The sequence below is a fragment of the Embiotoca jacksoni genome, unplaced genomic scaffold, assembly GCF_022577435.1.
Source record: "Embiotoca jacksoni isolate LCO1_2020_lvr unplaced genomic scaffold, fEmbJac1.0.p SCAF_22, whole genome shotgun sequence".
Classification (NCBI taxonomy): Eukaryota; Metazoa; Chordata; class Actinopteri; family Embiotocidae; genus Embiotoca; species Embiotoca jacksoni.
In genome coordinates, this window is record NW_027185363.1 from 8,858,655 (window position 1) to 8,978,366 (window position 119,712).

General features: G+C 42.8%; 9 protein-coding genes across 12 annotated transcripts; 4 read left to right on the top strand and 5 right to left on the bottom strand.

Annotated features, from left to right (window-relative positions):
- Positions 1-2,145: 2,145 nt before the first annotated feature.
- and2 (actinodin2) lies at positions 2,146-22,597 on the bottom strand. 2 transcript variants are annotated; one of them, XM_069158050.1, is made up of 9 exons: positions 22,520-22,597; positions 20,242-20,377; positions 15,417-15,476; positions 8,457-8,585; positions 7,833-7,924; positions 5,831-5,875; positions 4,659-4,822; positions 3,224-4,108; positions 2,146-2,996 (listed from the first exon to the last, which is right to left on the bottom strand). In XM_069158050.1, exons 5-9 carry the CDS (start codon positions 7,903-7,905, stop codon positions 2,610-2,612), a joined length of 1,554 nt encoding a protein of 517 aa, XP_069014151.1. In that variant the 5' UTR covers positions 7,906-7,924; positions 8,457-8,585; positions 15,417-15,476; positions 20,242-20,377; positions 22,520-22,597; the 3' UTR covers positions 2,146-2,609. The 2 variants fall into 2 exon arrangements, with proteins under 2 accessions (XP_069014151.1, XP_069014152.1); XM_069158051.1 differs by lacking the exon at positions 22,520-22,597 and adding an exon at positions 21,997-22,186.
- Positions 22,598-26,746: 4,149 nt separating this feature from the next.
- On the bottom strand, positions 26,747-28,509 carry apoda.1 (apolipoprotein Da, duplicate 1). The gene is made up of 4 exons (XM_069158052.1): positions 28,393-28,509; positions 27,682-27,803; positions 27,485-27,570; positions 26,747-27,295 (listed from the first exon to the last, which is right to left on the bottom strand). Exons 1-4 carry the CDS (start codon positions 28,507-28,509, stop codon positions 27,060-27,062), a joined length of 561 nt encoding a protein of 186 aa, XP_069014153.1. The 3' UTR covers positions 26,747-27,059.
- A 5,235-nt stretch (positions 28,510-33,744) lies between these two features.
- apoda.2 (apolipoprotein Da, duplicate 2) lies at positions 33,745-35,047 on the top strand. Its single transcript, XM_069158053.1, is given in 5 exon segments — positions 33,745-33,773; positions 33,775-33,862; positions 33,976-34,097; positions 34,601-34,686; positions 34,806-35,047. Coding segments are annotated over 5 exon segments (567 nt in total).
- A 1,658-nt stretch (positions 35,048-36,705) lies between these two features.
- LOC138203249 (apolipoprotein D-like) lies at positions 36,706-39,505 on the bottom strand. Its single transcript, XM_069158001.1, has 5 exons — positions 39,457-39,505; positions 37,532-37,680; positions 37,324-37,445; positions 37,077-37,165; positions 36,706-36,947 (listed from the first exon to the last, which is right to left on the bottom strand). The coding sequence occupies exons 1-5, from the start codon at positions 39,503-39,505 to the stop codon at positions 36,706-36,708; spliced, it is 651 nt and encodes a 216-aa protein (XP_069014102.1).
- A 7,064-nt stretch (positions 39,506-46,569) lies between these two features.
- samd7 (sterile alpha motif domain containing 7) lies at positions 46,570-49,875 on the top strand. The gene is made up of 8 exons (XM_069158054.1): positions 46,570-46,672; positions 46,958-47,081; positions 47,263-47,387; positions 47,489-47,570; positions 47,749-48,425; positions 48,515-48,630; positions 48,718-48,828; positions 49,160-49,875. Exons 1-8 carry the CDS (start codon positions 46,570-46,572, stop codon positions 49,394-49,396), a joined length of 1,575 nt encoding a protein of 524 aa, XP_069014155.1. The 3' UTR covers positions 49,397-49,875.
- Positions 49,876-51,361: 1,486 nt separating this feature from the next.
- Positions 51,362-61,631, top strand: sec62 (SEC62 homolog, preprotein translocation factor). Its single transcript, XM_069157775.1, is given in 9 exon segments — positions 51,362-51,429; positions 55,253-55,361; positions 55,961-56,066; positions 56,791-56,992; positions 57,462-57,557; positions 57,660-57,720; positions 57,828-57,947; positions 58,423-58,724; positions 58,726-61,631. Coding segments are annotated over 9 exon segments (1,263 nt in total). The 5' UTR covers positions 51,362-51,393; the 3' UTR covers positions 58,957-61,631.
- Positions 61,632-61,876: 245 nt separating this feature from the next.
- nadkb (NAD kinase b) lies at positions 61,877-73,676 on the bottom strand. 2 transcript variants are annotated; one of them, XM_069157774.1, is made up of 12 exons: positions 73,546-73,676; positions 71,866-72,159; positions 71,674-71,757; positions 70,865-70,994; positions 68,667-68,775; positions 66,676-66,761; positions 66,146-66,248; positions 65,848-66,047; positions 63,550-63,649; positions 63,264-63,421; positions 62,879-62,961; positions 61,877-62,782 (listed from the first exon to the last, which is right to left on the bottom strand). In XM_069157774.1, the coding sequence occupies exons 2-12, from the start codon at positions 72,156-72,158 to the stop codon at positions 62,623-62,625; spliced, it is 1,506 nt and encodes a 501-aa protein (XP_069013875.1). In that variant the 5' UTR covers position 72,159; positions 73,546-73,676; the 3' UTR covers positions 61,877-62,622. The 2 variants fall into 2 exon arrangements, with proteins under 2 accessions (XP_069013875.1, XP_069013874.1); XM_069157773.1 differs by having other exon boundaries at positions 71,866-72,162.
- A 1,401-nt stretch (positions 73,677-75,077) lies between these two features.
- On the top strand, positions 75,078-78,688 carry gpr160 (G protein-coupled receptor 160). The gene is made up of 2 exons (XM_069158055.1): positions 75,078-75,123; positions 77,291-78,688. Exon 2 carries the CDS (start codon positions 77,365-77,367, stop codon positions 78,256-78,258), a length of 894 nt encoding a protein of 297 aa, XP_069014156.1. The 5' UTR covers positions 75,078-75,123; positions 77,291-77,364; the 3' UTR covers positions 78,259-78,688.
- A 5,027-nt stretch (positions 78,689-83,715) lies between these two features.
- On the bottom strand, positions 83,716-118,481 carry skila (SKI-like proto-oncogene a). 2 transcript variants are annotated; one of them, XM_069157777.1, is made up of 8 exons: positions 118,185-118,481; positions 114,411-115,705; positions 95,910-96,002; positions 95,028-95,116; positions 92,666-92,808; positions 88,258-88,634; positions 87,268-87,498; positions 83,716-85,687 (listed from the first exon to the last, which is right to left on the bottom strand). In XM_069157777.1, exons 2-8 carry the CDS (start codon positions 115,530-115,532, stop codon positions 85,433-85,435), a joined length of 2,310 nt encoding a protein of 769 aa, XP_069013878.1. In that variant the 5' UTR covers positions 115,533-115,705; positions 118,185-118,481; the 3' UTR covers positions 83,716-85,432. The 2 variants fall into 2 exon arrangements, with proteins under 2 accessions (XP_069013878.1, XP_069013877.1); XM_069157776.1 differs by having other exon boundaries at positions 95,910-96,005.
- Between the last annotated feature and the right edge of the window lie 1,231 nt (positions 118,482-119,712).

Consider the following 119,712-nt stretch of genomic DNA (forward strand, 5'->3'; position numbering starts at 1 on the left):
AAACAAGTTTACACTCTTCCTCTCTAATTTTTCCTTGATGTTAATCATTTATTATGGTGTTTTTCCTTGACCGCAAAGTGTTTTGGGACCATGGACTAAAAATGAAATAAATTTAATTGAAATTCACCATATGATTTTATCCTGTGCTGTGCAGCAATTTATGAGACAAAAAGAAAACAGAGGACCCCTAAATTTGCATTTCTTAGTGCAATTTCTTACCTGAAAAAAATACAAATATTCATTGTTGAAATATCAGTTTAACCAAACCAATGAAATCGGGGACATGAAAAACGAAATATGCCGTATTGGAATATGTGAGTGGCACAATAAAATCTATTTACTGTAACAACATGTGATAAACTGCACTTCAATTTGAAGATGAACATGTTACCATGGCAACTGAATCTTAACAAAGTTGAGCATATTTGCACTTACATATTAAAATGTGTATGATGTTGTGAGCAAATGAGCATGTATGGCAGTGTGATTTTTGTACCAAAGCAAAGTGGAAAAATAAAAGGACTCACACTACACAGTGACATAATGTAACCTCCTGAGCTTCCCTGCATTTCAGAAAGTGAGAAACTATGAGCATATCAGATCCCGCTGTGTAAAATGTAATAAAACGCTGTTGACATTTCTGACTCCAGCCTGCTTCAGACAGTTTTAATTCCAGTACAGCAGGAGAGATCAACACAAGTCCAAACTTTACCGTACAACGGCTACAATTAGGAACATATGGGGCTTTCTTGACTGCATGTTGTTTTCAGGTAGTCATTACTGGGTCCGGTCGTTTGTGTACCTGCCTTTAAAACTGTCAGTAGCTACGGTGTTTGTCTGCTCAAGAGTGACTGCTGCGTGCTGGAAATGTTGGTTATTGAAAAGCAGACCTGCAGGCGTTGCAGCCCACAGCGGCAACTCATTTCTAAAATATAATATTTCAGCTTTGAAGGAGAAAATAGAAGTTTGTCATTCAGTGTTTCTTAAGTAAAGATTGGAAAAAATGCCCTTATTCATCGGTTCCGTTTTTGTAGCAATCAACAGGTAGTTTTTCTGAATCAGTTACAACGGAGACATGAACTGCTCACGAGGTACTCTATCTGCAATAGTAAACTGTGATTTAAATATTCATCTGTTTGCTCGTACATCTGCCTCAGAGACCATCATTTTGTTTGGTTTTGTGTACGTGTTGTGGAAACACATACTTGTTCAGACAGTCATCATGGAAATTCACTTTGCATTTGGGGCCAAAAATCAGCTTTACAATCCTGAGCTTGTTACATTACAATTGATAAATTAGACTGTCTCAAATTGTATGTATTACTGACAGCTTTCTGCTTCCATTTTGCTAGAGCCAGAATATGCTGTGGCCACGAAACTGGTGAGAAACATGAAAGTCCGTCTCTGGAGCCAGTGTTTGGTTTGTCCCTTCTGGGCTACTGTAAAGACATGGCGCCGCAACATTGCGCCCTCCTTGGAGGAGGACCTGCCCACTATGTAGATATCAAGGGCTTGTTCTAAGGAAACAAAAAAAAAACAGCAATTCTTAGTTTAAGGTGACTATGAAAACATAATTATTTGCCAATAGATTTCACTGAGGCAACAGGTGATTAAGAGACATATTTATCAGCTCCACCCGGTCTCCCTGTTACGTGACATCCTCCTGTGTTTTCCTGCGACTCCTATCTGGATTCCTGCTTTTCTATCTAATACAGGCAAAAGAGAAACAAACACAAACCGAAAAACTGTGCCAACTGTATCTCTAATCCATCGGGGGTCTTGAATTGGGTATCCTATCATGCAAAACATATATTTATGGTGATTATGTGTGAAAATAAACTGTGCAGATGTAGCAACAATAACTGTTTTGATAATGGGAGAACATAAACTGGTAAAAGCTCTACACGGCAGGCCAGCTGGCACGACGACGTGCTGCATATTGGATGCAACAGCTGGGGACTGATGCACTGAATTTATGTTTTCTTTCTCCGGCGGGGTTTAAAACATTCAAAACATTTTCTATACTGTAAGATTCTGTCTTTGCTGCAGATGTATCTGTACCTTGAGGTAAGGATGGCAGAAAACTTCAAAAGATCTTTTTTTTATTTTATTTAGAACTTTATAAAACCTAACAGAAGAAGCATTGTGAGGTTTAAGAGTGACAGAAAACTGTGGTAAACAACATTAAATACACTCGGGACAAAAAGAATGTACAACAGAGAGAAAATCTTGCCCACTAGCGCAAATTCAAACTAACCCTACTCTATCACACATCTATACATACGACTCTTTTCTACAAACATACAGACATGAAGTATTTATCCTACACGTTTCACAAGATATATAATATGCTGACTGCTGCTTTATAAAAACAGACCAAAAACTTGGGAGCCTTCAGATTGTCTGGGAAAATCAGGTTTTGCTGTTTAAAAAGATGTATCATTTCACGATTGATTTGATAGCTTTGGAAGACCTTGATGAAACTGTGGAAGGTTGTGGTCCATAAAGTCCATAAAGTTTAGAGACTGTAGCGTGAGCTCCATCTCCGGCAGTTAGATTATGTGGTCGGTGTTGATTCTGCTATAAAAAAAAAAAAAAAATTCTGAGATCTATTTGGACTGGCTCATGAAGCCCCGGAGAAAATCTTCAAAGCGCGACGCAGCAGCCTCCTTAGCCGGTTCGTCTGCAGCAGCAGGGTCATCGGCGGCGGCGGCGGGCTCAGCGCGACGCAGGCGGCAGTTGTAGTCGAACTCGGGGTCGCAGTCAGGATTAGGCAGGATTATGCCGTCCGTGCCGGGCTTTGGGGCCTCAATGCCGGCGGGTGAAGCAAACTTGTAACAGTTGGGGTCAAACGGATGGCAGAAGGGCTTCGCTGGAGCCTTGATGTCGGCCCTGGCCTCGGGGCCAGACCTGACCGGGGTGCAATCTTTGTCATAGTGCACATTGCAGTCGTAGCCCTCCTCGGTCTTGCCTCGGTCACCGAGTTTGAAGCGGACCTGGTTGATTCGATGGAATTGTGTTTTTGGGTTCAAAAAAGATGCAAAGCAGATCGAAGACAGCAAGTAAAAGCATTATTCAACACTCATTTCGTTTTACGACATCATTTAATACACCAAATGTTAAGGAATAGACAATTAGTAGAACCATTCAATGAGCAAGATTACACTAGATTAGTCAAAACACTGAACTATTCAAACGAACGAACGGGACTTCAGATTCAGACCTGGTGCTCAGGGATCTGCGGAGGGCGCAGGGCAGCGGCGGCTGCCAGTGTGCAGTATGGGTCGTAGCGAGGGTCGCAGGACAGAGAGGCAGCAGGATGTGCGGGCGCATGTTTGGGGGCATACTCCAGGACGGGCTTGGTGAGGCCGGACAGCTTGGTGGCGGTCAGCGGGTTGCAGCCGGCTTCAAAGAGGGGGTTGCAGCTCTGCTCTTTAGGGACCTCTCCAGCCGCCAGGGGAGCGGGAGCAACCGCGTTGGTCACACACAGAGGATCCACCTCTGGGTCACAGCTGGGTTGGACCATGTGGTAGAAGCCAGTAGGGGCCTTGTGGACCAGGAGAGGCCTGCAGTAGGGGTCCTTGGGGTCACAATTGAGGGCGGCATAGGACGGAGCGGGACCGGGGTCCGGGTGGTAGCCGAACGCCGCTCTAAGGTGGTACTGCAGGCACTCCACATCGTCACGGTTGCAGATTCTCAGCAGCTCGGCCGTCTGCTCGGCGCTCAGGAAGGGCTCCAGGACGGGAGCGTAGTGGTAGAAACCAGTGGGGCCCTTCTGGGGCCTGGGCAACATGGGGGTGAGGATAGGAGCTGGCACCCTGGCCGGAGCCGGCTCCGGGACGGCAGCCTTGGGGACGAGGTGGATAAGGCAGCTGGGGTCGAGATAGGGGTTGCACAGCCTGACAGCAGCAGACTTGATAGGGGCAGGCATCACCATGGCGGCCTTTGGCTTGCTAGTGGATTCGGCGATGCACTCCGGATCGTCAGAATCGGCACAGGACTTGTAGATTTCACTGAGGTGCTTGAGGTAGTGGTTGAAGGTGGGTCCCTCCTCTGACCTGTGCTTGTTCTGTAGGTAGGCCATGTACAGACGATCCAGGTCCTCAACCTGAAGAAGAACAGGGAGAAAAGAGGACAAAATGAACACATCTGTTCTGATCTAATATTATGTACATGCCATAAAGAGTAAAACGAAAAATAAAAGAATGAACATGAAGCTCTTGATGGAGGAACATAAATCCTCTGTGAAGGAATGCATGTAGTTTTACAGCTTTTTCTGTTTCTCGGTCTGTATAGCCTGACTCTTAAACCACAGAGCTCTCACGGGCACTAAGCTCTAAAAAGTATCTTCCCATATTAATAGGGTAATGGCATATTCATACTTTTATATAAGCATGATCTAAGTAATAAATCATTTATTGTAGTCCTCTAAGTGGCTGAAATAAGGAACCTGTCAAAACTAAATTAACAACCTGTAACAGTCTGTCTTTTTCCTGCAGAAAATGTTCCATATTTGATACAAAATGAGGAAAAACTCTCCTTAAAATTCAAATCAGTGACGCAAATTGTTGCCTCAGTTTTGAAAATAAAAACAAGCACTGTTTCATTATGATGTCTGGGAGAAACTGAATAATTCATGTAAAACAAACTCCACTCACACCCTCCTGGTTGTGGCTGTCCATGAAGTATTTGTACCATCCCCAGAAGTCAGGCAGGCGCTGGAACTGAGGCACAGTCCACACGGGGACGTTCCTTCTGCTACGAACCAGCTGTTTCAGGTTGGGCATGGCCTCCGCTTTCACATCATCAGACACTGCCGCCACTGACGGGGGAGGAGAGGGAGAGACAGTGAACTAAAGTGAGGGCTGGTGCCAGAAATCACATTCAATGAAGTAAAACTGAAAAGATCGTTTTCTTTGTCGAAAAAACATCTAGAATAATAAAACGCCAGATAATCCGAGTTCACTCTTTTTTTTAGAGTTTAACTTTCTTTTTCAGCGTGAGAACATTAATAGCGCACTCATGTCTATGCATTAACTATCAAACTACAGCTCGCTGCTGGTTAGCTTAGTTTAGCTCAAAAACTGGAAATGGTTTAACAGCTAGTGTTAATCTGTCCAATCTGTCTATCTTTATATAGATGGACGGACGGACGGACGGACGGACGGACGGACAGACAGACAGACAGACAGATAGATAGATATACTTTATTGATCCCTCAATGGGACATTTTTATTTAATTCTATATACTATCTATAGAAAGAAATACAAAAATATAGACATAAGGTGCAGTTGGAGTGTAACCATCAATGTAGACATTACTGTAACCTGTGAGAACAGTATTGGAGCTGAGGTGCTGCACATTTGGTGATATTTTATAGGTCTACAATCTATCCTTATACAAGTAATGCAGAATGAATAGAGGAATATATTCATTAGCATATATTCATTATATTCATTATATACATTAGCATCATAAAGTAAGGTGCTGTCTATTATAAGATAAACTAAGGTACATATCAGTGTTTAAGGATTGACTGCAACTAATGATTATTTTTCAGTTAATCTGTTGAATCTTTTCTATTCATTTATCATCAAAATACACTTTCTGTATACTAGTTCTTTCAGCTGTAGATTGGACTTTACCAGACTGTAAGGGTGATTTTATTCCGAGCCATCATTAAATTTAAGTGGCGCTAACTGCCTGAACTGAAGGAAGGAAGATCAGATGGAGGAATCATTTATTTCTTTATAAATATCAGTGATTGATGTTTTTGAAGTCTTTTTTTGAGTTGTTACAGCCATCGTGTCCCGCATGCCACATCCTCACCGTCCTCCTGCTTGTGCTGCTCCACTGGAACGGCCCCCAGAAACTCTGTAAAACACAAGCAAGCAGCCACATTAGCAGCAGCGGGGACATTCTCTGAGTACGACCAGATGTTGAGCTTTCCTTCAACATCAGGGAAAACGCTGAGCCACTAATAGGCCCCCGGGTGAAACACGGCAGGTACTGGGGCTCTGGCGCCCTGACACCGGCAGTGTCCCGCAGATTAAAACACCCCCTACCCGTCCTCCACCTCCAGATCCCCACCCAGCTCCATGCCTGCATCGTTTGAACCAGACCGGTGGAGTCTGAGCAACTACTGGGGGCCTCCTTAAAGTTAACCTATAAAACTACAAAGAGCGGGCCCTCACACAACCCAATTACCAATACACTGTAAAAGTGGCTGGTAGGAGGGAGAGGACGTGTCTGAGTGTCTTCTGCTCCACTGGGGGTTCCCTGCAGAGGTTTATGACTACGAGAAAACGGCCAAGTCAGCTGATTATCGCAGAAGCTTACAGTCCTTCTCATTTATTAATGTGGAAAATCTCCCAGAGGAGCAGGGAAAGATGTGTTTTTATGACTTCAGAAAGGTTTCACAGTACTACAGGGCATCACCAGGATGGGCTGCTTTACTGCTAAGGAGACAAGAGCAATATGGTGTTGTTAAATGAGGCACAGACTAACGTGGCAGTGTCCACCACTGCTTCTACAAGGACTAATTTGTAGTAAAGTACCCTCACAATAAATTGAAAACCAGAAGCCTGGAGAGACAGCAGAACTACGATCTTTTACTTAAGTAGCAACACTGCAAAAACAAGGAACTACAAGTTCTGGAAGCATTACCAGCCACATTTGCTTAAAATATCAAAAGTAAAAGCAGTGGTGAAGGAAGTATTTATGGCCTTTGCTTAAAGTAAAAATACTCTGTGACAAGTAAAGGTTCTGCATTCAAAATCCTACTTAAGTATCAGTACAGAAGAATCAGCATCAAAATTGTACTTGAAGTAGCTAAAGTAAAAGTACTCATTATGCAGAAGGGCCCATTTCAGCTTCACATATTTTACATAAATGAATTAATAATAATTAATAAATAAATAATTATTGATTCATTAATGAGTGCATCACTTTACGTTTTCGTTTGTTGTAACTCTATACTGCTTTGGAATACAGCGTAATTCATTAGTTGATTTGCATTTCATATCATTAATCTGAATTTGCAAAACAACTCGTAACTAAAGCTTTAGGATAAATGTTGTACAAATGTACAAAGTATAATATTTTTCTCCAAAGTGTGGTGAAGTGGAAGCAGAAAGGAGCATCACAATGAAATACTTAAAGTAAAAGTACAAGTACATCATAACTGTGCTTAAGTACAGCACTGGTTTAAATGCACTCCACCTCTGAGTATTTGTTATGTATAACAGATAAATAGCAGATGTGACTATTATATTATAAAATATTGTTATTGATGCATTAATATGGGAAAAAAACTTTTTACTGCTGAACATATTGTAACTACATGAAACTGAGTAATTAATCATGGTTTTTTTTCCCAAAAATCTCAGAGAATCATCAGTGTAACAGTAAATCCTTTAAATGAAAGAAATGAGGAGGTAAAATGTACAACTTGTGACCGAGGGTTGACAGTATGTACTGATTTGTTTTGAAGGGTCATGAACAACAGACCACTATGTTTAGAAGTCATCGCTGCATCACCAGAAATTTTATTATTTTGACACCAAAAGCAAAAAATTTCAGTGTTATTCTCTTTCATTTTTTAAAAAATTTAATTAAAAAATACTTGTTTGTAAAATCACAAAATTAAAAAGAGAAAATCTCCAAATGTAATTAATGTTTAGTCGTGTAACTCTTCCTCAGCTCAGCAAATTCCCAAAAGGCTGCCACTGAAATATCTTCAATGATAACAAGAAATAACTAATATCACATGAGAGAAGATTACCACAGGTTGTGTCTAAAGTCACAGATTAATTTGTTATTGACGTCTCACCTGGTAATAAAACAATCGCTAACAGGAGTCCTGTGTGGATCAGCGAGAGCGATGGTCGTCTAACACAGGCCATTTTCTGTTTGATGTGCGTCCTGAGGGAACAGACAGTAAACAATATTCAGTGTATTTGCAGGATGAATGTCTGGCTGTGAACAGTAACACTACAATGCAACTAAACTTTGATTGATCCCTGCGTCTTATTGGCTTTTGTGGGGAATTTTTCAGCTGACTGTTAGATATGGAAATCCTTGAGAAGACAATGCACTTGGAACAAAGAGAGAGCTTTTATTTAAATGGCTGATGCCAAGACAATAGAGAGGATTGAGGACATGCTGTAATGGAGCTTTTCAGGGATTACTGAGAGAAATAAGGCTTCGGTTCTGAATATCAGAACATCAAATAGAGCGACTGAACTCGGCAATCAAAGAGCCAAAAGCTGGAGATGTTCTTCTCCATTGCTGTATGGTTTGCTGTTGAATTACAGCTGCTGTGCTCACGACAGATTATCTCCTGCAGTGTGACTTTGGCTCCTAAATCTGAGGAATTTCTCAGGTTTCAAACAAAGCAGTGGAAGTTGAAGGCAGCCACTCTGATAAAAACCTAAGCACTATCGTCAATCCTTACCTGCAAAGGTGCTGAAGTTGTGGCCTCCTGTGATCACCTCTGGACCCAGCGGCTCTCTTGAGGGGGGGAGAGGGGGCTTGCTGCTCCGTGGTTGCCTGAGCTGTCTGGACCCTCTACCTCTCTGCTCCCCTGTATGGGACGGACACGCAGGGAAACATTTTTAAGGAGCCCCATTGATCATTAAAAACAAAAAAGGCATGTCGTACAGCTCTGGCGTGCTGTTAGGCGCTCCGGGATTGGCTCCTGTGCTGCCATCCATCCAACCAATAGGGGGTCCTGTAATTAGGAAAGGTGAGCGGCACCGCTGCTCTCTGTGGAGAAACATTAACAAGGTGCCATTTAGCGCCGCGTTTCTTTCCTCACAGCTTTGGAATTTGGGGTCATCATATGAGGTGAGATTGTATTTCAGCCAATAGTTGATTTTGACATTTGAAATGAACATAAACAACCTGGAAACCTTTTATAGACTATTTGAATGATGCTGCAATCCAACCAGCGGACTAACAGTTTTTTCTCCTCAAAATATTTGTAAAATCAATAAAAAGATTTGAGAAAGAAAGAAATTAACATAAACAGCTGAGTGGGTGTGAGTGTAAAAACTAAACAGTTTTAAATCCACACAGCTTGAGCGCCTGGGGCAACCGCTGATAAAACTTCAGAGTCAGTAGAGCAAGAAGTAGTCCTGGTATCCGATGCACTCTCCGAAAGATACACAAATAGCAGTCATAACAATCACTTCCTTTACAACTGTAAACAAACTAAAGGAATCCGTCTTTTATGTCTCACCCTACTGTTTCATCTCTGTCTCTCTGCAGCCACTGACTGCAAAGCCTAAGAAACTATTTCTGAAATAACTAATATGTTGCATCACTATATTGACAAATGTGAGAGCAATATTGTCCAGAATGACAGGAACATGACTCATTTCACGTCAGTGATGCAACGCCACATCCAAGCAGCAGTTGCACCAGCTCGTTTGATAATGAAACTTGGTGTCAGCCTGTAAATGTCTGAAGTCTGCCGTCAGTCGCTGTCTTACTCAGCTATTTTATGCTGCAGCTCAAAGCGGCTGCGGGAGAAAAAAAAATCTGAGTCAAAGTGTTTTGGCCAACGTAGAATAAAAAAAAAAAAGGTAAATCTCAGACCACTAAACCTTCACGATTTCACACTTTAAAAATCTTTTACCCGCCGGTAACGAGGTTTACTTTCTTGGTGCATGCTTTTTATTAAACAACATAGAGGAAGCTCCATTAGGAGCAGCAGGTCTCATACAGAGAGCCTCTAATGAAACAAACTGCTGCTGCTGCTGCTGTGGAAGGCAGACCCATTAGGACGCGCTTGCCAACAGCACTGTTTGTGCGGTACACCGTCCTGAAGCTTGGAGTTTGCCACGTAGTCTACACAGCCTGCGGTCTGTGTCAGTGGAATATAATGTATGTGGGAGCAATGGGAACTACAAAACAGGAACTCAGACAACACAGGCAGCCTTTGTAGGTAAAACTGCCCTCAAAAAACAGACCAGCACAAACATGTAGATACAATATACATACAGCATCTCTGCAGGGTGCGTCCCAAAATGTTTTCTCCAAATTTTTCTCTATCACAACCTTTTATTACCAACTTTCAGCTCGTTTCAACCATTTATCTGAGTTTTAACTAACCATTTAAAACCTTGTCCACGTGTCCAAGTGGTGTTTTTTGTATGTTGGAAGACATATCATGAGTGAAAGAAGCAGTCATGGCTGAGCACTTATGAACTAATCTTATATTCCTATCTTGAGGCAGAGAAAAGCAATTGCCTTTTGGCAATTTTACAGTATTTTTGTGTTATTCTAAGGGTGCCTACATAGGTGAGTGCACAATGCGCAGACCCTCTCCGAGTACACAAACAAGGACATGCAGCACAGCAACATGCAAAAGACCAAAAATGAATCAATTCTAATGGGAAAAATTATTATTACATCAATCTGTGCACGAGCAGTTCTTTGAGGGAATGAGAAATGACAATCCGTTGGTTGAGTTAGAATAATTTGGGTACTACGTACCGGCCCTATGAACCATGCACCTTAGTTTGCACTCACATTATCCATTGCTAAACTAGCAAAAGTGGATATGGACAAGCCCTTAATGCACTTGCACCATGCGCTACAGTCCATGTTAAATTGTTAAAATAAGGCTCAATAACAATTTCACAAAACACAGATTTTTATGTCACATACTTAAATAACCAAAAAGAATCAAAAAACAATCCCATCAAATGTCAGGATGGGGATTTGCAAGCTCGAGCTGCAGACAAATGACGGAGGTGTCGGTGGAAATAAAGGCGGAGCTTAGTTGCAGAGTCATTGCTCGGCATGTACTGAGTAAAAGCAAAGATGTAGAGTTACATCTAAAACACTAAGGCATTAGAGGATTTTATTTCTTGACTTTTAGCTAAAAATTCAGGACTTTTGGCAGAACATGCAATTGTTCACACATTGCATATTATGACATCTCACTGGCTAAATAGTTCACACACCATTACAATCTGTGGTGTTCAGGTGCTAGAGTTAACTTAAAAAGTGACTTTTTTGTTCTTTATATTTTTTATCAAATTAGCTTCACACGCTCTCCACAAACCCTCATATATAAATATATTTATATGTATTTATAAATTTATATATTTATATATATAAATTCAATAATTCACATGGTCTTTATGAAATTAAAACCCAAATTAAATCTAGTTACTGCCGGAAGCATCATCTGACACTCCGTTCCTAAATGACACTTTTCCACTGCCATACAGTTTGTCCCTGAGGACATGGGTCCCTCTTGCATGACGGATGATGACTCAGCCTTGGCTATGATCGCTGCAATTTATACATTTTTGATTTATTAGGGCTGTCACAGAAGGAGACAAATTCCTGTGTTCTTCATCTTAAAACAGAGCTGCCATCAGGAGATGTCGGTCTCCTTGTGTGCGTGGAAAATTCAGAGCGCCTTAACAGTAATTTGGGCTAAGAAAAGCCCATAAAGTGTCTCATGCTACTTGTGAAAGAAAAGCTCATTAAAAACACAGACCCTTGTTAAATGACGATGCCTGTCACACACTTTAATATAAGCACTTTAGCTGTGGTTCGAGTGGCTCATCACACTCAAAGATCAACAGCAAATCACTCTGCGATTATTAACAACAACTTTTAAACCTGATGTTAGTCCTCTCAGTGCAGAAAAGAAAGTCACAATAATGGATGCGGTGAGGACAGCAGTCTCAAGTGTTTCCAAGTTCTGTCTGAGAGCTTTCACTGCAAACATTAAACCAAACCTGAGAAGCTGAGAAATCTTAAACATTTCAGATTCACCATTCACTGTCAGCTGGAGACGTTGAGCAGATCTGAGCTTTGTAGTTTTTAGTCAAATGAAAAGTTAACAACTATTGATTGAACTGTCAGAATAACACCTAATGTTTCCTTATTGGGGCATTTTGTAGGTCGTGATGTCAGTCGACTGGTCAATCAGTTCGGTCCAGACAGAAATATCTCAACAAGTATTGACTGAACTGTCAGGAAACTTTGTACAAGCATTCATGTTAACCAGACAATAAAGCCAAAAGACTTTGATTAAGCTCCTCTTTTTTCTTTTAATGGCATCATCTGGTCACCTGGCGCATTCATGAGCAACTAGAAAGTGGGAAATTTCCATCCTCAAAAATACCAGCCTGGTGGTACCGGACCCAAATTCACTTTATGAATATAAAGGTCTGGCGACGCTCCATCAAGAATCATTTGCAGTCGTTGCATCCTACTGGGCGTAGACGGGCTTCATTGTGAAACAACTGGAGCAGCTTTAACCAATTGTTAAGACCACTGCTGAAACTACATTTAAAAAAAACACTTGACTTCAACGTATCGTACGAAACCACCGACACTGGTCGCTGATTGGTCCGCCCTTCAGAGTGGCTCAGCAAACGTCGACGCGAGCCGCATTTCCAGACTAAAATAACAGTGAAGAAAAGTGAAACTCTGAGCAACAGTAGGACAGAGGAGGAAAACACACCTAACAAACTGGAACCATCCATGAAGGTGGGAGGTTTTTGAAATCTCTGAGAATTCGATTTCTGTGTCACCTGACACGGCAGCATTTGTTGCAAAGGTAAAGGTATCCAATCTTGGTTAGCCCAGGCTGCCTTGTTTACCAGCTGTGTTGAATGTTAAAAACACTCAGTTCATCGAAACGTGTTGTGTACAAATAATATTGAGCTCCATTTCGTCTCTGCATTGATTTATATGAATGATGATGAGGTTGTTTGTCACTTTTCTGTGTTCTGAAATTAGAAATATTGAACATTTTCTGCTTTTGTGTTGCCTGTTTGTGAACGCTCTCAACTCAGAAGTGGGATGTTCTCAAATAGGAAATATCCCAATTCCCTGCTGCAAATTTCTTTTCCAATATTTATGTTTATGGCCCATCAGCTGCAAAACGAAGGATGCTCAAATCGGCTGATTTGGTTTTGAGCTGATTAACAAATTTTAGCATGCTACTCAGTAAACTAAGACATTACATATATTTAGCATCTTAATTTATCGAGTATGTAAGCATGTTAGCATGCAATGTTAGCCTTTAGCTTAAAGCACTGCTGTGCCAAAGTGCAGTCTCAGAGAAGCGCCTGCATGCCTGTAGACTTTTCTTTCTGTAATCTATTACAGTAGAGATACGTTAATTTGTGCCATGTCTGCGAAGGATATATTTACACCTTTCTAAAACCTTTTAATAAGGTTGATTATTTATTCTTCCTTCGCTTATGTATCATTTTAGAAATCCCAGTGAGATTTGGTGTGTAGCTAGTGCTGGGTAATGCACATTAAAGAGTATTAGGCTGTAATTAATACTATTGTCTTGAATAGAACTGTTAGACATTTGTGTGCTGACAGCACAGTTCTGTTTTGCTGAATCTGTACAGCGCGCTTTTAAAAACCTGCAGTCTGCATTTTGTGTTCTTCAGACGCTTATCTGTCTCCACTTGTGCTGAATAGTAATAAAACCCCATCATGCCGTTGCCCACAACTGAAAGTATAACTGACCTTCAGATCAGCATTATCATTGCTGCTGATATTGAGGAGTCTCTCTTTAGGCAGTCAATTTTAGAAATGATAGAATCCACACGACACCTTCACAAACAGTCCCAGCAGAGTATAAAAAAAAATAGGTTTCTGAATCTGTTCTGGTGTCTCACATGTTCTGTGGACAACACATTGGAGGAGTGTTTCTTTACTGTGGTGATGTAATCCACAGACACACATCAGTCTGTGTGCTGGTCACCTCGAGAGGCCCACAGCGCTCACAATGATATGTCGCATAAACTGTCCTCACTCTCTCATATGCGACGTAAGTATTGATTTCCTTCTTTAAAGCTCCTCTCCAGAAGTTATCATATTTCCTGGTGTTTATTGGCTGCAGCATTGGGGTTTATCACACTCGCTCTCAGTTCTGCCTGAAGCTCCGGTCCCCTCATATTACTCTTCAGATTCTGCACCTCATATACTCTGAAAAAAACACTGCATCCAGTAGGTTTCAGATTTAGCTGATAATGGGGGAAAAAAAACCAAGAATCTCATTGTTAACGTTATCAATTAGCATCTCGGTAATAGATTGAAATAATGACCAAAATGGGAACATTTAACTCGTATATGTGGTAAAATCACATTTAAGGTTTTACATTGAATTTACAGTTCAGAAAACAAGGCAATTTTCCTTGAACTTCAATTATGGCTGCAACTAAAGATTCATTCTATTCACCAATCTACTGATTATTAATTTTTTATTATTGAGTTAATCGTTTGGTCTTTGAAATGTCAAGAAGTTAAGGAAGTTGAATATGTTACGTAAGTAACTAACATTACTTAAAAGAAATCTAGATGGACTTTTGCTTTCTCACGGACTCGACCACGGGTTTAACATGTGTTCGTTCCATCCAAACACCCCAACCTCCCCCCAAAGAGGACTTGGGTCACTTTTTCTACTTGGCCACATAACCTCCTTCTTTGATCCAGATCATACGTGCGTGTACTTTTCACACCAAAGCGCTGACTCGGTATTCTGTGGTGAACTGACGGGTGTATTTCATGCTTTGGAGTGATACCGGGCTACCAGAACAGCTACTACTGTAAATGTAGTAATATTGTCAACATGATCAAAGTGGTGTTCAAAAAAACTGTGATACATTACATCGACTTTTTGATGCATCTTGTGACTTTCTAATTAGAATAAGTTTAGAATTCACAGACAATATTCTGAACTCTTACGCGCTGCCTTAACTTAATTTGCTTTCAAAGCATTAAACATAACAAACTTATCTTCATTTTCTTTAAGTTTCAATCTATGAATAAAATTTACCACGAGTAATAAAAAGTTAATAAATTGGTTTGTATACACAAAATCTACACATGTATTCATTCTTGACCAGTGTCACATAAACACAGGTGTGGTTGTGTACCCACTGCACACATATGTACAAATTCATGACGCAACAGGACACGCTGCAGAAATAAAATGGAACACACAGAATATATGTGAATATCACACACGGTCATACAAATAATTTAAGCCCCTTTACTAGACCATCACTTATCACATGCCATCTGCAGCGTGTTTAAGGGCGACAGCATACGGAGCCTCTGCTCTGCTGTATAATTACACTCCCAACAGGTGTTCTCCAGTATACTGAAACCTGCAATCCAGTTCAGAAGCAGTCAAAGACATGCGCGCGATACAAGCTCATAATTTCAACATACCATATCCTTCGGATCTCAAGAATTTCACAACATCTGGAGGGGATGACAACTATTTAAGGATGTTTTAAAAACCTGAACACGGGACGACTATGAAAGGAAATTATATGTCATTAGACAGTAAATGGTTGGTTAGCTTTCCACAAAGAAAATGCAGAGAAAAAAAAGGTGCAGATATCATCCATCATACCTCTGCAGACGTGTTAGTCTCTGTCACTGGAGGCTGTCGTCATGAAAAGAGCCTCAAAATCTGTAGAGAACACAACAGCACAATCATTAAGCGCTAAAAGTTGCATAACAGAACAAAAACGACGGCTAGATCTCCAATTGTTTCTGCAAGCCAGGAATTTTCCCATAAATTGCCCTTACGGGTCGGTGGGTCGAAGGGGCTCAGGTTGATAAAAGTAAAAGGATCTGGGGATGCACTTGCTGAAGAGTCTGCAGGGTGGTTTTCCTGTGGGTCTGAAAGTTTGTGAGGTCAGAGGTCGGCAGGAGAACTGTATAAACACACACGGGAATATGTGCCACATCCTCTTGTTCTGCAGTTAGTCTACATTCAACACTCACTAAAATCCAGTTTCAAGGAAAATAAGCCGGCATTTTTTTGTGAATGTCATTCCATTCAGTGAGTATTGTAAATTAATTCGCTGACATTTACCAGAAGTTTTTTAGACAAAATAATAAATCAGTTACTTAAGAAAATACCTGGCAGAAAACACTCACCGAGCATTTTATTAGAAGCACACAGCTCGACAATAAACCCTTCTAATTCTACTTTATGTTTATTATTAGTGGTGATCAAAGGTGTTCCTATTATTTTGTCCAGCCCATAAACATAAAGTAAAGTTATCACTCCCCAGACAACGACAACAAAAACTGAAAATCTGTAAGCTTTGTAAAAGTATGGAAATGATCAATAAAAACTGTCATCATTATCAATTAAGGTAGCACTTATTTTCTCAATTAGTTATGTGTTGGATTTTATTTTTTTTTTATTCAAAACATTCTGAAAAATACTCCTAAAGCTTCTTAAATACTTTCTAAAGCTTAAGATGAAATCTTCAGATATTTGGTTTTGTCTAATGAGGTGTACAAAAGTATTCATTTCTTTTCACAGAAAACAGCAAATATGTCAAAGTAAACATGCTCAACGTGCTCAATTGTGCTGTATAAATAGGATTTGCTTACTGGTGTTTGCACAGTCTGTGTTTAGTCTTCGTACATTACGTGCAGCCTTCGACTATTTGTCTTATCTGTGCACAAAATGCTGTTTTTCCAAAGGTGTCATCAAACGTGCAAAACAATATTTTGAGCCAGATTAAAGCCTTCCGAAGCGAGACAAAACACATCTTCAATAAAAGACGCTTGACTGAATTCCAACATACATGTATATGATGGTGCAATACTCTGGCCTGACTGTTTCTGGATTTATGAGGCCGATACAAATATCAATGTCTATAATACTTTTAACATTAAGTTGGAAACACTCTACCGTGTAAAATATCTTTGCAAACGACAGCATAACATGGTGATAAGATTTCCGCTTCAATGGAACTGAGGGGAACAGCTTAAACCATGTGTACACAATACACTGTAAATGTGAATAAACTAGACTGTTCTCGTTCCCAGGGCATCAAATATCTGCCGTTTTATCACAGCTGTTGGCGTCAGAGAGATACACACAAGGTATCTTATGTCTTATTCCCTGTGACGAGGCGGGTCGAGAAGGGTCATGTGGTGTTTGGATGGAACAAACCCAGGACTTTCACCTGCGAGATCTGTGTTTGAGTCAATGATAAAGCAAAAGTCAACGTGGATTTCTTTTAAGTAACCCAAACCATGATATTTTCCCTTAATCCCAACCACGTAGTTTTTGGTGCGTACACATAAGGCACACGGCACCTTATGCGTCCACATGATACGTGAATGGCTTTGATAAAACACCAGTAATTGGACGCTTTGGGAAGGAGAACGCGCTGCAATAAACTCTACAATTTTCAGTGGTCTAGTTATGATAAACATGAGCACACTGTAAAAAAACGATTTGTTGACTCATTCAAGTCATCTTGTTGTTTTGACTGTCAATGTATAATTTCAAGTTTATTACACTGAAATAAATTAGTTGATACAACATCCAGTTTGTTGACTCAACTTCTTGTGTCAATAAATTCAATTCATTTGGACCAAAAAAAGATGCTCGTTGAGTTTATTTTATCAAGTTCTACAAATGTGAATTGAGTCGTCTCAACTTGGACATACTTCATTTTGTAACTTATATTACCACGTTAATTAAGTTTACAGAAGATTACAGAGATTTTCAACACTAACTGGTGCAGCCGAACCAATACAGACAAAGCTAAAAATCTACGAGAACTTGCCGACCCGAAATAAACACTGCTGCCGCAAAGACATAAAAATATTCTCATGTCCAATTTGATTTGAACTTTATCTGCATAAATGAATCATGCTGAAAAAAACAACAGGTTAAAGATGCTGTGTTCAAACAGGATATAATTTGACATATATAAGGCTGAAGCATTTCCAAAGGAATAGTTTTAAAATCTCACTGATACTGCTGTTTTAAATTATCCTAAAACTTTAACTAATTCAAAACTTTCGAGCCAGACTCATACAATCCCAACACAAAAAGAAAAATGTTCACAGAACTGCTGCAACCTGGATTTTTCTCTGCGGTGAGGAATAACACAAATTAGCACAAACTGTCAGAGCTGTTTTACTTCTGCCAGTGTGAAAGAACTGAGCCGGGATGACGCTGATTGTTTAAATTAATGAACATTTAAAATCCCTTTATAAATGTGGGCCAGCGGATTGGGAGCTGCTTCAATGGGTCTGGAGACAGCTGTATGGTACACATCTCTATCAGAGGGGGATAAAACCTGCCACCCTAAATGAGCCTCATACAAAGCACATCCACAGAGCTCCCTGCTGGGAAGCCTGCGTGGAATCTGTGTCGCATATGGCGTGAAGTCGTGGCTGTTTGATGTAGCAGCGCCTCGGGACAGAGATCACACTACATTATAAAACACAGTTTGTAAAAGGGAGGGCGGGGTAAAAGGGATGTTTTGAGGCCAGTAAAGAGATTTCCTGCTGTGGAACCAGCAGCACTGCGATGCCCAGGGGTGAAAAAAACATCACGCGCTAATAGATCCAATCTGCCCTGACTGACAACTTCTCATCTGAAGATGACAGACTCCTCCTCAGCTCACTTAAAATTACCTGACTGCTAGAGGTAACTTATATTTGCTAAATCCTTTAAGGGGATCATTAGAGCTGAAAATGCTGTAAGGTTCTGTCTCGGCGTATAAAGATTAATCAACACTTTTCAGAAAATCAATACTGAAGTCAGAGATACAGCTGCTGTGTGTTGAACCGACGTCCGATCAAAGTCTGGGCAAATTTTAAGTAACTAACCGTGCTCTTGTGATATGTGGGGGGGTTGTGGATTTGTTTGTGGCCCTCCCTCTCTGCTGCTAAGTCTGTCCAATCGAAAACCTTATCAAAAACACTTCCTGAAATAAAAAAAATAACCCCCCCCCCCCCTCCAAACAACAAAACCAGACTTCACTGTGTACAATCTGCCATTAGCAACTAATGGCGCTCACCTTTCCCAGATGACAGCAGTAACTGGAGTAATAAGCTTTTTCATCTGCATGTTAAAACACTGGATACAGTGCAAACGCTGTCCTGCATGTCATTATACCTACAACTACTGCTGTGGTTTATTTTGAGCATTTGGTGCACGATACTTCAAAAGACTTTGCTTGAGGAAATATAAGCTTTAGTGACCCTCATCGAATCACCGTAAAACTAGATCTAACCGAAAAGGAATTGTAACTTAATCTTGCCTGAATCAGCTCAGGACTGTTATTAGTTTACTTCTATGTATTTAAATCAAACTGTGGATACATGTACATGATGATTTAGTTTCTATACATCTACATTTCAAGATTTATTGCAAACTTGATGTTGAAAGCAGATTAGTTTACTGCTGTCTGGCTGATACAGAAAAAACTTGAAGTGTTGTTTTTGTTTTCTATTGTCCTTTTTGTGTTGCTCTGGTAACTGCATAGTGCTGTGTTTGGAAGGATGAAAACAGATATTGATTTTGTAAATATGGATGATGCACAAGGACAGAGTTGCCTGTTGACATATGAAACATTTACTGTATATAACCAAGTTAGTTGGAAGAAGCCTGAAAATACAAATGTATCTGGATAAACTGAAGGCCAGTAGAAGATCAATTGCCATTTTTGCACAAAAACATGTTATTTGAAAGACTATAAGTGCTATAAGTATTTTGTTATTTTTGTGTAGACACTACTGAAAGATGCAAGTTTTGTAAAACAGCCATATTTTGTAATCACATGCGGGACAGGCCATGTTGCATGGCTCAGAAATAAAGAAATAAATCATCTCAAACTATAAACAGCTCCAAATCTGTCGGTTATATTTTTAAACAGACTGAAGTAGAATAATACATGCAACGTTTGTGATCTGAATGCATATGAAGAAATCTTTACTTTCAGCTGCCTTCTTATTGGCAGAATGCAGGTTCATCAGCAATCCTGTACTTCCCCCAGCCTGCAAGATGGCAAACATGCAGCTCAGAGACTCATAATTAACCCAAGAGAAACAACGAGCAGCTTTACATGCTGGGGATAGACACAAAAACTCTGTTGAGATAGTTGTGATTTTATAATTCCAATGTGGTTCAAGCAAACTTCATTTATAGAGCACCTTTCAAACAAATCAAATGTAATTCAGAGTGTTGACAAAAATGTATGACGTTGAAAACGGAGCAGAGACCAGGAAGAGAGTTACCTGTTATTGTGCTTTAATGCTGACGGAAGAATTTTCATGAACGAGCTCAAACAAGGGGTGCATGTAGTTTTTGCATGAAAACGCTTTTTAAAAATGTAACCAGCTTCACGTAGACATTCATCTGAGAACCTCTTGGATCACAGAGTCACTCGCACTGAATGCACTTTAGTTACCTTTCCGACAACGATCTTGATGTCGTTGAACTAACACATAGGAAGTGTTTTCCCAGGCTAACAGCTTGTTCTCTTCCAGGATCATCCTCAGCGCTTCACCTGCGCACCTTCCCCTCCACACACTGTCCTTTAAAACCTGAAGCAGAGGAGATCAATTATTTAGATACGAGGGACTGATTCATCAGTTGTACATCACTAACGAGCGGGAAAGATGCTGAGTTTTGCAGCTTTTTCAAATGAATCACCGACTCCCTTTGTCAAAGCTATGGCACATACACAGACCCACAAACGATGAATACAACAAAAAGGCCTCAGCTTCTGCTCGTCACTTTGAGCTCTGCAGGGCGTCGTGTTTTCGCTCGTCTTGTGCCAAAACTCTTCTTTTCTTGTTCACGTGATTCTCAGACTGCAGTGAAGGAGGTAAGAATGAAAAGTAGCATATTGATTTCACAATGGTTTTCACTCACACACCGGATTGCTTTGATTTTGAAAAATATTTGGAGCAACCGAGTGAACAAAATAACAACAGAAGAATAACTAGAATTGGAGATGTCATATGTTAGACATCACCTACTGCCATCTTTCTCTTTTTCTCATTGCCCTGTCGTTTTTTTTTTTCGTGGTGGCACTCAAAGAATGAAAATAAACGGCCCCCTCGTGAAAAAGACAGATGAGCACTTTCCATCATTCTTCTTTTCAAAGAGACCCTGTTGTTACCAGACGGCTGACACTCTCTGTTGGAAATAGAAAATGATACGAGGACGATCGATGATTATACGCTGTCAGTTACTCAAGACAAGTATAAAAATCCATCTTTTACCACAAGGAGAGGTGATACGCCCGACCCTTTCCTTTCAATGGGTCACCACCATAGACAGAGAATGTACAAGAGTTATAACCACGGCAGAGTTACGTAATCGCCTGATTATCTGAGCTGACCACAGTCATTTAAATCATTTTCATTAATCTGTATAAAAACATTGGGATGAAACTAACAGGAATGTCATTTTCATCACTATTTACACATTGTTTGATTTAGCGCTCTCTTAATGACGTCATCTTGTTGCGCCTCCTTCTTCGGCTGTGGTTAATGGCACATAAGTGAAGTATTATCACCACCACACTACATTGTTGTTTTTTATTATTGGTACCTGTTTTACTCAGTGATTCTCGGGGATTTCTCTGTACATTTCAGTAAAAGGTGTTGTGTATTTAGGTTGTTGTTTATGTTCTACCTGCCCCGTGTAAGTTTTGTTTACAAAGCCAAATGCAAACAGAAATGTTTTTTGTTTTTTTTATTGTATGTGCCGATGTTCAGTGGTAATATATGACTTCTTCAATAGAAGTACTATTAATCTGTAATTATAGTAATATTTTGATATGATAATATTTATTAAAATGTAGTGTATTTTTTTTTCCACTGATTATGTTGAGATTTATAGTGTGACTCTTGGAAGTCCGTGACCCCCAGGATAGGAAGTAATTAAAAAGTAAAACTTACCCAGCTCAACCTCAAGCTGCTGAACAGTAACATGCTCAATACATGGTGTCATAATAAAATATCAGAGGGAGCTGTACTTTTACTTAACTTAGGTAACTTGTGCTGATGTAGGCTACTTTTACTTGCTGGTGGGATTTTAATTTTAAAACTGTGTTATTGGTACTTTTACTTGAGTAGAGGAACAACGTGCAATTATACATCAACTTCAACTGGTCAGTGAACGCATCACCGTCCAAAGCGACTTCAAAACCTACCACGGTTGTGAACGCATCACCACTCAGTTCGTTTGCTCAATTGCTGGCATGGTTGCTTGTCCAAGCTACTTAGTTCGTGTCAGTACAAAACAAGTCTTTACGAGCACTTCACTTAAAGTTGGGTTTAACTCATCCTTTAGTGTTCACAAAGCAACAAAAACCACGGTCGTTTCTTCATATTTTCATTCAGTTCTTACCTAATGAAACGACAATATGAGCAGCACGGCTAATGTAGCGTGGTGTCGAGTAAAAATAAAGCCGATGTGAAAGGTGAGTCAGGTAACAAAGGTTCCGTCTCAGTTTTGAGATAAGCTCTCTTCCGTAAAATGTTTGTCAAAATTCAAATATAACACAAATACGCTCATATTTACTTTGACTAGATGTAACTGTCACCGAGGCAACAGGTTTATTTAAGTGTTTGATTTATTTTTTTTTCGCTGGAAAATACTGCTTTGTTTGTGAAATGTATTATTTATATATATATTTAGCACTACAATTAGGTTTGTTTTTTCTTGCATCCTACCACGGGTGGTTTCTCCCAGCACGAACGGCAATAGTCAGATGAATTCTTGTCTCCAAGGTGTTTATTTCCACCACAACCGTACACTACTTACACACCAGTGATGTTACGAGATGTGCCGACGCTTCGAAGCGTGTGTCGAGTAACGGAGGGGGCGTGTCCTCGAAGCGCGTGTCGAGGCTTGCTTTCATTTAGGGGAGGAGCCAAAAATGATGACGTCCGAAGCCTCGCTGCCCGGCTGTACCACGTGACTGCTTCGAGAAGTGGTTCAGATTTTGCCGGGAGGTTTGACAAGCAATATAAACCCCTCAGGCTCCGTTCAAAATGTGGGTTGTTGGTGGAGAGTTGAGGTCAGTTGAGAGTTTGGATAGTTTGGAGAGTTTAGAGAGAGAGAGAGATAGTTTGGAGATTTAGGAGAGTGAGGAGAGAAGGATAGGTGATAAGATGGAGCCAGCTGGGAAGAGGAGGATTTTCCCCTGTGTGGGAACACTTTGATTTGATAACTCCTAATAAGGTAAGCTAAATCTAACTCTATTTCAGACACATTAGGTTTGCTTATCAAGAACTGTATTTTTCACAGTTTCTTATTTTATTCAAAGGTGAGGTGTTTATTGTGCTCCAAGGAGTTGGGGTACAATAACAACACCTCATCCATGCTGAGGCATTACCGTGCCTTGCATGAGAATAAGGAGGAAACAGGAGCTTCACCCAGCCAAGGTAAGTCATTACAATATTACAAATGCACCATCACAATTTTTCCCTGTTCACTTTTGTTTATTGTGCAAATAAAGACAGGTAACAGACACTGTATTTATTCTCTTTTAACCAGCCACCAGAAAACAAGAGCTGGATGAAGCCCTCGTCTCCACGATAGTGAAGGACACACAGCCCTTCAGTATTGTGGATGATGTTGGATTCAGGGCATTTGTGTCCAAACTGGATCCTAATTATGTTCTCTCTACAAGGCAGGTATGTATGGGTGCATGCATGAAACAAATGAGTACTTTATTGTGTCTCACAGTTCAGCACTATATATTTTTTCCTTTAGGCTCTGGATGCCATGGTGGAGGCCAAGTATGAGTCAGCTAAGGAGAAGGCTAAGGCTAAAGTGGAAAAGGTGGCTGCTGTTAGCCTTACTTCTGACATGTGGACATCCACAAAACCAAAAACTGTTGAGAAACTGTTATTTCTGAATAAAAATGAATAAAATGTCCCCTGTCCTGTACATCATTGTCCAAGTTACACAAGCATATTCAGTCCCCTCTTCCTAGTTCCACAAGCACTTTCACTGTCCTCTGCCTGCTTAAGCCCATGCCATTTTCCTAAAGTGACAGAAAAACATTATTACACAACCTGCCATATCACATGATACTACCATTTTGGGAAAATTTACACACAGAATACATTCAAAAAATATTTTATTATGCACATATGTGATAATTTATGTACAGAAATGATTTGGTCATACATTTTTGTAATTCATAGTCATTCCCAACAGCCATAACAGACACAAAAATTCAATGCATCACATGTGGTTCAGATACAGCTGCCTGTGATTATACACTTGGCCAGTAGGTGGTTTCGTGTGCACATGAAGCTTCGAGAAATGAACCCTTTCTCGAACCAATTGGCTGAAGTGGTTCGATGCCTCATGAGGCTTCATCTCACCATCACTAATACATACACACTTTCTGTGTACTGATCTGTCTCACAGCCACCCTGCTACTCCGTGTCCTCTCTCGTGTCTGGTGTCCTGCTACTACCTTTTATCAAACCAGAGAAGGACAATCAGGGATCAGTTTCAGCTGAGGCCAATTAGGCCTCTCCCAGGCACCTGTCCCTGAGCCCCAATCAGTCCCTCCTGCAGCTGAGCCAAACCACGCCCCGCCACCACATACCCCCACCGCCCGACTTAGGCCTGGGAGCCATCCGGCCTAACCTACTCCCTGCCTCACCTCTTTTTTAGTCTTGTCCACTTGAGGGCGCACCTGCCCAAGTGGTAGCCCAGATACTGTACTTCCCTCCGTCCAACTGCACACTTCCCTGGGTTGGCGGTGAGCCCAGCCTACCTCAGGGACTCCAGCACCGCGCCCACCCGCTGCACATGCGCCGCCCAGGTGGTGCTGTGGATGATAACGTCATCCAGGTAGGCGGCAGCATATGCAGCATGCGGACGCAGCACCCGGTCCATGAGGCGTTGGAAAGTGGCTGGGGCACCGAACAACCCAAAAGGAAGTGTGGTAAATTGGTACAATCCAAACCTTTTTTTTTTTATCACTTTTTGGAGTATGACCTTTTTCTGAACTGACTTGCATGCCTCAAGTTACTTCTCACTGTAAAGCAACTCTAACCAGTGCACAATGAAGAAAAAAAAAAAAAAAAGTCATTCTCTATTAGTATGACTGCACATACAATACTGAACCATGTGGCTTACCCTTAGAGAGACTTGCCTTGGGAGGTCTCGCCCTCTGTGAACCACATGGCTTACCCTTACAGTGATTCTCTCTCCGTGAACCATGTGGCTTATTGAGGGGACTCGCCCTCCGTAAACCATGTACCGTGTGATACCTGAGTGGGGCTGGAACCCGTGTCTTCATGAGGTCGTTTCCAGCCCGGTGTCGGCGTCCTAGACCGCTGGACTATCTTTGGCGCCAGAGTATGAGTCACGGCATGAGAAAGTGTTCACGGTGTTGGAGGCTGTGACTCAGACGGTAGAGTGGGTTGTACACTAATCAGAAGGTTGGTGGTTCCATCCCCAGCTCCTCCTGTCCACATGCCTAAGTGCCCTTGAGCAAGACATTGAACTCTAAGTTGCTCCCGATGGTGTACCATCGGTGTGTGAATATGCTCCTGATGGCAGCACTTTGCATGGTGATCTGTCTCATTAGTGTGTGAATGGGTGAATGGGAAAACCATGTTAAAGCCCTTTGAGACCGAAAGGTGATAAAGCACTATACAAGTACAGACCATTTACCATTTACTCAGAGCGTCCAGTGACTCAGCAAGTAAAAAAATTCTACTTCACCAAAGTTGCTATTAATGGTTCAGATTCCACCTTGGCCTGTTGATGGTGATTCAACTTTTAGTGAAGTTGAAACGTTTGGAGAAATTGAAAAAGTTTTGCATACACTACACATTACAGGAAGATATTTAATATCACTGCAGACCCCCTTGAAAATATATTCATCTACTATCCAAAGAATGTCTGTGGTAATTTTGGTCGCATTTGAATGAATATTTATGTACGGTGCAGTTATAGGTTGCAGTGAGCCAAAGATTTGTCACAATGTTGTCTTACTCCTGGGAAGATTGGTGGCGCAGTTTGCCGCATCGCCACGGCGACGCCCTTTCACAAAGTCAAACGTAATTCTCAGTATATCATCAACCACATGTTTAGGCTATTCTGACCCGACTTTAGGTTCATGTGATCAACCACATCGACGTAGCATGTGAAATTATGAAAAGTGTAATTTCCAGTTGCCACCAGGGGGCGCTATGAGTGAATATTACCATATAGGTGTCTTCAGGGCTGGACTGTTATCATACCTGTAACGTTTGGAGAAGGTCGGTCCATGTACATAAGATTTAGAGCAACTTGTAGTTTCATGGCGAGATGCTCAAAATGGCCGCCACGCCACGGGCACACCCATCAATGAAAACTAATTATTTTAACAACTTTTAATCCCAAACATGTTAAGAGTGCACAGAAAAAAATTCAAGTCGGTCCGACAAAATCCCTAGGAGGAGTTCGTTAAAGTACAACATGTGCGAATCACCAAAAATGGCGACTAAATTCAAAATGACGGACTTCCTGTTGAGTTGACATAATGGTGCAATGTAACTTTTTTGTACGTCTAGGTGTGATACACATGTCCACCGATTTTCGTGCATGCACGTAAATGTAGCCGTCTGTATAGGGGGCACTAGCGATCCATCTGGCCACACCCACTCACGACTTCACTAAAATACGAAATTTTTCACCATGAGTTTTTGAATATTATAGAGCCTCCAAAAATGCATTCAAACTTTCAGGATAAAAAGAATAATATTTTTACAAATAACAATAGGGCTTTCGCACTTTCGGTGCTCAGACCCTAAAAATGCTTCAGAACAAACAAAGATCACATGAAGTTTCACTGACTTTTATTAACACTAATTGGATCCTTTATGTTTCCAGTTTGTATAAATATTCAGGTTGCTCAGTATCACTTGATTCCAATATAATTCTACTACTGTATACCACCAATTAAACATTTTTTATTTCAACCAAACTGGCAGTTTAAAGTGAACCTCCCAGCTATTACTTGTACTTCAAACACCATCACATCAAACTACTTACTATATTGTATAGGCAGTTAAATAGTGCTGTAAACATTAATGTAAAATAGAAAACTGTGTTTCACACACAAACCAACATAGTTTACCCTCCTAATCACAATTACTGTAAAATATTAGTCAAAGATTTTTCTGGAACAAATACTGGAATCATTTCTCCCCCTTCTGTCAACAACAGCACCATCTTGTGTTGCACTGCAGTCATCGCTCAGAGAGTTTTCTCACATCCCTGCTGCTTGCTGGCAATCATCCTGGTCACGTCAATGTTGTTGTTGGCGAAGATCTCCTTTGCTTTCTCAACAGTGGCGTCCGGCAGTGTCCTTGTTCGGCTCATGATCCAGGCAAAGTCGACGTGGAAGAGCCTGAGGATGTCCGTGCAGGAGTACACCAGGGCCGAGTTCACGTAGTCAGTGGAGAGGATCCAGTACGGGGAATAGGGAAGGACTGGGGTGAACACACAGGAACACATAGGAAGTCAACAAGGAGCCCAGAAGAAGACCACAAGCAGATCTCGGGGAGAGAGATTAATCTGTCCAGTATGAGGCTGATAAACACACAACATTACCAGCTAGTTAAACAACATCCAACGGTAGCAGTTATACTCAAAAGTGTACTGAATGTTGTCTCTCTCACCGTAAGAATAACTTATTCCCATCTTGGCTGGATTCTTCAGATCTTCTATGATACCAGTCCCCTTGATTTTCCTCAGCTCTCCTTTTCTGTTTTATTCCAGACAGACAGATTTCATGTTGAATAAAAAAGAACACACACCATGCAGTCATTATCTCCTGATTCCACATTTGCACAAATAAATTGCTCATAGGACTCACAGTATTTCAGAGCTGACCACTCGAATGGAGTTGTCTATCTTCAAAGTGAAATTGGTTTCAATGCATCGGCCCTTCTCAAACTGGGCTGGCAGTTTGGCAATTTCAAACCATCTCCCCATGAACTGTGAGGCCAAAAACAAACGCGAGTTCAAAAACAATCTGGAGAAATGTTAGCTGAGACTATGAATAAATCTACATACTTTAATAGATTCTGTAAAAATATATGGCAGGTGTCCCATTAAACCTATTCTGTACCAGCAGTGGAAAGTAATTAAGTAAATTGTATACAGTGTCACACTATGGCCAAGTTTAGGTTCCCCTTTTGGACTATAAAGTATATTTTAACTTATTTACTGAAGTAATACTTAAGGTTTTGACCCAATTGAACTTTACTCATGTATTTCTTTGCTAAATACGAATTAAATACAACAAAATGTTCAGTACATTTTTAATGCAGGAACATTTCTGATTAAATAGAAGCCAAACTTGTGAGCTGACTGACAATCAGACCATCAGACACTAAATGTGCTGCAAAACAGTCTGGGATCTATTTTTATATATATATATATATATATATATATATATATATATATATATATATATATATATATATATATATATATATATATATATATATATTAAACGACAAGATAGAAGTACCTTATATCATCCACAGGCAATTTATTGAACATATTCTGCACAAACTCATACCTGTTTAAGGTTAAAGGCAGATTGAACCGCTGGTTCTGGACACGGGCCCCAGTGGGGGATCTGAGCCCTGATGGCGGGGAGAACGAGGGCAAAAAGTAGAACGAAAGGTAACTTCATGGTAGAGATGGGCCTTTGTTACCTGCAGATAGTGTCAAAAATGGATCACAAATAAAGTGAAGACAAGGCAATAAAGTAACAGAAATCTGGCACAACTGAAACGCAAAAGTAAAGATGACTGTTGAAGAGCCAGACAAAGATTTTGCCCCATTAAATAAGTGTTAAATACCTTTTAAAAACAAACAACAATATCAATTTAAGTAAATAAACATTTGTATACACAGAAATGCGCTAGTGGTGATCCATGGTCCATATATATACACATCAACAAGCAGGGTTTTCTCTTACCTCTGTGTGCTGCTGGTTCAGATATGTGTTCTCTCTCTACAGATTCTGGTATTCGAGTTAGCTCTCCGCGAGGTTTTGCACTTCTGCGTCTCCGTGTCATCAACAGGCGTCTTTGTTTAAAGGCAGCTTTATTTCAGACATGAAGTAAGCTATTAGTAAATTGGAGTCATGGGGGACATACCAGAAGAAATGAAATAAAACAATCTGGATGTTCTCCTTTTTTAGACAGCCAACAACATTATGTTGTTTTGTTGTTTTTTATTGGTGATTTTTATATTTATTTTTACATATATATATATATATATATATATATATATATTTAACTGGCTTACAAGTTGCAGAGCTGCATGATGTCTTTACTGACACAAGCAGCAGATGTATTATTTAAAGACATTTTAAAGTTGATCCACAAACCTAAGAGATTGAATGTCAAACCTAGTCCTCATTATATAAAGGATTTTATAGGGGAGGGGAGTAATTACAGTGATTCAACAGTTCTGTAACTAATTGGTGGAAAAGTGGGCTGGTTCTCCTGGTGGTATGGCAGATCCGTGGTCCTAGAACCAGAACTTTCCTGTAAAAGTGATGCAAGCTCATGATCAGAAGGCCACCGGTTCAATCCTCTTATTCAGGGTGAGAAATCAGTAATTTGACTTTTGCATTTAACCCACGCATGACCATGGATCACATATGATACAGGGCTGCCCACTGGGAACTTATCAGTCGCACACACAGGTTCTCAACTTCCAAAACTCATCTGACATCTGCATGATCTGCCTTCAAAGTGCCTGCAGGGATTTTAAGCCTGGACCCTCAGATTACAAGTCTGATGCTCTGCTGTCTGAACTCCAGAGGCCCGGAAGCATTCTTCAAACTGAATTTTAAAAATGATTTATAAATGCCAACAAAATCCTCCAGATTATGACGCGAACTAATAAAACATGTTTGTGGTCCAAATTCACAAATATATACACAAAATTAAATTTCCAAACAGTCAATTCACAGAATAATTTGCCCATAAAAAAAAGTACGATTTTAATAGTGTTTATCCTTTAGAGCAGCTATCCTGACATTTAAATATCTGAAACATGTCACTGCTGTTTAACACTCAAAATAGTTTAAAGTAAAAACTGTCAGTTACATGCAAAGACGATGTAATGCTGTGTGCTTCCAGACAAAGCCCCCTGGTTACAAACAAGGTTCAATTAAAGAAGAAAAAGATCAAAAAGCTCAATTTCCAGCTAATACACTTCAGAGGGGAACAACTTGTTAGCTGCAGCCAGACACATCAAAGCCGGGTTGCAGCTGAGGCGCTGGGTGCTGGTCAGATGATCAAGGAAAGAACCAACCACACTGGCAGACTTGTTCCAAAGGAGAGAAATTATTTTTTAAAAAAGGGAACCTTAAAGATGCAGAAAAATACAGACTGTAAAGGTACATTTCAGATGAAAATCTGCATCATACTTGCTTTGAACACATGGGAGTCATTAATAATGTTTTGTTTTGGAAATCAAATTTCTCTTTTGTCTTCACTTGTGGTGCTTTCAGAGTTTAGTAAACAGTGTTCAGTGCTGTGATGCGAGAGTCTGAGTTACAGTCGATGGCGCTCTTTTAAGCTCTGACTTCATGCTAACTTCCCATTCAAACACTTCAACCAGCAAATCATAGTGTACATTTTACTCTCTGCAGACACACCGAGCCAAATCTGAGGGAACGCTGCACCTCCACATTTCCATTGTGCACAGACCCTCACCTGATTATTTTATTTTTTTTAAACCTCCATCAGGGATTAAGTTGTTGCTAACGTTGATAAATTTGAAATTAAAAAAAAATTAAAAAGTAGTTGCCAGGTATCAAATCTAAACTGCTATTCATTTTAGGCAGAGTTTTAGCATAGTGTGTGGCCACCCTGAAGCCCACTATTCTCCCACAATGTAAAGCGAAAAAGGAAATGTTGTTGCAGTTGAAACAGTTCAAAATCCTGGAATACAAATAAAAAGTATCTCATTTTGTTGTCTCTCTGTGAGGATTTAATTGACTTTCCAAAGTTGCCAAACGATTCACAGCGGCTTCAGATGTACTGCATGAGATCCCGTCGATATTTTTTGTACACTAACTTCCAAAACAGTGTGCTTGATAATTGGCGTGTGCAGTTCACACTGTAGAGAATTAGGCATTAAGTGATTTTTTTTTTTTTTTTTTTTTTTATCTCTTGGGGGCAGCTGTGAACACTAACTGCAGAGTTGGATGGTCATTTGTACCACTGGTCTTATGAAATATAGATTAGTGCAGCCTTGGATCTAGCGGAAGACACCAGAAGGCTTTGATATGTTTTTCACTTCAAATCAGCCATATTGTTTCAGACTCAACGATGCTTTTAATGTTAGTAGCTGATATGATAGTTGTGTCTCTTATTCTGAAGAACCATCCAGTTTATCTGACAATGACCTCGGACACAAAAGGAATTTCTGTTTGGATAATCAATGAAACTAACTAACCTGACTGGTGTTATGATGTTAAGCTCTCTTTGACACCTCTGTAATGTTATCAGTAACATCTGTGCTTTTATTCTTTTTGTCAAAGAGTCTGCAGAGAGAGGAGTCTTTTGGAAGCAAGAATCAAACAATACGTACACATTAACTTCTAAACTGTTCATGGGTGCATATTTTCACCCCAAAAAATGAAAAATAATGAATCTATAAATCTGTCAATCAACCAACATTTCTTGTGCTTATGCTCAAAAAAGTAGTGCAGACTTTTTCACTGCATGGTTGTTTGCAAAATAAATGAGCAGGATCTAAGAAGAAAGTTGTCTTTGAACAGTTGCTATATTAGAATTTTTTTCTTTGGAGCCACCAAAAAGTTCAAAATTGTATTTTGAGTAAAAATTTAACAATCATAAAATTACATTTAGTCCTTCTCAGGAATAACTGTCATAACTTTGCTGATCCCTTATGTGCCATCATTGGCACAAAAGAGGTGTTTTTAATCTTTAATGAACAAGTATGTCCTAAACTGATGCCACTGCCATCAAGCTATAAGCTATGCTTCGTGTTTAGGAATCACTATACTGTAAATTGTTACCTTACATGCAGGCCAATTCAAACGTCGTTTAAATGTCTGGCTCTGAATCGAAGGAAATCCACTGAACAGCATCTGTTGTTGTTTATTACAAGACTCTGTTGTTTTCAATCATTCTTCTGCTGCGTTTAAATTACATTTACACCTCCAGTGCATTTATTGAGCAGTTTAAGTCCTGCAGCTCTCAGTCAGAGTCTGTTTTCTACATCCTTTTTGTTGATGAACCAGCAAACACTACTTCATCTTCAACCCTCTTCCAGTGCAAGTGGTTTCCGAGGCCCTCAAAGCTTTGAGTAAAAGCAGGGCACGGATTAAAGTGAGTCCAGAGGCAGGGAGAGCTGATGTGGGATCTGAGTGCCCTGTTATATCTCTCTGCACACCTGTGTGTCCTTTAGTGAGAGGAGAACTTGAGGTCTATAAAAGCAGGAAGATGCAGTAAATGTTGGCTTGGACTTCGGTCTGAATATAGAAAGCCTGATGCTGGTAACGGGGCTGCAAAATCAGTTGTTGTTGTTTTTTTGTCGATGTTAAGTGGTGAATGTGAAGGCAAAGACTCACACACATTAGCTGAAGTATATCTTTTCAACATAACCACAGTGTCTTAAAAAAATTCTAAAATAAATATGCTTATTGGCAAGACTTACTTGAGAAGATCAAAGAACCTAATGTTTGTATAGTAAATAGGGAGCTAACTGAACCACTAGCTGCTGGTTAGATTATCACAGCTCAAAGACACATAAACGTCTGCGGTTTTCTGGTTATGGTTGTGTAAGGGCTGCTTTTTAGCACGTTCTTAGACAGGTTCGGTGTTTTAGTGAGCTTCAGAGTTACTGCTAGTCAGATTTACTCTCATTTCAACAGAGCCAGGCCATTTGTTTTTTTTCCTGTTTTCAGTCTTTTTGCTAAGCTAAACAGTTGCTGGCTTTTTTTTTTTTTTTTTTATCAACACTTTTTAGATTCTGCATTTGGTTAAATGAGCTAAATTTTTCTCAAATGACTTTAGGGTCTGTGGTCAGATTTTGCATTGGCGAGCTGTCCTCCCTCTTTTGCCTATTTTTCTAAAGATAACAGCTGATAGCAATCTGACTCTAACTCTGTTCTGAAATAATAAAGCTTATAAAAGACTGTGCCTGTGCAATAATTTCCTCTTTCTCAAAATAAATATGTAAAAGACATCATTTCTATGACCACAGTTCAAGAGATGAAAAAAACAACTCATTTTCAAAACAACAAAAAAAAACAGCCTCAGGGCAAATGTGGCCTCTTAAGCCCACAAAATTAAAAAAATATATTTCACAGAATATGAGCTTGCTTGCATGCTCGTGTCTGCTGGCGCACCAACGCAAATCTATATTTTTATTTCACTTTAGCTCTTGCTTTTGTAAAATTGGTCCTGCTGTTTTTTGGCCTAGTTCCCTTTTTTAGAAAAAAAAATATGACTGCCTTTGAGATAAATAGACTGAGGTAAATGAATGAGATCCCTGCAGTACACACCACTACAAAGACATGATCACACCACTCACCTGAAATTGGTGAGAGGCCTATTTGAACAGTGTATCCATCTGAACAGGTGGCAACTCTCACACTCACTCCCACCTCATCACAGAGGAGGGATTTAGGAAAGTGATCAATAATGAAGCAACAGGTGTCCGGGTCCTTAAAAGACCCTCGGAAACTGGATGTTGTGCACAAAGGTAGTACAGCTGGTCACATACTGTCGAGCATGCCATGACTCTTTCTTTAAATTTCTGCTCATGTCTCCTGCTCTTTTCTTCTCTCGATGATTCTCAAACGTTTGTTTTGTGTTCTGAACTCCAGAGTAAACTGCTGTTGTCTTATTCATTCTCTACAGGTTGAGTTAAGAAGATGAAGGCCATGCAGGTGATTTATCTGACTTCTGTTTGCTCTTGCAGCCAGCGCTCAGGTCTTGAAGTTTGGCAAATATCCCAAGGCTGCAGTTCAGGCCAACTTTGATCCAACCAAGGTGAATACGAAACATCTTATCATTACTCTGCTACTGTTGATTTTAAGCAGCATGTAAAATCACAGGTGATTAAATGTTTAGTTCCTGCTGTGATTCTTGTCCTTCCTCTGCAGTACATTGGGAAGTGGTATGAGATCAAAAAGCTGCCAACTAGCTTCCAGAAAGGTGAGTGCGTCACTGCCACCTACAGCCTGAAGAGTCCTGGAGTCATCGGAGTCCTTAACAGTGAGCTGCTGTGAGTGAACACTGCTTAAAATGTTAACATTTTAGACTTAAGTAAATATGCTTTCACTCTTAAGAAAGGTGCTGTTTAAACTCTATTTTTTTTTTTTTAACTGCAATTCCTCCTCACGGACCGTCCTTGTCACAGATGTTGAAATAATAATTTTCAAGGAAATTAAGTCTTTTTATTCTGTAAACTAGATTGTAATTCCACAAAAACAGCATTGTTATAGATTCCTGATCATTTCCACAAAGGTGTCTACTGCTCTTGGTTTTTCAATCCACGTTGTACAATTTACTTCTTTTTTTTTTTTTACATTTATGCTTTAGAAGTATTGAATGTCCTTGAGTAAAAGTCTGAGAATCACTAACTGATCAATTTTATACTGTTTCAAAATTCTGAAAGCAATGCAGTTTGTAAAAATAAGAGCATATTTCATCTGCAGGCTTTTCAAAAGTTAGACTGAGTGAATGCATAACTAAATTACTTTTTCCTGTTTAATTTGTACTTTTCAGCGATGATGGAACCATTAATTCCATCGTCGGTTCTGCCAAGGTCAAGAACCGCGCTGAGCCTGCCAAGCTTGAGGTCTCCTTTGACAGTAAAGGAGTTTAACTCGTTACAAAAATACTCTAACATTCAAGTTCAGTCATTTATAGATACTAATACACACACACGGTCCTCCACCAGCTTTGACTCTTCAATTCGTTTCTTCCACAGACTCTCCCCCTGGTCCCTACTGGGTCCTGTCCACCGACTATGAGGGGCACTCTCTGGTCTACGGCTGCACTGACTTTGGCCTGTTCCGCATAGAGCTGTCCTGGATCCTAAGCAGGGAGCCCACCCTGCCTGAGGAGACCATCATAGAGCTGCAAACCATCCTGTCCTCCATTGAAGTCAACGTGAACAAGATGGTCCCCACCAACCAGGACGAGACTTACTGCAGTGCCATGAACCAGTAAAAAGACTTCGGCCTACTGTGAGTGTGAGGCGGAGCACGGCTTAGAATAAAGACATGACCCACTGCTGTATGCAGTGAGTTGGTGCTCTTGGTCTTGTTGTTTATACAGTGTGCAAAGTCAATGCAATAAACCTATTTTAAAAAACAAAAACAACAACAACAACAACAACAACTGCATGTTTTGGTGTATTTTGCCAGTTCATTCTGCTCTGCAAAGACAAACTGTCCTGTTTAAACTGCACAGTAGGCTTCAGATTTGAACAATTTCAGTTAAGTTTTCTGTTTTACTACCAACCAAACTTTTCTTTTTAAAATAGTGACTGATTGCAATCTTTGTAGAGCAATACTCTTTTTAAAAACATGCTTTACTCTTCTTTTCACAGTAATTTGGATGTTAAGCGTCTTCATTACGTAGCACATTTCAAAACAAAGTACTTTACATGGGAGAACAATTAAATAGAAACTTTCAAATTTCAAGAAAGTGAGGGTTAAAAATGCCCTGGAGCAAACTACATAAATTATACAGCTAAAAACATATCAAAAGCACAAACATTAAACATTGAAGTGAAGCGAGGAAACAAAAAACAGAAGAAAACAAAATCTCAAAGATGCATTTTGAGCGGTGATTTAAGACGATCTGACTCTTAGAGCTCAGGGAGTGAGAGCCAAAGCAAAAAAAAAATCTGGCCTCCTTTGGTCTTAAACAGGGTCTTGGACATCCAGAGAAGGCCTGCCTGAGGATCTGCTAACAGCACTTCAGCATTATAAGCAGGAACCAAGCCATGAAGGGCTTTAAAAGTTCAAATTAACTGGGAACTGGTACACACAACGACACCAGCATCTGATGAATCTGAATGCAGGAATCGTGATTAAACCATTTTAAAAGCTATATTATACATATAATTAAAAGAAAAAGAAAAAAAAAAAAAGTCCCTACTATGAAACAAAAACTTTTCCAATAAAAATGTCCACTTTAAATATCCAAAAAGAAAATTCACGTGGTTGGTGTGCAAACATCAAAGAGACCAGATAACCAGATAACACAATTAACAAAATCATTATAAACAGTATAAAGTCATATATCATCTCAGGGTGGTGTGATTTATGCCCCCCCCCTCCCACACACACACACACACACACACACCTCTACTGTCTGTACACACACAAACATAAGCCAGTTTTTCCACAGCTGTACTAACGAGCAGTGTGAAAAAAATATTTCTATATAAATATCTTTATAGATCAAAGGAGGCGAGTACAAAGAGGGCTGATCATGAGCGTGATTATTATGTAAAGAATGCATATCATGTAAATTTGTTTAGTTTATTAGGTTGCAGCTAAATACAACAGCCATTAGAGAGGTGTTGATCCGATAGCGTGGTGCTTTTGGAGGCTGCAGTTTGCCAGAGAGGTGTTTCTGTTCTTTAGCCTATACTTTTAATGATAAAAATGTGATGGAAAAAAACGATGTGCAGTTTACTTACAGAAAGGATTCAGTTACCACAGTTAGCAGTCTCCACTTTTGTTGGTAATGTAGCGTAAAAAATACTGTCAGTGTGCCGCCACAGAGACCCACAGAGAGACCAAAACCTGCACGTTTATTTTAAGCACTTAAGTTTATTGCTTTGACGTTGCATGGGGATGTTCGGTGAGACATGTTTACTGGTGCATGGCGCTGCAGTAGGACGCGTCCCGGTTGGTGTTGAGCAGCTTGTCCACTCTGACGCTGATGGAGGACAGGGTGCTGTGCAGGTCCTCGAGAGTCTCCTCAGGCAGGGCGGGCTGCCTGCTCAGCATCCAGGCGAACTCCATGTGAAGCACACCGAGGTCAGTGCAGCTGTAGACCAGGACGTAGTTATCATAGTCGGTGGACAGGACCCAGTAAGGAGCAGCGGGAGAGTCTGAAGGTGTGAAGGCACAGGACGGTCAGGAGGGAATGATTTCTACATGTACAGTATGTTTAAGACACAACTCAACTTTAACAGGTTGGAAGAGTAATCTGTGTAAAGAAATTAATGAGGGTTTAATACTCTCGAAGAAGGAGACCAGCAGCTTGGCAGGGTCAGAGGGGCTCTGAGCCTCAGCAGAGCCACTGATGGTGTTAATGGTCCCGTCGGCACTACAAGACAGCAAAGATGTTAAATATTCTTGAGTCAATGTATCAAAAATGTACTTTTACTAATAGAATTAGACACCTTAACATATCTAATTCTTACAGGCTGCACAATTTGTTTTTCGGTATTCAAATTTAAATGGAGATGAAGCTGTAGTACTTACAGCAGCTCCCTGTTGAGGACACCAACGACTCCGGGGCTCTTCAGGCTGTAGGTGGCAGTGCTGCACTGGCCCCTCTGGAAAGTGTGTGGCAGCTTCTGGACTTCATACCAAGTACCAAGATACTGCAGACGCAGAACATTAAATTTGATGTTGATCACACAATCTTGTTTAGTGGGACGAACGGTCACCGCGGAAGTTTTGTCGTCGCCCGTGCAGCGTCAAAGTTCTCCCGAACAGCAGGCTTGGGGCGTCTTCCTGGCATGATGACCTGAGCGCTGGCTGCCACAGCGTACAGCAGAGTGAGGGAAACCACCTGGACGGCAGAGGGTGAAACATGGTTGTTGCTTACCTGTTTAACTGGGTACAGAACAGTTCAGAGCGTTGACGGCATATTTATCGGCCTGTCAGCGATGACAGCCCCTCCAACATATTTGCATTTGAGGTTATGTTCAGAAAGCAGTGTGAGATATTTAGCACCTGTTCAAATTCATATGTATTGTACAGTATAAGCAAGCCTGTGACAGAAAAAGCTATAGTACAGATGAGTGTGAAGGTTTCCCTGTAGTGCACAGACCTTGGCTGTGAAGCAAATATTTAGAGTTTTGATCATGTATATTATTGTATTTTCTTAGGTATGTTACAAGGATTTAGGATGAAGCGTATGACATGACTTGGCTCTATGGATGTCAGTGTTATACAGATGCTTTTTCATGGTGTTTTCTCGATGTGTGCCTCTTGTTGTGGTTTAATTACCGTGGTAAAATATACAAAAAATGATGACATTTAATCAACCAAAAGATTTGAAAACCTTGTTAAACTAATGATATTGACGGTAGCCTTAGCTGCACTCTGCGTTCAATGCTAATTTCCAAATGTGAGCACGCCAACGTGCTAGAAAAATGTTTTTGCTCTAAAAACGTTTTGAAAATATTCTGCGATGTTTAACGCTGTTTTTTCGTAGTTGTTTTTTCGAGAATGTTTTTCTCAGAGGTCGGATCAAATTTGCTCAAAACGTGCTGACATACTTTGTTCTTAAAAAAGCTTTCTCTGACATTGACAGAACATCATGCCCTAATTCTCAAAATGTTTTTTGTTTTTTTTATGTTCCCAGGATATTAGTACGTCGGAGTAGGATAACGTGCTTTAAAAACATAATAGTTCCACTATTTTTTAAAAAGAACACTCCGGGAACGTTTAAAAAAAAAAAAATTCCCTAAAACGGAATCATTACAAGCTGGGAATGCGATTACATGCACGGTAGCAGCGAGAAGTCAGCATTTGGCTCAGTGTTTCAGTGTCTAGAAAGGATCTAGTACAACAGCTATCACTTTATAGAAAATTGCAAAACATGCCGCTGCAGAGATTCTCTCTGACTCCGATCAGAAGTTGAGAAAGTCGCAGGGCAAAGTATTTGTCTTTTGCTGATGCAGCCATGAGAGAGCTACTTCCACAGATTAGAAACAAGATAAGCCGCCCAGAAACACCTTAAGAAGGCTTTCTCACTAAAATAAAATGGGCTTTCTTCCCCTAAGAAAATGATTTTAACCATGAATTGTTGTGATCCCCGTCTTCAATCAAAGGCACATTGTTTGTGTTGCGTTCGGTGTTTGTGCTGACGTGTACAAAAGCGGCACATTTTCAGTGTTTCTTGAAAAACAAGCAAAACGTTATTTCAGGGATTCTTGATCCTGAAGAATCCGACTATCCGGGATCTCGCTGTAATCAAGACCTAAACGAGATTTCCACTGAGCGCAAAAGACGTAATGCTTCCAACTTAGAAGGATTAGAGCTTCAGCGCAGTTGTCTTTAGATGGGGAGGAATACAAGGAAATGCAGGTGATCCGGACACCAGATTGTTGCTGTAATTAGAAGATGGATGGCGTGCTCTGACCCAGTGAATTTATAGCCGGACCCATTTCTCGAGGTTAAACTTAATCTGATCTCTTCGCCTCACTTTGACGCCACAATGCTGAGTGCAAACAACACGGACAGAAATCCCTTATAAAAAGCTTACACCTTGGAGATTCTTAAATTAGCGGTTTAGATGCCCTAATGCTCTGTTCTCTTAATTCCTGTAAGTACTTCATAAGTGGTTTCTTTGGATTTTTTATTTTTTTTTACTGTAAAACCTACTTGTTCCTTGAATGACCACCTGATCAAAAGGGTGAAACATGTTGACCATGTTGTCAATACGTGTCATAAAACTGATGAATACCAATATAATTCTATAATATTACTTTACTAATATACCTGCCAATATTACAGATGCTTCTGTTTGTCCTACTGTAGCGGCTCCTATCAATAATAATGCTACAGTTATCACCAATATAAGCATTGCTGCTGCTTCTCCCAATAAGCTGATATATCAGCGGATAAATTGGCTGAAAAGTATCAGGAAATAGTTTTAGGAATGCAAAAGACAGATGTTCTCTCACAGCAAAACTTTATCCTTATCAAAAATGTTTGTTTATAGTGTGGGTTTATGTAAACAAAACAAATGCTGGCATTATCTCATTAAACAAACTCAAAAGAAATGATTTTCCTTCATGAATTTCCGTGTCTCCTTTCTAAACAAGTAAACTTATTTTCTAAACGGATACCCATGACAGGCATTATAATGAATTTTGTCACTACAATGAATTAAATTAATAAAATAAATAATGTGGAAGAAAAACACATTATGAAAGGAGGGTGCGACTGAATCGTTTTACTAACTCTCAATGGTAAAGTAAATATTCAGATCATAAAGTAAAAGGACTCAAACCAGGAAGTAAAAATAGTCCATTACAAGTAAATTTGAAGATGTTGCTTCAGCAAAAGTATGATTGTATAATCAAGTAAATATGTGTTCAATTCAAAGACTTGCCACTGTGACTGTTCTCCACCAAGGCCACAGCTGTCAACTAGTTGTAATGAGGTTAAAAACTATAATATTAAGTACAGTACTTGATAATCCTAAAAAATAATTAATAAATTATGATTCATCTGATTAGCCTTTGTTCATGAAAGGTCATATATGAGATGTTTGGGAAATGAATATTAGTTGGCAGCTTGGTTAAGTAGGATTTAATCGAGGAATTAATGAAAAGATAGAAGTAGATCACTAGTTATGAGGTAGCTGTAAATTATTATTATGCCTCGTGTCAACAAAGATATATTATTAAAACTCAACAGCTGCAAAACCCCAAGAGTCAGTTTATTCGTAATCGTGTGTAAAAATGTGAAGGAAATGTTGTCTCAACAGATCCGTGAAATAAACAGAAAGACAAATAGTTTATAAGGTTCAGTGTCTGTTCGGATTAATACTAGAACGGATGAGACGTGTGGTCTTAGTAGGGAACGAGGGGTTTTCTAAGGTTGTTGAACCAGGCAGGTCGAAAACACCTTCAGCAGCAGGCGTGAGGTAACAAACAGTTGTGTCAGTGGGAGGTCAAAGGAGAACGCGCCAGCTCATTAAAGCTAACGGTCAGCGGCAAGGAAGTAAACAAAACAACAGCTCTGTGCAACCCCGGTGCGTGTCATGGCATCTCACCGCACGTTCAACTCCCGACGCCGACTGTGGCTGCTGTGGAAGGTCTGACGAATACAACTGGATGAGTGACGGGTGGAGGAACGCAACGACACGCTGAGGGTAGAGTCTAAAAGTCCAGGGCACAGACCAGGGTGATGTGAGATGTAATCTGACGTATTGGCGCGACACACACGGGGCCCATTACCACCAAATAAAGATTATTCGAATGTCAAGAGCGCACCTGAGCATTGTCGCTGACCGCCTCTCTTCATGTCGGAAGCGCAGAAGGTACAATTTCCACTTTCACTTCGAAGTAACCCTCCTTATAAACAGAATAACTAAGTCGAATTTCCACCTGATTTCATAACGTGACGACAGGCGCTCACAGAGTCAGTGACGAGACTACTTTAAGATAAATCCTAAAATCAGCATAACTTGCCCACAATTACGAAGATACTGTGCAGATTACTTAGTGGGCAGGTTCTTTTTAGAGCACCTTTCATGCACGAAATGCAAAGGGATTTACAAAAATACATTTCTACCTGCGTTCATTTTGATAATAATAATAATAATAATAATAATAATCTCAGTTTATCATGTGAGCATGCTAATATTCACTAAGAAATGGGGCCGACAGGACGGTCCGTAATTTGGTAAAAAAAAAAACAGCATCCTGGACCAATTAAAACTTTGCTATGGTGGCACCAGAGAAAGGGATCGACGGAATTACAATTCATCCCGACAGGAACATGTCTGGACTAATTTGCGTGGCACTGAATAGCTGTCAACTTGTCGAGATATGAGTCCTGAACCGACAGTTTGACTTTTGCATCCATTGAGTCACTGCAAAAGCTAAAAATCTATATTATATATATATATATATATATATATATATATATATATTATTAATTATAATACCCGGAACCAACTAAACAACTTTGCAAAATATTAATTGATTAAGGAAAAGGAAAAATACCAGTAAAAAAAAGGCAGATCATGTAACCTACTGAATTAGCCTACATATGCGTTATTTTACCAACATTAAATTGGTTTAATTCAGGTTGAAAAGAAATCTTAAAATCAGTTTATAATAAGGTTTTATTGTGCAGTGACTTCACCCTTGATGATTCCATAACCGACACTGCTGAGGTCGTGCCTTCTGTGTTTTTGATAAACAACACAATCTCAGCTCTCCGGGGGCTCTTTGCTTCCCTGAGGACTGCAGAGGGATCCAGCATCACACTGTCCCCCTCCTCATTATGTCTGCCATTTAGCAAAATGCCATGCCTGCCCTCCCACTGTGCACACCTAGCCGCCCACCAGGCATTAAAGAAAACATAATTCAAAGAAGTGGAGGCCCATGCTGTAAGCGGTTGGTGAGCACAAACTGTCAGATTAAGAGGTCTGAGAGGACGATCAAGCCAACATTTAGCCGGATTTCTGGCAAATTACCACCAAGCATGTTTGGGTCAACCTTTTGGCACCCTGGGGAGCGCAATACTTCTGACACCCAAACTAGACGTGGAAAAAAAAAAAAAAAAAAAAAAACAAGACTTATCAGTGGGAAGTCCACAACCAGCAGCATGCAGTTTCTCTGCATGTGCCCACCCCCCCCCCACCCCCCTCTCCCCCCGAGCAGTTAAGGAGGGGTTGGCCATTTTGCCACTGGAAAAGGAAGCTAAGCATTTAGGTGTCTTAACCATGGCCTAAAGTGCTAACAAGGGATTAGTGAGGTAAACGTTGGAAGAGGTTTAGCACTCCATGCTTAGGACCAGTGCTGCTTCAGTAATTACACTTCAGTTGCAAGGTGCGGAAAGCAGTTGGATGGGAGATCATAGTGATGTCAGGGCAGGGAGGGCTTACCGCAGGAGATAAGGCCAGCTAATGGAGATGAAATGAATCGGTATTTAAAAGGTCTTTTTTAGTTAAGGCAGTTAGCTGGCAGCAGGCTGCACTCAAACGGACCGGCTGGTTTAGTAAGGCCGTTTATTTGGAAGTGAAAGAGGGGCAGTAAGGAAGACAGGTTCTCTGAGCTCTCCAAAGGCTTTTTGGTCAAATTTTTCACTTGTTTTTTGTTTTTGTTTTGTTTTTATACCTGAATTGGAACAAATTAAACTGCGAGCCTCCCGAGTGTGAATTTGAAGGTAAGTCAATGAAAACGTCTATTTATCAGTATTTCACATTCTTTTCTTACATTTTCTGTACGCTTCTCTTTGTGATTGATTTGTTTGGTTTGTATCTTAGCCGTTTTAAAGTAACCTAATCAACACTGTATAATTTTCAACAAACATAAGTGCCTATTAATGGTCCAGAGTGTGATCAAAAATGACAATGCAGCAACCTTAAAATCTATGTAAACCATTTAAAAAAAAAAATCTTATCATGCATAATGTGAGCCATTAAATTTGTAAAAGGCGAATGAAGCCTCAGTAGGTGATTAATCTAAAAGCCAATGCGATTACAGGACAACCTTGAAATCCATATAATTAACCTATTCATTAGCCCAGATTCTGCAAATAGCAATTATTGAAATTGAATTATGCTAAAATACATGCATACTGTATGGCTTCTTGTTTTCATCAGCTGAGAAGATTTATGTCTGTATTTAAAATGTCTACATATGAATCGATATTTATCATTTCAATGCACAGTTTTTCATGTTTATGAAATCAATACGACCTGCAGCTCGCCACTTATTGCACAAGTCCCATGAAATATAATCTGCCTCATGCAACTGACAGAATATGCATGGCTTTAGCTGGTGTGTGTTGTGTGAAGGGATTAGGAAGGGCTAGACAATACTTCTGTCTTGTCTGATATGACCTCCTCAGGGTCTATCTAAGTTGTCAGCAATTTTTCCCTTTAATTCATTCCTGTAATGAGATTAACCAGGCAACAGCAAATCCAAGGAGTCCAATCCCCAGATTTAGCAGCTGCGGTGTGGCCTCTGCTTGTTGAGGAAATATGGCAGGAATCTTTGTAGCTCACCTTTGACAACAGTTTCACTCACAAAGTGTTAAAGCCGCCTGAAATTTACATTTGAGATTCTCCAACTCCAAAAGAAGGTGGAGCGAGGTGAGGTTTGAACATGTGTTACAGCAGAGTACTGCAGTTTCAGGTTACATCTTCACTTAAGAGACTTAACCCTAATCAAAGTGTTAGCTGTGTAGAACAGGCCTTATACAGGATCCCTTCAAGTGGCTCAAGTCCACAGAAGCTTCAGTGTTGCATTACAGTTACATTCAAGTCACAGAGATAAGCATCTATTCTCTGAATAAATAAATGTTGGAAAAATTGAGGGGGCTGTTAAACAACATTTTCATCTTTTCTGATTGTATTTCCAGTACAATAACACACCCTTTTAGCCATTAGGTAAAAACAATATTGTGTCTGCTGGACAATAAAACTGATTTGTTACATTATTTTCAAGACTGCGACTTCATAATAACAAGAAATTATGAATTGTCTTCGCACAAATTGCAATTAAATCTTATACACAAGATACAGTATATTGATTTATCTTCTGCATTCATTATACTTTATGTTAATTGTGTAGTATTGAATTGAAGGAGAGAAGGTGTTGTTTGTGACTCGTGATATTGGGATGAATAAACAGAACTGACTGACTTGAATGGTGCTACCAAACCAAGTTCTTGGAACAGTAATAAAGTTAACTCAGTTCATTCATATAGACTTGTATTTCTTCTGTCTTTTACAAAAAAAGAACAGGTCATTTTGAACAGTTTAAAAATAGTTTTTACAGTCATGCGGATGTTAGAAGAGTCACTGAGGATTCTTGAAATAGCTGTCGATGGTTTTAAACAACTTTCTGTGTTATTCAAAGATCACTAGTTGTTTATTTTTGGGGAAATTAGATGCTGTGATTTGAATGAGATGGTTCTTGACAGGGCGAACACAGGCCGCTGTTTTCAGGGCACTTCTTTGTCTGAAAGCAACCTGAACACCGGTGTATTGATAACCAGTTGCTTTTGAGATTTATAGGGATCACACTTATATGACTTGGTTGACTGATTTACTTCGCTAAGATTTAATTATTAACTGTGAGCTCATACATTTCTGCCGAAAAACAACCTAATCGTATTTAGGCGTGTTTTGTTGTTTACTGTATCACATACGAAAGTGTCCATCAGTAATTCCCAGTAAGAGTGTGTAAAGGCGAGAATATATTACACAAGGCCCGAGGCTTTGAGCTTAGTGCCCACTTGGGAATTACAGAGACATTAAAATACATTTCTTCCCATTTGCTGATGTGAGCTGTTGTGACATTGGCAGTGAAGGAGGTGGAGGGTGCGTGTGTTCGCGCCACATAGCTCTACATAAACCGATTGCATTCCCAGATTTATCCCCAAGGTGTTTTTAGGACATCCTGGGAGCTAATGGAGGCTAATAGGCTTAGCACTTAGGGTGTATTGTCCAGGATGCTTACAGGCAAGGTTTGCTGAGGGTAAAACTCTAAACGTGCGGATTACCTCCAACACATCCCTTTAAAGTGCTGTATAGCCAGGACTTAGCTAATAGGATCCTGGGGGTAGCAGGGGCCTGGGAAGGTGGGGATGGGGGTTGGACGGACGGGCCAGCGGGGCGGACTGCAGGCAGGTCAGCAGATGTAGGTAGCAGACTGTCGCAGAGCTAACAGGGGGATTACAGCCCTCAGATTAGATGGGCTTCACAGGGAACTTGAGGGACTGTGGATAATGCACAAGGCCTCAGGGCAAATCTTATGACAGCATTTGTCTGGGGGAGGGGGACAGCAGAAATAATGTGGCCTTGAACATGGCTCACACACCGACAGACATATCAATCAAATGCCGTTTTAATCAGCATGAGCTGATATCATACGAGGAGGTGGTTGGTGAAGCTGTGTGTGGTGAGCATTTGTATTCACGGATCCAGACGCACATTGCTCACTCGCCTCGGATTAGCAGAACTGGATTATTGCGCTGTCGTTTACAGTATCATATTTTGTAATGGGATTTCAGCTGTGTAAAAGGCTAATTAGAGGTGCCTAAATCCATTGTGCTTGTGTACACAAGCTGCTGGCTCAGCCAAGAACAATGTGGGCATTTGGGGCGAGTGTGCATGTGTGTATTTCCCTTTTTCACAATACTTAAGAGGACCACCAGGAAAGAAAGATGAGAAACATGTGCAGTGAGGGACTATTTTTGCCCGTCTTCACCTGGTGTCAGGATTTAGATTGACAGGTCTGGGATTGGTTTGCATTACGGTAAAGGGTTAGAGCTGAGGTTGGTTCAAGATTAGCCTCTTGAAGAGGGCATTTCCTCCTTTAGAAACTCAACCGATATATTCACTAATACGACACATTTTCTGCAACAACAGAATACACCATGTTTTTGCTCATGTATGTGATGATAGAGTCCAGGAAGAATTTTTTTTCTGTTTGTGGGGTATTTTAGAGAGATTACTTATTCCTCTCATGTCCAGCTTTCTTCAGTTAAACCCATCAGGTGTGTTACGTGAGATAGATGAGTGCTGCACTCTAGTGGTAGTGTGGGGAAATTACAAAAACATACAACATCTTGATCTAAGAACTCAAATTTATAAGGTACAAAATCTGTCAATTTAAAACTGTCAATTTTAGACACCTTTCATTTCCTTTCAGTGGTCACATTTTTCCATTTTACAGGAATAAAACTCTTAATGTGACTCTCTTTACTGACAGCGGTTACCTGGAGGTCGAAGGTCGTGTGCGTATCATGACCCCGAGAGAGCAGCTGAGGAAGATGACGGCGCTGGGAGAGCAGGGGACTTTGGATGAGAAGCACTGGTATCGACTGGTCAACGGCATGTCGGCTGGAGGTGAGAGCAGAAAACGCATCGACGTAAACTGTGACAGGAATCACACACACACACACACACACACACACACACAAAATCTTTTTATAGTTACAGATTTTTGAAATTTGGATGTCTGGATTTGATCTAAATCTGCAGCAACTTTGTGACCTTGCAGCATACATTGTTTTTGGTACATTGCTCAGAAGGAGCAGCAAGCTCCAGGGCTTTCACAGTCAGTGCACGTTCTTGGTGTTGTGGCTGAAATTGGCCTCTCAGTGACCTGCGGTGCTGTTTCTCCTCTTGCAGAGCTGAGGCAGAGACAGGAGATGATAATGAGGAACCAGATGGCTATGGCTCCGCAGATCCTCGCTCAGGGCCAGCAGAGGTTACAGGGGGTCCCCACACAGTTTGAACCTCGCTTCATGGAGAGGTATGTACCTCAATTCCCTCTTCAACCTAAAACAAAAAGCTATCTGTGGAAAATCTCATGCATTTTTCTGTCCTTTTTGTGCAACTAAAATGTTTTAAGGTGATAACATATCTTAGCAAATCAGCACCACATCAAATCTGTCTGTAAACTTAAATGTCTTATATTGCTTTTCTCTCATCAGGGAGTTGGTTCCCTCCAACGAGATGGTCACTTCTGAGGCCCGACAGATGCACCTGGGGCCTCACCTCGGTCCACCTATGCCACCTCATGCCAATGTCATGCCCGGAAGAGCTTTCCCTGGACCAGGTGAGCACAAGCCTCAGGCCCAACACAATTCTCTGACAGCCTGTGTTGCTTTAAGGTTTGAGGGTTAGCACTAACAGCATGTCTCCCTTTCTGTTTCTCAGGTGGCTACGGCTTCCTGCCCTCAGAGCCCATGGAAACAGTTGCCCGGCGACAGGAGCTCATTCACAAGCAAAATATAGCCAGGTAGTGCGTGCAGAATATCATCAGCACTTCACAAAAATGTTCCACCCACACCGAGGTTTGCGCATCCTATCTTGCTGAATAAAACAGACTTTATTCAGTCCCCTCTGCTGCAACGAAGTCTCATACTGTGGCTTCATCATCACTATAAAATGTGTAAAATATTTGTGCTTCTTTTCAGAATGGAGATGAATGCCATCCTGCATCAGAAGGAGCTGGAGAACGCTCACCAGAAAGGACTGATGGGAATGGAGAATCCCATGTCGTACCCTTCCAACCCCATGGTGTTCAGAGGTCGTCAGCGCATGCCCGACGGCCACGACGTCTTCGTCCACCGTCCCACCCTGGACGAACTGCACTCCAACAGCATACTCATGTCAGCCAGCCCGTACCCACCAATCAGCACGCTGCATAGAGAGCGGGGACGCAGGGCCGGACGGAGGCCAACGGTTCACAAGAGCACAGAGAGCCATGTGTCCAACATGAAGGGCCAAACTGAGGATAAGAGTGTGGAGCAGAGTCCAGGGGCCACATCGGGGGAGGAGAAAGAGATGGAACCGAAGGGGGACATGGGAGAGGAGTGTGCCGCCAGTAAGACGCATCACCAGGCCAAAGTAAACTCTGAACTCGCCGCGGGAAGCAGGAAGAACTACAAGGACGGGGAGCCGGGCCTGCGTAAAGCCTGCGGGAACGGTCAGGATGGGTGTTCAGATGTGGCCAACAGCGGTACGAATGATAAAGACATATCCAGTCAGTGTTCAGCCTTCCAGGAGAAGTTCATGTATCCATCCAGTGGTGGAGCTCTCACAGGGATGCCTTACATGTTCCCAGTCCCTGGAAATGGTTTCCTTCCGCCTGGTGAGTTCATGGGAATAAATATGAAGGTTAAAATTGCAAAATAATTCTATTGGCAATGATTGAATTTAAACACATTCTTTGTCTTACAGGTCCACCAAATCTCTTTCTTAACGGTGACGAGGTGCCCGAAGACATAAGGAAGTGGACAGTGACTGATGTTTACAACTTTATCAACAGTATACCCACATGTTCAGAATATGCTCAGGTTGGTTACCAGAATGTTCTGTACCCGTCTCCTGTATAATCTTTCTGTTGTGTCATAAATATTCTAATGCGAGTTGATTTTCACCAGACTTTCAAGGACCACATGATTGACGGCGAGACGCTGCCTCTGCTCTCAGAGGAACATTTACTGGACACACTGGGGTTGAAGCTGGGGCCGGCTCTTAAGATCCGCTCACAGGTACAGAAACATAGACGAAAAATTCGATTCATTTATTTGACTTCTCGGTTGTAACTCGTGTTATGATAAAATACAGCACAATAGGCCTTTCTCACAGAATCCATTTTGACTAATGTCTCTAATAACAGCTCTGTTGGATAAACGTTCCATCAATCATTTTTTTGGTTTGCTCCCGTTTCTTCCTTAAAAAAAAAAAAAAGGCCTGCGAGGAACATTATAGTGATTAAACTCCCTTATAGCAGTTCCTTCAGAGTCTGACACACAAGCAGCCAAATCAGTAAAATAAACACTGTGGATCTAATATCTGTTTTCTCTCCTCACTCCTCCACAGGTGTCCAGACGCCTGGGCAGCATGTTGTACGTGATGAACCTGCCGCTCTCCACCTCCACCCTGCAGGCCACGCCCGAGAAGCCCGGGGACCGCTCCCCGGAGATCGGCTCCCCCGTTAACTGCAACAGCGAGGAGATGATTGCGAGTCCGAGAGACCCTGAAATCCTCAAATCCTCCGAGCACCTTCACGAGGCGGAAAACAATTCGCCTCCATCCGCCAGCAGTGAGACAGCCTGATAGCTAGTGGACAACTGCAAACCAGACCAGGCCCGTGTCTGCACCTTCAGAACGGCACTACCTGATGAACCGCTGCTGCCACAGTGCTGGATTTGTTTACATAATGATTTACTGGATTGAAAATGCTTTTTTTTTTTACGACTACACAGGTCCACAATATGCCGAAGAGTTGCTCAATATTTTTACACAAGCTGTATATGTCCATATTTTTTAACAGTGGAGCGGATTTTGAGTTTGACTAAGAAGGTCCTACATCTTTTTTCTTTTCTTCCTTTTCATTACACACCTTTAGTCTCTGTCTAAATGTAGCTTTCGGAATTATTCTTTTAAGCTGCTATGTGTCATTTCTTCATTAGGTTGACAGAAGGACCATAGAAATCATATTGAAAATATTTTGTAATCATGTAGCTAAATATTTAAATATTCTGGGCTTGGATGTTTAATACTTTTTTGCATTTGTCAGATTGTAAATAAAGTGTTTTTCTACACAAAAACCTGCTTAACTATCTTCTTGGTATGGTAATAGATATGTAGATCAGAATAAATAATGACATATTGAAGGAAACATCCAGACAAAGTCCCAAAATTCACACAAAATCTTTTCTCTTTCTAAAAGAGCTCAAAAACAATCATTAACATCTATGTTTCCAGAGATAACTGCAGAAAAAAAAAATCAACAATGTTATGGTCACAGCATCAGAGAACTATCACACAATTATATTATTTCAAAAAATGTTGCATGGTGAATACAAAAATATGCTGCAGTATTCAGGATTGGGGTGTGTGATGATGAAAGTTTGAAAATGAATTGAGAGCTTCGATAACCAATTAACTGAGTCCGTTTTTAGCACAAAATTCTAAACATTTTTCTTAAATGTCTGTATTTAATGTGTGTATTTCTTGCTTTTCTTGTTTTTTGTCATTGGAAACGGCAACTCTTTGGATTTTGAAGTGGCCGGACAAAGCATGAGTGTTTAATGTTGAGCTCCGAGATACTACTTCCCTCAATTTTCTATCAGTCATTTACTCGTGAAAATATTGGCAGATTAATCAATGTTAAAAGTACTCATTAGTTGTAGCTCCAACTGCCGGTGGAGGCTTTTGTCATGGAGATCATTGTGTTGTTCCTGTAAAAAACAGCATGTGGCCATTGAAGAAAACTGACTTAAGGAGTCGAGGGGCCCTCGGTCCAGAGCTTCGTTTGAAGTGACTTAACAGTTCTTGTTAGTCAATAGAACAAAAGGCACAAAACAAGAACAACAGGATGCAAAATGATTCAAAACAACTGCAAAGACTGAATGGTTTAGAACAACTAGAGATGCAACATTCCTCAAATCAACCAGAGAGACTGAAAATGACCGCAGACAATTACAGAGACTCAAAGTTACTAAAATTTACCCCAAAGGGACTGAAAAAACTAAAAAAAAAACTACAGAAAGACTCTAAACGACTGTAGAGACTCAAAATAACTACAAACAACTCAGAAGATATTTAATTTGACACAAGAAACCAAAAACAACTACAAAGAAATTAAATGCAACGTTAAAAACAGACAGAAAGAGAGTAAAATTACCCCAGAGACACAAAACAACCACAAAGACACTCAAAACTTCGTCTTGCTTATTTGAAGGAAGCTGCAGGGAACTTTTATCGGTTGACAATAGGTCGGCTGAATGCTAATTTTGCACAGCTGGAGCTCTGAATGTATTAAGATTACAAAGTGTAAAATTGTATCTCAACGATATCATTAAATTGTTTTATGGTCTAAATTCCGAATGAAAAAAAAAATAATTGAAGTGTCTCACGCTGCAGTTAAAACCAAACCTACAATTTCGACGTTTTTGTCCGGTTTTTTTGTGTGAGTGCGCTTGTTCTTTTTTTGTTTGTTTGTTTGTTTGTTTTTGTTTTTTTCTGCCTCTAATCTGCAACTCTCGCGATACTAGATACTTTATGCGCGTGCGCAGCCCCACGCACGGGACGAGCTGAGTTGGAGGATCATGGCGGAGCGCAGGAGGCACAAGAAACGGATCCAGGTAACAACACTTAATTCGTGAGAAAATACGACCTCCGCGAGTGTGAAGGGCAACAAATAATAATAATAAAAAAAAAAAAACCCGGCCCTGGTTTACGACCCGCTGCCGGATCTTTGTCAACGGCGGCGTCCGCGCGGGGAAGACGTTAAACAGGCAGCAGGATGAAGCCAGATGACGGCTAACGGTAGCTAGCATTAGCTGGTCAGCGAAAACAAACGTTAGTGTTTTGTGTTTGTGACGCGACGTGTCCGAGTTGATCGCTTTCCGCTTCGTCAGCAGCTTTCACGCTGTGGCCCAGACGGTGTAAAATGCGCCGTAAGACTTTTCTTTTCTTTTCTCTTTTTTTTTTTTTTTTCCTGAGGTGTGTCTGCAGTCGATTTTTTTTTTTTTTTTTTTTTTCTCTTAATTTTCATTGTGATTGAAGTGGCTGTAAAAACGTTTTCTGGCTAAGCTGCGTCAGCTTTAACGAGGCGTGTTTACATAACAGGAGGCGATCTGTGGGAATTAAATGAATGAGTCAACGTAAGTGCATCTCGATTCAAACTCCGGTCAGAGGCGAAGGAAAAGGGGGGTGTGGGGGTGGTGGGGTCCCCCCCCCCCCAGAGAAAGAGAAAGAGCTCCTGTTTCAGTCTCGTAGAAACACAAGTTAAAATTCAGTCATCCCAGTTTGATCTTTGGATCACAAGTCTTTCACAAAACAACAGTTGTTGTTTTTTTCTGACCACCATCATATTCAGACACTGATGGTCAAAACTCAAAAGTACTCGTAAGACGCTTGGTTCAAAATCAAACATATCGGGACATTTATCCTTGCAAGAAGGAGCAAATACATGCCACCCTCAAACAATTGACAATCACCCCCCTTTCCCTTTGTATCTGCTTTCTTATGGTAATATTGAGTAGATTTGCAGGTCACAAGATAAGGACACCTGGGGGGGACTCGTCAATTAGATGCAGAATGTTAAATAAAAGGAGTCACTTGCAAAATAAGAGAGAAACAAAAGAAACTTTCCGGAGCCGCTTGCAAACAAGAAGAGACAATCTTTTTCTTTCCATCGCTCCTCAATAAGCTTCCTCAAAAAAGAGCTGAAGAAAAACGCATCATCAGGGCTCGTATCTAAGCAGAATATAGTTGAGATCCGCATTTAAGTATGATTGTCTGCTCTTAGTTATTATTCAGACAGTAGCTAAACCCAATTTCACGCTACAAAGACATTCAGATGAGGTTTTGAGTTCGTTGTGTGATCGGATTGGAAAGGAGACGATAAAAAGTAATCAAAATGTCTTAATTCAAACAATTTGAGTGTGAATTTTGATGTCCCATCTATAACAGTTTGACAGTAGCCTTTTAGAGCTGCAGTGTGATTGGCATCCTGTGGTGCAAAATGTGGTTGTGTAATTTCCTGTCTGGGTAAAGAAGCATTTTTGCACCTGCGGTATAAAGACATGGAAGTTGGACACCAGAAAACGTGTCCTACAAAGCATTGCGGTAAGATAAGCTGAACCGTTGTCACTCCACGTGTTGTAATATTAGATGGATGAAAGATAATACTTCTGGAGGATACGATAACAGAAGTTCAGCTTGTCAGTCTCTGAAAGTAATCAGACCTCCATTGTGATTGCACGTTTTGAGGTGCGGATTCAGGTTTGATAGTTATTCTACGGGCTGTGTGATGCTGTCGAACTGTACCGCATCGTACCGAGAGGTGTTCATCATATTTTGAGACTTTATTTAGATCGGTGACAGCAGCTCGTACAGTGTCGTACGGAGCGATGAGTAAAAAAAACCATCCTCTCTGCGTCTTTCAGCAGATTGATGAAAATGTGGTATTTGCATATTGTAGGGTGTCAGGCCGGCATGATCGCGCTTGTAGAAGTTCAGCTCTATTACAACACGTGTTATTCTCATTTATGGATGTACCACAACCAAATGCGGTTTCTCCATTACCAACGTAACTCTACATTACACAGCAGCGACCTCCTGTTTTGACCCAGGTCCTCTGTCAGTGCTGTAGATTGTTCTTTACTTTACTGCATTCAAGAACTGAAGCCAAGACTGTAACGTCGATGCACACGTACAGTTACACTGCAGACTTCAAAAAGGCCTGCCGTGAATCGCATCTTGAATAACTTGGGGTTGAATAAATATTAGAAACCAGGGTTCAACGTAACACATTGCCAGCAGGTCAGATCAGAGTTATACGGGCCTCCTGTATAATTTCACTGCCCCCCCCCCCCCTCCCGAGCAAAGAATAATACGAGAACAAAATGTATGATAACAAAATTTCGGTGAGTATAGATGACTTGAATAATAACCTCTTGTGTCAGGTTGAGAATGTAGGTGTGGTGGCGGCTGGCGCGGCGCGTGATCAATGTTCATGCAGAAACTCCTGCACTTTAGAGGGGGAGAGCGTATCTCGGGCCATTTTTCTGTTTCATGGCACCGAAGTCCATTTTTGTAGGGAGTCGACATCAAAACTGTTACAAAGCATATCACAGTTGCTGTTGTCCGTCCAGGAGCGTTGCTGCTTTCAGGAAAGTTGAAAGCTCCTCTTTCTTTCTGCGACTTCGTCCGTTTCTTTCGTGGATTGAATAAACCTGTACGATATCTGATATCTGTCTGATAGCTGTGCTAAAGCTGACGTCACTGAAGAAGGGGCTATTTCATGGCAAGAGTGCCCACAGAAACAAGAAACAAGGTGGCCATCCTGCAGTTCAGCAGCAGACAGTCGCCTCCAGATTTCAGCTGGCCAAGCTGTCCTGCAGAAGCACAAAGAAAGGTGCAACGTGGAAGACCGGAAACATCGTTGTCAGCCGAGGAAACTCATAAAAGACAGAAGACCTCCCTTAAAATCAGAAGATGTTCAGCAGCGCCATCATTTCAGAAACCGGTGGGACTCCGGTACACCGAGGAAAGTCTGGTCGGAACGAAGCGGCTGTTGTGGAAGACTCGCAGCCAAACGGCCGTTCCTCTGATGTGGGAACGAAGCCAAGTGTTTCACCTGTGCGCTAAAACGGCAGCAAGAACCGGGACGTAGAAAATGGCAGCAAGGTGCTCCGAACTCGAGGCTCTTAACGGGAAGCAGCTTGCTTGTCTTCTTTCCAGCGTTCTGCTCAGTGCTGTAGATTGAAAGGACGTGTGACGCACCAGCAGTCAGTTATCAAATACTGTGACCAAGACCTGAGCGCTGTGTGGCAGACGGTCAGTAGGGAGCCGCTAATCCTCCTGCGATCGAGGCAGGTAGATCATATAGACGGGGGGTTGGGGGGGCTCCATGCGGCGCTCTCGTGTAACCGAGCTGTGAGACTGATGCCTGCTTCTCCAAACAAAGGTTTGTTTGATGGCTTTGTTTTCCTCATGTTGCCGGCCGGAGCCAGCTGGACTGGATGAAGCAGCGCTGAATCTCACTGTGCTGATGCTGATGCGCCCTCCTCCTCCCTCCCCCACTCCTCCTCCCTCCCCATCCCCCCACCGTTGACAGTTTACGAAACCGGTTTTGCAAAGTAGTCCGGACGACGAGCTGCCCGCGGAGGTGGAGAAATGGTCAGCACCTCGGACACTAACACTTGGAACAATTTTTGTGCAAAGCAGTTTAAGTAAAACAGAGAATACCGTGTCGATTGTAAGACGCCAGTGCTCCTGCACACAGTTCGAGGTCTGCAACGGGGTAAATTGCATCAGTGATCTGGCTTTAAATGTAGTTTGGAAGAGCGACATTACGTTGTCTGTCGGCGGTCTGGTGTCGGGATATATTAAAGCATAATTTTACGGGACGGGAGGGTCGCACGTGACGGATCAGTGTTTGTTGGTTTGGTCCTGCAGGAGGTGAGCGAGCCCACCAAGGAGGAGAAGGCGGTGGCCAAGTACCTTCGATTTAACTGCCCCACCAAGTCCACCAACATGATGGGCCACCGAGTCGACTACTTCATCGGTGAGTACCGGCTGAACACTTTGGCAGCGGGCGAAGTCGGGCCGCGACCGTCGACACCTCTCCGGTCGCATTTGATGATGTTGCGGTTGATGAAACCAGCGCCGTGCTGCCGGTTTCATCACTATTTTCTGTGCGCCACGTTGCTTAAAGAGAAGTCAGGTTCTTACACAAATGTCTCATTTGCAGACCTGATCCTTCCACACACTGTTTATATTTGTCTTGTGGCACAGTGGGGCCCATTTAGGAAATCCTCTTTTACTCAGTAGTGGTGGGTGTCTGATGTCAGCTATTCCTCTCATCACATCACATGAACTCTGGTTGCCTTCACTATGGGCCACAGTATTTACAGACTGCAGCCATTCATCTACTTTCACGTTAAATAAACGCAGCAGATATTATCAAAGCAGCTACAATCAATACCGTCACACCAACAATGTGTCTATATTAGTTATGAACATTTTACTTTCATTGCCACCCGCTCTGTCTCACATTCTGACGTATGGACATTAACTGACAGGCTGTAAAGTACGAAGCTCTAATCATCACTGCACGACATTTTGATGCGAGGCCAGTGTGTCTTTGTGTGTCCCTGCATTCAGCCTCCAAGGCGGTGGACTGTCTGCTGGACTCCAAGTGGGCCAAAGCGAAGAAGGGCGAGGAGGCGCTCTTCACCACCAGGGAGTCGGTGGTGGATTACTGCAACAGGTCGGCTGTCAAACACTCTGCTGCGCTTCTAATGTTTCTCTTAAGGGTTTACTACAAAACAATCTTATCTTGCCCTTAACAAGTTGCTAATGTGGTTGCCGGCGTGTGGGGCTGCAACCATTCATTGTTTGCATTAATGATTCATTTAAGTAGCATCAATTTTTCTCTACAACACTGCGAGAAACTGGACTTAATCTTTGCCAGGCACTCGATACATTACTCTTTATCGCACTCTTTAATAAGACTGTACATTTTGTGCATTTCATTACCGAGTCAAACAAGGTACTTCTCAGAGTCGATCGTATTTGTGACATTATAAAAAAAATAAAAAAACATAAGCGTATACACCTCGCATGTAGAAAAAAAAAAAGAAGAAGGAAAAAAAAAAAAAAAGCCTTTTCTCAGAAAATATTGAAAACTGTGCATCAAAATGACCCAAAACCCAATAAAACATCTTTAGATGGCTGAAAATGTCTCGAATGATCGATTGATTATAAAAAAAAAAAAAATTCGGACTTATTGATTGACTCATGACGGCTCTACTAATATGAAACCTCATTTGTCTACTCTTGCAAAACTTGCAAATTCAAGGCAGAAATATTTGCATTTGGCGATGACATTTTTCAAATGGCATCTTAGTCTGTGCACATTTCGAGAAGTAATGATCCGATCCAAATCTTTTACAGTGCTTTATAATCCGATGTTCTCTTTCCTACCTGTGCAGACTGCTGAAGAAGCAGTTTTTCCATCGAGCTCTCAAGGTGATGAAGAAAAAACCTGAGAAAGAAACCAAGAAAGAGAAAGAGAAGGAGAAGGAGAAAGTGAAGGGCGACAGCAGCAAAGAGGAGGAGAAAAAAGGGAAGAAGGAGAAAGAGAAAGAGAAGAAGAAGGAGTCTGAGGCTGCTGAGACCAAGAAAGAAAAAAGTGTACGTGACCCTGAGTACAAAACCTTTCAGATTGTATAAGGAATTATGGCACATTAAGAAATGTTGATGACACATACAGTACATCAGCTGCTTCAAATTTCGACTGCTTTGACTCAGTGGGCAGCTTTGTGTGTTTGCTTTGACTTACCTTGACCCGGCTGATGTGATCGGCCTGCTAACCCGACAGTAAATTGGTTATTGACTCTGATGTACGAGTTTAAAGTGCATACACGGACAGATCTTTACAAATCCTGGAAAGGGTACAAAGTCATGTGTACAGAGTGTCTGAGTCAGAGAAGAGAGAAAGCATGATGATTTTTCAGTGTCAATTATCAATAAAATGCTGCAAAGTAAATTAGCAGGAACCCTGATGACGTAAAACTCCTCACAACAAGTGCAAGTTGGTAAAAGTCCACGATTACACCAGAAAATGTGATTTTTAACCTGCAGATTTTATTTGATGTGACAGGATGACAGTCCTGGAACCCCCAAGAAGAAGAAAGAGGTGAAGAAGAAGTTCAAACTGGAGCCTCACGAGGATCAGCTGTTCCTGGATGGAAATGAGGTGCGTATAATAAAAACCAATATGAAACGCACAAGACGTGTTTGTTATCATCAAACGCATGGAGAAAAAAAAATCCAACCAACACCTGACTCTGTCCTGCAGGTGTTCGTGTGGATCTACGATCCCGTCCATTTCAAGACGTTCGCTATGGGTCTGATCCTCGGTGAGTCGGCGGGTGGAAAATCCTCAGCCGAGTTCTGCTGAGCAAAATGGAAAGTTTTCTGATTGTGGTTTTGCTTTTTTTTTTTTTTTTTTTTTTTTATGTCTCAGTTATCGCGGTGATCGCTGCCACGCTGTTCCCGCTGTGGCCAGCAGAGATGCGTGTTGGTGTTTACTATCTAAGCGTTGCAGCCGGCTGCTTCGTGGCCAGTATCCTGCTTCTAGCTGTCGGTGAGTACAAGTACTGAAGGTTGAATGGGAAGTGATGAACGGACTGTACTTGCACAGATCCACTTTCCCTCGGCAGTTTACGAAGAGCTTCTCATTCGCACACCGATACAAGAGGAGTTGCCATGCAACGTGTTTACTCGCATGCTATCAGGAGCAACTTGAGGTTCGGTGACTTGCCCAAGGGCACTTTTACACGTGGCCAAAGCAGCCGTTGCCCCTTTTAAAATGTTTAAAAGTTCCCGAATAACAGTTAAGCTGTTGAATTGGAGCTCTTAAATTTGACAGGTGTTCCTAATAAAGTGGCCAATAGACCAGAAATACAGTTCTGGTCTTTCATTTTATTTCCGCATCAAACGCGGTTACGGTGCACCGATAAGTCGTTTCCTCTAATTCAATCGGGAAATGACGGTTTAAATGCCCTGAAAGTTAAAGAGTGAAGAGATCGATCTCACCAGTTGTTTCCTTCCCTCCTCAGCCCGCTGCATCCTCTTCCTCATCATCTGGGTGGTGACCGGTGGACGCCATCACTTCTGGTTCCTCCCCAACCTGACGGCAGACGTTGGTTTCATCGACTCGTTCAGGCCGCTCTACACTCACGAGTACAAAGGGCCGCGAACCAGCGACAAGAAGGGCTCGGACAAGACGGACGAGAAGGACAGCGGCGCCTCCACCAAGGCGCAGAAGTCGGACAGCGACGAGAAGTCGGACAGCGAGAAAAAGGACGGCGACGACGAGGAGGAGGAGGAAGAGGAGGAGAGCAAAGAGGCGGGGACGGACGGCGGGGGGGGAGGGCGGGGGGGAGGGGACGGAGGACCACCAGTCAGACACGGACAGCGACCGCCGGGAGGACGAAGGCTCGCAGCACAGCAACGGAAACGACTTTGAGATGATCACCAGGGAGGAGCTGGAGCAGCACACGGAGGAGGAGGAGGAGGAGGAAGATGACGTGACGCAAGAGAGGAAAGATGAGGTTGGGAGTGAGACTAAACCCCAGACTGCTGAAACATAAACTTCTTCCAATCCCATCACTCTCTCTCCTTCTCTCTGTCCTTCCTTCCCTCCCTCCCTGCGGTGATCCCAGGACCTGCCAGTCCTCTCCGAGGCCGCCGAGAGGCTCCATCTCCTGTTGTTGAGATCTTCCACTACACAGCACCGGGATAGACACAACACTGAAATGTTAACAGCTACGACAATGGGGGGAAGAAAAAAAAAATGTTTGGAAAGAAGAAAGAAGAAGAAGCCTTACGGTGGATCTGATTCCTCCCACCCAAATGTTATTTATATTAGAATGAAACTGCCGCCGGACACGTTTTGCCTGAGGAACCCATCAGACCGACAGCAGCGCTGATGGAAGGGTTTTTGTTTTATTTTCGTTGTAGTTCATCCTGTCACGAAGTTACTTTTTGTTTTATTTGTGTCCCCCGTCACTGCTTTCATTTGGATGTTTTGGTCAAATCCAGATCTTGGATCCAGATGACGTAGAAGAGCCCCGTGCTGGTTTATCCGCTATATTTTGGTGTCGCCGTGATCCTCTGAGCTCCATGTTGTTGTTCTAATCACAATAGTTCTGGAGAAAGAAAAAAAAAAAAAAAAACAAGCCAGAAAGCCCCCGTTCGTTCACTTTCTGCGTTATTGTGACGAGCCAGCTTTGCCAGGATCACGCTTCACACCCGTGTTGAACGCCAGCGAGTCCGATCGCTTTCTCAGGCAGCGCACAAAAGCAACATTACCTGCGCGTCAAGAGCTCAGCCGGATGGACCAAAACCCGTCGTTTACTCGAAGGAGACTAAAAAGAAATCGACCGTACTGTGGCTGGAGCGAGTGTTCTGGCAGCAGAGTAGTACGGCTCTGAGGTACTTGCCATTTTCATGTTGTTGTTTTGTTTTTTTAGGGCTTACATTGATAGTGCAATCCTCTCCACACAGTGTGAAGTTCTTCTAGTTCATGTTAATGTGGGACTCATTTTTGAGAGTAAATGTGAGCAACCGGGACACAGCTGGCGTACTTTCTTTTTTTTTTTTTTTCCCCTTTTTCTTTTTTTTGGAAAGAAAAGATTGCAGCATTTATTCGCTGCACTGCAAAAGCCGGAAGACATAAAAGTGACTGGACCAGACATAAAGTAAAGCAAACTCTAGTGCCAAACACAGCGAATAACGACGCATGCTTTAAAATGTGGGAGAGCGAGGGGTACGTTTTTGTTGTTGTTGTTGTTGTTGTTATTAATTGGTTCATTTTGTTAGTTCAGTGTCAAAACTCCTCGAACCTTTCGCTAAACGAACAGAAACAGCACGGCGCACGTGGTCGTTATTGTGCAGTTTAAATCAAAGATTATTTGGTCTCAATGAAACCGTTTAAAAAAAGAAAATGTGTTCGCACTAGACTCGCACCCAAACCAGTCCCGTCGAGTCTCGCACGGGCCGTCGTATGTGAAAATAGTGGGCGTACTTTTTTTTTTTTTGGAGGGGGGGGGGGTGAAATCCAGCTCCAATGACCGGCCGAAGCTGGCGGCCGCGGTCCAGTAATCGAGGTCCAAGCTGTTCCTTCACATTATCTTCTGGCTAGAAATCTCTTAGATGCTCTCTCTTCTTTTTTTTTTTTTTTTAGTCATAGCGAAGATTATATTTAAGTATAAAAATAGAAATGTATCATTTATATATGGATTCTATCGATATATCAGATATATACAAGCAGTACTCGCAGTCTAAGAAACTATGAAACAAGCTTTTGTCCCCTTTTTTCTGAATTAGGAGTCTATTGTTGTTTTTCTAAATGATCATCAGGTGTACTCATTATTTAAAGGGGTTAGAAAACAGTGGGAATCCGTTGGATATCAGCATTTTCTTTTATCTACATTTGCCACTTCTAACGTAAAAAATGGTGTGATCTCGTTGGGTTTGTTGTGCGCGCTGTCACATCTGTATTTGTCACTGTAATAATGGTCAGTCATTAACCGGAAGTAACAAAAGCAGTGACGGCGACCTGCCGGTCCCCCCCCCCCCCCACCCCCACACACACACACACAACTGATGAGCTACCGTTTTTAAAATATATTCCACTCGGTTTTCTCTACGGTGGTTTGGTTTCGTCCTAAAACAAACTCCTCAGGCAGTATTTAGTCGTTAGTTTCTCTGTTCTAATCCCACTTGAGGTTTGTGTCTCTCTGACTTTCTAACTCCACCATGTTATTGTCCTGTTTGGTTTTTTTTGTGTTTCCCCCCCCACCCCCAATATCTTTGTTGTTTTTTTCTTTTCCTTCCCCCCTACCGGGCAAAGTGCATCTCTGTTTCCTGAGTTGCCAGCGGCTGTACTCTGAATATTGGTATAAACATTTCACAAAAGAGAGGTAAAAAAAAATAAACAAAAAAAAAACAAACAAAAAAAAAAAAGGTCCTCCCAGTTGTTCTTGACTGTTGCACAGTATCGGTCTGTTGTATATTGTAGTATTATTACTCTCTATGCTGCTGCTTCTCATCACATATTTCTGGAGGAAATAAAAGTGAAACTGTAAAACATCCATGTTTTATCTCTGGTCAAAAACCGTGTCTTTTGATCACATAGTTGTCCACATTTGGATCAATATCATTCTTAAGAGTGTCTCCTGCGATATTGGAGTATAATTTAATAAAATTGGATGTCTGGAAATATATCTGTATCTTATCATTGCAATAAAAATATAGAAAGCAATCGAGTATTGTTATGTTTTCTTGAATTTTTTTCTTTCTTTTTTTTATATTTGACACGAAACCGCATTCAAGTTTAGATATTTGTGGTTACAGACTTTCAGCTTGAATGACTTCAATGACTGGTTGCTTCACTATATCTGCGCTGAACATATTTTATGCCCTCAATAATCCGATGACATCCCAAAACATCGATTGACTTCACACAAAGATCAGACGAACAAAAAAAAACAAAAAAAGATAAAAGACTGACCGTTTTTTAAGCTTTATTTCCCCGTCGCTGCCTTCTGCTTCCTCCTTTGGCAGTTTGACAGTTAATCGATCAAGATTTTCTGCCTCGTTCCTACTACATGCAATCTGAATTTAAACTCGGGCAGAAAAGTGCTGAAGGCGACAGAAAACATGTCTTTTCACAGTTACAGAAAGAAGGTTCTGGTTTCAACAAGATGTTTGTGGAGCTGAAAACAATCGCATACAGGCGTCTTTGGTTGGCTCAGCAAGAGAAGAGTTTGAAGTAGGTTATTTTTACAATCATTTCCAACTCCAAATATATAAATATCACATACATATGACATTAAATAAAGTCCATCCTAGAGTGCTGCATGTACAAAATTACATTTATAGGTTGAGTAGCAACAGCCTCGTCAGTGTTTTTCAACCTATAGTTCACACCGGTTCATGCCAATATTTGTGGTCGCCATCGTTCACATTGCAATTTCTACGTAATCATTTATCCCGTTTTCATCCCGGGGAGAGAAACGTGCTCTCTCCCCGGAAGCTCCAGATAAAACTGCGCTGGAATGTAATGAGACGACGGCGACTCTGTGTTTCGAGTCCTGTATGAACAGTGCGATCGTTGTAACACCGACGTGGCCAAAGACGTTGCAGCCTACCGTTTCCTCAACTCGCCTCTGAAACGAACCTCGGTCTCACTCGGCTGCTGCGGCGAGCGGCGCCCTCCGATGTCTTTCACCAGGGAAACACTCCCCAGAACTTCAGTTTTCCGTGTCCGATGAGTCCGAGACGTCGGCGAGTCGCGCCTGCCTCTTGCGTACGTTCCAGTGCAAACACTGAGCCAGACTTTCAAACCAGTCGTACACCAGGTCGTGGCAGCAGATAGACGGCACTGGGTAACAAGACGTCGTGATCTTAATGCTGTCGGGAGGGGAAACGTACAAGAGCGGTCATCTTAAATCAATCAATCTAAAATCTGTATAATGGCACGGACAGGTAACGGTTAGTTTTCTTCACCAGTCTCCGTGTTGGATCTCCTGTCTCTTCCTGCCGTCGAACGACACCCAGGCGGTGTTCCTGGCATCGGGAGACAACGTGATCTGTTTCAGGGAACACGAGCAATGACTGTCGGTTTCCGTGGAGAAGTTGCAAAAATATTAAGACTTCAAATGAGCAAGTACAAAACAAAAAAAAAACAAAAAAAAGCGAAAACTAAACAAATAACTAAATACTTCAAATACAGCAGGTGACGGGTGAACAAAAAGCCGGGAACTCGTCTAGTGTTTAGGAGAGTCCTGTCCTCTGTGGGACACCATGCAGCGGCAGAATAAAACTGAACTTTCCACAGAGCTGCGAGGAAGAAACTGGGTGCGAGAACCGAGACCAAAGCGTGACAAATTACCATGAGCTCCACCCCAGCAGGGACCACGATGGGCCTGAAGGAGAGCGAGTGTGGGCAGATGGGCGTGACCATGATGGCGGGAACGTTGGGGTGGATCATGGAGGCCCCTGCCGCGGCTGCATACGCCGTGCTGCCTGTAGGTGTGGACACGATCACACCTGAGGAGGAGACGGGCGGAGACGGGGATGATATTTCATATGTTTTTGCACAATATTAGTTCGCCACATTCATTTGATTTGTTCGACACTTTGTTTCAGTTCAGAAACTGTGCTGCAACGCTGCTCACCGTCTCCCTGCACTGATGTGATGAGTCGTCCGTCCAGGTACAAGTCCACATTGGACAGGTAGGAGGACGGGCCTCGATCCACCACCACCTCATTCAACACCTGTATACACACACACAAACACCCCAGTTAAGGTTACGAGAACACACAACTCCACAGAGGCTGCACACACGTTTGTTTTGTTTTTTTTATCTGGATGTGTAACAGTGATACACTGTCTGCATTTCACAGAAAACCTGAATCCTGTTTGGGAATAATAAGGCATTGTTCAAGCAAAACCACCGACTCATGACCATTTACATTAAAAAAAAATGTCACTGTAGTGCCACCTATAGGCCAAAAACAAGAACTGTTCTCATGTGTTTATGTGCATGTGCAGTGCACGTCCACGCACATGTACTTGTAGCAGGAAAATGAAGCTGCATATTAAAAAAATGAAAAGAATTTTTTTTTTTTTAAATGAAAGACTGAAGGATGTAGAAATAGAAGTGGGTAATGCAGATCTATAAATCAATACAAACCCAACAAGAGTTTTAAAAAAAATGGTTAAGTCTTTGTGGTTGTTTAATAATCCCCACATGGTGGCGCTCTTCACACCAGAACTGATCAGTTTGTCATTGGCCCTCAGTCTAACTACTCATCTGAATTGAAGTGAAATCTCTTTTGTGATGTACAGCTAACAAATAAACAATCAAATCTATTGATTAAGAGGTAATAAAGACCCGATTACAATAGCGGCTTTAATGTGGAATACCTCCACGGCCGTCGAACGCTGCTCTTCACTATGTAATCCCTTTTCAGACGGTAAAACGAATCAATGCAGTCAATAAAAACATGAAACGATCCAGCCGCAGATGCACAGTTGAAGTACATCACCGCTCTACATGACAACGGGAAACTACGAGCAGACCAGCAGCCTACAAATCATGTTCCACACTTTAGTCTGTCACACAGGATACTGCAGCGCTGAGCAGCGATGTCTGGCAGATGTACTGACGTCAGCTGAGCACAACTCAAACATCCTGCTGGACGCAGCAGACGTGATGTAATGGGATGTCAAACTGAGGTTCAGGGACCACAACAAACCGTCGCTGCCTTTTTGTCGATGACACGGGGGGAGAGGGATGAGGAGTCCACTGAGAATGACAAATTGCAGCACGGGGAGGGGGTGTGTGTGTGTGTGTGTGCGTGCGTGTGCGTGCGTGTGCGTGCGTGTGCGTGCGTGCGTGTGCGTGTGCGTGCGTGTGCGTGCGTGTGCGTGCGTGCGTGTGCGTGCGTGTCTCCAGCACTGTGGTATGTTGTTTGGTTACGCTGCGTGTCAAACCGAGAGCATCAGGAATCATTAGAGCTCCATTCGGCGCTGACTTTGCCGTCGACGCCACGGTCGCCATGGCAACTGGCTCAACAGAACTTCACAACATCCGACTTTCTCTCCCGTATCTGCGCCAAGTAGCTTTATTATGACTGTCGCCATGACAACGCGGCTGATGTCACTGAGCCACAAGAATGGTACATGCACACACACACGACACACCCGGGAATCAGTGATCAGGAATTAATAAGGAGAACAAACGGCAGTCACATGAACCTCAAAATAAATATTTACAGAACAAGGAGAACTTGACGCAGAACTCAGAGCTCTCAGCTGCTGAATCTGAAGATGTTCAAGAATTAGACTGAAAAACAGCTGCATGTGAAGGGAACACAACAACAGAGTCATGGTGTTGTTCTTTTTATTCTCTGCTGACTCTTGTTTGAGTCGATCGACTGAATGAATGCAGAGCAGACATGTAGAGGTGGAAGAGGAGGTGATCTGCTGACCAAATCAATGAAACAATCAGCAACTTAACGATTATTTTTTTTCTCCTGTTTTCGTGCTCTCAACCTGACATTAGCAATATTTACAGAAAAGACAGATTTTCGTTCTTCTATTGGCTTAAATTTAAATCCCTTATTGTACGAATAAAACTTTACAAAACTTAAAGCTGCCGCAACTTCAGCGCGTCATCAATTTCTTGGTCATCAGAAAACTCTGCCTCAGATCCGAGGATTAAATTCAATCCCTGCATCCTCTGGCTAAAAATGCAGGTTTTCAAGTTCCTCAAATGTTTCCTTGGGCCCAAACTGCAACTGCATCTTCACTCTGCTTGATTTAGTTTTTAAACTCAATAGTTTAATCCAGCATATCAGAAAATAACACCACCTCAACCAGAGCTTCTAAAAACAAAAACATTTAAGCAAACAAGCTTATTTGATGAACATAAACAGTCCAGCGATGGACTGGACAGCTCCGTCCTCACCTGGAGCTGCAGGGTGACCTTGCCGGCCTCGCTGTTGGTGTGCCCGTGAGGAAGCAGCCCGTTGTGTTCCTCCTCCTCCTCCTCCTCCTGCTGCTGCTGCTGCTGCTGCTCTCTGCTGTACGGCGGCCGTCCTGTTCTCTGAAGCATGTCCTTCACCACCTTCACCTTCAGGCGACTGCGCAGAGTGATGGCCGCGTTTCCTGAAACACCGTCCGACACGCGTGAAAAACAGAAGCGAGGAAGGTCATGATGTCCATGTCTACAATAGTTAGAATGCGAAATGATTTCACAGATTTACCTTCGAACACTTTGGCCACTTCAGTCTTGTAAGACTCAAACTTGAAGGGCGTCAGAAAGCCCAGAGAGCCGAGGTGGAAGGCCATGACAGGAGGGACGCTGCCCTGCAGGGAAGAGAAGCCACGCAGCCTTTAGAGAAAACCAAGTCTGCTCCATTCAACCATCTGAGCACAACAGATACAAAATCTCTGTACATTCGGCGCGAAAAGGTTTTATATTACTTTGTGAAAAGAAAATCCGTGATAGTATTTCATATAAACATCCATTCATCCAGGAAAGATATTTGTAAAAATTTGTTCATAATGTGCAAATATAAACCTCAACGTCCGGTATATTTACATGTATAGTATACGAGTCTTTACCATAAAAATTACTTTTTTCTTTGAGTTTGTGAAATAAAAACCTGATAAGGAAAAAAATCTGATGAAATTAGTCTTTTTTTTTTTTTACAGTAATCTTATCAAGTATAAACTACTTTTAACAAGCATGATTTCAGTAATTTAAGGGATTAAAAATACAACATCACAATACCTGGAAGAGAGAGGAGGCGTAGAGCAAAGTCCCGTCGCCCCCCAGACAGATGATGAGGTCGATGCAGTCAGAGATGTCATCATAACCTGAAGTCACACAAATCGTTTAATGTATCAGCGTTACTTTGACACAGTCTGCTGATGAGTTAATTTTGAGGACGAGTAACAATGTTTTCTGTCTCAAAGGAACAAAATTAATTAAATTTCCTAAAAGCCCTTCGTGGGAGCACCTGATGACTCGGTGGACTCTGAAGCTCTCCGATGAGAAACAGCCACCGACCCACCCGATCCAAAACTAACAGAGAAAACAGATGTTTCGGACACGTCGGCGCTACGACAGCAACTCCCTGCTTCGTTCTTCGAAAACAACTTCTGACGTAACATACGTGTTGATCTAACAGGACGATGACACCAGATGAGAAAACGCGAGAAGTCAAAGTCAAAAGTCAAGTCCGGTCACGCCACCGCATCGCAGAGACGAACACCGAGGTTCAATTGATTTATCTATAAATATGTGGAATTTACAAAGCTTCCACTCTAAATCAACAAACACCAATCAGAAAAACTTTGAAATAAATAACTATAAATAACAATTAAAACGTATTCAAACTTAGAAGACAGTAACATTTACTGCCAGTGTCTTTCCTTCTGATGACTAAATATTTGTGTTTCTTTGCTGACACCGTACTGGTCAGAAAATACTTGAAACAAAGGACATGTAGGAAAACCAGAAACTATTTATTCATGGATAAAGATTACACTAAATCGGCCTTCTAAATTACCATAAACCTCTTTACTGATTCATTTACTCAGATATGGACACTAACGTTTAAATGATATCAATTTAACGGTTTAAAATATGTCTGGTCCCCTTTTTTTATTTGATGTTTATCACCGCTATGAAGACATCACACAGCGTCAGGGAGACGTTCAGATCATGTCTGTGTGACATCAGTCGGTCCAGACCCACGCTGGGCTTCTGTTGGACGTCCGAAATATCGTTCGGACTCCTCGGCGGACGTCGTTTGAACGACGGCAAAGACGTTAGACTGAAGACTTCTGGACGGGTCAGTGCTCATTGGGATTAAAGGACAAAGTCAAGAAGTCTATAAATCTTATTATAAGATGATACTATAGAAATCCTATGCTTATTTTCATAAATCATCTCATCTGCACCGTACATGTAAAACTGTAATAGTAGCATACTGTAAGTACATCCTTTAACTTCTGTAACAGCAGAACCACCCACCGCACTGAAATCATGCTCAGATATGGACGATCAATAATGTAACAGTTCAAAGGGGGAAAAGATGAAATACTTTTAATGTTTGCACTTCACTGCTGAAACCTCTCTACTTTTATTTCTATTAAACCTGCGGTGCAGAACTTTTGTCTCCCCCTTCTGCCAGGGACAGTAATTACAACAACACTGTCAACACGTGCTTACGTCAGCGTGTCTTTGCTGCAAAGCAGTGGATCGTTTGTTTTAAATGATGCAACCCCAGCAAAATGTTTCACCGTCCAATATTTTACCCATTCTGTCCGAAAACATTTCGGAAAGTCTGGAGGAGCCACACGATCGAATCATTTTTTTTTTTTTTTTTTTAAATCATGATTCACATTAGCATAGAGCTGAACTGGAAGTTATCCAACTCAGCTGGTGGAAGTCACTGGCGCAAGCTCCGCCCACAGAGCGTGCTCAGTATGCACCCCTAAGACCAGCACTGCTGTGAAATAGAGAGATTTATCTGCAGGCGAGAGGTTTAATCAGCATTACGTGAACTCGCTTGGCAAGAATCTCAACGCAGAAGAGATATTTATTAAAATGTAAAAGTCCCGCACTGAAGGGAAGTTTTTACACCACCGTATAAAAGACCCGTCTTTCAGTCGATTTTTTTTTTTTTCCATACTCGTTCTTCTGCAGGTTAAAATGTGGCCTTTAGTTGCGCTTTAATGTTTCCCGCAGCAAAGCGTTTGGTGTGGAAGTCTCACCCTCTCTGAAGGTGCAGAGCTGGTTGCGGATGGAGCCGAAGGCCTCGTCCATGGACAGCGTGGCATCGTCCGCGACCCTGCGCTCCACGTACACCATCATCTGCTTCTCCTGATGCACAAACACACGCTTTAGTGGCGACAGCCAAAACACACACACGCACGCGCACGCACACACACGCACACGCACACACGCATCTCTCAAAAGTATGCTTCTCAAAATAAAGCTGAGCGTATGCCAGACATGAGCAGATGAATGTGACAGTGTTTGTATGGAAAGTAAATACGTGGGAGCGCTGACGGTTTGTTTCACAAAGAGCAGCTTGTTTTGGAAACGTGGTCAAAAGGTGCCGTAACCGCTGGAGACCAGACTCCAACGTACATGTCTGGACCATTTCCTGGATTCTTTTTGTTCGGAGTTGTTGCTCTTCGGTATCAGAAATGTTTTCCTGTGCACTCTGTTCTTTCGCAGCAGGAACGCGAGTTTAATTTACGATCGCTGAAATCACTTAGAAAGGTGTTTTAGTTCAGATACAAACTATTTCCAAATGCAAACGAACGATTCTCACCGGCTGCTAAAATTTAAAAAAAAATTAAATTTCAACCTGGTAATAGTCGCAAATTGAGCAACAGGTGTTGTAATTAATACAGTAGACAAACATTACAGAACAATAAAATCGATTTAAGTCATGTTTTCGGATGCTTTAAAAAGCTTAAGCACATCAGTTGTGTTTGTAAACATGGAAGACGGACAAATCCAGATTTTTCCATCAATGTTTTAAACTTTAAGTATGTTTGCGAACGCACTTCATATTCATACTATAAAGAAATGGCACAGATTCTGCAAAGTGGAAATTGTGAGTGATGCTTAAAAAAATATGATGAAATGTCTCCACACCATGACTTGTATTTCATGCACCAAGTTTTTCCAGCCAAACCTTTTGGAGCTATCAGACCACGCTCTGATGGCGGATACAGATTTTTTTTTTTACATTGGACGGATTAACACCGTGAACCCCGAGCAGTTTCTGGACCCTTTTTTTGGTTTTCTTTTCCCTCCTCTCACATCGTCACTCTCTGCGGGCTCATTTTTCTTTACCGCACCATCAGGTCTTGAACCTCTATGGAAACCGCACAATCACGGCTAGAAGTAGGGAGAACTCGGAAATGTCTTTTGTGCAGTATAACGCAGTTATAATACCATAAATTATGAAAGAAGGAAAAAAATCTTATGTTGAATGGTCTTTGCTGATTTCTTTACAAACATTTTAAGAAAGACACAGTCTATATATACACACAACATTTTCCAGGTGCCCACAAGTGTTATCAACATTCAATATGTACATATTGAACTATTTACATCTTCACAATATCTACAAAGCTCTCTGTGCTCTCCGTCCTGTCTCCTCTGTGCACGCACCAGACTGTTTTAAGACCGTTTACAATTGACTGAATTTTTGTCAAATGACTGTTGGTCTCATCCGAGTCATTCGGGGGTTTTGAATTTTTTTTTTTTTTTTTTTTTTTTTTTACAGAATCTGGACCCTTGGAAGTTTGAAAACTTGATAACAATTTCTTTTTTTTGCAGTTTCTGGCTGGTAAATTGTGTAATTTTGCCAGTTTTTTTTTTTTTAAAGAAGAAAATTAAGAATTAAAAAGAAAATATACATTTCAAAGGGTTCATCAACAAAACATAACAGCTAATGGGACCAGGAAAGGTCTTTACGAAGTCACAACAACGTAAGAAAATAATCACTACAAAACTTTCCCCACGAACTGAAAATGCTATAAACCATGAGGTGTAATAGTACACAGAATATAAATACAAGAAGTAAAGATTGAGTGGGTTTTTTTCTCCAGGTACGGGCACGTTGACGACCTGCAGAACATGTCCATATGTCAGTTACGGTGGCTGACGTCATGTTTTTAATCATGTTTGAAGTGCAGAGCAACTGGAGATGTCACGTCCGTGTTGCACTTATACATTAACAGAAAATTAATTGCACACACCTCTCGGAAGTAATATATCATTCCTCCTAACGTGATCACCGAGAAATACAAAATCTACTTCAAACTGTAATTCTGTTTTGTTTTAGATGCCAAATCTGCCTTCCTTATTTCACATTAACGTCAAAGTACGGTCATACTCTAAAACATGTATAATATCAACCGTGCGATGCATCAAATACTGTGTCATGTACCTCGACTAGAAACCTGCAGAGCTCTTTGAAAGGCTCGACCAGGCTCTCATCTCGGATTTTCCGGATGACGAGCACGTTGACTGGAGGTTTATTCCAGGTGAGCCTCTGGCTGGCCGGGTCCTGGATGTGCCTTGGACACAGAGGCACTCCAAATTACACACACACACACACACACACAATTACACATGGCTATATATACACCAGCACTGCCCACCAACAGCAAATTATAAAGCACAAAAAACAAGAGTAGAAAAGGAAGCCAGAACAAGAAATTAAATATTCAACAGTTACCTAATAATTACGTTGTACCGAGAGTTTCGCTCAGTTTGCTTTGGATCCTGAGAGACTTCAAATGAAGTCAAATGTCTCACTGATACCATGTCTTCTGAATTAAATGAAGACATGTCACCATTTTACAAACAGCTTGAGTCATTCATTAACTGTAAAGGAAACTGTCTGCATGATCGAGGGTCAAATTCCAAACAACATAAAATCAAAAAAAAATGTCTTTCTCTCTCTCTCTCTCTCTCTGTCCTCTTTACCATGTGTCTCTCTTGTTCTTTGCATGGCGGACGACAGGCATGCTGCAGATAATTCAGTCCGTGTCAGTTTTTTTCAGATCGAATCCGAGGGAACTCTTTGAGATCAGGTGACAATACGCATCTGTGGTCTGTTGTGTGAGCCTTCCCATCCCACGCAACATCCAATCACGACATTCTCGTTATCTCACACAGTTGCACAAACTTTTTCTGTGTCAATGTCCTAACAAACACTTCAAAGTTTGACTCATTCAGCACACTCATGCTTACATGACTGAAGTTGGGTTGGGAAGAATACAGGCTTTGGGTCCGAAGTGAGTGGCTGGATACGGTCCATGTAGAAAGTGGGCTCTTCTGTGAGGCGAAAACAAAAAGAGGAGTCAAGACAATATTACCTCATGTCCCACGCAGCAGTGTTGTGCCAGCGGTACGGCGGACCAGCTGGCAACCTGCCGTGCAAACCTCTTAGGAGAGCTTTCCGCTGTGTCACTCGCCGAACCGGAGGGCTCCAAGTGCTCGTGTTGGCCTGGCAACCTGCGCCGCTCGATCTCCCGCAGCAGCTGTTCGTGACCATCCCCCCGCCGCTGCAACCTCTTCCCGTCCCGCCGTCTCCTTGGTGACTTGGACGGGTGCTGCCTGTGCCTGGAGGGCCTGGCCGACTCGGACAGCTGACCCAGGTGGCCCGAGGGTCGCACTGTGCCCCTGTCTGGCACTGCCAGGGGCCTCGATGTTGGACTGGTCTCTGAATTCTCCATTCTGCTGTGAAGCAATATAAAACCATCTGTGAAAGATATTCTGAATACTTAAGTAATAAGAAGCAGTCAATACAATTGTTTTATAACTATTCAATACTTAAGAAGAGCTGAAAAAAAATTAGCTGATCACTTTCAAAATTCCTGAAAATGGATCGTCCACTACTTTGATAATTATCTACGAAGCTAAAATGAAAAACATTCCCGTTCTAGCTTCTCAAATAAGAGGGTCGGCTGCTTTTTGTACTCTTACACTGTTGTAAATTAAGTTTCTGTGGATGTTAAACAGCTGATCAAACAACAAAAGCACTGTGAAGACATGACCTTTGAACCTAAAAATGTATAGCAGACATTTTCCCAGTTTTCTGATATTTCTTAGATAAAATGCTCAATCAGTTGCATCCTGAGCCCAAAAATGTAAGTATTTTAAGTATAGTTCAATAAGTAGAACAGCAACTACTCGTAGTTCAAGTCACAAATGAGCACTGAAAAACTGACTGATAAAGCAAAGGTGAATAAACACAGGCTTTTTAAGTGGGGTTCATATAATGTTTTTTTCCTTGGTGATCAATCTGCAGATTCCTTTTTGTTTAAATCAGTTAATTGTTCAGTCTGTGACATGTCAGAGTTAAAAGTGAAAATATTACTGACTTCCTTAAAGTCTTAAAGATCTCCAGTTTAATATTAAATATGACAAAAAATAAGCAGTAATTCCTGCCATTTAAAGAAGCTGTAGCCTGAATTTTTTTTTTTTTATTATTTTATTTTATTTTTTTACATATTATATAATATTATATATAAAGTATTGAACTCGTGTTGCTCAAAAAAACACGACAAAAACAGATTAATCAGTCGAACATACATCACTGAAGCCTCTGGATAATTTATATATATATATATATATATATTTTTGTCTTTTTCAGGTTAAATTGAGTAATTGTTTAACCTGAAGAAATAAAACGAATATTTCATCATTCATGTTGTTAGATTCAATCATACAGCAAAACAGACTATATCGACATGATTCATACGACACATTACAACAACAACAACAACAACAACAACAAAACAAATCGCACCATTAAACTAATGAAACGTGCTCAACTAAAATCTACATCAAACCAGCGTCCGGCTTCACGTGATATTCACAGCAGTGACCTTGGCCCCGTCACGAATAAGATAACCGCCTTGTGTACAACACAACTACTCGCAGAAAATAATAATAACGTAACACGCACAAAAACGGTTGCGTAACTCTGACGAGTGACAGCTGTCAGTCTCCGACCTGAAAAACGAGGGCTGATTTGTTGACAGCTAACGTTACCTAGCAATGGCTAACCCGGCTAACCGGTCTGAAAACACCTCGAATAGAAACGGAGAGAAGACTTACTTTGGCGCGAACAAACACGCGTGCTCGTCTAGACACTGGTTCGTCAAAGGTTTTCGGCGTGTTTTAGACGCCACCAGACGTATGTTTACTGAGAGACATCGCCAGCAAAGTGTAAAAACTAAATACACGAAACAGTACGTGAGAGGAAGTGACGTACTAGTTATGGTGACGTCTTAAGTACGCAGCGCCGTGTTCGCCCCTGCTGGTTGGATTCAATATGACACTCGCGATGTTACAAGCGCAGCACGACGAAAGCAGCGGTGGTAGTCAAGACAAGTGACCAAGTGGATATACTAACAGTTTTCAACTGTCGACCCATTTAAAAAGCTACTAAAACAACAGCATGCATATGCGGGGTATGACATATACTTCCATATTACATGTAAAGTTAGTACAGGATCAAATAAAACAGGATAAAATGCAAGCAACATGCAAAGTAAAACGCGCGATGCAAACAACTGATTAAAGACCACATTCAGCAGACAATTATTGCAGGCAGTGTTAAAGCAAGACATCACAATATGTTACAGACCGAGTTACAGATAACAGAGGTAAAACCAAAAGGGACACCATCTGACAAACATAAAAGCCAAACGTGTGCTATATAAGTTTTCGGTGATGAGTGATTGATTTTTAAAGTTTCGGTTAAGTTTTAAGATTGAACAGCAAAGGAACAGTAAGAACCTGGGTCATATGTTTAATGGAAGGACCTTCCAGAACTGCAGGACTGACTCAAAATCCGCAACTTCCTTTATCGGTTTCAAATTAAAAGCCGTCTATCATTTCACACATGATTCAGCCATATACTTGACTCTGACCGGGTTTGCATTTGTACAGTAATACTGTACAAGTAATCATAAAATAAAAAAAACTTTTGGATAAAAAAAAAAAAAATCAAATAGCAGTATTATAGAGATAAATAACACAAATAATTCAATTAAATTTAGGTCAAATTGGCCCCTTTAAAATAAACAAAAGATCGTTTTTCCTTCCGATGTGGGGACTTGAGATCAACTTCAGGTTGCAGGTTTAAAACTGTAAATTATTTGGTGGCACAAAGTGACAGGAGTACTACTGACACAATGTTTGAGCGAAGAGGAAAGACTGTCGTGTTTACAAAAGAGTGCCGGTTTTATATGCTCTATGTTGAACTGCTGTTACTCCATTCAGATTGGTTTTGAGAAACATTTGCATCAAAGTTAAAAACCATGAGTTAAAACTTAATAGAATGAGACGACACTGAGTTGGTTTTCTATTTATAGTCATATCCTAAAGTCATAATTTGTTTGCTCTTGTTCTTCCTCATGGTTAAAGTCTACACATTCTCTGCGGCTGTATATCTGCAGCTTTCTTATTGGACTGCGTGAAGCTGCTTGCTGAAATGAGACTGTGTATTTTGTGCATCGATTGGTTGTTTAAACACCACTTTCATGAAAAATAAGTTGTCACGATTTGGGTACTTCCTTGTGCACATACTATACAAATTGCCTCACCGGCTTCCTCTTTTTAAGCTACGTTTTCTCATTATCAAGAAGGATACAAAGCTGCTTTCAACATTAGATGACTGCATTCCCACAGGTAATAAGTCCAAATGTAAATCTGCTTCTTTCACTTGCACTTTCATTTTAAGTGTCGTGGTCAGATTGCTGCAAAACTCTTTAGTAAATTAATCTTCTTTTCATTTTTAATTCAGTTTCTGTACAAGTCGTTTCTGAGGAGAAAGGAGAAAAAAAATGTCTATCCCTTTCAGAGAATATTCTGAACACATACATTCATATATTTTTGTTCAATTCTCTCTGTATGACAGTGAAATATGGTTTGGTTTCTTCAGTTAATATTGGGTCAGCGTCAGCTTCCTATTAAACCCCAGGCAGCTCTACCTGCATGGTGTTAGCTGTTCGTGGACAGAAGCAGAGGAATTCTGCAGTACGGATGGATTTAGCCAAGAATACTGACTGAGAAATGGAGAAAAATGTAACACCAAAACTCCCACTCTGCTTCACACAGTCAGAAAGAATGGATTTTTGTTCATTTTAACGCTCATTAGTAATAAAAATAACAACCGTCCAAAACACACAAAAACAACACAATACAGAGCTTCAGCTGGGATATTAATAATAATAAAGTCCAAGAAGACGCTTAAATGCAAGATTATATTGAAAAGATCTGAAAACATTTTTTTTTCATTGTTTAAACTTGTGGTTAAGAAAGTGTTCAGACACTGACAAAAGAATATAAGTAATTTATTACATGTGCAGAAGGTGACGCTGAAACAAATGTGACGTTTCATTCAAAGGACTTGCTTTCTGCTATGAAGCAGTGGGGCAAAAAAAAAAAAACTACTGTAATATTCATATACTATTCCTCGAGGGACTTGGTGCGCGACCTTGAGCGAATGATGCATTCATGGACTTTTATCCAGGATATCTGTATCATTGTAATAACCTTAAACAGAACCTGCAGTCGAGATGGTGATCCCATTAACTACTGTGAATTATTGACATCACAAACTGGGCCAGTCTGTTTTGTAGTTGCAGGTGGACAGACAGTTTGGAAAAACAGAAGTCTAAAACGAATTTGGTAACGTTTATACTGATGATTCACCTATCCCTGAACTGAAGGCACGAGTTCCTCTTCTGGTTATTTCAGCAGCCTTGTCCTCAAACATTTAAAAAAAAAAAAAGGCTAAAAGGATCCCGGTTACTATGGAAAACTGTCTCCATGCTGGTGCAGATATGAGGAGTAGAAACTAAACGCTTTCTTTTTTATTTTAGGCCAGTTCCACTTTGAGTTTTTATTTATAAATCTCTGACACACAGTTACGCGCACGAAGCAATCGGAAGCTTTAACCTTCATGCCATCTTTAATTGTTGGCTCAACCTCAGCTCCAGAGTTTCACCCGTTGTACGACCTGAAGCGCCTTCTTCCGTCTCGGGCAAGTGACATTCGGCCCGTCTTGAAACGAGGATGCCGCTCATCAAAACTCCTCCTTGCTACAATGCCACAGACTTTCTGAAGTAATTCAGGGGGGATGGTTGCTGATTTCCAAACAACATTTTAATTGCTCTTTTCTGCTCATCACCATTGTGAAATCACCAATGTACCCAAACCAGTACTCAAAAAAACACTTGTATAACACAGGTGCTGATTTTGATCAAGCCACGTAACTTGCAATATTTTGTCACAAATGCTGTGGCTTCCTGTGGCTTCCTGCTGCTCCGTGCGTGCCACGGCGACGTTCTCTGCTAAACAGACCACAGCCACGCAGTCCTGATAAGGCAGTTTAGTTGAGTTTGAGGTTTAAACTCTTACCAAGTAATAATGTTTTTGTTTTTTTAACGCAGCTACAGTCACATGATTAATTGTATGTGAATGCCGTTAGCATCTCTCATCTCAGTGACTTGGTTTTAAATCCAACAACTTCACAGTTTCTGTTCCCTCTTGCCTGTAAAAAAAAAAACACAACTGCAACATGCTGACACGTTAACTATAATGTTGCAACTCATTTGTCGGATACATTAATATTATGAGGCAAATGTTTGTTAACAAGTTCAGTACTTAAAAGTTGTCGTGTACAGCTCATTTCTGCGTGGCCAAAAAAAACCTGTTATTACAGGTTTACCGAGGCTTGTTTCTTACTATGAATATTTAATATTGGACAGAAAAGTTTACTACCTTAAATTTAGGGTTCTTTTTAGGGAATTCACAACTTTAATAATAATAAAGTTCTGTTTTGGCCTTGTAGATGCAGCTGAGTCTCCATAACGGCCCGCAGTTCCTGGCGCACTCCTGGTTAAAACCGCCTCCATAATACGCATCATGTTTATCTCCATCACCTCCGTCCTGCTCGGTCTGGGAGTGAAATGTCTGCTCAACTGGACTCTGGTGTTTTTGCAGAGGAATCACATTTGCAGAAGCTTCCTGGGACTTTTCGGTGTTTCCCTGACTGTTGTTGACACGGCAGTAACCCTCACTGTCACCACCCTCCACAGCTGCAGCAACGGATTCGTCGTCCTGCTCGGCTTGAAGCTGACCAGATACCACGTATGCTTGCTGGTTCAAATCCTCGGAGAAGTCTACAGAGTGCTGCAGTGGCCTGTTATAGTCGCGGCTGGTTTGGATCATTTCTGCATCATAACTCGGAGGCTGCAAGGCGTAACCTTCAGGGCGAAATGGATCGTCTGCTCGTGTGTGGCTGGCTTCCTGTGGAACCTCGCAGCTCTCTACGTCTTCCTGCTGTCTGACGTGGTTCCCGTGTTGGAGGATGTTTCCCACCACCAGATGCACAGGTGCTGGGTCCTCCACACCGCTCGGATCCTGTCCATTGCCGTGCTGCTCCTCCTGATTCTGGGCTGTGCTGCACTTCATGCCGGGCGTCCTCTTGTGCTTCGCTGCAACGTCCCACAGTTATCTTTGAATGAGCCTCCTCTCAAAAACCAGATCACGAGCCAAAGTCAAACTCACCCCAGGATAAGTTTCGTTCACCAAACCCTGTGTATCTTTCTCAAGACTTGGACCCCTTTTCTGGTGTTTCTGGCTGTGTTCCTCCTGCTGCCCGTGGGAATACCCTCGTACCTGGACCTGAACGTCGCCTGGCTCTGCTTCCTCAACAGCCTTCTGATAGCAGTCGCTTTATGTGCCGCCTCGCAGCTATCGCAGGGCTTGGCAGCACTTCCTCCCGACATCTTCTGTGAGTGGAAACTTAATTTTTAGCCCAGTGTCAGAGGACAAAACATGAAGCAGGCGTTTGAAGGAGGGAAATTGACTGTGGAGACCTTAATGTCTTGTTCCAAAAATAATTTAGATTTCTCTTAAGGGAACTAGAGAGAAATGTGACACTAGAGAGGCAAAGTGTCAGTTGGTCCATCCCTTTGATCCAGACCAAAATATCCGAACCTCTAATGAATAGACTGGCATGGAGTGTCTTCAGACGGCCGTGATCCCCAGAGGACGAACCCTGATGCCTTTGGTGACACGAGACCAGTTTTGCGTTTGACAAGAGTACAAAGTACAATGAGTACAATCTTAACACAGCAATACCTGTCAGGAATCAAGTGCATTATAAACAACTTTAACAAGGTAAAATTGTCTTAATTTAAAAAATAATTTGCAACTCTGACTTTAATACAAATAATTTTAGACATAGATGAGCGGTTTGAATAATACTTAATCTTTTTCTATATTTATTTAATCTTAATTGGTCCAAATCCAGATTACAGGTTCTTTAAAACACGGTTAATGACTTGTCAAATAAAATGCTAATTTTTCCTCCGGGTCCAAGACCACCAAGTTTAATACACGCATACTTAAACTGAGGTTTCACAAACACTGCGCTATAAAGAATCTTTAGCCTCACTAGGATAATGTAGTCCAGGTTTTAATACAGTGGTTTTAGATCCGGACGAGGTCCAAATGGTCTGGATGTAGGAGAAAGCAGTGAAATCTCCCTTTTTTTTTTTCTTTTTTTTTTTTGAGTTTTTACAAATAAAATAAAGGTTTCACAAATTGGAAACCATCTTTTACCGAATCTTTAACCTCTGTGTGATAATCACTCAGCCCTGTAAATCAAGTTTCACTGAACCTGAAGTGTCATCAGAAGCTGTAAATCGGAAGCTCCTCGGTTGTTTGTGCTAATCAGAGACTGTTTGGATGCTAAAATGCTGCACTGATGGTTTCTCCAGTCTGTGCTGACATTGAGGCCTCCGAGATATCGTTGGATTTAATTGACCGGTGATGTAACACTGCTTCCAGATTCATCATAACCACGGGGCAGCCATCTTTGTTTCAGGCTCGAAACTTCATTAAGGGGTTAAAGTCCTTTTAATCAGTCAGCTGAAGGAATATTTTTCATCGGCATGATTAGAAGACCCTTTGAAGGTAATGGAATTAATTTCAGAACTTCATTAAGTGGGCTTAAACGACCGGGGTTTTTTTTCAGGTTAATTTATCTTTTGGAGAAACTGTGGGTTAGCTCTCTGCCCTGAATGCTAAAACATAAGATGCACAAGGAAAACATATCTGCTAAACATTTGCATATGAAAGCATATTAGCATGCTGGTGTCAGCATTCAGCCCAAGGGGACGACTTTACAAAAGCAGCTAGCACTGCTGCAGAGCCCCCCCGCTGCTGCCCCTCGGCCTATATGAGCATATCATCGGTCACAGTGGGGTTTTTTTTGGTTGGTTTTTTTTCCAAGTGAATTAACCAGCAATGTTTGGAAAACCAGAAAGTTGTTTCAGTAAAAAAAAAATTGAAATAAAAATCTCAACAAAATAATTGATTTTGATCTTGTTTCTGAAGTTTTAACTCTGAACTGAATTAAAACAAAGATGGCGGACACGCAGCTTTGAGGAGTTTGTGTTTTTCATGCAGTGGAGGGAATAATTTTCAACCCCAGGCTGCAAACTTGCAAGCAACGTCCTTGTTAACTTCTACCGAATAAGACTTTTTGGGGGTCGATACAGAATTCCCTCCAAAAAAAAACAAAAAACAAAAAAAAACCTCAGCATCTGCGTCATCCGCCTCAACTGGTTCCACATATCCGGGGCTTCAGACTCAGATCACCTGTCAGCTGTATCCACTCTGAACTCAACTTAATCTCATACTTGTCACACTCTCAGGCTTGTGAAACAGCGCGGCTTTAGATTTCACCGCGCAGGTGTAAACTCCAGAGAAAACAGACTTCCCAGCGCTTGTAAAGCCGTCTGTGCTGCAGGTAAACCTCTCTGCCAGGATTAGAAGGAACCACGTTGGCGTCGGCTGGATTTAGTTTGAGTGTTTACGCCGACACGTTGCAGTGAGACGCAGCCCGCTGAATGTCAAATGTGAAATAGAGACGTTTCTTTGCTCTGTCTTTGCAGCCTTATAAAGATTTTTTCCAGTAAATGTTAAACATGCCTACGCATTAAACATAAAAAACATTATGATAAAAAAAAAATTGTTTTAAAAATGCTGAAAAATGTAACCTAACTTTGTGTGTAACTAACAATTATCTATTTTTTTGATCAAATAATTTGTGTATGACATGCCAGAAAATATCAGACTCTTAATATTCAGTTTACTGTCATGCAAGATAATCAAAGACTTGATTAGTTTACTTGATTCACCGCGCAGGTGAATCAATTTAAGAGGCTGACCAAGCAAATTATTTTATGTTTCCTTTCAAAAAAAATTGAACCACTAAATTGTTGCCTGTTCATTTCATTATTGGCTAAACCTTCAGTCCCACTTGTGATGTTCCAGTGAGCTCATTTGGGGGATTTTTAACCCTTCATGCGCGATCTCATCGCGGTTTGCTTGTTGTCGTTTTCTATTACGTGCAGCATGCGTGAAGTCGGCATGACAACCAGACAAAACACGAAAAAGACAACGCTGGTTTTGACACTACAGAACTTTACTTGAATTTCATCCAAGTTCATTGTCTATACAGGGTATATTTACAAGATCTGAAATCAGGGAAGGGCAAAAAAAAACAAAACAGAAAAAAACAAACAGTAGATACAACTGAGGTATTAGCTAAAAGCATTTACAGTTATGTAATTTACTAGTAAATATCAATGATGATAAACAGTTAGAGATGCAGTGTCTTCTGCTTAAAAAACATCTTTTTATATCACAACATGAGGTAGGAGAACAGTGTCTCGATTCATGCAAGAACAAAAGTCTCATCACACTGTAGTATTGGCAACGTAGTATGCAATGGTCATACACTGACGCTGTGTTTCATATTTCAGAACAGCATCAAGGGGAAAAAGGTTCTTTTTAGCAAAGCCATAGAATTTTTTTTTTCTCCATCTATAACAGGGTGTGTAGAATTAAAACATACTTTTAGTAACCAGTGGTCAGTGTGATCAGTCACCGTTGCAACTCTACTTTGAAGAATAATTATCGGCTGAAAATTACACACCCAACTACAAAGCAAGCCACCTGCAACACTTCAAATGTCACCTCGGACTTGTTCGCAGGTTTTTCTTCTCATAGCCAGGTGGGAATTTTTTTTTAATGGAAATCCTGCTTTCAAATGTGTCCAGGTGTTAAAGCTCCTTTCGCCTTGTTTTAGTAAGTTGGGCAAAATTCACACCTGTAAAAATTCTGTACAAATCATATCTAAGTTCTCATAACACTGCAAAAACGCAAAAAGGCCCAGCACGCTGTGTTACAAGGGATTTTTCTCTTCTATTACTTAGTCCTTTTTTCATTACCGTGTACAATTAAAGAAGCTGAACAGCGCCCCCTTGTGTATAAAATGCAAACTACTCCGAAAGAAAAAAAGTACAGACTTCACAGATTTCCATCAGTTATCTGCTCACGTGTTGAATTAAAAGGATAATTTAGGCTTCTGTTCTGCTGAAGAGGTAATCAAGTGAATACAAACTAATACTGATTATATTCCGAGTGATCACTGACGAGGATAATATATGATCTTAAATCAGAAGACATAACCGCACATCCAGAGCTACATGAGCAAGTTTTTCTCTTTCCCTTTTCAAAGCAGCTGTGCTTCAGTCAGACATGGGAGGCCAACACACACACACACACACACACACACACACACACACACACACACACACACACACACACACACACACACACACACACACACACACACACTTTCCAAATCAAATTAGGCTACACTTTATATTCTTCATAATCTGACTTTACATTTAGCCAACCTCTGAACCATTAATGATTTAAAACTTGCACATGTTCAATATTCATGCATATGAACCATCTCAAAAGTCTGTGCGTTACGTGGAAGGATTTTTTTTTTTTTTCTTTTTTTCATTTTTTTTTTTTTTTTTTTTTTACAATAAACAGATTGATAGAGTGGCCCGGTGACACAAAATGTAAGGGGGCAGCAAAAACATGCAAGAAAAAAAAAATCACTTTTTGTTTCGTTTTTTTTTACCAAAATGCATTTTTCTTCAACAAATTTTCAATTTAGCTCATGATAGGGAGGTTTGATAAAGAGGTGAAAAAAAAAAAGGAAAAAAAAGAAGCTCACATTACACGTTAAACAGTCCGTCAAGATGAAATCCACAAAAACAATTGCATCAGTTCAGAAAAGGGGGGGAGGTGTGTAACAAAGTATTTTCCTATTTAGCCGTTGTCCTGCATCATGTCTCAGTAAACCATGCGTTTCACTCCCCCACATCCACTCAACTAAAGTCAAGTTCTGATATCTGCAAAGATTATTTTTTTTTATATATAAAAGAAAGCAAAAACATTTAGGCCGACTGAAGCCTTAGTTCTGGTCCAAATTATATAACCTTTTGAAGATTATTTATATAATAACAGTTAATATATTAATGACTACTGTATTTACAAGGTGAATATAAATCTTTAGTTCTTACGTTAAATATTTTCTTTTATAATTTCAATAAAGGTTTAAATGGAACAACAGTAGAGTGTACATTTGCGGCGTGGGTTTGATTTTTCTGGCTTGCACCTGTACCTGCTTTTATGACTATCAACAAACCACAACTGTACTCTGCCCATTCTTTAAGGTCTGTTATTGTAAAGGGAAGCTGTGTAAGAAAATCTGCATTGAACAGGATGGAGCACAGTGGAATGTCTATCAATTTGCATTAATAGCAGATGCATAAAAAAAAAGAAAAGAAAAAAGCTCAGTTTAGCCAAGGCCGATCCCCTTACACAATTATTTACACACACACACACACACACACACACACACACACACACACACACACACACACACACACACACACACACACACACACACACACACACACACACACACACACACACACACACACACACACGCTTACTGGGGTTCTTCTTGGTGGCAATAAAAAGCGCTTTTGCCTGGCAACTGACACAATAAAAGTCCTCTCTTCCTCTGGCTGGACGCCTGCTCGCTCTCCTGGGCATCTACAAAACGCTGCACACCCCCAGCTGATCTGGAGATGGATGGACGGGCATGTGTGAGTGAGTGACTGTGGGAGAGGAAGCGGGAGGGAGGCTGCGGAGAGCTGGGGGGGGGGGGGGGGGGATCCTGTACAGTCTCACCCGAGGGTGGGCAGAGGGCCCCCAGACAACAACAGCTGCCCCCATTCTGAAGGCACAGAACAAAGAGGGCTCCCTCGGTACCCCCCCTCCCCCGGCGTCCGGGCCACCCAGCCTGCCTCGGTGCAGGTCCTCTGAGCGCCGCGCCCCCCCCCCCCCAGTCCTCCTCTCGCTGCCGGCCTCGCCTGCCTGGTGCTGTTTGTTCAGCCAGGCAGAATAACGGGAAGCAGCACCCAAACCACCCTGGACTAACTGCTTTCAACTGCGACCCACATTCTCAGATGACGCTCTGACAAACAGGGCAGAGATAAAAAAAAAAAAAAAAAAAAAATGAAAAAAAAAAGGGAGAGGCCCAGAAAACGGACAGACTGTAGCTTTGATCATCTGCTGGGAATGCTGGGGCCGTTGTTCAGCCTGAATGCACGGACACACTCCAGTGTGTGCAGGCATGTGGGGATGTTGTAAGTATTATGGTAACACGGTACAGCAGCCCCACAAGCTAGAGACTCTGCCTTTCTTCTTTCTTAGAAAAGCTACACAGGCCCCTGTGCCGAGACACATTCCTTTCCCAGGGGACTCTGGGGGGGGAGGGGGAGAGTGTGTTAAGTGCATGACACTGCTTGGGATCTTCTTCAAGCCAGATCCTGAAAACAGCACAGCCTGTCTCACCCCTAAGTGGGTGAAAACCACAGTGTTAAAGAGTTTCCCAGCAGACGGCAATGGTGCTGGTGTACAGCATGGAAGGTGTGAGGTCTAGTGTGTGTGTGTGTGTGTGTGTGTGTGTGTGTGAGAGAGTGTGTGTGTGTGTGTGTGTGGGGGGGGGGGGGTGTCAGGTTAGAGGAGACACTGGGCAGCCTGTGGGTCAACAGACAGACTGTTTAGTCTACAGCAGGAGAGTCCAGGTGTTGCCCAGCAGAGAGAGGAAGGAACCGGTCTGTGTTCAGGAGCAGCTGGATTCCAGTCCAGACAATTTCCTAGCTAAGCTACCTTGTAGGAGGTCACACTGGAAACACTCACTTCAAGTTCAGCGTCACTATTGGCATATTTTCATGAGGTTTTTTACGACATCTGCAAAATGTCTTCTTTTTTTTTTTTGTACAGTAAATGTCTTTCTCCTCCATAAAGACGATGGTTTAACATGTTATACTTTTTCTTTCTGTGTTTTATAAGGAGCACAAAAAAAAAAAAAAAACTGTATTGAAATGTCCATGCAGTTTCCTGCAGTCGCTGGTACTTGAGTGTTTGGGCTTTACATACAGAAAGACAGAGGAGGCGCGCAACCGGGCGGCGTTTATGTGTCCGTGGGCTCCGGCTGCTGCGCCAGGTAGTAGCATGACGTGACGTCGTGAGGAGAGGAGAGTCTGCGTCCGAAATTCATTCCCTCCGAGAAACCAGAGAGCTCGAAAGGGAGGCGCGAGGAGGGCGACAGTTAAGGGTGGAGGGAAATAGTGATGGTTCGAGATGGTCTCGACTTGACCAATCTCCTGTCTGTGAAGCAGCTGTTTGTTCAGTAAAAACTATAAATTAAATCAAACATACATGCCCAAAAAAACTTAAATACTGTTTAAAGAGAGGCGTAGGAAGCAAAAAAAAAAAAAAAGAATAATAATAATAATGAAAAAAAACCACAACATAAAACTTTTAAAGTGATGTTAAATTACAAAAATAAAAGTCAGTCCGACACGGAAATAAAAGGGGAGGAGGGTGAAATGCACAACTTAAAAAACAGCCTGCGGAGATGTGAAGCTCTTTTCTGCTTCAGGCTGATTTGTTTGTGTCTGTAGAGTTGGCGGGTGATGGGGAGAGGAATGAGGGGAGGAAGGGAGGGCGGGCGGGAGAGAGGCGCCTGGAGGGGTGGCAGTTACTTTTGGCCAGCCGCTGGGGCCTCTGAGATGGAGAAAGAGCAGGGCGGGGAGTGGGCGTTCGGGGTTCCGGTGGAGGGGGTCGGAGGAGGAGAGGGGCTGCCTCCCATCGTGCCAGACTGGGCCATCTGCTGCTTGAGCTGGGCGATAGTGCGCTCCAGCTTCTCTCGCGCCTCCCGCTCTCTGCGCAGCTCCTCCTGCAGCTCCTGCCGGTCGGCCTCCGCCCGCTCCAGCCTGTGACGGAGCTCCGACAACTGTGTGAGAAAGGGGGGGGGGGGGGGACATGAGGCACATCAGAGGACATGTAGTCTGACACCACGTTCTCACATTTTACAGTAACCTGTCACCAATTAAGTGTCACAGTACAAAACTCCGTGAGGAGACTTTTCTCCATCTTCACTGCAACCAACTCTTAATTGTCAATTCATGGTGCAGGTTCATTTTGTTCAGAAATCAGTCAGGAAAAATGTTTATTAAAGACCAAGATGATATCACCCATCTTTTGTTTTGGCTCCAAATTAAAAAAGGACACCACAAACTAGGAAAACCCTTTCATTTAAGAAGGTGAAAACAATAAAAGCCTAAACGTAACCCTTCTCTTCTGGTTAAAAAAAAAAAAAAAAAAAAAAAAAAAAAAAGGTACTAGCGTGGTGAAACATGTACATAAAACAGACCTACGCACATTTAGACAAACAGTCTGCTGTACAACTGCACAACAATGTGTTACAATGCATGTTGTGACTGTCGAAATGCAGGCAGAAAATAATTGGAGAGACTCTCAGCCCTGTTTGTTGCTCTTTCAGTCAACAGTGGTCAAATTTTGATGCTGATGGACGCTGCCGTGACCTTGTTTACTAGAGTCAACTGTTAAAGTGTCAGCCTTGTAAACAATTTAATATCTCGGTCACCGATCGACATGAGTGTTTTTAGGCGAGGCTATGAAATCACTTTAATAATCTTGTTCTTTAATTAATTTTCACAGCAGTCAAGACAAAGAAACACGTATAAAGACACCTGTGATTTATTCTAAGACAAGCAAGGTGCCATACCTCTTTAATTCGAAAACATGTTTAGCTGTGAAATTTCTTCACACGCTGTGTAAAGACAGGCCAGCGTTAGTCTCATAACCACACAAACATATGCACGCCCCCTTTCCTCGCTGGCAGAGAGCCTGAGTTTGATGCCAATGGGAGCAGGGCAGGAGGAGCCGGAGCTTCAACAACAGACAGGAGGGGGATACTGCAGCTCTGAGCTCGGGCCAACAGAACAGAGCCTATCTCATGATTAAATCTCATGGAAATCCAAACAAAGGTCCCGAGTGTGTGAGTGTGAGTGTGTGTGTGTGTGTTTTCTTCAACAGCACAGCGACTCACAGGACATATATATACACACACACACACACACACACACACACACACACACACAAAATAATTTCTATTTGATGGGCATAATTAAAAGCGAGAGCTCAAAGAATTTTTTTCATTTAATCTACATGCACTGGTCCAAAAACAAGGATTTCACCGACTAATTCAGGAACCCGGTGATCAAAGATTCAAAGGCCGATTTGCGTACTTTCATGGTAATAAAGTAAAAACGAAATAAATCGTTTGAATATATATGTCAGTATAAATATGTGAAGCGCCGTGCTGACGTTTTCATGTTTGAGTCTGAACCCCGCTGGAGCGTTGCACGTTTGATGGTGACCGAGATTAAAATGGGCAAAATATTAAGCAACGCAAGCCAGTCGGCGTACTTTATACGTCACCGCGGTTCGCCGTGACAGTTTCCGGTGCTAAAACCATGTGCTCCCCCCCCCCCCCCTCTGGGCCCGTACCTGCGCAGTGTAGTGGGCCTCTTGCTGGCGCTGTGCCCCCGGCTCGCAGGCGCAGGCCTGCTGTCGGAGCTGCTCCAGACGGGTCTCCAGCTCCAGCTGTTCCTGGCGGGCATGGCTGAGCTGCCGTGCCTGCTCGCTGTGCACCGCCTCCAGCTCGCTGCGCAGCTCCCGTTGCTCGGCGCTCAGCTCCCGTAGCCTCGCCGCTTCGCCCCCGCGCACCGCCTCCAGCTCCTGGAGACACAGAGACCAAGTCAAGGAAAATAACGATACGAGAGTGATACTTCAGTGACCCCTTGAGAGGAAAAGGCTTTGCATTGGTCTGATGCTGGAAAACCACGAGGGGCTCGAATGCAGGCGCGTAATGCTTATTCCGCCCCGCTGCCCTAATTCTGACAGAATCAAAAAAGCTGGATGTGCAACCTTTGACCTTTAACATTACATATTCAGTGAGATGACGGATGCACTAAAAGGCAAAAAAAAAAAAAAAAAAAAAAAAGTGGAAAAAGCTTCATGTAAAACTTAAAAGTTATTATTTTCAAAAATAGCACATTTGCTGTCAGACATTTTGTAACCAATATTTTCTGACGGTGGACGTCTCATTTCAGATTACAAATGAAATTCTCGCCTCGTTAGTGGGGATTAAATAAAGGGACATAATTCAGCAATAGATGTGAACGTCACTGTAATGTAGGTCAACTCTATTTCCATACGTCTAAACTGAAATGAAACTTAAGAGCTTTAATAACTTTTTTTTTTTTTTTTTACAAAAATGTACAAGAACTGTTCTGCTGACTTTTATTAAAAATGGCAGAACCATCTGATGCCACCGTGTTTCATGTGACAGGAGGGAGAGACGGAGGGGTCGGTGGAAGGTGAACATCACCGCCACATCTACGTCAAGGACATTTTTAATAGGCGGGAACAGTTACGGTCTAGTTTATCTCGGGCTCATTTATCTTGGGTCTTTGTTCTTTCCAGCCGCCAACTCACCATCTCCAGCTGCAGCTGCTTGTGCAGGGTGGAGTTGAGCTTCTCCTGCTGCCTGCTGTACATCTGCATGATCTCCACAACAATCCTGTCCTTGTCGTCCTCCAGCCCCCCCACCGCCGCCGCCGCAGCGCTGCTCGTGGCACAGCTCATGTCCTGAGCTGCTACTTCCGTTACCGATGGAAACAACGACGCGGGAGGAGGAGGAGGAGGAGGAGAGGTGTGGGCGGGGGCGTGGGTTGCTTTCTTGCAGCCCGGGCTCCTCGTCTCCATGGAAACTGCCTGGGTTTGGCATTCCCGCTCGGTGGCCGAGGCAGCAGCGGCGCTTTGGGATTTGGCCTCTTCGGCGCCAGCAGCGAGGGGAGGCGACGCGTGAAGATCTGAAGAGGGAGGGAGAGGAGGATGAAGGAAGAAGTTAAAAAAAAAGAAGAAGAAGAAGAAGAAGAGGAGGTGGTGGTGGTGGTGGTTGAAAGACGGGGAGTGCGAGTCGTGGTGGTGCACACTCCCGCCCACGCTTCGTAACACCCTCGCAGAACCTCATAAAAGCTCACACTTCTTCATCAACGTGGAGCGCACACACATGCACAAGTACGGCATGGCAACAGCCGAGGAACCAAACACTCGCCCACAAATTCTCTGTGTGTGTTTGCCCTCAGACACACAGAGAGGAAAAAAGGGCTTTGTGTGGGAGCTGCTCTGCGTGGGCTTCTCCTCTGTTCAAACTCTGGCATGCTCCCTCGCTGTGGCCTTTAAGGTGTGCATCATGGGAAACGATGGGCAGCGTGGGAAATGTGTGGCGATATCATGATTCGGTTTGACTCCGGTTCTTGGTGTTAACGATTTGACTCTCGACTTAAAACCATTCTCGAGTCAATAAAAAGAAAGAGGGACGCTACATTTTGGCTCAGTTCTCCGAGTCCTGTCTTTGGCCAACTGACCTGCAAATGAATTGTAACTGAATGTTAAGCTCACTGGTTTTAATAAAGGCAATTGTCTAACAGAAAAAGCAGAGATGTGTGAGGATGTGTAGATTTTTTTTTTAAAGTTACTTTCTAAAGTGATTTAAGTTAACTGCATTACATTTGAAGCATCTTTCAGCCTTCTTTCTGTTTGAAAATGATTCAATCGAGTGTCACGGTCAGGCCAACATCACTGGCTTAATGTTCTATAATAACACAGGTCGGTGTGTGTTATGGATTAAAAGGGTGGAAATATCTGCCTTCACCTGTGAAAGCCTTAATTATCCAACACGCTGTGCGGTCACGGAGCTTTTGAAACGGATCAAGACTACGGACACAACAAGAGTTGGTTGAAGTCATATGACAGAAGGAGCATGAGAACAATAGGTTGTTTCCCAGCCTAATGTATTCATACAGTATGTGTGGCAGGAAACAGCATGCTCTGAACCCAGCGTCTGACACTGGAGAGGACACTCATTTATTGACTCAAGCTGGCTTGCGCATGTGCGTACGCACACACGCACACGCGCGCGCGCACACACACACACACACACACACACACACACACACACACACACACACACTAACACACATACATGGTCTGAACGGCGCACACAGGATAGCAGAGGCGCACAAATAACAAGAGTGAGTCATTTGATGGAGGATCGAAAGGAAATAAGCAGGAGAGAGAGAGAGAAAAAAGAGAGAGAGAGAGAGAGGGCCACAACAGAAATAGTGAAAAGGCGCAGAGACTACTGCTAGAGGAGAGTGTGCAGTGAAGGGAGGAAAAAAAGAAAAAAGAAGAGGAGGTTGAGAGCAGACTGAGAAGGAGGCAGAGATGAAGGGAGATGGTGAAGCAAGAGACAAGGACGGATGGAGGAGGTGCGGGAGCAGACAGAGAAATGACTCAGAGAGGATGTGGAGATAGCTGCCAGGAAGAGAAAGAGAAAGGGAGGATGGAGGGAAGAGAGACAGATTGGTTGGAGAAGGAAAAAGGGGGGAAGCAGAACGCCTGAAAGAGAGAGAGAGAGAGAGAGAGAGAGAGAGAGAGAGAGAGAGAGAGAGAGAGAGAGCCTGGCAGTCAGACGTGGCGTAATAATGGCAGACCCAAGCCGTTCCTGTGAATCATCGTCTCTCTACATCCTGAATAAACACACATCCTACGAATGCAGGCGTCACATATACACACACACACACACACACAGACGTGCACACGAAAAACACACACATGGTGGAGAGAGGAGGTCACTGCCATTTCCACCCCTCTTGTTCATCAATAGCGAGGTGCCCCGAGAGTCTTTATGTGAAGGTCAATGCATGATTATGTGCATCACTGCGGGCTGCAATGTTAAGTGTGTCTGTGTGTGTGTGTGTGTGTGTGTGTGTGTGTGTGTGTGTGTGTGTGTGTGTGCGCGCGCGCGTACGTGTGTTGAAGGTTGGATGTTTACAGTAAGCACGTGTCAGCTCTTTTGAGTGCGTTACGCTCCTGCTCATGCTGCGTGTCTGGAGATGGCTTCGGCTCGCTGTATGTGTGTCATGTATTTATAGCGGGCATGTGTCAGCCTGGTTTCCGTGTCTAATGTACATACACCAGTATTTATTAAATTATGACTCATAGCTGATAGTCAAACATCATCAGTGCTGTGTGCCTTTGAGTGTTTGTGGAGATCATATCTACAAATTAAGATGAGGAGAGTAGATTCTGGATTTTTTTTTTTTTTTTTTTTAACCAGGAAAAGCTTGAGGTAACACTTTAACTCCTCTTATCCATTTAGTGTGTGTAAGCAATGAATAATTCTTTAACAAATGGTTTATAACACACTATACTGATGGTGGACACAGATGTAAGGACATTTGAAGTGTTTATTAATGTATAGTTTTAGTATTTAAATTCTCCTATATTTTTTTCAGATTATTACATCTGCAGTTTACTGTATTGTCAATAATACTGTATCGTTTTATAGTCAACTATTAAAAATCACATCTGTGTTTTAAATGTTTGTGCCCATAAATGCTAAATGGAGGAAAGGTACGGTGTTATTCAAGTTTCAAACTCGAACTGGATGAATATAATGACTGTAGCAAAGGAGGTTTTTGGTGCGGTTGGTCTGTTTGTCAGCAGGATTATGTAAAAACTACCGTCCGAATTTTCGTAAGATTTGGTGGAAGGGTGTAGCACAGGCCGAAGAAGAATACATTAAATGTTGAAGCGGATCCGGATGACAGGATCCAATTACTTTTCACTATTATCAACATTGCGAGTTGTCCGATTATAGAGATTCTAGATGACATGCATCCTAAAATCCGGAGGATGGCAGCTCAATAGTCACAAAACACTATTAAAAAAAAAAAAATCCGATGACTCAATATCACAATCCACATTCACGGTTCCCAATCGTCCTCTGGGATACACATGTATATACTTAAGACAGCAAGCTGTCGTTATAGAGAACTCGGGCACGGTGGTTTCATGGGGGAGAACCAGAACTGGTATAACAGCTAAGACGTGAGGCTTCAGCGAGGTACAATCATTCTAATATATCCAGACACATATTGCTTTGTGGTTGTGGTTGGCGATTTGCATATCATAGAAGAGAGGACTATAGGCGTTGGCGGAGGTCTACGCTCCCCGAGTGCCCTACTAGTTTGATAATCAAATTGTTTAAAAGAACATATCTTGTTCTGTTTTTTTCAGACCATTATACAAAACTGGATTCAGCATTTTTTTTCACTCTTTAAATTATTTGATGGTAATATCCAAACAATTGCTAATCACGTTTAGACGATTTCTGAACATGAAGTTTTACTTTACCTGCAGTCTCATGTTGGGTAAAGCAGCTAGATTCTGCAAGTCTCTGCACATACGTAGCTAATATTATCTACTGTACATATAAGGCCCGTTATCAAAAGGATATATATTAAGCAATTTCCTGCCCTTTTCCCACTTTCTGCTCTGCCATTTTCAGTATTTTACTTGCATGCACATAATTACAGTGTCAGTGTTTGCATTTACTTTCACAAGCAGGTCAAGTAAGAGAGGGTATGATTTTATGTGTTATTTTATTTTAATATTATTACATCTGGGCAGCTCAATGACTTTCTCACTCACCATTTGAATCTCACACAAAGGGAGGACGATTTTCAGTTTATCTTCATGACATCACATCAGACTACATTTGACTTCTTGGCCACATGACATTGATCATGTACAGATTTCAATACCTCCTGACCTGCTTATCATATATCAGACCTCTTAGGTCCTCCGGCTCAGGATGATTAAATGGTGACGGTGAATGTACGTGTAATCCCAATTCAGAGTCTCGGACTGTGTGTTAGACGTGGTGTATGTTTTTCATTTTGTATTCCTGGAGCATGTGTGCAAAGTCAATAGAAGCCTTACAGCGCGTGTTCGCTTGCTATATGTCAGCTTCTTTGTGTGTGTTATTACTGACCCATTGGTGGCTCGTCGTGGCCCAGCCCCCTGCGGCTGTAGTGGTGTTTGAGCAGTGCTCCGAGCACCTCGGTACTCATCTCCGCCTCCCTCTGCAGTGACACGTTGGGGGCCACCATCTTATCGTATGTGTACAGGTAGTAACTGAGAGAGAGAAACACAGAGAGGAAAAGACATTTAAACACACACGACAATAAACACTTTCTGTTTTTTAAACAATGTGCATACCCGTTGTTAAATAATATATATATTTTATTTATTTATTAGTTTTCCTCAATCACACAAAGATGTGGTAGGATGCTAAGTACACAAAAAACGAATGAAGCATCCGATCTGTCCGCTTTTGTTATTCTAATCACACTGTAGCTGTTTCACTATTCACATACTCCTCTGCCTTTGCAGTAAAGATCGTAAAATGTCATACGGATACACATAAAGCAACATATATGCCCACAATAACTCGCACGGCCTTTTCAACAAACAAAAATGAAACAGAGTTACTGAGCAATTGTCATTTGGCATCTCTTTTAGCCCAAAGTATTGGGACCATCTGAAGGCGGGAGCTGAAAACACAGTGTGGAATATGGATACTTCTTATCGTGTTTTTACAGGATCTGCGCCTAAACAGACCTTCAGCTTATCACAAATGTCCAGGTAGTGTGTAACAACTGAGAGAGAGATACTGCCTGGAGATGCTCTGAAGCCACTAAGCCAACACTATCTGTCTATTCCTGGCTGCACGGCGGGAAAGGGAGGGAAGGAAAAGAGAGAAAAAAACAGAGAGAATAACAGGGGAGAGGAGAGGAGAGGAGAGGAGAGGAGAGGAGAGGAGAGGAGAGGAGAGGAGAGGAGAGGAGAGCTTTGAAGTCCTCCCCCATCAGCAGGCCCCTCCAGACAGGGCTGAGACTGGAGAAGTGAACTAGGTTAAGCATGACAGCTCGGTGGGACTCTGCCTGAGAAACTACAGCACTGCCAACCATGCTTCCTCTTCTGGTTAGAAATGAACCGCTGCCTGCTCGCCTGAATGGGAATCAGAAAGTCCTTCACATGAAACGGCTCAGAAGTGACTGAATAATGTAAGCCTGGCTTGTATTTGACACGTGTACCGCTAATGGATGTTTGTAGCAACCCAAATACAACTTTAAGTGCTGTGTATGTCGGGCGTGATGTCTGTCTGTAGCAGGCCATTTCATTATTTTTAACGCTGCCATGCAAAAGACACGCTCCAAACTGGTCTGCGCAGACTGGTTTTGAAAGTGTGGCAGTCATGTGACACTGGCAGGTGACCAGAGCTGTAATCCGCCCAATTTGTCTGGCCTGATGTCTGCGTGCCTCCAGACAGTCAGTAGGTCAAAGGCAGGCCAGTGTAGCTACGACGCCATAAACCATCTAATTCCAGGCTTTAATCTGGGTCAGATTACTGCGTTTGCTATCAGAGAGCCATATCCAAACAAGGGCTGGCGTCCCCTGGGGAGGAACGGAGGAGAGGAAACCAGGGCTTAAGGCAAAAAAAAAAAAAAAGGAAGGAGGGAAAGAGGAGGAGTGTCACGTTAGGAAGGATAGAGTACAATGAAAAAGAAACTAAAGTCAAACTGAAAGTTAACATTACTCGGTAATTAAAGCAGAAGAGCAGAAAAACACACCTACGGTATCTGGCACAAAGATTTAAGATGCAGGCTTCTACAGATAACACTCGGCCAGCTGGCTCCGTTTCAGGTATTGATAAATGCTTTAACAAGTAGAGCGTTTAATGTTCTCTTGGATAACCAACTAAAACTTGACCAACTTTATGAAGATTATAGCAACTATTTAGATATTAGGAAGAAATGCCAAATATTATGTGGTCTCAGCTCTCAGCTAAAACGGGAGGATTTGCTGCTTTTCTTTGTTTTATATGACAAAGAACTGAATATCTTTAGGTTGTGGGCAGGTGGTTGAATAAACAAACAAACTGAAAATTACATTTCAGAGACTAAACAACGAATTAAAAAAATAATCATCAGCTTTAGCAGTGATAGAGATTGATCTGCAGAAAATGGTTGAGAGCTGAAACAGTGAGTCAATTAACTAATTAATTAAGCTTCCTATTTTGGTTTCTTAAAATGGCGCATAGTCTCAGGTTACAGCCTCTCAAATGAGGACTTGCTATTTGTCTCTACTTTATATCTTTATAAATTGAATCTCTTTGGGTTGTGGACTGTTTGTTGGACAAAATGAGACGTTTGGCGATTCCAACTTCACTTTTTTTCACTTGTTTAACAATGAATCATAAATATCTCACACACATAATGAAAGTAATTTATAGTTGCAATCATTTAATGGTGCATCAGTGTTGTTGAATGAAGGTTACTAAGGTGTAGTACCTGGGGTGGACCAGGGTGGGGTGTCCTGGCTCCTCCTTGATGTCCGGGAAAACACGGTTAAACACCAGAGTAGGTGGAGATGTTTTCCCCTGTAGAAAACAAAACACACACACACACACACACACACACACACATTAATACAACACACTACAGCGACACACCAGTCTTTTCAAGCTATTGTGTCATGGTTACAAAGGCGCAGAATAGCAGCTCTTCCATCCACATTTATTGATTGGTGCATCAACTTCACAGTTGAATAGATGAATTATTACAATGTCAATCAGATGCATGCCCACGCACACACATGCACTCGCATGACTACATGGAGAGAAGCAGCAGGAGGAGTAGGGAATCTGCTGTACTGCACATGGCGCTCTTGGAGCCATAATCTAATAAAACTAATATATGCATGCATACATGTGAATGAAGGATCATCCATCAGGCATCAGCTGAGACACTGTGCAAGTGTGCGTGTGTGCCCAGTGAAAAAGATAATCATGATAAAGAGCTGCCTCCCTGCATGTAAAGTTGGTGTGTGCGTGTGTGCGTGTGTATGTATGTGTGTGTGTGTGTGTGTGTGTGTCCGTGTGCGTGCGTGCGTGGCGACAGGGAGGAGGTGAATTACAGAACCATTCAGCAGCTGCAGGAGTTTATTTCCTGACAGGTCAGAGAGGAGAAGCGTGCCGCCATGAATGGGTGAGCAGGGGGTGTGTCTGTCAGTGGGGGTGTGGGTGGTGACCCTGAGAGCTGACCTGTGTGTGTGTGTGTGTGTGTGTGTGTGTGTGTGTGTGTGTGTGTGTGTGTGTGTGTGTGTGTGTGCGTGCGTGCGTGCGTGCATGCGTGCGTGCGTGCGCGTATACAGAGAGGGAAGTGACAATGGACCTTTCTCGCAGGGTCGGCGTCGGCCAACTTGTCGCTGGTGGGGCAGAGATCTACCGAGGGTTTCCTCACCTGGCTCTCCTCTTCCTCCACCGCCTTCTGAAACACAGAGAGAGAGAGAGAGAGACGGTGGTTAAACGAACACGCAGAAGAACCACAAGGTTAAACACAGCGGAGAAGGAAAGACATCGTGATATAATGCAGCGGAGAATCCATTTGTTAGAAGACTCTGAACAATTAAAATGACTGACTCTGTCAGGGAGCGTGGGAACAAGAGAACGAAAAGAGAAAAAAAATTACAAGTGGCACGCGATCGCAGAGGGGAAGGATGGAGACAAATGGTATTTATATGGTAGGAAATGGAGATAAATGGCATCCAAGAGATAGAAAATGACATTAAAAGTGAGCAGTAGTAAGTGAGCTATGGCCTGAGCCAGCCAAGATACAGCTGTGGAAAAGGAGGGCAGTGGGGAAACAGACAAGCAAAAGGTAGAAACTGAATGAGCCCACTGAGGAAGGCCTATGAATAAAACAGAAGAAAAGCCAAGCTGATCGTCAACATGGCCCGTCGTTATGCGCTTCTGTGATTCATTGCTATACATGCAACAGCCTCTCGCTCGACGTGAAGATGTATGTTTGTGTGCTAGAATGTTTATGATTCATTTTGTCAGTGTCGTAGCCTCAGAGCCTCTGAGTGTGTTCAGTAAATAGTGCTGGTGTTGCCTCGAGTTGTGTGTTGTTGTTTTTTTTCTAGCAAATCCAGGACACGCTCAGCGAGAGGCCACGAGCTCATGGAGTTGATGCTTATCTGTGGCAGACGGGCCTGACGTTACACACGGGCTGCCTGCGGTTCTCTCACACACACACACACACACACACACACACACACACACACACACACACACACACACACACACACACACACACACACACACAGACAGACAGACACAGACACTTTCAACCGGACTGACAAGAAGCACAGGCACCGGAGGACCAAGAATTTCCAGCATCACTATAGGAGCCGCTAGGTAGCCCACAGCAACAGACAAGAGCGTGGATGGAGGAGGGCGGTGTAGCGAGCGCGCGGATGGTGGGAGGAGATGGGGATGTGCAGAAGAAGAAGAGCAGAGAGGAAGGGAGGCAATTCAATGAAGAGAGAAGTGCAAAAGCAGTGAGCAGGAAAAAAGGGAGAGAGAGAGAGAGGTTGTAGAAAGCATCAATAATTGACTTACTAGCCTTTTAAAGCCATCTATAAACGTTTAGCCACATAATGCACACACACACACACACACACAAAGTGAATAATAATCGGGAAACCTTTCATCAGCTGGACTTAAGGATTTTCCTGTGCGCTGTATTGGCTAAGAGACGCTGTCATTACCAGAGCTAAACAGCCCCAGAACAATGCTGGCAAATTACTTTGACAACTAGCCGTTAGCTGCTTATCATTTATATTAGCTATCAGTCCAGCAGGCAACCTTGTTTAGCAGCTTTCGTCAGTATTATTTTCCAAGAGAATAATCATTCACTTGTTCTATCTCGCTATAAATATTTAATTTCATAATTTTCAACTGTATGAGTGTAATTTTCAAATCTCAAAACCAAATGCTGTTTCACTGCCCTGGTTGCAAACCAGTGAAGACACAAACTGTTGAAGAATACAACATATTCAATGGCGCCGGCCTCTGTAATATGAGGATTTGCTGCTTTTTTCTCTTTTATATCATATACCGTAGTTGAATATCTTTTGCTTTTACTTTCACCTCAGACACTGGGAAACGCTGATGAGCATTTTTCAACAAATGTGTGATATTTTAACAGACTAAACAACAATGAATGAAGGTATCTGCAAGTTGAGCGTTAAATGACTCAGAAATGGAAACAATCATTTGAAGCAGTCCTACTCCGACGCTCCTCCTGTCAACTGCCACGGAAATCCTCATTTCATTCATGTGTTTGCTTATAAGAAGAAAGAAACAACAACTGCTAGCTCTATTGATTTGTGTCAGAACTCACTTGTGCTGTATGCAGGAGAAAGTCCCTTATTTACAAGGGCACGGATGAATGAGTGCGTGCATGCAAATGCAAAAAGGCTGAGATCCATATGCGGAGCCAGGTGCACCTCTGTTTGTGTATACAGAAGAGGGCTAGTCCTTTTACAAGTGCTTGTGGTTGGTGTTTTTCTTCCCTTTCTTTTTTCATTTTTTTTTTCTCCAGAAGGCAGCACTGCAGCACTGAGAGGAAGGAGGGAGGGAGGGAGAAAGGAAGGGGGGAAGGAGGGAGGGACAGAGTGAGGGGCTAGCAGCTAGAGAGAGAGAGAGAGAGAGAGAGAGGGATGATGGGACAGGGCAGCGATAGGAGGAAGGAGAACCCACAGAAACAACAATAAAACCACTGCAGTGGTGTGGAGGTGAGCTGGGCCCTCTCTGGCAGGATTCCCTCTCATATAAGGGTTGTCAGTGTGTGTGTGTGTGTGTGTGTGTGTGTGTGTGTGTAACATTAAATCTGTCTCACACACTGCACAGGTGGGTGATACAAACAGGATGGGACAAAACAGGACATTAACATGAGGTCATCCAGAGGTTTTTCATCTGTTTGACCCCTGTGACAGCAGATGATCTAGAACAGAGACAGTTCATTAAAAGGCAGGTCTGTCTATCTGTCTGTCTGTGTGTGTGTGTGTGTGTGTGTGTGTGTGTGTGTGTGTGTGTGTGTGTGTGTGTGTGTGTGTGTGTGTGTGTGTGTGTGTACATCTATATTTGTGAGGACCAATCAGACCTTGGGGGCGAGGACATTTTGGCCTTCCCTCAGTTTGGGACTGCTGAGACTGAGATTTGTGGCTCAGTTTGGGGTTAGTCAGGTAGTTTAGCTGTGATAGTTAAGGTTAAAGAAAGAGGCCAGGAAATGCAATATGTCAGTGAAAGACCTCACACAGGTAGAAATATAGAGAAATATAGCTCTCTGTTCCTTAATGATTGTGTGTGAGTGCAAATGTTTGCACATTTCAACACAACTGTTGTTGTCCTTGCTCTCTCTCTCTCTCTCGCTCGCTCTCTCTCTCTCTCTCTCTCTCTCTCTCTCTCTCTTGCTCTCTCTCTCTAGTCTGTTACACCTTTCTACGCCCCTCCCCCTTGCTTTATTAACACACACACACTGCTACTAGGTCCTAATCTGCAATAATGAAGCACCTCTCTTATCTGGGTTGCTTCTGCTGTGCACACACACACACACACAAAAACAGCCCCCCACCCCCCATGTCTCCAGCCCTTTGTCAAATTTGCCTTATGACAATGTGGATTAGCATTCCACACACTCACTCAGCTGAACTCTGCCCTGTTGTTCCTAATCACCAGCAGTCTGCCTGCTGCACACTAGTTCATCCCGCCACGATGCAGCTTGATGAAACGCTCTAGACACACACAGCCATGTGAACTTTTACAATGACCCACTTCCAGACCCTCAGTTTAGTCCAGCGATCATTAGCACACGTGACATTTCTGCAGCAGACACATTACTGGAGCAGAAAGTGGGGTGTTTTTTTTTGTTTTGTTTTGTTTTTTGGTGCCTCTCTGTTGCCTGAGTGCCCTTAAATTCAACAATAACAAGTGCCACTCTATTACACAGACATCCATGACTGTACATTACCATACAGTCTGGGAAGCTCAGGCAGAGAGTGAATGCACTTCAAGGGCAGCCTTGCATTTTTTTTTGGTGTAAGCGGGATCTGTGCTTCCTACAGCAAAGTACTGACATCTAATCTTTTCTCTTTTTAGCTTGAAATTTACAGCAAAGGCACATTCGAAATAAAGCGTGAAGTAGTCATGTGAGGAGGAATATAAATAAAAGCAATTTTAAGTTTGCGCACTTTGCAATTGATTGAGTTCTTTGCCAATTTTAAGCTGGAAATAAAACTCTGCTCAGAGCGCTGCACTCCATAATTGGCTGTGCTGCCAAAGCGCCACCATATCATTCACGAAGAGCTGATTTCTGATTGGGGTGAAAGCTTTCAACTTCACAGTAAGTTGACAGACACCCAGTTTCTTTGTAGCGGAAAACTGCAGAGTGTCTTTTAATTCTTGCCAGTCTCTGCTCATACTAACAGGCAACGAGAGGAATCTAGTTTCTCCTCCATCATAAGTGTACTCTAGGTGTAATTTATATGTCCCTCTGCTTAAAGGCAAGACCCATCGCAGACAGACACACAGAGTGCAAACAAGTTTGAGGTCAAGCTCTCCTCCTTCCAGTCACGTGGACACTCCAGATAACTGCCATCTCAGTGCATATAAACACACACACACACACACACACACACACACACACACACAGTTACTCAATGCTATAAATACACATGCTGTCTCCATACATGGATAATAAAACACCACTCGTCCCCCAACCCACGCATGTATACACTAAAGTGGTGTATGTCCTTTGGAGCAAGTTGGCACTTAGTTTAAAAAATTTAGGAGCAAAAAGGAAATCTTCAAACCCGACCTGAACCTGTCGCACTCGTGAGACAGCGGCGTTTTGTTACTCCGGCCAAAGACTTACATGATCGTGACAAAGCTGTCGTTAAAAACGACACACATTTTCTTGTAAAAACTTTGGAGTATTTTCAGCTTTTCCCCTCACATTATTTGGTATTGGACTGTCAATCAAGCAAAACCAGACGTGTGAATATGTCACTCTAGGCTCTGGGGAACTGCGATAGACGTGATTTCTATTTAGGAGCTTTAAACTCCTTGTTAAGTTGGTAGCATGTGCTGAGTCTTCAGAGAATTGGCTACTGACATGGTAAAGCTGTAAAAACCCTGCCCAGGATATAAAACTCACACTCACAAACACAACTAGCCTTGACAAGCCTAATGGCAAATCTTATCTAGGGCACAATAAAGATTGTGCAAGCCTTGGTCTGACCTTTCATCCCATAGCAGCGGGCTCCTGTGTTTGGAAGTGACTGTGTGTGTTCGTGTTATTAAAATCCCTTCTGTACCCTCATACACAAATGCTGTTGGGCACAATTGTCTTCACATGTGTTGAAGCCCTGGCCTCAGTGGAGGGGGCATGAAAGCTGAAACAAACCTCAGGCAAGACCCTCCATCTAGTTCAGGGGACAGAAACAGAGGGGTCCACAAAACATAACTGTGCCACCCATCCTGCTCCTCCTCCTCCTCCCACTGAACCATTCATGTGCCTGGCATTCAGGGAGGGAGGGGGATGGTTGGGTGGGGGGGGGGATGGGGGTAACAACTGGTAGCAGAGGAGGACAGAGTAATGCAGCTCATTCTCCTTTTTCCTCTCACAGGAGGAAGTAAACATCCTTTATTTGGGTGCCTTTTCATTCTGCTTCAGACAGGGAGAGAGGAATGGAGGAGCACACACACACACACACACACACACACACACACACACACACACACACACACACACACACACACACACACACACACACACACACACAGAGAGACACTCAGAGACAGTCAGTCACGCCCTGTCTGTTTCTAAACCACATCCTGTACTGCTGCAGTAGTCAACTGTGTCAAAGATCAAGCCAGGGAGACGGAGACATATATACTTCCTGGCCAAACCATGTAACAACAACAATACACTGAAGCACTTTGGCTGCCTTGAACGTGTGTCGCAGATATTCATTGTGTCTCTTTAAGATCATTTTGTCTTCAGAGTTCCCTCAAAAGTTGATCTATGAGGTGTAGCATTTTGCTTCTGACATATAAAGGGTGTGCCTGTCTTGTGGGTCTGGTTTTGTACAGGATTTACCGGCGCCCAGTGCTCTGGTGGTCCCACCTGCCTGCACACACACACACACACACACACACACACACACACACACACACACACACACACACACACACACACACACACACACACACACACACAAGACACTGGAGGCCTTTATATGGAGGTCTTAATCCAATAAGCTATTTATCCACAGACTGGGAGCCACACTTTGTTTCAGCAGCCAAATCAATAACAGCCCACAAGGGAGCCAGGCAGCAATGTGGAGCAATTAAAGGAATATTCTTTATTTTTAGGTAGACGTTCTCTGATTAACTCAGCACTGTGAAATGAGATGACTGGGCTTTGTTTCAGGTCTACGTGTTCAGTTCTTCACTAATGCTCTCGTCCCCAGTTATTCTTGAGCATAATAGAATAGGTTGGCCACAAAAAGGACATTGTTCATTGATTGTTTTGGCATAAGTCAAGAAGCAACAATGATCTTGTCTGAAGTGTTCAACCCTTTACTTTGTATTTCTTATTATATGTGCTCAGAGGAAGATTACACAACTTGTTCATTATTTTTTTTAAGCTTTGTACAAAGAGATAAGCGGTAATAAAACAGAGCAGGGCACAGAGGAGGACAGGTCGGTTGGACAGATGGACGGTTAGACAAATAGGTGACAGGGAAACAGGAAATAAAAAAATAAAAAAGAGGCTGGCAGACAGCCAAGCCAAATGAGGAGACAGACACAGCATGTGACTGTCTGTTTCTGCCTTCTTCCGGCAGGCGCACACGCACGCATACGCATACGCGCGCACACACACACACACACACACACACACACACACACACACACACACACACACACACACACACACACACACACACACACACACACACACATGCACACACCTGTTCCTCCCAGTTTCCAAACACAAAGAGAAAGACCAGAGCCAGACAAGCACATTGATAAGCATCAGCCAGACTAGTCATGCCCCAGTCACAAACACAACCAGGCAGGCAGATAAGGACAGGTTCACTCCCAACTTGCCTTGGCTTCAGGCCTGGAGTACATTTTTGCACCACATGGGTACTCAGTCTAGACAGCCTTCACATGCACGTGTCACTCACACACACACACACACACACACACACACACACACACACACACACACACACACACACACACACACACACACACACACACACACACACATACAAGTGGCTTTTCTCCTCCCTGCCAACATGTTGAGCTCCTTCCTCAGAGGCTACAGTTCAAGTCAGCCATTTTACACACCACAGCCTTGGTAGGGAGAACCAATGGGACCCAGCGGGAAAACAATTCATCCGAGTCTTAGACGGAAAATTAAGCAAGTTATAAAGTGATAATGAGGAATCTCCGCCTAATAAACTCACAATCTACCGTCCCACTGTAGTTTTATGGCAGACAGGGGTTTAATTTGGAAACTGGCAACAGTATTTCACCAGGATCCTTCACATAAAAAGACTTTAAGCTCCCTCGATCAATTTTTCTATTCATCTCTCTCTCTCGCCCTCCTCCATTTCTCATGTTTCACAGTCAAATCCCAGGTGGCGGCTTCCAGTCTATGTTCACAGGAGTGCATGTCGGGGGTTGTAATAATGTTACCTCATGAATGGACAAATTGTTTGACTGGAATATACTACTAGGCCGCACCAGCTCAGGCAATCCCTACCCCCGACATTTCTCACATATACACCATCTGTGACAGGAAACATATTACTGCTCAAATTGACTAATTTGCCAATGACTTTCTGGCCAGTCGATTAATTGTTTGATCAGTAGAATGGCACATATTAGATATAAATGTCCAAAGATACTCAATTTATTAATAAATAGGACCAGCAGATATCCACTTTTAAGAAGCTGCAATGGGAGTAATCTTTGGCATTTATGGTTACTAGATAAATGAAACAATGATCAACTTTTAAAACTCTTGAATAACATTTTTTTTTAAGTTCTTCATGAAGTAGGAATAACTGCAAAAACATTTTTGCTGGTTTTGAATTTATCCACAAAAAAAAAAGTATGAATTTGCTTAACAGTAAAAAGTTCTATCACTTTGAACTGTTGTAACTTCGGGCGGAAGTTTGACACATACTCTATGATGAATAGATCAATGGTACCAGATATTATTGTTGCAATCGGTGTAGCAATCATGAAACATCACTCGGAGGCATCCTGTAGCTGTACATCCTGCAGACATCACATCAGAGGCAAGAAGTACAACTGAATTATGTCACCCTTCAAATCATCAGCCCGCAGCGCTGTGATTAATAGCTACGAACAGACAAAGTGTATTGCTAAATAATATAATTTTAGCCATGATAATACAGCTTTATGGGAAAGGCAATATGATTCAGCCTTGTAAAAGACAGACACAGTATGCAGAGAGAGAGAGATCCGAGATAGCTGAAATTTAATTTAGTTTCCCTCCCTGCTGCAGTAAGACAGAGAAAAATTGAGAACAAACTCTCTTACTTGGTTCATGTCATGTTTAAAGCGATACTGTAAGAGCATGAGGGCTCGGACTCTTAAAATCCACCCAAGGTCTGTCATTAGAATAACATGAAACATCACAGGCCCGTATCAAAAGTGTCCAGTAACGTTCATTCGGTCTGTGTGTGCACATATTTCACGAGGAAATGGGAGTGTATTACAGTCAGTTAGAGGCATTTAAAAATCCTCCATGCGCAGAAGAGCATATAATCTGAATTTACACGTGCAGCTCGCCTTCTCCAGACCAGCAGCTCAGCGTCTGTGCTCCACTTTCCTTCCCCGGAGCCCCCCCAGAACGTTAATTATCAAAGCTGCTGGGGCTCACCTCTGTGAGTCAACCAGGCCAGCAGACAAGACGTGTACACGCACAGATGCACACATGCAAGTAAACAGACAGACATCCCATCGAACAGCGATGTGGGAGGATGACGTAGATTACCGCAAGCGAAGTGTTGTGCACAAAAAACGCATGCGGACACGAGAAGACACACTTGATGCTCCCAGGAGGACAGGACACGTCAACTGAGAATGAGGCCAGTGGGCCCTTGTCTTGTCTGTGGATGACTGTACTCATCATCTGAGCTTCGTGTGTGTGTGTGTGTGTGTGTGTGTGTGTGTGTGTGTGTGTATGTGTGTGTGTGTGTGTGTGTGTCTGTGTGCGCGTGCGTGCGTGATTGTAACATCCTTAAAAACCAAAAGAGAAACTCTCCAGAGATGCTTGCTACCATGGGAAGCTGTTTGTAGGTAGGTTACTGGTTCAAACCTGCTATCAGTGACAGACATGCGTACACGCTACCTCCACCAAAACACAAATCAGCTGCCTAGTTGTCTATAAAAGGGAACTTGGCTTACTATTCGAATGGATGAAACGACTCCGAGTGCTTGGAGACAGCGGGGAGTGAGAGAGCTGCAGAGAGGACGAGCGTTGCTAAGCAGACTGAGAGCCGAGAGAGGCTGTCAGCAAGCCAGCTATACACTGCTATCACTACATGGAGAGAAAACACAAAATGGAGACACTGCCTGACCCTCTTTCTATGCAACAAATTACACCGCATCCACTAAAAATAACTCAAAATGCATTCTGATGCCCTCCTCTAACAGCTAGTCAGTAACGCCCAGCAACAATAATATCATAATTTGGAGTCAAGAATTCATCATGATCTGTCATTTTAAGACTAGCCTTAAATTAGCTTAAGTCTGTTGGTGAGAAATGGAAACAAAAACTCTCGACCTTCCCGTCTTAAAACAAGTCTAAAGAATAAATGTGCCGTTGAAGAGGTGTTTAAATGAGGGTTTTTAAGTGGTTTACTGCAAGAGTTGGAGTTGCTCTTGACTAAAATCTTTCTTTACTGGCTCTCATATGCGGTCATATATCGATCGGTGGTTTGTTTACTTCCTCCTCAGCTCAGGAGGCTGTTTTGCTGTAATGTGGAATACTGCAGTAAATGTCAACGGTTGGTCGGGTCGGCAGTCGCTGTCTGCAATGAGGCCAACAGCGGGTGAAGAAGGAGGGGGGGGGGGGAGAAGGAGGGATGGATGGGGAGAGACAGAGAGGGTAAAGAGCCTGACCCATGATACAGTCCCAGCGCTACAAAGAGAGAGCTCCACCTGGCCAGAACGCCCCGCAGGGTAAAATCTATCACAGACACACAGAAAGGGAGACAGTTAAATACAAACAGGCCCTTGGTCCTCTGACTGTTCTGCAGGGAGCTCCGGTCTCATCCATATTACATGCAGGAGCTTGTTTGAAGCCTCTACTACTCCTCTCTGCATGGGCAGCTTGGCTTTGCTGTCCTGCCCCTTGGGCTCCACTGTCTCACCCTCACACAAACACAAACACACAAACACACACACACACACACACACACACACACACACACACACACACACACACACACACACACACACACACACACACAAACAGAGCTCCTGTAATGCAAATCCACCAACCACCACGACTCTCCATCTATCTCATTCTTTCCAAGTGTCACAAACTCTGGTTTTCAAGACAAGTGATGACCATTCGCTCTACTTTCACGGCGACTTGCGGGCTGAAAACAACATTCACAAGTGACATTTATTTTTAATCTTGCCGAATATGAATTATTGAAAGAACTACAAATTTCAGATGAAACCTACACACTGAAATGCACCAGCTTCTGGCCTGAGGCTGCTTTTAATTTCCAGCCTGTCTGCACTGACCCTGTCTACACCAGAGCCTCTGACAGGTGGACCCGCAGACAACCTGATCACCAGACTTCCTTCATTAACACACAAGACACGGTCGATGTCTGAGGCGAGCTTGACAACAGCCCAAGAAAAGCGCAGTTGGGTTTGGTAAATCTCATTACACTTGAGTCAGAGCTCTAAGTGAACACACCTGGGCGTAGATCAAACAGACTGAGTGAGGGACCAGGAGGGTGATAAATCTTTGTCCTGGCTCCACAGTGACGCTGATGAGCGGAGAGCAGACCGCAGCACGGATGGAGCGCCGTGACTCACACTGCAGGATAGAGTTGGCACGGAGAGGGGAGGAAGTGGCTGCTGGTAGTTGTGTTCATGCGAGTGTCTGGCTGGATTTCTGGCCCGTGTTTGACTTCCTTTAATCGTAGCCCGTGTCATCCGCACAGTATCCGGGGCTACCGTGTGTCATCTCTCTCTGAGAGATGCCATCATATGGACACATTCAAAGTCATTCACATCGGACGACGCGAGGACAAAACTTTTGATTTCTGGAATTAAAATTTCAACACGAACATTTCTCCTTTTACCAGGCGCACTGCTTTACAGAATAGAAAAATGCGGGGGCTCGGTCGTCTGCCAGAGCAGCTGACAGAAAAAAGGCCTCCTTGCCAGAATTTGCCATCATTCCACTGAAAGCTAGATTTTCCTCACTTAACATGAATCACACAAACCTACTGTACATCTGGCCTCATCTGGGATCAGGATGCGTCTCAGCCGGTGCATTTTGATCTTGATGACAAAGAAAATGTCTGGCATAACAAAGTGCACTTGTCACAGGAACTGGTTAAATTGTAGCCAGACTCTAAACCGCAGAGCAACGCTGCAGTCTTCAAAAGGATAAAGTCAAGGCCAATAAGACTCCATGAGGGCCAAATCTCCCCAGCAGCAAGGCTGTTTTAATTCAAGCAGCAGCAGCGCCAGAAAAAGGGAGCCGGAGACGCAAAGAATAAGTGCCACATGCTCGGCAAGAGGCGCGCACACACCAGTTTGTTGCTTGGGGACAGCTAAGAAGAGACTTATCTGTTGGCTTGCACGCAAGGATGCTGGAGTGCATTCACCAGCTCAAGCACACATAGGTAGCCCTTCATTAGGCTTCTGTAGTTGAAGTATACTCTAATAAAAAATACACATTATACATTTTATGAACGCCGTTAGGTAATTAATTGCATCGGGAGGTCAATGAACTTAAGGATCGTCTACTCGTTCATGCTGTGAAGAGCTGCAGTGGGGCGGTTGTGGACCCCGGGGGGAAATCCAGATCCAGGAGTCGTCTATTTACAGAATCTAGATGAGCTGGTGTAAACCCCTGAGGAATATATGAGGCAAAAAAAAAAAAAAAAAGACTATGCTTATGCATGTGTGAGTCTGCCTTCAGAAATATCAGGGAGACGGATCATTCCCATGAGCGGCAGCACTGCAGGTGGGAATAGCAGCGAGATAAACAAATCGGCATTTAGCACGGCAGAGACAGAAAGAGATGAAAGACTGGGCAAAGCATAAAATGTCACTTGTTTCACCCTTACTAATGCAGTCTGTTTCCCTGTTGCTAACTTTACTTCCTTGCCTTGAGCAACATCAGTCAGGCCCCTGGTGAGATCAGGATTTACAGGGCATAGAGACTGCCAGCGGTGGAAGGGAAAGAAACAGTTGAAGGGCGTTTCATGTTAGTGGAGCAAAGGTGAAGCTGCGAAATAAAGGACTTACAGGGAAAGTAATCACCCATCCCAGCTGAGCAGGTTTGCGTCTCACAGGAGTTTGTCTGTGCTGTCTGCTGTTATTTGGTGCGGACTTATGGTTAAAACTAGCAAAAGCCATCGTGGGCAATACAGCACGTCTGGCCGACTGACACAAGAACGCGGACAACTCATAAAACGCTATAATCTGAATCATATCAATGATGAGCCATTACCAAATAGGCAAATAAATGACCGGGAAAGTGGAGAGATGGGGATTCATTTACTTGTACAGACTGACTGTTTTTCCCCTAATTTCCCCATGTTTGCGACATGCATAATTGATCAATGTAGTGACTGGGCTTAATGTGTTGTGGATGTGCCGGGTGGCAGCCCAGCGGGACTCGTGACACGCCTTTGATATCCTGTGTTTATCTCCCTGTCTGGGAGACCGGGGCTGTGAGAGTAAATATGAGAGAGGGGGTCTAAGTGCCTGTATGGCGTGCATGTCTGTGTGCAGTCTGCTGTGTACATGGTGCTCCTATGGAAAGCGCCGTCTCGGGGTTTTCTCCATTTATATCTTCATTAATCACAGGTCCCGCCGGGAAGGTGGCACAGAAGAGTCTATCTAATGCACAACTTGCTTCTCTCCGCTTGCACACATCACAGCCTCCCCACAGTCCCTTTACAGCGCACCTCCCAGCACACCCTGCCCCCACAACACACAACCTGCTCATCTGACTGTCACCATGGGGGACTAGACAGTGGACAGTTAATCTTCTCATCAACACATCCAGTAATTAATACCAAGACTCCTCATTATTCCGGTCTCTTGCAAAACAACCCGAGCGAGCGAGTCGGACGAGTTAGGACCCAAACCGCTTTCTCTTCATACTGTCATGTTTGAACTTGCAGCCCATTATATACTCTTTCACTTGTTTTCACTCTCATTTTACTTAGAAGCAACAAACAGGTCTGCCGCCCTGAGGCGGAGAGCCAGAGCAGATTGAACATGCAAACAGGCTGTCAGTCCAGGGCCCTTTTAAAGCCTCCAGGACATGTAGCAGGGAAGGGCTTAGCCAGTTTGTTTAGTCTATGAGACTCTTGGCAGACGTGGCAAAGGCTCCACAGTATCTAGATGGACCCATCTCTGCTGTCTGCTGCTGTGGCTAGCTCGCATCAGCCCCATGGCGGCACATTATCCTCCTCTTCTGGTGGTGAGGTGGGGAAGAAGAAGAAGAAGAAGAAAAAAAAAAAGAGTCCGAGCCGAGGAAACGGTCGAAAATAATGAGCTGCAGCTGCGGGTGGAAATTATCACCAGCCAACCAATGGTGCAATTTCTTTTACATGTGGGGCTGTAGTGAACAGGAAAGAGCCGGTGCACAACTAATCTGAGTGGTGAAATGAACTGTGGCTGAGGCCGTGACCATGTGAAACCCAAAACTCTGGAAGATTCTTATCTATTTAAGAAAAAAGGCTGAGAAGTAATGACTTTGGCATTCCTCCAGTGAGCTGCAATGCTGTTATGGAGCTGTGGTACTGGCACTGACCTGATGGTGACATACCAGAGGCCCCTCGGCTCAGCCCCTCCTACCTTGCAGGGCCCCATTTAGCCCTTTACAACAGACAGCAAACATGGGCTGAGGCACAGCTTGTTGTGCTCAGGGAACAAGGACAGTCTTCCACAGCAAACTACATACTGTACACTGTAGGTTACTCCGGGCCAGAGTTCAAAGCTGCTGGTCAGTATAAGTGGATAATTGTTCTTTGGGAAATGCAGAAACAGACATAGAAATATGTGTATGGGTGTCTTGGGCTGGGAAGAGGGGGCAAAGAAGTGAGTGTTAGCTGGGGATATGAGTACTAACAGGCATGTGATTGGCCAACCCAGAGGTCTGTTACAGACTAGATATGTGGTTCAGCTGAGGTCTTGCGGAGGTTAATTTTCAACTTGGGGAAAGGAGAGCTGGGGCCCCCTGTAACAACCTAATGACTGTGGACAAGGCTTGCTTCATGGAAGAAAACCAAAGTATAGAGCAGTTTGTGACTGGAACAACATTCAGACCCACCTGTAGTGGCCCAAGCCTCTCATCTTTTTCCTTTCATACTTCTCACTTCTCTTCTCCACCCTTGGCTCATTTGCTCAAGTGCCCCCGTCAGGGATAGTACATTTTCTGAACACAGATACCCTTTATGTGTCTGCCCAATACTACTACAGCTTGTCTGGATTATGAGATTTAGGGAAGGCGACAGCAGACGCTGATCTGAGGTTAATTTAGGAGACTGGTGCACATGTCTGAACACAGACAGGAACTTATGTAACACCGGCTGCGGCCCCTGTAACTGAATCTCCTCATCTCACTCTTCTTGTTTCCTCCTTGGTCTGTCTCCTCCTCTATTCAGCGTCCGTGTCACCCGGCAACCCGCCACATCCATCAAGCTCGAAAACCTGATCAATAGCCACTGGCCTTTCCTCTCATCTGCCTCACAGAGGCACACAAGTGGTCTTATTGCTTATGTAACGATCGACTTATCGGGTCATTTGGCTGCTTACTTTGTTACTGTTCACTGATTGGGGCCTGGAGGCATTGACTGTTTACAGATACATGTGGGCAACAGTGCAACTGTCTGGGTTAGAAGATGGGGATGATGGAGAGGAAAAGATGGCAGCGAGAAGAGCAGACTGAAGGTCACAAGTCAAGATGTGCGAGGGCATGAACCCAAGAGAAGCACGCAGATCGAAGACGGACGTCGGGATCGAGGGCGAGGTGGATGAAGGAGGAAGAGACAGCAAAGGCGGCACAGTGAACGATTAGCATGCTGGCCAAAACCCAATTAGATACAGCCTGGGAGAATGACTGACAAGCAGCAGGAAGACAGACAGAGCAGACAGCTCAGGAGACAGCCAGAGAGTGCAGCTGCACTGGTCTGTGGTAATGAAGTCACTGGTTTCCAAATAGCAAATAGAGGAAGCCAGAGAGATGCAGCTGTCTGCCGTCTGTGCCGCAGCCACTGTGTCAACCCTGCCAGGGAGATAGACAGAGGAAGACTGTTCTCCCCGTCTGACACTTCTGACTCTAGGCCAGCACAACACTACTAACAAGGCTGAGGCAAAAAAAAAAAAAAAAAGCAACCCACAGCTATGGTCGCTGTGTCTGGGTTGTGCTTGTTCGGGTTCGGAAACATGGCTAGAACATCACCTCAGAACTTTTCTGAGCTTGATACACATCTTTTCTCCCTTAAATGTAGAATTTAAGAAAACTTTATGATTGGTCAATTAAACCGCAAACACCACAAATTTGTATAAAGTTGTTAACGTTTAAAAAAAAAAGAAAGAAAAAAAAGAGATCTTTTTAAAACACATATCGCCGTATCTTAAAATACAACTTGAGAAAATGTGAGTACAAGTGGGGATTTTTTTTTTCATTGGGCTGTTTTGTAATACATTGCTAAACCTGTCTGAAGACATGTGAGGAGTTGGTGGTGGAGGGGGGGGGGGGGGTTATCATCGAATCAAAATTTCTGTTACTTCCTGTTTTGTCAGGAGAAAAAAAAAATCACCTACTAGAAATGACAACACATGAGGTCTCAGTCTAAAGTATATGTGTCTGTCTCAAACCCTGCAGGCGAAATGAACTCATTGTCTGTTGAATACTGAAGAAACTGAAGTTTCGGCTTGTTGCTGTCTGTTGGTGGCGTCTGTCTAGCAAACTCTATTTACACAGCAGGGATCAGTAGACAAGGTAGCAGTGCCTCCAGGCACAAAGCGCTGTTTATGGAGAGCAAGTCATGGAGTTTTTAACTACACCATCTCAAACCAAACACTCCTAACAGGATATGGGACTAGTAGTCATTGGAGAGAGCGAGAAAAAAAAAAAAAAAACTTCCAGAAGGCTCTCCTTGTTTGTGTCTCTTCTCTTCTAGGAGGTTCCAGAGCTCGCTGGTAAAACTATGAACTGCTTGTAAATGTGCACATTGACACTGTGTGTAAGTAAGGGCCACTGGGAAAACAGTGTGCGCTCGGGGTTAGACCAACACACAGAGGCAAGCCGTTGTTCTAAAAAGCATGTGTGACTATAAGCTGCCTGGCTGGCCTTCCACTAACATCCACTGGGATGTGGAAAGTGTGAGTCACACAGCCAGTGCAGTGGAGACGGCTGGACACCGAGTCTGGAGGATGTACAGGGTGAGAGACATGTCCGTCTGCCTCACTTCCTGTTCAGTCAAACACACACTTTCAATGCACAAAAACACAAACAGAGCACTGGGGTTCGGAGGGAAACCCCTGTGTCCTGACTGAGTGAAGCAGGACACTGTGTTCCCCGACTATTGACCTTTCACACACTCAAGCATCCGCTGGGGAGGGCAGTGAAGTGGCATCCTCTTTTAATGACACAATCACCTGCTTCCTGTAGACTCCCATGCAATTACCTTTCCAGGAATTTGGGCATTTCTAACAGTGGGTCTCTCAAGGCAATTGATTTGACAACACCATTTCTAATGAATCAAAACCTTCGCAAATATCAGAACATGGTGCAAGCTCCAGTCACTAACACCGAGATATAAAAAAAAAGAAAGAAGAAGAAGACCGAAAGAAACAACAACAGTCCGGAAAAAAATACCAAGTGAGAAATCACCCCACGGAGAGAAGACAGCACCTGAAACTGTGGTGAGACAGAGGCTCCAGAGAGGCTGGCAAAGTGTGAGACAGAGAGAGAAGAAGATGTGTCATATGAGCCTCCAGTTAGCAGCTCATTACACCATACAGAGTGGCAGTGTCTCACACCTACAAACACATATACACAACAGAGACTGTAGGACTTTTCATCTGCAAACATTGCGAATGTTTTGGTACAGGTGTGGTATTAAAATGTCTGTGCCTCTGAGAAAGAATGTCTATGTCTTCCAAGACACATACTTTAAACTGAGGCAGAGGATGAGGAGGAGGAGGAGGAGGACAGTGGGGGAGAGGTGGGACAGGAATGCAGTCAGGACGCTAGACTAGACAGCAGACAGTATTTCCGGTACATTCACCGGCCAGGAAAAAAGGCAAATTATTTCCCCATCTCACACAGGTAAACAATTGTTTGTATGTCCTGTGTTTTGAGAAATGTGCACTCTCACACCTTTCTGTCCCACGAAAACACTCCGCACGCTCTCTACTCCACCGTCTTGCATATAACCAGCTACCCTAACCCATAGTAACAAATACATCTTGACAGCAAGGGTTGTAAGTACTACGGTTGTAAGTACTACAGTGCTCCTCTTTTCTTTGACTTCACCCAAAAGAGTGTGAACAAACCACACCAAACAGACCAAAACACCCCACCTTCACCCAGAAAACAATAGGAACAGGGCGGTCCACTGTGGTCAGAGGGAGGTCATGAGACACACACCAGTTAATGGCAGGGAAACAATCCCCCTGTGACTGCTGCCTTTTCAATGGGCTTGCTGCCCTTGTGGCTCGGATATTGCATTGAGTGATTTTCTTTTTTTTCACACAGCAAGAATAATAATAAAAAAAAAAGAATCAGCAAAATCATCCTCTTTCCATTTCAGGTTTGCCTGAAGGTAAAAGGGTCACTAACGCTGCCTATGTTGCAGTCCTGGAACCGTGGCCTGTACTACATCGAGAAATGTTCTTGTTTCAAAAGGAACATGTATTTTGTTCAAGTTGCTAAGCAACTCTACAAAGGATTTTTTTTTTTTTTAAACATTTAACCAGACGAAAATGTCTTGAGGTTTGCATGGCACTAGATTCACTCGAACAGTGTGAGGATGTGCAAAAAGGCAAATTCCAATCACCTTAGGCGAGCTAGAAACGCAGTTATTTGTGTTAGTTAAAAGGAATAACAACAGCTGACATATAACTCCAATTCCAGAGTTTAAGAGACTCTTCCTGAGCGTCCTATATTGGCCTTTTGTTCAGTGACATTCCAACTGACCCCCAGGTGACCTGCAGGGACAAATGATGCACTTCCCCTTCAGCCAGCTGGCCAAACCCTGTCTCATCAAACCTGACCAGGCAGATGTCACCACCTGTCACAGACCTCAGACACCCACACACACACACACACTAGGTTCGAAGCTGGTTTAAGAAAACACCAGCCGTAAGCTAGTCTATTCACACCTGCCGAGCACACAAACGTGGGACTGGGCCATAACAAAAAAGTGTCAGCTAGTCAGCCAGTATTGGAGACTTTATTAAACATAATGAAGGTTTTAATTGGCTTACTAGCAGAACGATGACAAATGAAATTTGTTTTTTTAGATGCAAAATAAGCAAAACCACACTCAAGTCATGCACTTACTTTGTCTAGCGACCTCTTGAGCTGGTAGTGGAACTTCTCTTTGACCTCGTCCAGCAGCTGTTTGAGCCTAGGCTCTTCAGGGGTCCCCTGGTACTTCCTGGCGAGCTGCAGGTAGCAGGGCCACTTGGCCGAGTCAAAGCCCCAGTGGCAGGTCCTCTTATCAGGTGACTTGTGTGAATGCATGACAAACTTCTGTGGTGAAAAGAGCAACTGGCACTCAACACACTGGATGCAGGGCGCCTCGGGCTGAGTGTAGAACTGGGGCACAAAGAGACCCTGGCACTTCCCCAGACACTGGTGCTCCACCTGGAAGCTGGCGTCGCTCTCCTTCAGAAGGCCCTGGGCGGACAGCTTACCACTGGGGTCGGCGGGCAAGGCTGCCCCGGGACGCAGCAGAGCGTTGCACAGCCGTTGTGCATCCGTCAGTGTAATGAGGCCACAGGAAGGTGCGTTGAACGGCAGAATGCCCAGCACCTTGAGGATGTGCAGCTGCTCGGCGTCGCAACGCGAGCAGTAGACGTAGAGCTCGTCGCACACAGTGTTGATCTGCTGCAACGAGAAGTCACGGAGCACGGAGTTGAGGACCTGGGGCAGGCAGAGGCGCTTCTCACCCCCAACGACGAAGCAGGAGATGGACTCTCCTTCCAGCAGCGAGTGGGTGAGTTCAGTGGAGCTGTCACAGGGTACCAGCAGAGGGCCCCCTCCCAAAACAGGAGGGGAGGGCAGGGGGGGCATGCCAGCGGGGGAATGCTCGTGGCCTGTGCGGGCCGAGAAGGCAGCTGGTCCCCCGAGGGAACTCTGGCTGCTGAGGGTGAACTGGGCCAGTGTGTGTTTGAGCCCGGGGCTCAGGTCGAGGGCTTTAGCAGAGCCCATTACGTGCAGTTCAGCCCGGCCCTCCACGTCCATGTCGGCGTCGTGGTGCAGATCCTCAGGCTGCTCCCTCTTCACTTTGGGAGTTTTGGGGAAAGAATCCAAGCTGCGACGCTTCAGGTTGATCTCTGCCATCACTCGCTTCTTGATGGGCGCGTCTTCCAGTCGCTCCCTGTACAACCGTTTCATGTTACCCTTGAATGAGGTCAAGTCTTTGAAAGGGGTTTTCAAACTGGTCTGGGTGCTGGCCATATCTAAGCACAGGGTTATTGTCGTTTCTGTCTGCTCACTGAGTTCTTGTATCCCTCTGAGTCTTTTTTTTTTTTTTTTTTTTTCCCCCACCTTAAGTCTTCTCAAATGACACAAATCTTCTGGTAGTTAGACACATGCATGATGGTTACTGAAGTTTTCAGTGTTCTGATCCGCTGCCTGAGCAAGAAAAACAAAACAGGAATTTAGACAACAGAAGAGGGGGGGGAGGGAGGGGGTCACTCAGTCACAATCAACACTATAGATAATCAATTAATTTCCTATAGAGGAATAAACAAACTGAAAAATGATGTCATCAAAAAAGGTTGTGGAGCATGAAACATCTATAAGGGGTTTCATGCTGTCCCTGCTGGGGGGGGGGGGGGGGGGGGGGGGGGGCTGAAGAGGTCGATGGCTATTTGCATGGACCACTAAACCAAATGTCCATTACCATACTTCACACACAAACACAACGCTTTTTCAGCCCTCGTAATTGAACCCCAGAGGAAAATGTGCATCCAGGTTTCCTCCGAAAGGTGCAGAACAAAACTTTCCAGCACAAAGTGAGAATTTTTAACGAGCGAAACCAGTTGACCAGACATGACGAGTGAAGACCTCCGCCATCCTGCCTCGCTCCCATTACAGAGTTAATGCAAGGCTGATGCACAATGGTCACAAGCATTTCACTTTGCAAATGAAAGTGTCCTTCCCAGTCACACTGTGCCTTCTTCCCGGTCTGCTCACCCCACGCTGACCCCATCAACTCCAGGAAAAACAATTGATAAAAGCGTTAACAGCAGTAGTCCCCTTCTCTCGGTCCTTTTCACAGCTTGACATACAGCACAGTGGAAAGCTGTCTTCCAACCCCCCACCCCTCTCTCTTTTTTTTTTTTTTTTAACTCTTGGGTTTTACTAGGGAATAAGGTAAACAACACTAAGCCCCTCAATTGAAAACGCAATGTAGTTAATAATGGTTACTGCTGCAATATGACACCAAGACACAGCAGATTTAATGCACTTCAGCTTGAATAATTTGCTTTTTTTTTTTTTGACGTTGCAGTGAAATGCTCTGTGTATACGCCAAATGGACATTTTGTGATTGTCAGAATAGTAAAGACGCCGGCTCCGTTTATTGACCACAGTTAATGGATTTGTATGTTTTAGGAAATTTCAGCATCCCGTCGGTTTTTTTTTCTTTTTTTTTTTTTCTCTTTCCTCCACCGAGTGAAAATTTCTGCTGCGGTGCAAACAGCGAGCTCCATTTCGAAGAAGGGGGTTGATGTCTGTGGGCGTTTTTAATGGCAAATAGCACCGTGGGCCGACAGACAAAAAAAAAAAAAATACACACACATACGTGCTGGGAAATTACAATCAACGACCAATAAATGAGGGTCTACAAGGAGACACCTTCTCCCCCAGCTGGAGTCCGGTTTGGCTGCTGTGCTTTGCTCAAATAACCGCACGCCGCTCATTCTAATGAGCAACCTCTCGTACATTAGTAGCTGTGGACACACATTTCTTAAATGTCCCCTCCTCTCTCCCCCTCCCCCCCCCCCCCCCCCCCCACTTGCTCTGGTCTCCTTTTTTTTTTTTTTTTTTTTTTTTTTGCTGCAAGGACACCGCGTATAACGCTGCTCCTGCTCCATCCACAGCTACCCCTCCACCCACCACCACCACCATCACCTCCTCCTCTCCAGTCTGCAGGCTGCACCTCGCCTCCTCGACACTGGTATGCAGACAGCGCCGATAATGACATTCACTGTCTACACTACAGTCTGGTCTGGGAAGGCACCGGCGGTCGGGACTCGGCGAGGGCACGGCGGGGTTTACAGCCGCGGCGTGCCCTCCGCGTCAGACACGGTCGGTCCGATGAAACCCGGACGGGTCACATCCGGTGAAATATGACGTTAAATATAACGCATTTTGAATGGGACACTATTTCTACCGTAAATAGGATTATGTTTTGACCACAACGCGGATGGAAAGTGTAAAATATATATATATATATATATATATATATATATATATATATGCGCATTAGTCTGGAAAATCAACTGAATGGAAAAGTCCGCTTTTCTTTCTTTACGTTTATACTAATTGCGCTAGCTAACCTAGCTGCCCCGGTCTGTAAAGCAGTGTACCCAGCAGAGTGGACTACGAAGGAGGCTAAACCAGCTCTCGAGAGTACCTGAACCCGGTCCCGGTCCACCCCCCCCCCCTCTCCCTTCCCCCCTCTCCACCACCACCACCCCCCACCAGCAGTGAGAGCGATAGTAAAGCAAGACTGACCTGACTCGGTCAGCCAACACACATACACAATATACACACGGTGGGTGGAGGGAGGGGGGGCAGATACACCTAAGACTAAAGCGGGCTGAGCGACCGTTAAAGCGGGCTGACCAAGCGGACCAAAAAGCGCCAACGCGAAGGCAGGCTGTCCCCGGACAAGAGAGCGGTAACGGCAGGCTAAAGAGGGTTAGCTTCGCCCCCTCTCCGTCGGCTGCGACTGGACGCAGGAATTCAAGATCAAGCGTCGACCACCGGCTGAGATTGAGACGATCCACCGACGAATCAGTCCCGGTTTAAACGCTCCGTTCAAAAAAAAAAAAAAGATCCATCTTTTCTTTCTTTTTTTAAATTTTAAACAGAGAGCACTTGCCTGCACGCAGTGTTGTCGACCGTCCTCTCTCGCCCGAGGTCTTCGCAGTACTGGAAAAAAAAAAAGCCTGGCGGACCGTCAACCAGATGCAGCTCGAGGCTCCACTACAGCCCCGTAACGTCACACTGCACACGGGCTGAGAGGCGGAGACGTCACACGGCTGACGGAAACTATGCGGGGGTGTCGCTCGTCTGTCTGTCTGTCGGTCGGTCGGTCCGTCCGTCTGTCTGTCTGTCTGTCTCCGCTGTCTGATAGGTCTGTTTCCTCCGTCAGCAGGTGAAGCTGTGAGCGGATAGACGACAACAGCAGGCAGGTCAGGGGAAGCCAAAACTAGGGCTCGGGGACTTTTAGAGGTCGTGAAAGGATCCAGCTTTGGGTCCTCACTGCCGTAGCTCTTTATTCCTTTTTTTTTTTTTTTTTTTTTCTTGTGTTAGAAATCAGTAGAAAATGAGGTCATTGAGGAAATGATTTTGGCCTCCACATTTCAGAATTATTTTCTTGAAGAAGAAAGTGGCAATTCCAATCACAACACTTATCAAGACATCTTTAAATGTTTCTTTATGTCCAAATAATCACCAAATAAAGAGATTCAATTTATCTAATATTTGTAACTTTTTCAATTTTTGAACTTTCAAAACTGTTTTATTTCACTTCCAGGTTATATTCAGCTTGTGTCTGATTATTTTTTGGCTTGAAACTTATAGGTTATTTTTATTGACATGTCCTTGGTTGACATTCGCTGGCATGAACTGACATGACAGTTGCTTTATCTATCTCACTGGCCCAAAAAAAAAACAGGATAAAAAAGGACAAACTCACGAGGCAAAAGGGTGGCTTCCTCTAGCAAAGCTCCCCTCCCCCCTTCTTTATATGGTCCTGTCCTTTGACAAAAAGGTCAGGAGGTCATTCGGGAGGTCTATTGTGCTTTGAGGGGTGATGGGAGTTAATCAAATGCGAGTATGACAAGGCCGGAAATAAAATGTTAGGAATTGTACAGAATATATGTATATTTAGAGGGAGGCTGCAGTCTATTTGCAACTTTCTTACTCTCGAGTCTGAACGCAGTCATTTATAAACCCTGTTCCTTAGCACAAATCTCAATCTGTGAAGGTTATCGCGCTCTGTCGACGTATGCCGGCGTTTTCTCAGCTCGGGGGTGCGCCCTGGCTCGCTGGCTGACCCACAATCTGATGTCACACGTCTGTGAGAGCAGAGAGGCTTGATAAAGCTTTGATAAACAACACAGTCGGCCGTTTCGCCGCAGCCACTCTCTGGCTCACTCTCTGACAGCAAGGTCAGCAGTTGTATTATGAGAGCAGATGTGCGTACACCCTGTCCAGCCCCAGAGAACAACAAGAGGGACATTGATTTTTCCTGTAATAACATCACTCCGTGTACTGCGGGGAGTAAATTAATCTCATATGTGCAATAATGTGACCAGCACTGATTGTTCATTAAGGGTATGGAGCAAAAAAAAAAAAAAAAAAGCTGAGGGGGGAGGAGGAGGAGGAGGACAGCAGTGGG

What these genes read in the sequence shown, in the direction of transcription:
- and2 (XM_069158050.1), bottom strand. Translation starts at nt 7,905, where the DNA reads ATGGCCTGTGTTAGACGACCATCGCTCTCGCTGATCCACACAGGACTC. An exon ending in ACAGCCACAACCAGGAGGGT is followed by an intron (nt 4,109 to 4,658) that starts GTGAGTGGAGTT and finishes GTTCTTCTTCAG; the next exon opens with GTTGAGGACCTGGATCGTCT. An exon ending in CGCAGATCCCTGAGCACCAG is followed by an intron (nt 2,997 to 3,223) that starts GTCTGAATCTGA and finishes CGAATCAACCAG; the next exon opens with GTCCGCTTCAAACTCGGTGA.
- apoda.1 (XM_069158052.1), bottom strand. Translation starts at nt 28,509, where the DNA reads ATGAAGTTACCTTTCGTTCTACTTTTTGCCCTCGTTCTCCCCGCCATC. An exon ending in CTGCCTTTAACCTTAAACAG is followed by an intron (nt 27,804 to 28,392) that starts GTATGAGTTTGT and finishes TTGGCCTCACAG; the next exon opens with TTCATGGGGAGATGGTTTGA. An exon ending in GGGAATAAGTTATTCTTACG is followed by an intron (nt 27,296 to 27,484) that starts GTGAGAGAGACA and finishes TGTTCACCCCAG; the next exon opens with TCCTTCCCTATTCCCCGTAC.
- LOC138203249 (XM_069158001.1), bottom strand. Translation starts at nt 39,505, where the DNA reads ATGGTCAACATGTTTCACCCTTTTGATCAGGTGGTCATTCAAGGAACA. An exon ending in GTCCTCAACAGGGAGCTGCT is followed by an intron (nt 37,166 to 37,323) that starts GTAAGTACTACA and finishes GCTGTCTTGTAG; the next exon opens with TGCCGACGGGACCATTAACA. An exon ending in GCTGGTCTCCTTCTTCGAGA is followed by an intron (nt 36,948 to 37,076) that starts GTATTAAACCCT and finishes TCACACCTTCAG; the next exon opens with ACTCTCCCGCTGCTCCTTAC.
- samd7 (XM_069158054.1), top strand. Translation starts at nt 46,570, where the DNA reads ATGACCCCGAGAGAGCAGCTGAGGAAGATGACGGCGCTGGGAGAGCAG. An exon ending in AAGAGCTTTCCCTGGACCAG is followed by an intron (nt 47,388 to 47,488) that starts GTGAGCACAAGC and finishes TCTGTTTCTCAG; the next exon opens with GTGGCTACGGCTTCCTGCCC. An exon ending in CACAAGCAAAATATAGCCAG is followed by an intron (nt 47,571 to 47,748) that starts GTAGTGCGTGCA and finishes GCTTCTTTTCAG; the next exon opens with AATGGAGATGAATGCCATCC.
- nadkb (XM_069157774.1), bottom strand. Translation starts at nt 72,158, where the DNA reads ATGGAGAATTCAGAGACCAGTCCAACATCGAGGCCCCTGGCAGTGCCA. An exon ending in GCGGAAAGCTCTCCTAAGAG is followed by an intron (nt 71,758 to 71,865) that starts GTTTGCACGGCA and finishes TTCGCCTCACAG; the next exon opens with AAGAGCCCACTTTCTACATG. An exon ending in GCTCTGCACCTTCAGAGAGG is followed by an intron (nt 66,762 to 68,666) that starts GTGAGACTTCCA and finishes GTGTGACTTCAG; the next exon opens with GTTATGATGACATCTCTGAC.
- gpr160 (XM_069158055.1), top strand. Translation starts at nt 77,365, where the DNA reads ATGTTTATCTCCATCACCTCCGTCCTGCTCGGTCTGGGAGTGAAATGT.
- skila (XM_069157776.1), bottom strand. Translation starts at nt 115,532, where the DNA reads ATGGCCAGCACCCAGACCAGTTTGAAAACCCCTTTCAAAGACTTGACC. An exon ending in ACGCCGACCCTGCGAGAAAG is followed by an intron (nt 95,117 to 95,909) that starts GTCCATTGTCAC and finishes TGTTTTCTACAG; the next exon opens with GGGAAAACATCTCCACCTAC. An exon ending in AGGCCCACTACACTGCGCAG is followed by an intron (nt 85,688 to 87,267) that starts GTACGGGCCCAG and finishes TTTCTCACACAG; the next exon opens with TTGTCGGAGCTCCGTCACAG.